This window comes from Rhododendron vialii, chromosome 9a (assembly GCF_030253575.1).
Source record: "Rhododendron vialii isolate Sample 1 chromosome 9a, ASM3025357v1".
Lineage (NCBI taxonomy): Eukaryota > Viridiplantae > Streptophyta > Magnoliopsida > Ericales > Ericaceae > Rhododendron > Rhododendron vialii.
The window spans coordinates 2,177,208-2,280,245 of record NC_080565.1 but is presented as its reverse complement, the minus strand read 5'-3'; the positions used below and the strand labels follow the sequence as shown (position 1 = coordinate 2,280,245).

General features: G+C 39.5%; 10 protein-coding genes and 1 long non-coding RNA gene across 12 annotated transcripts; 6 read left to right on the top strand and 5 right to left on the bottom strand.

Moving 5' to 3' along the window:
• Positions 1 to 1,684: 1,684 nt before the first annotated feature.
• On the top strand, positions 1,685 to 47,368 carry LOC131301924 (disease resistance protein RPP13-like). Of its 2 annotated transcripts, none has more exons than XM_058328429.1 (5): positions 1,685 to 2,157; positions 2,351 to 2,511; positions 42,711 to 42,804; positions 44,562 to 45,106; positions 45,599 to 47,368. In XM_058328429.1, the coding sequence occupies exons 1-5, from the start codon at positions 1,752 to 1,754 to the stop codon at positions 47,324 to 47,326; spliced, it is 2,934 nt and encodes a 977-aa protein (XP_058184412.1). In that variant the 5' UTR covers positions 1,685 to 1,751; the 3' UTR covers positions 47,327 to 47,368. The 2 variants fall into 2 exon arrangements, with proteins under 2 accessions (XP_058184412.1, XP_058184413.1); XM_058328430.1 differs by lacking the exons at positions 1,685 to 2,157; positions 2,351 to 2,511 and adding exons at positions 41,650 to 42,126; positions 42,318 to 42,478.
• On the bottom strand, positions 3,465 to 4,652 carry LOC131301927 (uncharacterized). Its single transcript, XR_009191477.1, has 2 exons — positions 3,777 to 4,652; positions 3,465 to 3,737 (listed from the first exon to the last, which is right to left on the bottom strand). It is a non-coding gene; the product is annotated as an uncharacterized LOC131301927 (long non-coding RNA).
• On the top strand, positions 4,969 to 8,288 carry LOC131301925 (putative late blight resistance protein homolog R1B-16). Its single transcript, XM_058328431.1, has 2 exons — positions 4,969 to 5,736; positions 6,126 to 8,288. Exons 1-2 carry the CDS (start codon positions 5,419 to 5,421, stop codon positions 7,851 to 7,853), a joined length of 2,046 nt encoding a protein of 681 aa, XP_058184414.1. The 5' UTR covers positions 4,969 to 5,418; the 3' UTR covers positions 7,854 to 8,288.
• LOC131301926 (uncharacterized) lies at positions 11,024 to 13,216 on the bottom strand. Its single transcript, XM_058328432.1, has 2 exons — positions 12,596 to 13,216; positions 11,024 to 12,504 (listed from the first exon to the last, which is right to left on the bottom strand). Exons 1-2 carry the CDS (start codon positions 12,735 to 12,737, stop codon positions 12,206 to 12,208), a joined length of 441 nt encoding a protein of 146 aa, XP_058184415.1. The 5' UTR covers positions 12,738 to 13,216; the 3' UTR covers positions 11,024 to 12,205.
• Positions 47,369 to 52,737: 5,369 nt separating the features above from the next.
• LOC131301638 (putative late blight resistance protein homolog R1B-16) lies at positions 52,738 to 56,605 on the top strand. Its single transcript, XM_058328014.1, has 4 exons — positions 52,738 to 53,022; positions 53,121 to 53,239; positions 53,834 to 54,375; positions 54,863 to 56,605. The coding sequence occupies exons 2-4, from the start codon at positions 53,146 to 53,148 to the stop codon at positions 56,603 to 56,605; spliced, it is 2,379 nt and encodes a 792-aa protein (XP_058183997.1). The 5' UTR covers positions 52,738 to 53,022; positions 53,121 to 53,145.
• A 3,135-nt stretch (positions 56,606 to 59,740) lies between these two features.
• LOC131301923 (uncharacterized) lies at positions 59,741 to 61,106 on the top strand. Its single transcript, XM_058328428.1, has 3 exons — positions 59,741 to 60,077; positions 60,183 to 60,510; positions 60,967 to 61,106. Exons 1-3 carry the CDS (start codon positions 60,038 to 60,040, stop codon positions 61,010 to 61,012), a joined length of 414 nt encoding a protein of 137 aa, XP_058184411.1. The 5' UTR covers positions 59,741 to 60,037; the 3' UTR covers positions 61,013 to 61,106.
• A 2,180-nt stretch (positions 61,107 to 63,286) lies between these two features.
• On the top strand, positions 63,287 to 63,904 carry LOC131301921 (uncharacterized). Its single transcript, XM_058328427.1, has one exon. It carries the CDS (start codon positions 63,360 to 63,362, stop codon positions 63,894 to 63,896), a length of 537 nt encoding a protein of 178 aa, XP_058184410.1. The 5' UTR covers positions 63,287 to 63,359; the 3' UTR covers positions 63,897 to 63,904.
• Positions 63,905 to 65,274: 1,370 nt separating this feature from the next.
• On the bottom strand, positions 65,275 to 73,506 carry LOC131301920 (peptidyl-prolyl cis-trans isomerase FKBP16-3, chloroplastic). The gene is made up of 7 exons (XM_058328426.1): positions 73,388 to 73,506; positions 71,298 to 71,581; positions 68,570 to 68,653; positions 68,108 to 68,157; positions 67,177 to 67,225; positions 66,340 to 66,414; positions 65,275 to 65,584 (listed from the first exon to the last, which is right to left on the bottom strand). The coding sequence occupies exons 1-7, from the start codon at positions 73,416 to 73,418 to the stop codon at positions 65,465 to 65,467; spliced, it is 693 nt and encodes a 230-aa protein (XP_058184409.1). The 5' UTR covers positions 73,419 to 73,506; the 3' UTR covers positions 65,275 to 65,464.
• Positions 73,507 to 74,916: 1,410 nt separating this feature from the next.
• Positions 74,917 to 81,880, bottom strand: LOC131301919 (putative disease resistance protein RGA3). The gene is made up of 2 exons (XM_058328425.1): positions 77,302 to 81,880; positions 74,917 to 77,138 (listed from the first exon to the last, which is right to left on the bottom strand). Coding segments are annotated over exons 1-2 (4,350 nt in total). The 5' UTR covers positions 81,651 to 81,880; the 3' UTR covers positions 74,917 to 77,137.
• Positions 81,881 to 88,635: 6,755 nt separating this feature from the next.
• On the bottom strand, positions 88,636 to 89,960 carry LOC131301918 (heavy metal-associated isoprenylated plant protein 39-like). Its single transcript, XM_058328424.1, has 3 exons — positions 89,801 to 89,960; positions 89,493 to 89,571; positions 88,636 to 89,146 (listed from the first exon to the last, which is right to left on the bottom strand). The coding sequence occupies exons 1-3, from the start codon at positions 89,807 to 89,809 to the stop codon at positions 88,938 to 88,940; spliced, it is 297 nt and encodes a 98-aa protein (XP_058184407.1). The 5' UTR covers positions 89,810 to 89,960; the 3' UTR covers positions 88,636 to 88,937.
• A 585-nt stretch (positions 89,961 to 90,545) lies between these two features.
• Positions 90,546 to 93,464, top strand: LOC131301630 (uncharacterized). The gene is made up of 3 exons (XM_058328005.1): positions 90,546 to 90,564; positions 90,801 to 91,020; positions 93,161 to 93,464. Exons 1-3 carry the CDS (start codon positions 90,546 to 90,548, stop codon positions 93,438 to 93,440), a joined length of 519 nt encoding a protein of 172 aa, XP_058183988.1. The 3' UTR covers positions 93,441 to 93,464.
• Positions 93,465 to 103,038: the final 9,574 nt, after the last annotated feature.

Below are 103,038 nucleotides of genomic sequence, written 5' to 3'. Positions count from 1 at the left end.
AAACTATCGGATTTCATGCTAGCTTCTTGCATTGTCGTCATGTCGGGTTTGTTTCGTTATTGGAATTGTGATCTACAGCTTGTCAAGAACATTAATTATGTCAAAAATCATGTTAATTGGTTCAGATCAATACCTGATTGAAATGCATTTGTCTTAATCAGATTTACCTGTGCTACAACTCACCTCTCACTAGTGTTACTTCTGCCCTTGCGTAAGGAGCTTTGCTTCAGCTTTAATTGGGCTCCCCTCAAGTGCAGTGAGATTGAGCTCTAAAAATTAGTCGAGGTATCTGGAGTCATCTAAACGTGTTTTGAATGATCTAGATTTTAGAGAAAGAAAAAGGAGAGAGAGTTACATGGTGAGGGGAGAGTGAACAAATTTGGGCCATCTAAAATATATTTGGACAATTGAGATCGCCGAAAAATACTGCAACGCGGTACCCGCTTAGCACTTAAAAATTTCTCCATGGGAGGCGATGAAAATACCCAATTTTATTAATCCTAGACTTAACTATCAAAATATTTTTGTATGGCTAAAGATGTACAAATAAAGTAATTAGAGATCTGAAGTAAGAGAATAAATTATCTCCGCCTGAGGAGGAGAAGTCCCCTTTTCCTCCAAACCAAAGTCCTCTTTTCCTCCAAACCAATCCCTTGGCGCCACGTCATCAACAATGCCAAACCAAATGAAATCACGTGTGCTGTCTAAACATGGGTTAGCGCTTCCAATAAGTCTACATATCCCGACCTTAACTCCCGATTTTGTTCCCGATGAAATCCCCAATTTTACACGCCCTAATTTTTTTGGGTTTGGACAAGTTACAGAGAAATTAAAGGCTAAAATTTTCAGAAAAAAAAATACCCAGAGAGAGAGAGAGAGAGAGAGAGAGAAAACGAGACCTTGGTGGTCAGTAATGGCACCGGTGGTGGCGTCGTTGCTGGCCCAGGAGATTTTTCCTGCTGGTGGTGGTTGCCGGAAGTTGAGGGGTGGTGGTCACCGGAAGTGGAGGGTGAGGCTGGTGGGAGTCGTCGGTGGTCCTCCTCCTCTTTCTCTCTCCGTTCGTTTTCCAGATGGTGGGTTGTGGGAAATGCCGAAATGGTCTGGTTTTGGGGTGCAATGTAAAATTTCAGCTGAGTTTTTTTTTTGCAGTTGCTGACATCAGCGTCGGGAACAAAATCGGGAATAAGGGTCGGGGTGTGTAGACTTATTGTAGTTGTTTATGGTGAAATTATACAACAGTCTGGGAGTACCGTCATGTAGTATATCGGATTATTTTACAACTACATATTTTTTGTAAGGTCGATCACTACGTAAATGAATCTCACAAAAATATGTGATTGTAAAATGGTTCAGAGTACCACGTAATAGTATTTCTGAACTATTATAATTACTCTTATTAGTAGGTGGGAGCACTGAGCCGGGCTCATGTGGGCGACAAATATGCCGCAAATGTAGCATATATGTTTAGAGTATTAAGCCCCGTTCCAGAAGATTTTTTTAAAAAATAAATATTTATTTTACATTTTCAAACTCAAAAATAATGTAAATGAAAAATAATTTTTCAATTTATTTTGCACCGTATTAAAGATATGAGATCTATCAAACAAGATCCATAGTAATAGAAAAATTATTTACGTAAGCACGTAATTTTTTAGCTTAAAATTCCCTTTTTAAAAAATAAGTCTTTCTACGTTGAATTTGGAGATACCTGATCAATCTGGTGAGAGAGAGAGAGAGAGAGAGAGAGAGAGATGGGTGACACTGCTGTTGATTTTTTCCTTGAGACATTGAAGCAGCTTATAACAGGCTCCAAGCTCAATTCGATCTTAGACAAGAAACATCAACTTGAATCTCTCGAGGAGGAGATAAAGTACTTGAGAGGGTTTCTCAAGGCTACGGAGAAGATACGCAAGGAGTATTCGGAACTGATGGAACTGGTAATGCAAATCAGGAGCGTGGTATCCGAGGCGAAAAACATCTTAGACCTGTTTGTAATCGATTCTTTCAAGCTTGACAATCCTTCCCTTGACCTTGAAAGTGTCAAAAAGGAGATCAAGGATCTTACAGCTGAGGTGAAGCAGATTTACGACGAGAATATGTATGATATTAATGGAGCAACAGTCAACAAACTCAAGCACTCTTTGATTGGAAGTGGAGGTATTGTTGTTTTTATGTCTTCAAGTTTTGAGTTACGTCGGAGATTAAACATCATAGCATAAATTTGGTACATACACAAAAGAAAGTTGTTAAATAACGAGTATTCTCATTTAGAAGCCGAATATCCAAGAGACAAAACCCTTATCAATTCTCCATATATATAGATCTGGCTATATCATGTTTCTAATTGCAGGGGTTGAATCAATTGCTACGAATAAGGACTACGAATGGACAGTGACAGGGGACTCCCCAGATCCAGTGAAAAGAGTGACGAGATTGAGGAAGTACTGCGGCTATGCAGAAATTATCTCAGTAAGTCAAGCAGAAAAAACAAAATCTGAGAGAAAAATGAAGGTATGATTTCTTACTGTGGTCCATTTTCAGTTGATTCTATTCCCATCAATTATGAATTGCACATAAAGTTCTTTCACCCTTTTCCAACTCTTGCTCTGGATTCTTTTATTCATTTATTTTCCTTTAACAGGGTTCAGATTCTTAGTATGAATCTGATTAACCTGGTTTAAGCTTAATTCGATTATTCCCTAATTCAGATCTTTTGTCATTCTTGGGTTTTTGTCTATGACAGAAAGTGGTGGTGCAAGGGCCGTGCCCAGACGTCGAAGTTAAGGCACTCTCTGCTATCAATGTTGTCTGTAGTATCTGTAGTACTAGCATCCCAGCAGGTACTATTTTTAGGAATTTGATGACTAGTTTTACAATTCACTTTCTGTTTGAGTATATACTTGTTAAATTAAATCATTGACCTAAACACAGCATCTACTTGAGTTTTCATCCAGGCTATCATTATCAGTTAAGTTTCCATCCTGTAATTTTATGAATATCCTATTTTACCCTTATTCTTTAATTTCCACGTATATGTATGTGTGTGTATATATATATATATATATGTGTGTGTGTGTGTGCTGTAGCCTTAATTAATTTGTGGGATTTGATTGAGTTGATAATATAGTTCCCATAGAAAATGTGATTATTCCAATTGCAATATGATATACTTATGTAGTTACTAAGCGAGAGGCCTCGTGCTACGAAGGAATACCATGCCCGTTGGTTGTACAATTGGAAAGAAGCATTTGTGGAGAAGCAGGTCTTATAATTTACGTACTATAACACTCGATGGAAAAATATTATAAAATCCATAACTAATTTTGTCCAACAATGATTTGAGAAACTGTTAGATTGGAATGGTATAGCCGTATAGGTAAACATAAGTATCAGTCTTAAGCCAATGAAGAAGGTATAGCCTTATAGGAAAATACTAGGGGCAATCAATACAAAAACAAGCATAAGTTTGTTTTTTTAATCGGCAAAGAAGAAAATTATTCACAGAAATGAGAGAATGCACATGAATTATACAAAATGGAAAATAACACCCTTTTGGATCAAATATAATCATAGCTCAGAACGAGCATCCCAACTTGATCGGCACTCTCACCCAAACCAAATCATGTGCTGAACCAAAACCAAAACAAATGCCCATGACCAAAATCACTCCAGATGTTGGTAAGATACAAATCCGGAAAAGAAAAGAAATAGCAACAAAATATGAAACAAGAAAAAAACTAAGACTAATAACCCATTTAATATGAAACAAGAAAAACTAAGACTAATCACACAATAAATGCCAGAATCTTCCAACAGAGAATGAGCACCGTGGAAGAAATTGTTCAGAGGGTTGTCTCTGATATGCGGCTCTGTATTCGCTCTTGGAGAGGTTTCAAATGTTCAAGCATCAACTCCCAAGTCTGTCTTGCTTGGGACATTTCTACAAGGCTTTTTGAAGGGTCCTAACTTTCTCTGTCCTTGTATGTGTCTTAAATCTATTTTACTCATGTCCTAAAAGTCATCCCTAGCCTAAGTAGAAAGTAAAGAAAAGAAAAGGAAAGAAAGGTTAACGCCTTCCGTTAGCTCCATCTGCTACAAATTGATGGAATTTGACGGCGATGACCTAATTGTTAACGGAATGGTAAGTTCAAGTGTCTTTTTGTCATTAGTTAAAATTCAAATTTTTTTTTTTTTTTGAGAATACGTGAAAAGTTCAAGTACTTTTTTGAAATTATCCAACCACCTAACTTTAGTCTCCAGCGCACCAAAAAAGGAGTCTTACATTTCTCTGTAAGCTCATCTACATAGAGAGGCTTGGTTTGGAATCCTATATCTAGTCTTTCTTCATTTCCTGCAGAATCGGATGCTTACTCTTCGAGCCCTACTATATATATATATATATAATCCCCACCGGAATCATACCGACGGCGCGCTGTATATATACACAAAAAATAGGGTGCTTGGTCCAACCACCCTACACACATCGGATGCCATTGATTCCCTCGCGGGCTCCCTCGGGTTTTTTTTTTAGAATTTTTGGACGGATCAGATCGACCGTCCGGTGGCCGGAGACTGCCCGGCACAGCCGTCGATACAATTTCGGTGGGGATTTGGTCGGTACGTATAGGTATTCTACTTACTCTTCATTAATGTGAGGGGTGGTCACTCCACTTGAGTCAACTGGCCCCATGCAGGGAAGAGATGGAGCTCTAATAAATCTTTATGCCAAGGATAAAAGTTTTTCCAAAATCGTCCAACGCAACACCCTTTTTTTTTTTGATATATCGCAAGGTTATGGACACAATTGTGTTTGGATCTGTGTTTTAATTTTGTATTTCTAGACTTCTGAAAAAAATAGTGGCTTGATTAAAATTAAAATGTATTTTGAACTGTTCACTAGTAATATTAACCATTACAATACGTTTAAAGGGGGGGAAAAAAAAACATAACGTACACAATTGTGTCCGGAAAAGTGAAAGCGGGCAAAAAATTGATTTAAGGAGACCGGGCACACACTACGTGTACAAGTCGAATTAGTTAATATACATAAAATAGCTTGGCACTTTTTAGATATTTCATAATATTTGATTCACAGGCAGCTCCACAACCAATTGAACACCCTAAATGAGTAAATTGTTTTAGAATATATGTACTAATTTTAGTTTTTTTCCTTTTTGAATACCCAAAGTGAAATTGGTCAGAAAGAAGGTGGTGGTGGGTTTCAAGGAGGAGGTAAAAAGAGTAATAGAGAAGCTTGATGACGGAGGACAGGGCAAACCGCTGGAGATTATAACAATCATCGGCACAGGTGGAGGCGGCAAAACCACTTTGGCCAGAGAAGTGTATCATCATCCTTTCACCAAATATACTTTTCAAATTCGTGCATGGGTTGATGTTTCTCAAGATTATGATAATACTATGAAGAGGGATTTGTTGATTTGTATTTTGAAATTAGCTTCCCCAGAAAACAATCCAGATTACGAGAAGAGAAGTGAGGATAAGTTGGGAGAAGACGTACACAAATGCCTGAAGGGTAGGAAATATCTCATAGTCATGGATGACATGTGGGGCATTGAAGCCTGGAATGATATGCAAAGATCATTTCCTAGGGAATGCAAGGGGAGTAAAGTATTGTTCACTAGTCGACTTGTTGTTCAACCTAACAGCATCGGCTGCGTCCCTCATTGTTTGGCTCCCTTACCAAAAAGTTGGAGTTGGGAGTTGTTACAAAAGAAGGTATTTTCTCCTTCCCAAGTTTCTTCTCAATTTTGGGCCTCCGTATCATTTGTAAATTACGTACTATCTTTTTCAATCTATAATAATTTCTAGGGTTTTAAAAACTGTCTCATAGAAATAAGAAAGATCTATCAACTAATTAATATCCATATTGCATATAAAAATCATTAAAACATTTACAAACTTAAATTTTTAAGATGTCCGGAATAGTGAAAGTGGACAAAAAAATTGAGATAGAGGGAGTATTTGTTTGAATAAAAGAGAGAGAACATTATTGTGCTTAAAAAAACTTTAAAAAAAAAGCAATTTAAACGTATGCTTCATCATGTACACTCTAGTCATATGTTTCCTATTTCTAATTTCTTGTATTACCCATATATATCGAATAGGTATTTGGGATAAAAAAGTGCCCACTCGAGTTGGTGGAAATTGGTAAGCGCATCGCAGAAAAATGTGAAGGTTTACCACTCGCGATTGTCACAGTAGCTGGAATTTTGGCAACGGAAGACAAGACAACGGATGTGTGGGAGGAAGTTTTCAAACATTTAAGTTCGATTATTGCCAAAAATCAGGAGCACTGCATGGAGATACTAGAACTTAGTTACAATCACCTCCCTCTTCATTTGAAAGCGTGTTTTATTTATATTGGAGCATTCCCTGAAGATTATGAAATCCATGTACGCGAGTTGATATGGTTCTGGATCGCAGAGGGATTTATTCAGCCAAGTGATCATGGGGAGAAAAGCTTAGAGGCCATAGCAAACGATTACTTAATCGATCTCATTGATAGAAGTCTTGTAATGATAGCTAAGAAAAGGTCCTTGGGTGAAATTAAAGCATGCCGTATCCATGATCTTTTGCGTGAATTATGCTTGAAAAAAGCCAAGGAGGATAATTTCCTTGTGAAAATTAACGAGGATGATTCTTTTTCACCTTCTGCTATGCATAAGTATCGTCGCCTCTTCATTGGATGCAAGTTCTTGCCTAAGTTTTCCTTTGGGCCTCGTGCTCAGAACCTTCATTCTTTTCTGTGCCTTTGCTCAAGAAACTGCCCGTGTTTACCAGGTGAACGAAATATGGCATTCATTTTTGAAAACTTCAAACTTCTAAGGGTGCTAAGCTTTAACCCCGCTGAATGCAGAGGAGGAGAAGAATTAGCACACCTAGTTCATTTGAGATACTTAGCATGTACGTTAAGGGCCGACCACTGGAGGCTTGCGCCAATTAACTACCCCATGAAACTAGAAATCCTTGACGTCCAAGCTCTGCAGAACAGTGATCACATCGAGTTGCCTCTTGATATATTTAAGATGGTTAAGTTGAGGCATATTTATAGTAGAGCAGGGATATTTACGTATCATGTTTCTTCTCAAGGAGCAAGAATTGGTTCTGATCATTCCTCCAGGTTGGATAACCTACAGACCTTGAACCGAATATGTTCTTGTGACGATTGCCGAACTTTCTTGGCAAGGATTCCCAATCTTAGGAAGCTAGGAGTTGAAGCAAATCAAATATCATTGGATGGTGTTTTGATGATCCCCGACCTAGAGTTCTTAAAATGCCTTGAGACACTCAAATTTACCTTGGCATGGTACAGTACCCGTACTCAGAACCGTACTTTTCCGTCGGGGCTGAAGCTTCCTCCGACTGTTAAACGAATAACGTTGCACAATGTGCAGATAAAGTGGGAGGAGCTGTCAATCCTCCAAACCCTGCCGAGCCTTGAGGTTCTCAAATTATTAGACAAGGCTTGTGAGGGACCAGTTTGGAACACAAGTGAAGAAGGGTTCTCTCGACTCAAGTACTTGAAGCTTAAGCATTTGGATATCAAGGAGTGGAATGCTTCTGAAGATCAATTTCCGAGTCTTGTGGTCTTAGTGATCGAAGGTTGTGAAAACCTGGAGCGGATCCCGATTGACTTTGCTAAACTAAACGAACTTTGCGAAATTAACTTAACAGCGTGCGGTAGGTCTGTCGCGATATCGGCCTTGGATATTCGGAAAGAGCAGATAAATGAAAAAGGAGATGATTGTTTCCTAGATATCCGTGGCACAGATATTTTGCTAGGTGGAGAGGATACAGTGGATCCCAGATTCATTGTGGACCCTGATGTGTGAACTCGAGAGTTATACTTCCTCTGTCCCAATTTAAAAGAGTTATAGTATAAAAAACGAGTGGTAACGCGAAAAAGGTGACTCTTCCTTGCATTTGTCAAAAAGCCCAAAACAACTCTTTCGTGAAGGAATCAGAGCCTTGATGAAGATATTTGATGAGGCAGCTGGGCGTGGAGAAGATTGAATATGTCTCATGCGAAGGAAACAAGTGTGCTGATTTAATAGCTAATATGTTGTTTATTGACATTTTCGATTTTCGTTTATTTGATGTTGCTCCGGTTTGTATTAATCCGCAACTTTGCCAAGATGCAAATGGGGTTGAATACCCTAGACTCTCGTATGTTTCCTAGTTTATTTATCTAATGTTCCGGGTTTGCTATTGACGAAAACCGAAGGAAACTTAAATAAAGGCATACAAGGAAAACCAAAGTTGCTTCATTCCATTTGTGTGAAGCACTGAAATTACTGTTGGGTTTCGATTTCTATATTCAATCAACGTAGGATCTTGAAGATTTTGTTGGAACCACTTGCGTTCGGCGCGTTTTGAGTAATTGATTTAGGACTTCTTCGCATTCTGTTCAACGTGCTCCCATTGATTTTGCACATTTTAATCGGAAGTGAATGATCAATCAGGGCAATTTGTTAGGTATGGATAGGGATTTTTAATGTCTTGTAAGTAGATGTTGTTTTGGGTCAACACGTGACTGCATAATTTGCTCCAAAACAACATCGTTTTGTGATGCTGCAAACTCCAATGAGGAGCCCTCGCTATAGTATACCGGAATAGGACGATGATTGGAGCCGAACTTCATGCTACCTAGCTAGGTGCTTTAATTATATTGTGAGAACACCAATTTTTTTTTTTTTTTCAGGATTGAGGACAGGCCGGAATGCCAAATTCCTTTAACCAAAACAATTCGTCATTTAATTAATACATATCTTTGGTTATAATCTTTTCAGGTGTTCTCTGTGAAATTGAATTCAGTTATTACCTACCAATGTCATTTTTAATAACTATTTTTTTTTAGTTTCAAAGTTCATCCCCATTCGGCCACTTCAATTACTAGTGGAAGTGCACGTGCGTTGCACGTGGTATTTTCTTGTTATTGGTCATTGTTATTATGTTCGCTTTCTTGTATCCTTTGAATGAAAATGAAGCAGATAAAGGAGATGGGATAAAATGGGTCTTTGTCAGTTGAACTGGGTCTCTCTCTCTCTCTCTCTCTCTCTCTCTCAATGTGAGTGAAAGCTAATTAACTCATGTTAGACTTACATTCCAAAATATTGACACAGTAGGTTAATTGAGAAAACATTTCTACTATTAAGAGCATAGATCGTGTGCAATCATATGAATGAACAAGAAGTCAAAAAGGAAAGAGCAAGAAACCACAACAGTTTCATAACTGAAAATATATATCACACAGATACCCACAACATTCCATGGCATAAATGCAGAAATGCAATTTAGTAAACAAAAATCCATTGTTGTTTTTTTATCCGCAAAAAACGCATCATAGCCTTTTAATTACTCCAATATCCATCCCTGAAACTGATACAAGATTGAGAGGACGATTACTAATCCAATTACACGGAAGCAAATTACGTAAAGCTGAAGCAGCAACTACATGAGGAACTTTGTTGGCAGCCCTGCTGATCCAACTGAAACAAAAACTAACATCTATCGCGAGTTGGCGAATGTCTAGAACCACAGCTCTTGAATCCCAAGGAGGAACCAGTTCGGAAACACTCAAAAGTATGGCTTGCTTGTTGTCCGATTCCACCTCCACACCTTTAAGCCCCAGGTTTACTGCCACAAAACAAGCATCCCTGATTGCGAGGAGTTCTCCACGAAGGCTCGAACAAACTTTAACAGTTCTTACAAAGCCATTGAGCACCAGGCCCCTACAATTCCTTAAGACCCCTGCAATTCTGCCCTCTTTTTTTGTTGAGAGGAACAACTGCATCACAATTTATCTTGAAATTACCAGAGTCCAGAGCCCTCCAGTGATGCAAGCCTGTCTGGTTTGCTGGGTTATCCATATGGACTTGGGATATCTCTTGAACAGATGTAAACTCCAAACTGCTGAACCTGATGGAGGCAAGTAATTCTAGAGGATTGACTCTTTTTCCTTTGAAAACACAATCGTTCCTAGCCTTCCAAATGTTCCACGCAATCTGAGCAATTAGACCCAAAAATTCAGAGGCCTCCTTGCTTTCCATCCTTTCTACTATCTCCGCTGTCCACTTCATAGATGATGCATTGCCCCCCAAGTTCCCAAGAGGAGAAATGTTACTGCCAAACCAAATTGGCCTTGTCCATGGACACAACGACAAAAGATGCTCCACATCCACCTCTAAATCACAAATAGGACAGGAATTGGATGGGGCACACCTCCAGCGAAAAAGATTTTCCTTTGCAGCCAAGCTATTTTTACATACCTGCCACCAGAAATTTTTCACCTTATTGGGGGCTTTCATCTTCCACACACTCTTCCACACTGCTTTGCTTGGTTTGACAGAAGGCTCAGGATTCTCTTTCCTTTTGGTCATGGACTGGTTAACAGAATAGATTCCATTAGAAGAAAAAGGCCACACTAACTGATCCACCCTATCCACCACCGGGAGAGAGAGATCTAGAATGGCTTCCAATTCTATTGCACTCACCTTGCCATCTAGCTTCTGTTTGTCCCATTGCCTTTTCCTTGAGTCGATAATGTCACAAACCCTATCAATGCAACTATTCGCTGGTTTGGTAGCGGATAGTTTGAAGCCTGGTAAAGAAGGAACCCAAGAATCCCCCCAAAAGTTGATATTTTTCCCACTTTGCGCCTGCCACCTCAACCCTTTCTTTAACAAATCTCTACCATGAAGTAAACTGAGCCAAGCCCATGAGGTCCTACTCCCTCTAGCTGCTTGTAGAAAGGAAGTGCTTTGGGGAAATAAATCTCCTTCAGAAATCTGGCCCAGTAAGCATGGGGGTTCATTAGCAGTCTCCAACCTTGTCTAGCCAGCATGGCTCCATTGAAAGCCCTATAATCTTGAAACCCCACTCACCCATCCTCCTTGGCTTCAGTCAGATTGTCCGAGGCTACCCATGCCCCCATCCTCCTTGGCTTCAAGGGGGAAAAAAAACTATAGCAATATTTTCCAGGGAAGCACACACAAGAATTGAAATAAAAAAACACCAACAATGTTCAATGAAGCCCGACTTCCTAATTTGATATTCACCTTTAGTTTTTTTTGGCTCAAACCTCACCCAAGAAACCAAAAAGTAGCAAATTCACATATGAAGCATTAAAAGACTGCAAAACATGCACCAAAAGTTTTAAGGGACCAAAAAAATAAATGATACGAAATTACATAAACTAAAGCCTGTTTCCATGGGATAAAGAATTGAGTCTGCTTATCAAACTTTGTGTACAGAATATGTAAACACCTTGTTGTGAGGACGCCAGCCCCTTATCCAATCTCACCCCAAATGATGTAAAAGAGAAGACACAATTATATGCTCAAGTGTTTCTACGAAATTCTTTTCCTTGTTCGCATTAGGACATATATAATTTGCATAAAGACTCTTGAAGGCAAGGACTTGCGAATACTACTTTACCACCCTAGCAACAGAAATTTGGAGTTTCATATTGGAATTTCTTTGCACCCCAAAAAGAGCAAGGTATACTAAATCATACATGAAATTCAGAGCGAGAAATCTATAGGTGAAAACAAAATCCAACAACAAAGTTATAAATATTGATAAATCATAAATATTTAGATGCTATTGTGCAAAAAGATATGAGCCTAATGGGTTTGGAAAGACGGATCATTTTGCGTATTTGATGCACGATTGCTTGTGCGACCTTGAATTCTTCTAAGGATATTTTGATGCCATCCAACCTCACCTCTAGGAAATAATAACGGGTATTGCAACGGATCATAGCAACCATAATAGTGTTGCACTCTATGTTTATGTCTAGAGTTTGAGTGCCCTATAATGTCACGTTCATGAGAGACATTTGCATTATTTCCTTCTCTCCTTATTGCGGCCACCTAGTCAGCCGTTGGAGAGTTGTAAACCCTTTGGTCGAGCTTGACATCAGTCCTTATGTGTATTCTATATGAATCCAAGGAACTTTGGTCTAGTCCCCTAAGAAACATAGCATAAGGGTTTACAGAGAGCACATCCATTAGTGTTCGAACAATGTGTGGGTTAAGAGGGGGTTTTTTCTTTTTTCCAACTTGTTTACCATAATGTCTAACCTATTTTGGAGTTCATTATCAATATCATAGAAGTATAGTTGGAAGTAACAAGGAGAAGTAGCAAATGGAATCAAAGATGGCAGTTCATGGTAAATTGGCCCTTATGCACGAAATGTGTAAAAACCTGCTGTAGAATTAGCAAGTCCTTTGTCTAACGTGAAACTGAAGATGCTATTCTTGGCACGGATGGGTTTGCAAAATTCCAAAGCTTCAACAGTTTGAGAAGTGAATAAGTTTCGTAGGTTTGATTGTACAGATGGACTTGTCAGAACTATTTCTCCGTTGTGGCAGCAAAAAGTTGGAGGTTCGTTTTGGAACCTTTTAGCCCGACAAAATCGGCAATTTGCCATGCTCTGCAATTCATGTGGTTGGGAAAGATGGACTTCTCGCAGTCGTTGTCCTATGAATGGCACATTCATAAATAAAGGGTAAGGCATTTGTGGTAAGTATATTCTATTTTTTAATCAAATAACTTGTTCTAAAATACTAACCGATTGTTTCGGACTCCATTAGGTGGTCCTTTAAAGGGGGATTTGGCGATGGATTTTGTGTTTGTCCATCTAAGAATTGACGACCAAGATTTTTGTTTGGAGAAGTGTAATGGGCATTGCGTTTCCTCTTCCTATTTTGCATTGTCTTCTAGATTTTTTCTGCTCTTTGTGTAGGTGTAAACCTAGCATATCTCTTCTTTTGACGAATGCGGCACCGGCTGATTTCATCTTCGCCAAGGCAATCCAAATCTTGTGTCTCGTCCATTTCCTTCATTTTTGAAAAACAAGAATGGGAAAAGATCAAATGCCATGTCATCATTTATGAAGTACGTGTAATTTTACAGGGAAAGGGAATACAGAGGTAGTTCACGATAAACGCTTGAAGTGGACAGGTAGCGTAAACTCATAGTTGGTAATGTTTTGCTGATGGTTTGTGGAAAGGTAGAAGTTCAAAATGAACTTCTTTTTTTTGGTATCATTGACTTAATTTTCTGACTTCTAAGTTTGAAGTTTTTGACATATATTCACTGACTGTGATAGCAATTCAATGGACAGTGTCTTACGTACCTGGATCATTGACTTAATTTTCTCTTGCCTCTCTCTCTCTCGTCTCTCTCTCCCTCAAATATCCTTACTCCTCTTTTCTATATTCGACTATTTTTTGGGCAACTAATATAAACTTGGCGAATCCATCTAGCGCATGTTTGCATTGTGCTAGATTCATGTAACTTTAATTAGGACAGCGTCTTCGACGTGCCTCTCACCGTTACTTCTGTTTTATTTATGTTCTTGTAGGATTGTCTATATATAAATCGTTTTCCTAAAACTATTTATTTTTATCGAAGGGTTTTTCTATTATCAATGATTTTTCCGTAACAATCATAAAAGTTAAACAACCACAAACTTGGGCTAGAATTCAATAAGCTGTGAAGGCCACACAATTTCTATCAGAAAATTGCTGGATAAAACATGGAAGATTTTCAGTTTCATTTCGTATAAGATGTCAATGACAATCAAATTGAAGAAAATATTATCGTCTACCAATTGTAATTTACATCCCCATAATTTATAGTGTGGGTAACTGTGCTTTTGTCTTCCATGTCTTTTTTTACAGGCTGAATGACGCTGGGCTTTGCGGGAATGGGTTTCTTTTTTTTTTTCTTTCTAATTGAGATGCTTCAAGTAAAGTCTTGGTGTATCATTTCACATAGCTTTTATTATAGTATCCCAACTTTGACTGTTATTGTTAAATTGCTTCTGTCATGTTCGGCAGTTTGAATTGGCCCTCACAAAACCATCTGTTAACCAAAAGAGTTCAAAGCCACACTTTGGCAAACAGTTGGTGTGTGGAGTTATGGTCTACAGTCTACAAAGTTGTTGATTTTGGTGGATGGTGTCGGCATAAGTGAGAGAGGGGAAAGTGTTTGCAAATAACTCAAGGTACATTTTGTCAAACAGTTTGTGGGCAAATTTTACAGTTGTCGGCATAAGTGAGGTAGGGAGGAAAGCAGGGAGAAAGTTGAATGCATGACTTACCTGTATTGGACTTTTGCTGGGATGCACTTGAGTTGAGTCCGATATGTTGTTGTAGTTGGAGACTTGGTCGTCCATTGACGGCAGCGATTGTGGAGAACACGGACCGTTGGAAGGAGGCTGTAATGTTTTTTGGGGGAGCGCAGGAGAGGTAGTTGTGGTTTTGTATGGCAAAACCGTTGGGATTTTGCACTGTAACGGTTGGGAAGAGGTGTCGGTTGGGGCAGAGGCGTTTGCGGTTTCGGCTGGTTAAATCGTTTTTAATCATTGGCAAGAGTTGTCATGGTTGGGAAGAATTGTGGGGTGGGGCTGGAATTACTTGCAAGGGCAAGGGGCATTTGTGGAAAAAAAAAAGTAGGAAACACTCTCGTACATTTAAAAGAAGTAGTATAGATGTAAGAAAGCGCAAATGGGCTCCGCGATGAGTGTGGGTGGAAAAGGTCCCCAAATTTCATCTTTGAATGGTCACATCATAGTTGTTCTCTATTCAACACATCCTGCTACATGTAGTGAACCTGGCCCTTGCAAAATATAACCATAACCACAATATACAGTGGTGTACAAATGAAATTTCTGATTTCAGGAAATTTCAACCCTTATCAATTAGCATGGCCAGAAAAGTACTTGATTGGAGTATTTTTTTTGAGCCGCTATAATCAAGCTTCTCTCGGCAATGACAACCCGAAAGGCTATAATTAACGTGATCGATCGATCCTAGCTAATTATAGATAGAGTACAGTTGTGCGAATTGTACGTCTATCTTTAGATCTTGTTTCAAGCCATGCCGTTGAATTTCTTTCTGCAATGACAACCTGTTGGAAAAATGGAATTTTAACCAAAGAGAATTTGGTAGGACCTACATCGCGTGAGGTGGGCGCAAGTGGGTTTTTGATACTCCTTGCTAAGGAGCTTAAACAGGTGAAAAAATGAACAAATTCCATTTAGAGATTGATGTAGCGCAGCCTCCTTTTACGAAACTGTTTGCAAAAAATATACACGAACAATGTTTGAGCCAGAGGTACTCCCTCTTTGAACAAACGAATAAGAGATAAATTTTGATTTTTATTAATTCAATATCAAATTACAAAGAACATAAATAGGGCGATAGAAACCCTAAACAACTTAGGAAACAATTAGGGCTGAGAATCGGTACCAAATCGCAAAAATTACGAAAATTACTAGAAATGGGAAATCCTACGTTGACTGGAAAATCAAATACTAGGAAAAAATCTAAGTTGCCAAAACAAGCGGCAACTAAAATAGAATTTCCTATCAAAAGTTATTAGCAATCTAAATATTACTATAAACGGCAAAATAGGCCTTACGAAAGGCTAGACAGCATTGAACAGCCGAAAAGCAACGTTGGTCATCTTCCAAAGGAATATGAGTATTGATCAATGGGCCGTTTCGCTTCAACCCTATGGCCCACGGGTCATTCTGCCATTATCACCCCGCCTCCAGTTTGATTTGGGCTGTGCTCGGTCCAGTCGCTCGAGGAACGTGGATGCGCGCGACCCGCTCTACATCATGAGATAAATGAGAAATTGTCTCTCAAAGTGGGTTTCAGACCAACAACAGTGCACGGTAATTGATTGGTCATAGCTGGGTTGACTACCCAGAGATATTATCCATTATTGTGTATTCAATTTCGGAAATAATAACTGTATCAATTTTGTTTCAAAATTGAATTACGGAATCAATTCCCCTATTGATTGTATAGGCTCCTCCATGAATATTTTGTATTCATTGTCGTATTGATGGCAGAGGCTCCTCCTTCGGCTATAAAAGGGGACCTTTACCTTTGGTTTCTACACACCGAAAATCCAAAGCTCTTCGTCTTCTGCAATATCGTTCTTCCTTTGAGAGAGAGAGAGAGAGTACAGACACAAGCTCATTCGACGGGCAGTCTACGACAGTACTTCGGTGGCTGAGTGATAACCGAGTCAACCTTGGGAGACAAATACCGACACAACTTCCAGCACCGGTGAGGCGGCGAATTTGTCTTAAAGACACTGTTGAACAAAACGGGTCTCGATTTGAAATTGCTAATACTCTTTTCCAGTTTTATGTCTACACTAGTGGATGCCCGTTGATAAGCACCCAATTGTGTAGATACTTGGCGCACCTAGTCCTGTTTTACGTCATTTAACTTATGTTTATTTACTGTTTTACGTGATATTGCGCGTAAGGTTTTCTGTTGAGCGTTTCAGGCAATACGCATTAAAGGGCCATGTTTTGATGTATTGAACAATTTTTGAGAGGAACTAAGTGGCGATGCCTTATGAGCGTAGCCGTCGGCCTATGGAATGAACAAACGGAGGGTCGGGAAGAGTCAAGGGCCATCGGGTGTTGAGTCGGGACACGAGGGGCTTGATTCTGCCAGCAAATATCACGGTATCGATACGGTTCTCCGCGTATCGATACTTCATTAGAACAGAAGGAAATGCAGCTCTCAGCGTATCGATACGGCTTCCAGCGTATCGATACGGTTCCTCTTTGTGAAATTCTGGATTTCTGGTCAAAACAGCACGGTATCGATACGGAGACAGAGTATCGATACGGTTCCTTTACGGGAAATTTTGGAATTAAAACAGGCTCTCAGCGTATCGATACGGTATTAGAGTATCGATACGGGTGTCTCACCGACATGCTTTTAGTCAGATTTTAACTTTCCATTTGTGGCATGTTTCCACTTTTTGGATATTTTCTGATATTTTTGGGAGAGAGAAAGTGCATTTTTGTATAAATAGTCATCACTCTCTCCCTCCAAAAAGTAGCTAGAACATTACTATCTTTAGTTTTTCTCCATTAATGATTTCTTAACCCTTCAAGTTGTAATTCCTCAAGAACAATTAAGGTATTTACGTTACGTTAATTTGTCGTGTTTTAAAGTTGTTCGTATGCTTTGGATCTTTTATAAAATCAAGTTTATTTCCGTTTTTATCGGTTAATCATGTTTATCATTCCTTCCATGCTTTCTAGTCTTCTTAATATGCATGGGTAGTTGATTAGGCTCGGCTACGGAGCGATTAACGTCATGTGACTTATGTTAATCTTACCTTTCTCAACTAAATACTCGAGGTTCGGTATGGAAAATGAGCGTGGTTCGCTTTTTATGTAACAAAACTTGTCGATGTTAACCTCCGGTGATCATATGCTAGCACATATGGTTCCGTGAGCTATGTCTCGCCTCGTGTTTGCCAAGAGGATAAAAGAGCTCGCTTGTTCTCCGTACTTAATTTCTCGTCTTTAATGGTTTCTTAGCAAAATCTTCCGGTTGATAGCCTATGCCGTGCGATTCAACCGAGTTTTCGTTGAGAATGGTTAGTTAGCCTAAGTTACGGGCGTTATGAACTCCAACGCCTTGCCGCTTGTCTTAATCTAGTTAAAACTCATTTCTAGTCTTTTTCATAAGAGCATTCTTCACTTTTCAAAGCAAAACCAAAAGTTGGCCGTCTAAATGCAGCAAACCCTTACCTCTAAAAATCCTAGCAAGCTGTAAAGACCATCTCTGTGGGAACGATTCCGGACTTCCGGATATTATGCTGACAATGACCTAGCCCTACGCTCGGGGTAAATCAACCTATTTCAACGGTTAGGTTGGGACGAAGCATATTTTGGCGCCGTTGCCGGGGATCTTTCTTATATAGCTTATTAGGAGGTTCGACAAACCATTGTAAGTATTCCATTAATTTTTCCTTTGTGCATTGTAAACTAATTCTAGTGGATACCTCTAACCGATCACACTATCAACTTGAGGTGTAACGAAGCTAGTGTTGGTATCTTTTGCCCTTTGTTTTCTTTTCTTGCATACATATGTATATTGAGGTGGCGGCATAGCCCCTCAGAATTGTCTTGAGAGAGAGGCGGCAGTATAGCCCCTCCAGTCTGTTTTTCTTATTGCAGAGCGGTTCCATAGCTTTTATTCGGTCAAAGCGAAGGTTCATGCTTGTGGTTTATTGTAGTCCTCGTTCAAATCGACTGCATCGCTCTAGCTCGCCACCTCGCGTAAGAAACAGAATCTCCGAGCTTACTCTCCACCAAGTAGATATTCTCGGCCGTATTCTCCATCAAGAACATCAATGGCAGATGAGGAAGCTGCTCCGGTGTAGACACCCCATTCTGGACTGTCCAGATAGCGTTATTTGTCGATCTTTTATTTCCCCAATGATGATCTTAGTCGAAAACAGTTTAAGGACAAAGGTGTGGTTGAGCTTTGAGCGTCCCGAACCTCTCTCAAAACCCCTTTCAAACCCTTCAAACCAGAGCCAAACAGCCCCAGCAAAACCCAATTGGCATACGCCAGTGTCCTGAAGGCGTACGCCAGTTATCTGCCACGTGTCAGTCATCGATCAGTGGCCCATCTTTTACTGGCGCACGCCAGTTAATAGTGGCGCACGCCAGTCAAATCCAATCAAATCAACTTTATTCAGCCACTTGGGCGGGACTTTTTTGCCACCCTGACGTCGGCTACAGCGTCCCTGATGATTATATCGGCCAGGCCCGCTCCCCCTCTCTCCTACACCCCCCATCAACTAGTCCCATGCATTTAATGCATGGGAAGGCTCCAACCTTGCCCCAAGACAGCCAAACAGGCCCTAGCACCAGACTGATCTCAGTCTCTCTCCCCTATAAATACCCCCCTTGCATTCATTTGCAAGGGGTTGGCCTCATTAAGAAGAAAAAGCTCTCTTCTTCCTCCTTTCTTGCTCTCCATCTCTTTTTCTCCCATTGAAAGAGAAAGGAAAACAGCTCACTTCCACACACCCTACTGACATCCAGTCACCATCTAGGCTTCTATCTCCAAGCTTTAAGTTCAACACCACCTTCACTCCTCAAACAAAAAGGTATACCACCTTTGTGTCCCTTTCTGTTTTTGGGCCCCTGAGGGGAACCAGTGAGGCCCAGGCTAGTAAGCAATACTAGTCCTGGCCTCAAACTGGCAAAATACGACAAACGTATGAGGTGATACATGGCGCACGCCAGTAACCATATGCCGTACGCCAGTCATGGTAGAACGAGCACTACTGGCGTGGGGATCATGGATCACCATTTCTGTCATTTTATCTTCCTGTCAATCACCTTTGCATGCTAAATAACCAGTTTACCGCTTTCTGTATATTTAGAACTGTTTAGATGTAGTAGTCAATATTCACTTCTTATCTGCTTAAAAGGCCTCTGGGATCCTTCTGGTCATGTTCCAGAGCCCAGATGATGCAAAAGCCAAGCACTAGATTAGGGTCAAACGTGCGTACGGCAGTCCATGACTGGCGTACGGCAGTTAAAGCTAGGATCCAGTGGCTGGCCCTTGCATCTTAGTTCAGTCTTGGCCTCCTTCCTGTCCCCACTCTGTTTAGGGGGTCTCTTGTCTATTTTCATGGCTTCAAGCCATCTCATCTGTCTGTAAATATATATACCCTGCTTATTTAACTGCATGGTCTGTCCTGGGTGTGCGCTGGTCCTTTTCCAGAGCCCAGAGGGTTGCAAACAAGGACTGTGAAACTAGATGAGTGGAGTACGCCAGTCTTATTGTGGCGTGCGCAAGTCAAATCAACATGCAGTGGCTCGGCTAGTGCATGCTGGTAGAACTTGCTCACGCCCCTGCGGGGCAGCGTACTGCAACTTGTCCAGTTTGCTCAGTGCTTGTTCTCAATCTATATTTAGCATTGTAATCAAGCCATTTGTAAACATTTCGTCACATAATTGCAACTTGTTACAGTGCTTTAATCCCCATTATCTGTTCCCCCGCCCTAACTGGCTAAGAAAATGATCAAATGAGAGAAAAATGCAAACGTTTTATAAAATGCCCGAGTTGAGACCGATCTCCGGATTGGGCGAGAGGGGGTGCCATAAAACCCTTCCCCTCTCGTAATCTAGCTCCCGAACCTCAGATATCGAAGGTGACGACAGTCCAGTCTACAAGCCTTTTCAAAGATCAAACAAACGTGGCAAACGTTTTCGAGTTCGGTTCCTTGGGTGCTCTCACTGCTAAAACCCGAGTGGCGACTCTGAATCGAGGTGTTTCGCCGCGCTTTTCCAAACACAAAGGGGGCCGCGCCCGATTTCACAAATGGAATTTCCGAGGGCGCGTGTCCACATCCGGTTAGGACTCTTCAGGACTATTTGAATCCGGAACGGGTCACTCAATTGTCACCGATAGTTTTTCCACGGCCCACCACTGTTGCAAACACATTCGTGTTCAAGTCAGACTATCATCGTTGCATTCCATTCTTCCACGGTATGGAGCGCGAGGATCCGTACCAACATATCCGGGAATTTGAGGAAGTTCTCCAATCGTTCGTCAGCGGGGAGGTGCTTCTCAACCAAGCAAGATTGAGGCTTTTCCCTTTCACTTTGAAGGATAAGGCTAAGACGTGGTTTCACTCTTTGAAGCCTCAATCTTTGAACACATGGGGGGAAGTGCAAGATGTTTTTCATAAGAAATTCTTCCCAGCAAGCCGAACAAAGCTCTTGATGGATCAAATCCAGGGTTTCAAGCAACGTGAGGGAGAAGCTTTCCACCAGTATTGGGAGCATTACAAGGATTTGCTTTCTGCGATTCCTCACCACAACTTTGCCTTGTATCAACTGATTCACTACTTTCATATGGGCTGCACGCAACAAAGCAAGCAACTGCTCGACACCATGTGCTCTGGAGGATTCATGAATAAGTCACCCGATGATGGTTGGGATTACTTAAATGAGTTGGCCAAGAAGTCTCTGACTTGGAATTATGAAGATGCTGGTGATAGAGCTATGGCTAGCCAAGGTCCCGGTGGATCTGGAAAGTTCTCCATAAATGAGCACAATGCTATCGAAACACGGATGGAGCAACTAGCACAAAAGTTGGAAAAGTTGGAGTTGAAAGGGATAAAGGAAGTTAAGGCAGTGCAAGCGGTAGAGGAGATGTGTGCTATATGTGAAACATCGGGCCATTCCACCGACAATTGCTTGTCTATTCCCACTCTCAGGCAACATTACAATAACCTCAACCTCCCGCTCGAAGAGGTTAGTGTGGTGAACCAACAATTTGAATCTTTTCCCTAAAACTTCAACCAAAGTCAACGACAACATCCGGGATTCCGTTGGAACAATCAGATTGAAGGTGGACCATCTCAAGCACCTCCTGTTTCTCAAATGCAACCATGGCGGCCTGCTCAAGGCCAAAGGCAGCCTCGTTTTCCTCAAGGGCCGCCAGGTTTTGCACCGTCCGGCCCGTTTCAAGGATCTAACCAATATCAACCCCCGCCAAGGCGATCTTTGGAGGATACTCTCCAAACCTTCATGCAAGCTCAATTGAATTACAATGAAAATAACACCCAGATGATAGGGGAGTTGAAGAAACAAATGGGAAAGATAACCACATCTATAGGGCTTCTCCAACAAGAAAGGGGCAAGTTTTCGACCCAGCCACAAGCTAATCCACAAGGTCAACTTTTCATTGGTAGTTCTTCCATACCACCGCCCGAGCAAGCTCAAGCAATTATCACTCTAAGGAGTGGCAAGGCGGTTGACAACCTCATTGTCAATCCACCGGCTATACCTATCTTAGAACCAGCCTCGACATCAACAAGTTCTACAATGCTTGGGGAATCTCCCAAGTCCTCTCCGAAAGAAGACGGGGAATCTCCCGTGCAAGGTTCAAAGGAAGCTGAGGCCACTCCAAGCCAACAGGATTCTCCCGTTCCGGCACCCTATCCTTCTCGACTGAAAAAGCCGGCTCACCCATCCAAGGATGCCGATATACTTGACGTGTTCAAAAAGGTCAATGTTAACATTCCTTTAATGGACGCCATTAAGCAAATTCCTTCTTACGCTAAGTTCTTGAAGGATTTGTGCACCCAAAAACACAAGCTTAATGTGCACAAGAAGGTGCTTCTTACCGAGCAAGTTAGCCAAATTTTCCAAGCAAATCTTGCACCTAAATACAAAGACCCCGGATGTCCTACAATTGCAATTACTATTGGGGGTAAGAGAGTAGAGCAAGCTCTTTTGGATTTGGGAGCGAGTGTAAATTTGCTACCTTATTCGGTGTATCAAGAGTTGGGTTTGGGGGAGATGAAGCCTACGTGGGTTACTCTTCAATTGGCAGATAGGAGTATCCGAATTCCTCGTGGTATGGTGGAAGATGTATTGGTCCAAGTTGATCAATTTGTATATCCGGTGGATTTTGTTGTCTTGGATACTTGTCCATTGTCTTCATCACCATTGTCTACTCCCGTCATCCTTGGACGACCGTTTCTAGCAACCTCGGATGCCGTAATCAACTGTCGGAATGGACTATTGAACATGTCTTTTGGTAACATGAAGATGGAGGTTAATATGTTCAACGTTGGAGTTTAAATGGGTGACGATGACAATTGCCAAAATGTCCATCTTGTGGATACATTGGTCCAAGAGCATGTAGATGACTTCTTGTTTAAAGACTCTTTGAAGGTGGTTCTTACCTCCAAAGAGACCGCTTTCCTTGAATCCGACGAGATGGAGTCCCTTTTTTCCTTACTTAAAGAAGAAGATGGCGATGAGGAAGTTTATGGAGTTGCACCGTGGTTCCCAAAGTTTGAGGAGTTACCCCCTCTTGAGCGGAAAATAGTTCCGTCTAGTGTTGAGCCGCCTACTCTTGAGTTGAAAGCACTACCAGACACTTTGAAATATGCGTTCCTTGGCGAGGGCAATACCTTTCCGGTAGTAATATCGTCTTCCCTTGAGAAACTCCAAGAAGAGACATTGTTGGGAGTTTTGCGGCGGCATACAAAGGCAATAGGTTGGACTATCGCAGATATTCAAGGCATCTCTCCTTCTCTATGCTCTCATCACATTTACTTGGAGGAGGATGTTAAACCGTCGCGCCAACCTCAACGCCGGCTCAATCCAATTATGAAAGATGTTGTCAGGGCGGAGATTCTTAAATTGCTTGACGTTGGGATTATCTATCCCATCGCCGATTCTAAATGGGTGAGCCCCATTCAAGTTGTCCCTAAAAAGGGTGCAAAATGATAAAGGCGAACTTGTCCCGACTCGTGTGACTACCGGGTGGCGGGTATGCATAGACTATCGCAAGTTGAATGCAAGCACACGCAAAGATCACTTTCCTCTCCCCTTCATTGATCAAATTTTGGAGAGAGTAGTCGGTCATGCCTTTTACTGCTTCCTTGATGGTTATTCAGGCTATAACCAAATAGAAGTGGCCTTGTCCGACCAAGAGAAAACGACGTTCACATGCCCATTCGGGACCTTTGCTTATAGACGCATGCCATTCGGCTTGTGTAATGCTCCCGGCACCTTTTCAAGATGTATGATGGGAATTTTTAGCGATATGGTCGAGAAAATTGTTGAAGTCTTCATGGATGACTTCTCCGTGTTTGGCGACTCTTTCGAGTCATGTCTTGCCAACTTGGAGAAGGTCTTAACAAGATGCGAGGAGAAAAATTTGGTTCTCAACTGGGAGAAGTGCCATTTTATGGTCACTCAGGGGATTGTGCTCGGGCATATCGTATCGGCCAAGGGTATCGAGGTAGATAAAGCCAAGATTGACCTTATCTCCAATCTCTCTACTCCGAAGTGCATTAAAGACATTCGCTCCTTCCTTGGCCATGCCGGTTTCTATCGGCGCTTCATCAAGAATTTTAGCGCCATCTCAAGGCCGCTTTGTCACCTTTTATCCAAAGATGTTCCTTTTGAATGGACTACCGCATGTGAGCTGGCATTCACTAAACTCAAAGCTAATCTCACCACGCCGCCCATTGTTCAAACGCCCGATTGGAATCTTCCATTTGAATTGATGTGCGATGCAAGTGATTATGCCGTCGGGGCCGTTCTTGGCCAAAGGAAGGACAAGCATCCGTGGGTGATTTATTATGCAAGCAAGACATTGAATGATGCTCAAATGAACTACTCCACTACGGAGAAGGAACTTCTTGCCATAGTGTTTGCCTTGGATAAATTTCGGTCTTACTTAGTTGGTGCCCCAATCACAATTTACACTGACCACTCGGCGCTGAAATACTTGTTCACCAAACAGGATGTAAAGGCACGTTTGATTTGGTGGATCCTTATGTTGCAGGAATTTGACATCACCATCAGAGATAAGAAAGGGGTAGAAAACGTGGTGGCCGATCATTTGTCACGCTTGGATTTTAAAGACCGTACTTCTCACATACCCATTGGAGACAGTTTTCCCGATGAGCAGCTTTTCAGTGTATCCCAAGCCCCGTGGTTTGCTGACATTGTCAATTACTTGGTTACGGGTTTGATTCCAACCCATTGGTCCTCTCATGAGTGCCGGCGATTCCTTGCCGAAGTGAAACACTTTTCTTATGATGATCCATATTTGTTCAAATACTGTCCCGACCAGATCATCCGCCGGTGTGTTCCCGATTCTGACCAACGTGGCATCCTACAATTTTGCCATACCGAAGCATGTGGAGGGCATTTTTCTGCACGGAAGACCACCGCCAAGATCCAACAATGTGGTTTTTACTGGCCAACTTTGAACCAAGATGCTTATGCCTTTTGTAAATCGTGTGACCGTTGCCAACAGTTGGGCAGCTTGACCCGGAGGAATGAAATGCCCCAAGCCAAGTTTCTTGTAGTAGAGGTATTTGACTGTTGGGGTATCGACTTTATGGGGCCGTTTCCGATGTCTTTTGGCAACTTGTATATTCTCTTGGTGGTGGATTATGTGTCAAGATGGGTTGAGGCCATTGCAACTCGTACAAATGATCACAAAGTAGTGCTTAACTTTCTTAAGGAGCATATCTTGTTTCGGTTTGGGGTCCCTCGTGCCATTATTAGCGACCAAGGTTCTCATTTTTGCAATAGGCCATTCGCCGCGTTGATGATGAAATATGGTATAACGCACAAGGTCTCCCTTGCATATCACCCGCAAACCAACGGTCAAGCCGAGCTCGCCAACCGTGAGGTAAAACGTATTCTTGAGAAAACGGTAAATCCCAATCGGAAGGATTGGTCTTTAAGGTTGACTGATGCTCTTTGGGCGTATCGTACCGCATACAAGACCGTTTTGGGCGCTTCGCCCTATCGGCTGGTATATGGTAAGGCATGCCACCTTCCGGTGGAATTAGAGCACAAGGCATATTGGGCAATTAAGCAATTAAATTATCGTTTGCCCGACGCCGGAGTTCACCGTAAACTCCAATTGAATGAACTTGAGGAAATTCGTAGAGATGCTTATGATAACACTAACGTTTACAAGTCTAAGGTAAAGGATTTTCATGATAAGCACATTCAACGGAAAAATTTTGAAGTTGGCCAAAAAGTTCTTTTGTATAATTCAAAACTTCATCTTTTTCCGGGCAAGTTGCGTTCCCGTTGGATTGGCCCGTACATTGTGCATCACATTTTCCCGCATGGGGCCATTGAAGTTGTTAATCCCGTGAATGGAAATATTTTTAAGGTCAATGGGCAAAGGCTTAAGCCATTTTTGGAAAACTTTCCGATAGCGGAAATTGAGGAAGAATTGGTCGTACCGATGTATCCAGTTGACCTTGTTGTTTGATTTGGCTGTTTTATTTATGTTTGCACGGGGAGCGAAAGCGTAACCGCTGAACTTAACTGTTTGTCGGACTCGGCCCCCGGGTAGGGGGTACCCTCCATTGACTTGGGTATATGTAGCTCCGCGCGCCGCTACTAAAAAAAGGATCGTGTGCCCAGCTCCGGTTAGTAAGGGCAATTTTAATATCAGTGACATAGGGCTTTCATTAGCTTTTCTGATAGGAGTAATTCACAGTGCACCACTCACGTCTTCCAGATTAGCCCCAACGGGGGCGGTATAGATCTTAGGTTAGGCCTTGATATTCCCGTGCTCCATTACCGCACTTGGCTCTATCTTGTGCCTGCCTGGTTACGATCTTAGGGGACGCTGGACTTCATTGTTTGGCGGAGTCCAGCTGTGACTTGGACGCTCCGAGCTCTGATATTAAATTCTGTATGTTTGTACATTTGTAAATATTGCTTTTATGTTTTGTTCTTATTTCTATGTTTCGAGATATTCTCACCAAAAGATTTCTCTAATGCATCATTGTATCGGGCTTTAATTAGTCCTTCTTTGACGTAGTTTGCCGTTAACGATCCATGCTCACCAGATATGTCCCTATCGGGGGCAATTTAGGTCTTTGGGTGGGGCTTGATATTCCCGTGCTTTGGCGCTAGGCTCTGTCTTGTCTCACTTTGTTTTGATCATAGGGAACGCTGGGCTTAATTGCTTGGCGAGGTCAGGCGGTGAATTTTACTTCGGACATGATGTAACAAGTTTCGACGGTCTAGTATAGTCACCCGTGTTTTGTCTACTCGGTGAGACACGTGAAGAAAAGTATGACTCGTGAGATTGCGTGAAAATTGGGTGTTCTTTGATTTTTCGTTTGTATATATGTTTGTGTGGTGCCTGGATAACACGAGCCGGGTGGTTCTAATGTCATTTGCTTCTTAGTAGGTAGTTCAAGCTTCAGTCTTTTACAGGGTGTACATGCTACCGCACCAGCCTTGGTGGTTTGGATCTAACGTCGGAGTGATTGAGGCATTCAGGAGCCCTAAGCATGGGTGCGATTACGCGTCATGGTTGTTCGTCCAATAAAGCTTTGGCCATGATCCTGTGTGACTAGCTATGGTTCCGTTGGAGGAGCCGAAGGAGTTGACCTTGGAAGCAGTTCGGATGACGAAAGGAGGCAATGACGCAAAAGCCTCCAACTTGGTCGAGGTATAAGGGGGTTGACATTCCCCCGTAGGTACGATCTTTTGTTCCTTTTTCCCTACTGTTGTTCTCCATGCTATGAGGGCATAGCATATTTCAAGTTGGGGGGAGGAATATATATATATATTTTTATATATTTTCGGTTAAATTTTTCAGTTTTAGTAGTGCAATCCTTCCGTTATTACAGCATTAGTGAATTAAACCAACTTGGCTCATGCTTATGATTTTTTTGTTTTTTTTCGCAAGAGTTCGTTAACACAAATTTTGTATATCGCAACTTGCATGAATGGACTAAGGTGGAATTCATGACGTTTGAGTATGTTTTGGTCAAGTTTTACCCGCATCCCGCTTTTGCTCTCTTTACGTTCCCAGATGTGTAGATCATCTCATGGTCATACTTAAGTGTGTTTATTGTTTATTTTGAATTAATTGGGAATCTATGGCGCACTTAGGATATGATACAGGGCATTTTTGTATGATTAAACCACATATGAGTCTCATTGTCCTATAAAAAAAAACCAAGTCCAAGTCGTTCCTACTATTAACCATAGGAAGCCGGATGTTTGGTTGGATTGGGTTGCTTCTCAACGGCTGATTGGCAAGCTCTCAAGGCTCTGGGTGACGTTTCGGGAGTGTGTGAGGTGCATATGGGTATTGGCATTGGCAAAAAGGACTGGAAATGAGGATTGCAGGGGAAACAGAACCGTATCGATACGGTTATACGCGTATCGATACTTCATTGAAACAGAAAGTTTTGCGAGCTTCCGCGTATCGATACGGTTTCCAGTGTATCGATACGGTTAACGATCAGATTTCAGATCAAGCGGCCTCGGTATCGATACGGTATCTGCGTATCGATACGGTGTGGAAATCTGGGTTTTTAAATAGGATCGGGGGCGTGACCTTTCATCTTCAAACACCACTCCACCTTTTTTCTCCTCCATAACCGCCCACCTTCATCAATCTATACTCTCCAAAACCTCCAATCCATCTCCAAATCTTGCGAATCCTTCACCAAAACCACTCCAAATCACCTTCTCTCCAAGTTTCAAGCAAAAATCCGTGGGTTTCAAGTTCCAAACACCAGATCCAAGGTAAATTCGAACTTTCCCTCTCCCTCTTCGTTTTTTCTGTTGATCCAAGATGAAACAACTCCAAAACCTTCGTATTTCTTCTACATAATCTATCCTGAACCCATTCCTAGCATAAATTTCATCCCCACCTACAAAAATCCGAAAACCCTTAACTTCCCCCCCCCCCCCCCCCCTCAAATCCGAAATTTTCAGGAATTTTCCATAAGTTCGGAAATGCCTCGACTTAAGCGCGCTGCAAACAAACCCCCGAGGGTTCAGGGTCAAAATGTGGCTTCTTCATCGCGTCAACCCGAAGCTGAGGAAAGGGACGAGGTTCTTCGTGACATTGAGGAGGAAGAGGAAATGATGGAAAATCCGGAACAAGCGGCCCAGGTTGGTTCTAGGCGGAAACGGACTTCTGAAGAGGTTAAAGCTGATAAACAGACTAGGTGGGAGAAGAGTTTTGTGAAGAGGGGAGTTAAAAACGAACGCCACGTCGATGTGGAGAGCATTGGGACGAACCACATTTGTGTTCAGAGAATCGCTGCTCAAGGTTTGGCTTATTTCTTCCGTGAAAATCCTGGTTATATTAAGGGCTTAGTGTCTGATTTTTATAAGAACATGAAAGTTCCCGAGATGGGGAGAATAGAGGAAAAGGGGGCAAGAATTACTTCAAAAATTGGTCAGGTCAATATTGTGGTAGACCCCGATGTTATTGCTCGGGTTTTGAGCTATGAACGCCCCCCTGCTGCATCTGTTAATGTGCCGAGAGAAAATTTTGCCTCGAGGGATGAGGTTAATCAGGCTTTGTATACTAATCCGGCGGAAGCCAAGCTTCCTCACATTCCGGGAAAGCTTAAGGATGAGTACCGCTTGATTAACCAGTTTGTTCATCACAATTTGAACCCGAGGGGTACTGAGAATAAGCCGGCTAAGATTGAGGGAGAAATGCTTTACTTTTTCATGGAACCAGGGAATGTGTATGATTGGGCTAAGTATATTTTCCGTCAAATGGTTGAATTTAAAGTCAATGTTCCTACCTATACAAGGATGCCATACCCGTGCATGGTTACCAAAATTTGCTTGGAGAAGGGTGTTCCGAGAGATGCATATGGGGAATGGGGTAAACTCGAGCCGGGAATACTTAATAGTAGCATCCTAACTAGGAGTGCTTCACAGTCCCGAGGAGCTTTGGGAGATGAGGGTATTCGCGGTGGTAGCTATCTAACTTCAATGCCGCCTAAACGTGCCAAGCAATCGGTGTGGCAAAAGCTGCTTTTCTGCCAGGGTGTGGTAACCATGAACAGTCAACGCAAGCTTAAAAGAGAAATTCGGGAGAATACTAGGAGGCAGGAGAGGATTGATCACAAACTGGATTATGTACTGAGGAGGCAGGAGGGGTTTGCTAGCGAGCCTTTTGCACCGTTGCTTGTTGTGGAAGCCGAGGACAGTGATGACTTTGCCGGAGAGGAGCCGGACTCGGGTGATGAGGAGTAGTTGGTGGTTTAGGTTGAAATCCCTATACTTGGTCGGGGTGCTTGGTGGTTGACAGTCCCCCTATCTTATCTTGTTTTACTTTCATTAAGTGAACTCGTAACTTGTAGTTTAGAAGGTTTTTGTTTTGGCCGGCATGTGGCCGTTGACTTGGTAGTTTGGTATTGGTGGCGGCCATGGGGTAGATAAACCAAGCTAGTATATAGCCGCCACCCTTTTTGCTAACTGTTTTCTTAATAACCAAGGTCAATTTAAGCTTAAAGAAGTCCTTAGTTGATTCGTAGTGCGCATTTATTCCTTTTTGATTCATCTGTTGATGATGAGCATATTTAATTTTTGGCATGCTTTCTCTTGGCATTTTAGTTCTTGGCTTGTAGCTTCTGTTTCTATTTAAAGGTGCTTTCTTCATTTTTGGCATGGCTCTCCATTGTTTTGTTCCGAGCCCTTTTTCCTTGGGATGTGGTTCGTAGTGTGCAGTTGCATTTGTTTTGCATGTATCCTCCTTCTCGTTAAGGGTACAGATTTTTTGTACTTGACTTAGACTGTGCTCAATGCTTAGTTATCCATTTTAGTTTTCAGCTGTTAGTTGTGGAATGTGAATAAATTTGTTTTCTGGAACTCTTGCTAGATGTTTTCGGTGTGCGGATGTGCTAAGTTGTTTTAAACGGAAGGATTGGATATTTAGTTTAGCGGTATGTTCTTGTTGCTCGGGGCTAGCAACGTTCAAGTTGGGGGGTGTGATAAGCACCCAATTGTGTAGATACTTGGCGCACCTAGTCCCGTTTTACGTCATTTAACTTATGTTTATTTACTGTTTTACGTGATATTGCGCGTAAGGTTTTCTGTTGAGCGTTTCAGGCAATACGCATTAAAGGGCCATGTTTTGATGTATTGAACAATTTTTGAGAGGAACTAAGTGGCGATGCCTTATGAGCGTAGCCGTCGGCCTATGGAATGAACAAACGGAGGGTCGGGAAGAGTCAAGGGCCATCGGGTGTTGAGTCGGGACACGAGGGGCTTGATTCTGCCAGCAAATATCATGGTATCGATACGGTTCTCCGCGTATCGATACTTCATTAGAACAGAAGGAAATGCAGCTCTCAGCGTATCGATACGGCTTCCAGCGTATCGATACGGTTCCTCTTTGTGAAATTCTAGATTTCTGGTCAAAACAGCACGGTATCGATACGGAGACAAAGTATCGATACGGTTCCTTTACGGGAAATTTTGGAATTAAAACAGGCTCTCAGCGTATCGATACGGTATTAGAGTATCGATACGGGTGTCTCACCGACATGCTTTTAGTCAGATTTTAACTTTCCATTTGTGGCATGTTTCCACTTTTTGGATATTTTCTGATATTTTTGGGAGAGAGAAAGTGCATTTTTGTATAAATAGTCATCACTCTCTCCCTCCAAAAAGTAGCTAGAACATTACTACCTTTAGTTTTTCTCTATTAATGATTTCTTAACCCTTCAAGTTGTAATTCCTCAAGAACAATTAAGGTATTTACGTTACGTTAATTTGTCGTGTTTTAAAGTTGTTCGTATGCTTTGGATCTTTTATAAAATCAAGTTTATTTCCGTTTTTATCGGTTAATCATGTTTATCATTCCTTCCATGCTTTCTAGTCTTCTTAATATGCATGAGTAGTTGATTAGGCTCGGCTACGGAGCAATTAACGTCATGTGACTTATGTTAATCTTACCTTTCTCAACTAAATACTCGAGGTTCGGTATGGAAAATGAGCGTGGTTCGCTTTTTATGTAACAAAACTTGTCGATGTTAACCTCCGGTGATCATATGCTAGCACATATGGTTCCGTGAGCTATGTCTCGCCTCGTGTTTGCCAAGAAGATAAAAGAGCTCGCTTGTTCTCCGTACTTAATTTCTCGTCTTTAATGGTTTCTTAGCAAAATCTTCCAGTTGATAGCCTATGCCGTGCGATTCAACCGAGTTTTCGTTGAGAATGGTTAGTTAGCCTAAGTTACGGGCGTTATGAACTCCAAAGCCTTGCCGCTTGTCTTAATCTAGTTAAAACTCATTTCTAGTCTTTTTCATAAGAGCATTCTTCACTTTTCAAAGCAAAACCAAAAGTTGGCCGTCTAAATGCCGCAAACCCTTACCTCTAAAAATCCTAGCAAGCTGTAAAGACCATCTCTGTGGGAACAATTCCGGACTTCCGGATATTATGCTGACAATGACCTAGCCCTACGCTCGGGGTAAATCAACCTATTTCAACGGTTTGGTTGGGACGAAGCACCCGTGTCTGAAGACACGGCTTGAACGATTCAAACAAATACTGGACATTCAACCAAATATATCAACCCCTACCCAAAGAATTCAACTTTGCGGAAAATAATAACCCAAACAAATTTATTGACCTGTTTAACTTGAATCAGCAGGTGAAGAGCAAATAATTTTTCAATTTCTAACTTCTGTATGCACAAACTCAAATGTATAAAACTTTGATAAAATAAAAAACACCATCCAAACATCAATGCAAACAAAAAATCTATATTTATTTTGGGTAGGTAAAAAATCAATAATAATAAAATGACAAAAATATATGGTTGGATACCATTTTTCTTGCCTACGATGTGTCCCCTGAAAGCGATTATGATTAAGGCAATCCAAACATTGATATCTGTCAATAGATAATAGAGAAAGCCCGTTCCCAGTTAACAAAAGTTTGTACCAAATTAAGATTAGGCAAAAATCAAATTAAGATTAGAAAAAAATCACACATCGCATGAGCAAACATTACAATAGATTAAATTCATGCCATTACCTTGGTTGATGTTTGGTGTGCCCAGAAGAACCTTAGCAAATCTGTAAACAACGTCTAAAACCACAGAAATCCATAAAAAAAATTTGGATGCGTAAGAAAGTAAAATCATAGAAAAGTTATGTAAATCACACTCACTTTGGTTGTACATGATCTCCCCGTTGAATGCCTCTAAGAGCAAACTAACCATCTCTCTATTAGAAATTCCATAAATTAAGAATGAAATGATTAGCTGTAAATCTTCTTTTTTTTAAAAGTTTCTTATAAGTGAGCTTATCCGTTAAACAATTTTTTGATCAGTGGATACCTAAATATATATGGAGATTATGAGATCAATCACAAAATTACTTTGCTTGAAAGAGACCAATTAAGACGCATAGAACAAACTCGAACGCATAAATCTTGATCAAATCAAAAAACACTGATGTACCAATAGTTTGAGTAATGTATGAATAGACATTTTTGTTCAATTGTGTTACTGATTATCCCATTTGGGAATCTCATAAGACCCGTGCTATGCATGATTTTGATGACGGCAAATAACTTGAAAGTCGTAGAATTTCATAACCAAATGGATAGAAAAAAAGTAAAATCATTATGTGAGGGCAATCATGATTAAACTTTTACCAAATCCTGATTTATTATGAGGGTAAAAAAAAACTTCTTCATTCAATCCTATAGAATGAACTTGTTCATTACCAATGCACTTTTGGATTGCTCGAATTGAAACCCTCTCCCTCCTTGTATGTTCTAAAACAAAAAAGATTCAAACATTATACTCAGTACAACCGTCACTCCAATTTGAACCGAGCGTAATCGAATTTTTTTGGAGTTGAACTTAACAAATTGAACTGGGAAAAAAAAATGAAGAACTGGAAAAAACGAAGTAAAGAGCCATACCTGTGGTGAGAGAATTGGAGAGAGGGGAGACGGAAAAAAGAACTGGAAAGAAAACATTTAGGGAGAGAGAGAGAAAGAGAAACGATAAGGGGGAGAGAGAGGGAGTTAAAAAAAAATGAAGAACTGGAAAAAAATGAAGTAAAAAGTCAAACCTGTGGTGAGAGAATTGGAGAAAGGGCGAGAGTCAGGGAGAAACATTTAGAGAGAGAGGGAGAGAAAGAGGAACGTTTAGGGAGAGAGAGAGAAAGAGAAACGATTAGGGAGAGAGAGGGAGATAAATTTGTTTCACCCAATTTGTATTGTTCAATCAATGGCAAATTTGCGTTACCCGATTTGTATTTCCATTATAGCACTCACCCAATCAACGGCAAATTCATAAATCACCCATTTGTATTTCGGAAATACTCACCCAATCAACGGCAAGTCTTTACAATCAAGTCTTTAATTACATCCAAATCAACTATAATCGGCAATTTCGGAAATCATTACAATCAACTACAATCGGCAATTTCAGAAATTTTGGAAATCATTACAATCGGCAATAGGTAAATTAGATAGAAAAAAGGAAGTCATTACAATCGAAAATCATTACAATAGGCAATCGGATCTTTAAGTCAATCAACGGCAATCAGATCTTTAAGTCAATTAAGTGCAAGTCTTAATTTAACCGAGGCATAAATTAAGTTTTTTTTTTTTTTCACCCTCACAACAAATCAGGATTTGGTAGAAAACTTTCTTGTCATATTACATAGATTTCATTATTTTTATTTCAAATTTTGGCTGATTATAGCAATAGGATTAGTCACTAATTTCCAAAATATTATTAGTCAATAAAAAAAAGAGTTGAGATTAGGATTAGTCAATAAAAGAAAGGCATGATTGAAATAATTTCCGGAATATAGCATTAGGATTAGGATTAGAATTATACAATATTGGCTAATTAAACAAGCAAATCTCTTTGCGCGCCCCCCTAACACACACACATACACACACACACCCCCCCCCCCCCCCCGCCCCGACCCCACCCCCCTGACCAAACTACCCCGGCAATAATTCACTCAACCCACGCCATTTTCTTTTTTTTTATTTATTTACTTAATAACTTTTATATCTTTTTTCATTTTTATTTATTTAATATTATTTAAGTATTCCTATTTTCAATCCGGTTGAATCGATGCAAAGATCTTATTTTTTTTATCATTTTGTCTTCAATGATCATAATGAATTTTTGACTCGAAGGCCTTTCAACAAGTACCCTAAGGCTTATTATTTAGTTTCAGGTCTTTCTTAGGGTGCTTATTGAAAGGCTTTAGAGCCAAAAATTCATTACGACCATTTAGGATGAAATGATAAGAAAAATAAGATCTTCGCACCGGTTCAAACGAATTAAAAATCGGAACACTTATTTTTTTACTCTTTATATATATTTTTAAATTATTTAATATTATACCTGGCAATAATTCAATCCACGGCATTTTCTTATTTCTTATATGTTTACTTAATAACTTTTATATCTTTTTTTATTTTTATTTATTTAATATTATTTAAGTGTTCCAATTTTCAATCTGGTTGAATCGATGCAAAGATGTTGTTTTTTTTATCATTTTGTCTTCAATGATCATAATGAATTTTTGGCTCGAAGGCCTTTCAACAAGTACCCTAAGACTTATTATTTAGTTTCAGGTCTCTCTTAGGGTGCTCATTGAAAGGCCTTAGAGCCAAAAATTCATTACGACCATGTAGGATGAAATGATAAGAAAAATAAGATCTTCGCACCGGTTCAAACGAATTAAAAATCGGAACACTTATTTTTTTACTCTTTATGTGTATTTTTAAATTATTTAATATTATATGCGTGAATAAATTTTTTTATGTTATTGAAATTTTACTCTTATTTTTTTACTCTTATTAAAATTTTATAATTCTTTTATGTTATTGAATTCATTAATTTTGTTTTTATTTATTTCTTTTATCTATTTTATTTCTAACCACTTGTTTAGATTTCTTTTTATCTTTTTATCTTCAACTATAACCACTCATTTAAATTTTCTTTTTATCTTCAATTACAACCACACATTCAGTAAAACAAAAAAACTACTAAAACTAAAACAAAATATAGTAAAAGTTAAAAAAAACAAAAACAGTAATTAAATCTTTTAAAAGAAAAAAAACTAGTAAAAGTAAAAAAAAACTAAAACGGTAATTAAAGTATTTTAAAAGTATAAAAAAAATTTGTAAAAGTAAAAAAAAAAACAAAAACAGTACTCAAATCTTTTAAAAGAAAAAAAAACTAGTAAAAGTTAAAAAAAACTAAAACGGTAATTAAAGTATTTTAAAAGTATAAAAAAATTTGTAAAAGTATAAAAAAACAGTAATTATTTACTTTTAAGAAACAAAAAAAAAACTAATCAAAGTAAAAAGAAAAAAAATCGAAAAAGGAGGGGAGGAGGGGCAAAGGGGGGAAAGGTGGTGGGACCGGGGGGAGGGGTGTGTCAGGGGGGTGCGAGAAGAGGCTCTCTTAAACAATCATGCCTTTCCTGAAAATTGGTTGATTATACAATTAGCATTAGGATTATACAATCTTGTCTTTCCGGAATATACAATTTTGGCGGATTATAGCAGTGTACATAATTTGGAAGTTTGGAAAACATTTACATTATTGTAAATTTATACATTAGGAAATATTCATTCGATCCGACAGCTACAAAGTTAATAGGAAGTAAGATCGAACGGTTGTAGAGGGTGCTCTGTTTGTATGAATAGACATTTTAATAGAAAACCGTCTTGTTTTATAATATAGATTTCATATTCTGTAATTTTGTAATTCTTGTTCATGTTGTAATTTTCAGAAATTAGTAAAATCAATTACTGTTTTCGGCACTATTTTCTTACAATCTTAAAGACAAATTCTCTTTTTGGGAAAATCAATTTCGGTTCTACTTTGGAAAAACAATTTCTTGTTTTTGACGTTACCAACAGACTTCAAGAGGAAAAGGAAAACAAGTATTTTTCTTCCCCACGGATTTCTCAACAGTTTTTTGGTCTAGTAGAGTACCGTTCTGAAAAACCGTTTTGAACATTTCCACAAACAGTAGCAAGGTTTTTTCAAACTTTAACTTTTGTAACAGTAAAGGGTTTTATTGGAATAAAGGCAGAATACAGTTGGTGCTTTGAATACGCGGATCAGAAATCTTGATTTTCAAAATTCCTTCGTAAACTCTAAGTTTTGTCCATTACTGTCAGTAAATTTTTTGACCTTTTATTGTGACTTTAATATTTGGTTTGACACATTTGACCATGGACTAACTTGTTTTGTTCCTTGGTACAGTATCATATTTCGGTACAGTAAAGCTATTGTTTGTTAATGGTTCTTTCTCTTACGTGCATTATGAAACCTCTCTCTTTCGGTAATCTATGATAAGTCTATGCTGCTTCGTTTTTTACTTCTTTTGTCACCGGAAATCCAAAATCCTGAATCGTATATTGCTTCATCTTTCAGTGGTTCGATAAGATCTAGAAACTTGATTTCCAAGATATGGTGATGTTCCTCCAACACCTTCCAACTGAGAACGGGAACCATGTAGAGCTGGAGATGGTGCTTTCTAGAGCATATATGTGGCACACCATGTTCAAGAGTTCCCCCAGCCACTTCTCTAGTTGATGAAAGGGAAATATCTGTTTCTTCCCTGATGACTGAGCAATACGTTTTTTATTTTTTTTTATTTTGTTGTTCCTTTTCCTGTATGTATTTTTTTTTTCCTTTTTCTTTGTGGGAAACTAACTTATTGTTGCCATTTGTATTATGATTTCTAACCTTTCTATGTGTAATGAGTTCTATGTACTTGTACCTTTTGACCAAACAGCACGAAACCTTCGACTGTAACACTACTAAATATTCACTTTTTGTGAATTTGTCAATTTTATTAATGAAAAACAATAATTTTTAATGCCTGCGGTTCTTTGCAGACTGATTATTTAGTGTCCCAGGAGCATGCGCTTCACTCTCTTACGGGCGATGTATGGGACCAACACACTAGGGGATAGGACCGTATACTTCTTGGGAGACCTGAAGCAACATTCCTGGAGCACGGAATAGTGTTTTCGGAAATCTAACCTTCGTTAATGTCTTGTCCAGAGAAAAAAGAGCACAAGGCATCATTGAAAAAATATTTTACGTCTAATGAACGTCTCGAATCATTTTTGTGGGACCCATGGTGGGTCCCACGAAAAAATCTGTGTACAGATGTAGGTGTGGTTAGAAGGGTTCTCAAAATAATTGTATGGGAAATTGTTTTTGGGCAGATTCAAGATCAAGGCTCACGTGCCAATATTTTGGGGATGTTGTTACCTTTGATGCTACATATTTGACCAATCCTTACAGCATGCCTTTTGTTCCTTTTACTGGAGTCAACCACCACCATCGATCAGTGATGTTCGGATGTGCTTTACTTGTGAACGAGACTGCCAAATCGTATATATGGTTGTTACAAACTTGGGTAGAGGCAATGAGGGGACACACTCCGTCTGTTATTATTATGGATGATGACAAAGCCATGGCGAAGGCAATTGCATAGGTACTACCAAATACTATGCATTGTTTATGTATGTGGCATATCTTACAAAAGGTCCCGGAACATTTGGCTAATGTTTTCAACAAGTATCCAATGTTTCAAGAAGAATTTCGCCATTGCATTCATGGTACAAACACAATAGATCAGTTTGAAATGGAATGGAATGGAATCAATTGATTTTGAACTATGAGTTAACAGAGAATGATTGGTTGAGAGATTTATACTGGAAGCGGGAAAAATGGATTCCTGCAAACTTACGGACAATGTTTTGTGCAGGGATGTCTACAACTCAAAGAAGTGAGAGTATGAATAAATTCTTCAAGGATTTTGTGCATTCAAGTATGTTGGTAAGTGACTTCGTTTATCAGAATGAGAAAGCGTTGGACAAAAGATATCAGAGCGAAAAGGAGAAAGATGTGAAAACAAGAACCACAAAAGCAATTCTAAAGACATATTACAAAATGGAGGTCCAAGCAGCAGAAGTTTATACGAGGAAAATATTTTCATTCTTCCAGAAGGGATCATTTTTGAGTCAAAACCAGAGTGTGTCCAAGTTTTGTGAGGATGGAACAACAAAGACATATAACGTGGTGGCCAATGGGACAGAAAACCTTGTCTATGAAGTAGTTTTTGATATTGTGGAAAAGAAAGCAGTTTGTTCATGTCATAAGTTTGAATTTGTTGGAATTCTTTGCCGGCACAATCTCGCCTTGTTTGCTAAAAAATCTCTTGCTAGTCATCTCCCCGAGTATTATTTTCTTCGAAGATGGACTATAAATGCAAAGAGTCATGTTGTCAATGAGATTTCTCCCACTTTGATGAGTCAAGTAACACTACAAGAAGGCTCAAAAAGCTCCTCTACATTGACTAAGCATAACCTGATGATAGAGGTCTTGAAAGTTGTTGAAGAGGGGCAAAAATCACAAAAGAAACATGATCACTAATTAGCCCTTGCTTTGCAGAAGTTGCACTATGAACTCCTAGCTATGGAAGATGATGATGAAATTGATATGAAGATGATTTGAAAGTTCACCTCCACTTGAAGGTGGTACTCAACTTCTATCAAATATTACATTTACGTTACATGACCCGTCACATGTTGCTTCAAGGGGTCGATCTAAATCTCTCAAACAAAAACATCTCAAAGAGAATCATGTGGGCAAAAAAAGGAAGTGTAGCATTTGCAAGCAATCAGGGCATACTAGAACTACTTGTAACATACAAAAGCAAGTCGATCAGGTAAGTATTATGCTTTTATGATTGCATGGTTCACGTAGGAAGTTATATGCTTAGGAAAAAAAAATTATTTCCTTCAGGGATAATGTTGGCGGTATAAGTTCATCACCTAGTATCTTAACTGTGTCTACAAATCAAAATCTGCACGAGGTACTATAATTTTCCTCTAGGTCGTTTGAGATGCATACCTTAATGATTTTCTTCTTGAAACATTAACTGAATCTCATTTTTTTAAGAACCACTTAAAAATAGTGGGGCTCACTTCGGGGTTCTACATAAACGATTTGTGGTTAAAGACAAAAAAAAAAAAAAAAAAGTGTGAATTGTAAAAAAGAGTGTGAAAATTAATTCCCAATCTCATAATAGTTATCCGATCAAAAAGTTATCTTAACATTAATGAACAGAACACTCAATATTTAAAGATAACATTGCCAAATATGTGTAGTATTAAAATTAAATCATTTGTGTGAGATCCAAAAGTGGGCCCCACAAAAATCTGTTCACAAATATGTGCGGTATTGTACACCCTTCGTTCCCAAATAAATGTCCTTACCGCAAACCTAAACCTCTAAAAAGATGCGTTTGTTTCGCTAAATAATTCAACTTTTTTTCACAAATCAATAGTTATTAATGAGTTCTTTCAAATTGTCAAAAAAAATCGCATGTTTTTAAAGGTTTAAGTTTGTAGGCCGGACATTTATTTATAGACGGAGGAAATATTTGTTTAGTCACACGTTCCACTCACTACAAGAAAAATGGCCATTCCCGGCATTTTTCTTCCCGGCATTTTAATTAATGCCGGAAAAGCCACTAGAAATGCCGGAAAAAAATAATTATTACCGGCGTTTGTTCAAAAAAATGCCGGCAAAAGTCAAGTTTTCCGCCAAAATAAGTACCGCCAAACTATTACCGGCATTTGTTGAAAAAAATGCCGGGAAAAATCAATACATAATATAAATATTTTTCATTGTGCATTGTAACCCAATATGGTGGCTAGCCTAGATGGTAACTACACGCGCGCGCGATGCAAAGGTCACGAGTTCGAATCTTGGGGCAAGCAAATTTACTTGACACATGGGCGACACGCAAGCGCCCACGTGGCATTTTGTCTTATATGGTACAATTTTTCCCGGCATTTGTACAAATGCCGCAAATGAGTCCATATATTCCCGGCATTTATAAAGACCTTTCCCGGCATTTGTACCATTACCGACACACTCCTAGATGGCATTTGTTATAAATGCCGGTAATACTTGACAAATGCCGGTAATACTCTTCACCGGCATTTTTTGAACTTTTAGCGGCATTTATAAAATGCCGTGAAAAGCAAAATTTCTTGTAGTGACTTTTTAATCGGTGAGATATAATGGGGTGTTGTGGCATGTGGGTAATTTTCAAAACCTCCAAGGGTTAAATTTTTACCAGAATAATATAAGAGTTAACCCATGGTTAGTGTCACAAGGCTGTAATTCGCATACAGATTCTGCCCGTGATGGCACCAAATTTCCAGCAAGACTTGATCTCAGCCAACAAAGTAAAACACACACACATGAGTTTGAATGAAGTCTAGCACGCACACAGTTTACAGGAACCCGTCCCAACCTTTTATTGCACCAACAATACAAGGAAAACACTTAAAGTACTAGACAAAACATCCCTCTGCCTTAGACTCAAAAATGCAGTGCCTATATATGACTACAATCAATAAAACGTGGCCACTAAGTAAATGGGATCATGGGATGGCCCCATGATCTGCAGTTGACACCCCTAACTACTCTAGGGTTGTGTTGGCACAGCCACAAGCTGCCAGCACACAGGAAAATAAAACTGCCCGGAAATAACTGCTAATAACTGCCTGATTCTGCTTGGGACACCTGTCCCTACTTGCCAGCAACATGTGCAGAATGCAGTAACCGTCAATAACTGTTTTGCCTGATCTCAATCAAGGCTGTCTGGCCAATTTCGTGATCCAACCCAGCTCCAAATACTTAGCCGTTTTGTGATTGCATTGTCCCACAAGTTAGCTTCCCGTTTAGCATCCATGCCCAATAATCATCGGGCCTTCACGTGCATTCCAGTTGCCACTTGCCTAATGGACCAGTGCCGACACCATCGGATCACCTTGAAAAGACATGCCTGCCTCATGGCTTTGTTTCCACCGGTTGGCTAGAGTGCAAGGTGTCACCGCTAGCCAAGCTTAGCAAGCCTTGGAACTCAAGGTGCACACATGTGATTTTCATTTGGTTTGGCATTGTGGATGATGTGGCACCGGGGGATTGGTTTGGAGGAAAGGGGGACTTCTCCTCCTCAGACGGAGATAATTTATTAATTATGCGGAATTTGTACGCAATTACTGACACGACAGCATTAGGACTTATACATAAAATATTCATTAAATCAATAATGGACTTTTAGATAAAATATTCATTAAAATCACAATAATGGCACCACTACATATTGTAATTGCAATTTTCTATGACAGAAAGTATAGTTGTTTATGGTGAAATTATACGAGAGTCTGAGAGTACCGTTGTGTAGTATATTGGATTGTTTTACAACTACACATTTTTGTAGGATCTATCACTACGTAAATGAATCTCACAAAAATGTGTGATTATAAAGTGTTGCAGAGTACTACGTGATAGTATTTCTGAACTATTGAATAATTACTCTTATTAGTAGGTGAGAGCACTGAGCCAGGCTCAAGTGGGCGACAAATATGCCGCAAATGCCGCAAATGTAGCATATATGTTTAGAGTATTAAGCCTTTCTACATTGAATTTGGAGATACTTGATCAATCTGGTCACAGAGAGAGAGAGAGATGGGTGACACTGCCGTTGATTTTTTCCTTGAGACATTGAAGCAGCTTATAACAGGCTCCAAGCTCCATTCGATCTTAGACAAGAAACATCAACTTGAATCTCTCGAGGAGGAGATAAAGTACTTGAGAGGGTTTCTCAAGGCTACGGAGAAGATACGCAAGGAGTATTCGGAACTGATGGAACTGGTAATGCAAATCAGGAGCGTGGTATCCGAGGCAGAAAACATCTTAGACCTGTTTGTAATCGATTCTTTCAAGCTTGACAATCCTTCCCTTGACCTTGAAAGTGTCAAAAAGGAGATCAAGGATCTTACAGCTGAGGTGAAGCAAATTTACGACGAGAATATGTATGATATTAATGGAGCAACAGTCAACAAACTCAAGCACTCTTCGATTGGAAGTGGAGGTATTGTTGTTTTTATGTCTTCAAGTTTTGAGTTACGTCGGAGATTAAACATCATAGCGTAAATTTGGTACATACACAAAAGAAAGTTCTTAAATAACGAGTATTCTCATTTAGAAGCCGAATATCCAAGAGACAAAACCCTTATCAATTCTCCATATATAGATCTGGCTATATCATGTTTCTAATTCCAGGGGTTGAATCAATTGCTACGAATAAGGACTACGAATGGACAGTGACAGGGGACTCCCTAGATGTAGTGAAAATAGTGACGAGAATGAGGAAGTTGTGCGGCTATGCAGAAATTATCTCAGTAAGTCTAGTAGAAAAAACAAAATCTGAGAGAAAAATGAAGGTATGATTTCTTACTGTGGTCCATTTTCAGTTGATTCTATTCCCATCAATTATGAATTGCACATAAAGTTCTTTCACCCTTTTCCAACTCTTGCTCTGGATTCTTTTATTCATTTATTTTCCTTTAACAGGGTTCAGATTCTTAGTATGAATCTGATTAACCTGGTTTAAGCTTAATTCGATTATTCCCTAATTCAGATCTTTTGTCATTCTTGGGTTTTTGTTTATGACAGAAAGTGGTGGTGCAAGGGTCGTGCCCAGACGAGAGAGTTAGGCAAAAGACCATGGTGGCACTCTCTAGTATCTCAGGTGTCTGTAGTATCTCAGGTACTATTTTTAGTTAGGAATTTGATAAATAGTTTTACAATTCACTTTCTGTTTGAGTATATATTTGTTAAATTAAATCATTGACCTAAATACTGCATCTACTTGAGTTTTCATCCAGGCTATCATTATCAGTTAAGTTTCCATCCTGTAATTTTATGAATATCCTATTTTACCCTTATTCTTTAATTTCGACGTGTGTGTGTGTATAGCCTTAATTAATTTGTGGGATTTGATTGATAATATAGTTCCCATAGAAAATGTGATTATTCCAATTGCGATATGATATACTTATGTAGTTACTAAGCGAGAGGCCTCGTGCTACAAAGGAATACCATGCCCGTTGGTTGTACAATTGGAAAGAAGCATTTGTGGAGAAGCAGGTCTTAAAACTCGATGGAAAAATATTATAAAATCCAAAACTAATTTTGTCCAACAATGATTTGAGAAACTTTAAGATTGGAATGGTATAGCCGTATAGGTAAACATAAGTATCAGTCTTAAGCCAATGAAGAAGGTATAGGAAAATACTAGGGGCAATCAGTACAAAAACAAGCATAAGTAGGTTTTTTTGTTTTTTGTTTTAAATCGGCAAAGAAGAAAATTATTCACAGAAATGAGAGAATGCACATGAATTATACAAAATGGAAAATAACACCCTTTTGGATCAAAATCTAACAGAGAATGAGCACTATGGGAGAAATTGTTCAAAGGGTTGTCTTTGATATGCAGATCTGTATTCGCTCTTGGAGAGTTTTCAAATGTTCAAGCATCAACTCCCAAGTCTGTCTTGCTTGGGACATTTCTACAAGGCTTTTTGAAGGGTCCTAACTTTCTCTGTCCTTGTATGTGTCTTAATTTATTTTACTCATGTCCTAAAAGTTGTCCCTAGCCTAAGTAGAAAGTAAAAAAAAGAAAAGAAAGGTTAACGCCTTCCGTTAGTTCTATATGATACAAATTGACGGAATTGGATGGCGATGGCTTAATTGTTAGCGGAATGGTAAGTTCAAGTGTCTTTTTGTCATTAGTTAAAGTTTAATTATTATTTTTTTTAGAATACGTAAAAAGTTCAGGTACTTTTTTGAAATTTTCCCAACAAAGAAGGAGTCTTACATTTCTCTGTAAGCTCATCTACATAGAGAGGCTCGGTTTGGAATCCTATATCTGGTCTTTCTTCATTTCCTGCAGAATCGGATGCTTACTCTTCATTAATGTGAGGGGTGGTCACTCCGCTTGAGTCAACTGGCCCCATTCAGGGAAGAGATAGAGCTCTAATAAATCATTATGCCAAGGATTGCCGGAAAAATTGTTCCAAAATCGTCCAACGCAACACCTTTTTTTTTTTGGGTTATATCGTAAGGTTATGGACACAATTGTGTTTTGATTTGTGTTTTAATTTTGTATTCCTAGACTTCTGAAAAAATAGTGGCTTGATTAAAATTAAAATAAATTTTGAACTGTTCACTAGTAATATTAACCATTACAATACGTTTAAACGAAAAAAAAAAAAACCATAACGTACGCAATTGTGTCCGGAAAAGTGAAAGTGGGCAAAAAATTGATTTAAGGAGACCGGGCACACACGCTGTGTGTACAAGTTGAATTAGTTTGATATACATCAAATAGCTGGGCACTTTTTAGATATTTCATAATATTTGATTCACAAGTGGCTCCACAGCCAATTGAACACCCTAAATGAGTAAATTGTTTTAGAATATATGTACTAATTTTAGTTTATTTTCCTTTTTGAATACCCAAAGTGAAAGTGGTCAAAGAGCTGGTGGTGGGTTTCGAGGAGGAGGTAAAAAGAGTAATAGAGAAGCTTGATGAAGGAGGACAAGGCAAACCGCTGGAGATTATAACAATCATCGGCACAGGTGGAGGCGGCAAAACCACTTTGGCCAGAGAAGTGTATCATCATCCTTTCACCAAACATACTTTTCAAATTCGTGCATGGGTTGATGTTTCTCAAGATTATGATAATACTATGAAGAGGGATTTGTTGATTTGTATTTTGAAATTAGTTTCCCCAGAAAACCATCAAGATTACGAGAAGAGAAGTGAGGATAAGTTGGGAGAAGACTTGCACAAATGCTTGAAGGGTAGGAAATATCTCATAGTCATGGATGACATTTGGGGCATTGAAGCGTGGAATGATATGCAAAGATCATTTCCTAGGGAATGCAAGGGGAGTAAAGTGTTGTTCACTAGTCGACTTGTTGTTCAACCTGACAGCATCGGCTGCGTCCCTCATTGTTTGGCTCTCTTACCAAAAAGTTGGAGTTGGGAGTTGTTACAGAAGAAGGTATTTCCTCCGTCCCAAATTTCTTCTCCATTTTGGGCCTCCGTATCTTTTGTTAATTACGTATCTTTTTCAATCTATAATATTTTCTAGGGTTTTAAAAGCTTTGTCTCATAGAAATAATAAAGATATATCAACTAATTAATATCCATATTGCATATAAAAATTATTAAACATTTACAAACTTAAATTTTTTAAGATGTCCGAAATAGTGAAAGTGGGCAAAAAATTTGAGACAGAGGGAGTATTTGTTTGAAAAAAAGAGAGAGAACATTATTGTGCTTAAAAAAACTAAAAAATAGCGATTTAAACGTATATATGCTTCATCATGTACACTATAGTCATATGTTTCCTATTTCTAATTTCTTCATAAGAATCTCTATTTTAAAACATTTCTTATTCTTGTCATATGAATTGTTAAACTATTATTACTTGGATCAAATTGTATGTAATTGCAAATACAGATATCTAATATTACCCATACATATCGAATAGGTATTTGGGATAAAAAACTGCCCACTGGAGTTGGTGGAAATTGGCAAGCGCATCGCAGAAAAATGTGAAGGTTTACCACTCGCAATTGTCACAGTAGCTGGCATTTTGGCAACAGAAGACAAGACACCTAATGTGTGGGAGGAAGTTGCCAAACATATAAGTTCGATTATTGCCAAAAATCAGGAGCGCTGCATGGAGATACTAGAACTTAGTTACAATCACCTCCCTCTTCATTTGAAAGTGTGTTTTATTTATATTGGAGCATTCCCTGAAGATTATGAAATCCATGTACGGGAGTTGATGTGGTTCTGGATCGCAGAGGGATTTATTCAGCCAAGTGATCATGGGGGGGAAAGCTTAGAGGCCATAGCAAATAATTACTTAATCGATCTCATTAATAGAAATCTCGTAATGATAGCTAGGAAAAGGTCCTTGGGTGAAATTAAAGCATGCCGTATCCATGATCTTCTGCGTGAATTATGCTTGAAAAAAGCCGAGGAGGATAATTTCCTTGTGAAAATTAACGAGGATGATTCTTTATCACCATCTGCTACGCATAAGTATCGTCGCCTCTTCATTGGCTGCAAGTTCTTGCCTAAGTTTTCCTTTGGGCCTCGTGCTCAGAACCTTCATTCTTTTCTGTGCCTTTGCTCAAGAAACTGCCCGTGTTTACCAGGTGAACGAAATATGGCATTCATTTTTGAAAACTTCAAACTTCTAAGGGTGCTAAGTTTTAACCCCGCTGAATGCGGAGGAGGAGAAGAATTAGCACACCTAGTTCATTTGAGATACTTAGCATGTACGTTAAGGGCCGACCACTGGAGGCTTGCGCCAATTAACTACCCCTTGAACCTAGAAATCCTTGACGTCCAAGCTCTGCAGAACAGTGATCACATTGAGTTGCCTCTCGATATATTTAAGATGGTTAAGTTGAGGCATATTTATAGTAGAGCAGGGATATTTACGTATCATGTTTCTTCTCAAGGAGCAAGAATTGGTTCTGATCATTCCGCTAGGTTGGATAGCCTACAGAGCTTGGACCGAATATGTTCTTGTGACGATTGCCGAACTTTCTTGGCAAGGATTCCCAATCTTAGGAAGCTAGGAGTTGAAGCAAATCAAATATCATTGGATGGTGTTTTGATGATCCGCGACCTAGAGTTCTTAAAATGCCTTGAAACACTCAAATTTACCATGGCATGGTACAGTACCCATACTCAGAACCGTACTTTTCCGTCGGGGCTGAAGCTTCCTCCGACTGTTAAACGAATAACGTTGCACAATGTGCAGATAAAGTGGGAGGAGCTGTCAATCCTCCAAACCCTGCCAAGCCTTGAGGTTCTCAAATTATTAGACAAGGCTTGTGAGGGACCAGTTTGGAACACAAGTGAAGAAGGGTTCTCTCGACTCAAGTACTTGAAGCTTAAGCATTTGGATATCAAGGAGTGGAATGCTTCTGAAGATCAATTTCCGAGTCTTGTGGTCTTAGTGATCGAAGGTTGCGAAAACTTGGAGCGGATCCCGATTGACTTTGCTAAACTAAACGAACTTTGCGAAATTAACTTAACAGCGTGCAGTAGGTCTGTCGCGATATCGGCCTTGGATATTCGGAAAGAGCAGATAAATGAAAAAGGAGATGATTGTTTCCTAGATATCCGTGGCACAGATATTTTGCTAGGTGGGGAGGATACAGTGGATCCCAGATTCATTGTGGACCCTGATGTGTGAACTCGAGAGTTATACTTCCTCCGTCCCAATTTAAAAAAGTTGTAGTATAAAAAACGAGTGGTAACGCGAAAAAGGTGACTCTTCCTTGCATTTGTCAAAAAGCCCAAAACAACTCTTTCGTGAAGGAATCAGAGCCTTGATGAAGATATTTGATGAGGCAGCTGGGCGTGGAGAAGATTGAATATGTCTCATGCGAAGGAAACAAGTGTGCTGATTTAATAGCTAATATGTCGTTTATTGACACTTTCGATTTTCGTTTATTTGATGTTGCTCCGGTTTGTATTAATTCGCAACTTTGCCAAGATGCAAATGGGGTTGAATACCCTAGACTCTCATATGTTTCCTAGTTTATTTATCTAATGTTCCGGGTTTGCTATTGACGAAAACCGAAGGAAACTTAAATAAAGGCATACAAGGAAAACCAAAGTTGCTTCAATCCATTTGTGTGAAGCACTGAAATTACTGTTGGGTTTCGATTTCTATATTCAATCAACGTGGGATCTTGAAGATTTGTTGGAACTGCTTGCGTTCGGCGCATTTTGAGTAATTGATTTAGGTCTTCTTCGCATTCTGTTCGACGAGCTCCCATTGATTTTGCACATTTTAATCGGAAGTGAATGATCAATCAGGGCAATTTGTCAGGTAGGGCTAGGGATTTTTAATGTCTTGAAAGTAGATGTTGTTTTGGGCCAACACGTGACTGCATAATTTGCTCCAAAACGACGTCGTTTTGTGATGTTGCAAGCTCCAATGAGGAGCCCTCGCTACAGGGTACCAGAATAAGACGATGATCGGAGCCGAACTTCATGCTACCCAGCTAGGTGCTTTAATTATGTTGTGAGAACACCAATTTTTTTTTTTTTTTTCCAGGATTGAGGACAGGCCGGAATGCCAAATTCCTTTAACCAAAACAATTCGTCATTTAATTAATACATATCTTTGGTTATAATCTTTTCAGGTGTTCTCTGTGAAATTGAATTCAGTTATTACCTACCAATGTCATTTTTAATAACTTTTTTTTTTTTTTTGTTTCAAAGTTCATCCCCATTCGGCCACTTCAATGATGTAAGAAAGCGCAAATAGGCTCCGCGATGAGTGTGGCTGGAAAAGGTCCCCAAATTTCATCTTTGAATGGTCACATCATAGTTTTTCTCCATTCAACACAACCTGCTACATGTAGTGAACCTGGCCCTAGCAAAATATAACCACAATATACAGTGGTGTACAAATGAAATTTCTGATTTCAGGAAATTTCAACCCTTGTCAATTAGCATGGCCAGAAAAGTACTATAATCAAACTTCTCTCCGCGATGACAACCCGAAAGGCTATAATTAACATGATCGATCCTAGCTAATTATAGATAGTGTACAGTTGTGTACAAACGAATTGTACGTCTATCTTTAGAGAGTCCTGCTATACACACAAACATTCGTGCACAGATTGTGCACAGATTTCGTTGTGGAGCCCACCGCGGGTTCCACACAAATCATCCGAGCCGTTCATTAAATGTAAAATATTTTTTTGAGGGTTTCCCGTAAAAAATAAGCTCAATCCGATACCTATAGGAGCTTGATCCAACCATATAACTTTTTATTATCCAAAAATCTGAATGAAAAGTTATATGGTTGGATCGAACACCTATAGGTATCGGATTGACCTTATTTTTTACGAGGACCCTTGAAAAAATATTTTACATTTAATGAACGGCTCGGATGATTTGCTTCAGGTCCCACAACGAAATCTGTGCACAATCTGTGCACAGATTGTATGTGGGTGTAGACTTTCTGATCTTTTGATCTTGTTTCAAGCCATGCCGTTGAATTTCTTTCTGCAATGACAACCCTGTTGGAAAATTGGAATTTTAACCAAAGAAAATTTGGTGAGAACCACACTGTGCAAGATGGGCCCAAGTGGGTTTTAGATTATCTTGCTAAGGAGTTTAAACCAGTGAAAAAATGAACAAATTCCATTGAGAGATGAATGAGAAATTGTCTCTCAAGGTGGGTTTCGGACCAACAACAGTGCACAGTTGGTTGGTTATAGCTGGGTTGATTATCCAGAGTTATTACCTATGATTGTGTATTCAATTTCGGGAATAAAATTGTATCAATTTTATTTCAAAATTGAATTGCCGGAATCAATTCCCCTATTGATTGTATAGGCTTCTCCATAAATATTTTGTGTTCATTGCCGTATTGATGGCAGAGACTTCTCCTTCAGCTATAGAAGGGGACCTCTACCTTCGGGTTCTACACACCAAAAATACACTGAAAATCCAAAGCTCTTCGTCTTCTGCAATATCATTCTTCCTTTAGAGAGAGAGAGAGAGTACTGACACAAGTTCATTCGATGGGCAGTCTACGGCGGTGTTTCGACGACTGAGTGATAACTGAGTCAACCCTGGGAAACAAACACCGACACAACTTCCAACACCAGTGAGGCAGCGAATTTATCTTACGGGCATCGTTGAACAAAACAGGTATCGGTTTGGAATTGCTAATACTCTTTTACAGTTTATGTCTACATTTCATATTCTGTAATTTTGTAATTCATATTCATGTTGTAATTTTCAGAAATTAGTAAAATCGATTATTGTTTTACGCACTATTTTCCTACCATCTTAAAGACAAATTCTTTTTTTGGGAAAATTAGTTTCGGTTCTACTTTGAAAAAACAATTTCTGGTTTTGACATTACGAACAGACTTCAAGAGGAAAAGGAAAACAAGTATTTTTCTTCCCCACGGATTTCTCAATAGTTATAGGCGTTTGACGTTTTCAAACTTCATAACTTTTGTAACAGTAAAGGGTTTTATTGGAGTAATGGCCTGTTTGGATGCATCAATGTGAAGGAAGATTGTGATATTCCGCTCCTAATACACGGGCCTCTGCATATGGCGTCGTTTGGAAAGTCCAAGGGCGTGCGTGCATTTGGCAGAATTGGAGGATGGCTCTGATGTCAACCTGTCAGCTATGGTCTATGAGGTAAACTTGGTGGGGTCAAACCCTCAAGAGTGGTGGGTTGATACTGGAGCTACCCACCACATTTGCTGTGGCAAGAAATTGTTCACCTCCTTTGAGCCGGTTACAAATGGCGAGAAGCTATTCATGGGGAACTTTGCAACTTTTGAGGTGAAGGGTCAAGGCAAGGTCATCTTGAAGATGACATCTGAGAAGGAGCTGACTCTTAACAATGTCTTGTTCGTGCCGGACATTCATAAGAACCTGGTGTCCGGTTCTTTGCTGAGCAAGCATGGCTTCTGCATGGTGTTTGAAGCAAATAGGATGACTGTCACCAATGTTGGGGTATATGTGGGAAAGGGCTGTATGATCGGTGGTCTTTTTAAGCTCAATGTAATGACTGTAATTTCACGTATTAATAAAATGAAATCCCCAGTTGCTTATTTACTTGAGTCTTTCAATTTGTGGCATGATTGATTATGTCATGTTAATTATGATGTTTTGCGAAGATTAATTAACTTAGACCACATTCTAGCTTTCCAAATTGATAAAAAACACAAGTATGAGACTTGTGTTGAAACCAAATTGACCAGATCTTCTTTTCAAACGGTTGAAAGAAGCACTGAGCCATTGGATTTAGTTCACACTGATGTGTGTGATCTAAAGTATGTCCAAACACGAATTGGTGAAAAGTATTTTATTACTTTCATCGATGATAGCATCAGATATGACTATGTATACTTGCTTAATAGCAAGGACGAAGCGTTGGACAAATTCATTCTTTATAAGAATGAAGTTGAGAATCAACTTAGCAAAAAAATTAAAGTGGTGAGTATGAATCACCGTTTGGAGAATTGAATGTTAATCATGTTAAAAATCATGTTAATCAGTTAATCGGATTCAGATCAATACCTGATTGAAATGCATTTGTCTTAATAAAATGGGTATGCATTTGTCTTAATCAGATTCACCTCGGCCATAACTCACCTCTCACTAGTGTTACTTATGCCCTGCACAAGGAGCAATTGGGCTCCCCTCAAGCGAGCAGTGAGATTGAGCCCCAAAAATTAGTCGAGGTTCCCGGACACCTAACTAACTTTTCCCTGTGCTAATTTACAAAAGTCCTTTATATATATGCATTATTTGCAAATTGCTTGCAATTGTAGCCCATGAGCCCCAAAAATTAGTCGACGTTCCCAAACACCTGACTTAGTTTTTCCGGTGCTAATTTACAAAAGTCCTTTATATATGCATTATTTACAATTCGCTTGCAATTGCAGCCCGTGAGGTAACCTAAATACTAATTTGAAATTCTTAGATAAATATTTGTTGACTCTCGGGGGATCGAAGTGACAGATGATCATTCACTGCTTTGTCCATTTTCTGGCGACCAGCATCTCATGGAAGGGAAAAGATTTTGGGTGCCCAACAGTTACCACACACGTAGAATCCGTCTACGATTTTAGCCATCTAAACGTCTTTTGAATGATCTGGATTTTCGAGAAAGAAAAAGGAGAGAGAATGGCAGGGGAGGGAAGAGAGAGTGAATAAATCTGGACCATCCAAAACATATTTAAACAGTTGAGATCGCAGACGAATAACGTCCCGTGACACCCGTTTAGCAGAAATTTCTCCGTGGCGGCGATGAAAATACCCAATTTTATTAATCCTAGACTTAACTATCAAAATATTTTTGGAGCTGTGCTATCCACATAGATTTCTGTGCACATATTGTGCATAGATTTCGATGTGGGACCCACTACGGGTCCCACATAAACAATCCGAGCCGTTCATTAAATGTAAAATATTTTTTCGAGTGTCCACACAAAAAATCAACTCAATCCGATACATATAGAAGCTCGATCCAATCATCTAACTTTTCATTCAGATTTCAGAATAATGAAAAGTTAAATGATTGGATCGAGAGCCTATAGGTATCGGATTGAGTTAATTTTTTGTGGAGACCTTTGAAAAAATATTTTACATTTAATGAGCGGTTTGGATCATTTGTATGGGACTCATAATAAACCCACATGATGATCTGTGCATGAAAAGTCTGTGTCAATAGACTTTCTGATATTTTTGTGTGGCTAAAGATGTACAAGTAAAAAAATTATGCAGAATCTGTACGCAATTACTGACACGGCGACATTTTGACTTACAGATAAAATATTCATTAAAATCACAATAATGGCACTTTTTTATAACAGTCTGGGTATGTTTATTGTGAAATTATATAATAGTGCGGGAGTATCGCCACATAGTATTCCGGATTCCTTTACAACCACACATTCTGATGTAATCTACTATTACGTAAATGAATTCCACAAAAATGTATGATTATAAAATGGTCGAGAGTACCACGTGGTAGTATTCCCGAACTATTGAATAATTACTCTTATTAGTAGGTGGGAGCTGGCACTGAGCCGGGCTCATGTGGGCGTCATCAAATATGCCGCAAATGTAGCATTATATGTTTATAGTATTAAGCCTTTCTACATTGAATTTGGAGATATCCGATCAATCTGCTAAGGAGAGAGAGAGAGAGAGATGGGTGACACTGCTGTTGATTTTTTCCTTGAGACATTGAAGCAGCTTATAACAGGCTCCAAGCTCAATTCCATCAAAGACGAGAAACATCAACTCGAATCTCTTGAGGAGGAGATAAAGTACCTGAGAGGGTTTCTCAGAGCTACGGAGAAGACACGCATCGAGTATTCAAAACTAATGAAACTGGTAAAGCAAATCAGGAGCGTGGTATTCGAGGTAGAAAACATCGTAGACCGGTTTGTAATTGATTTCAAGCTTGGTAATCCTTCCCTTGACCTTGAAAGTGTCAAAAAAGAGATCAAGGATCTTATGACTGAGGTGAAGCAGATTTACGACAAGAATATGTATGACATTAATGGAGCAACAGTCAACAAACTCAAACACTCTTCGATTGGAAGTGGAGGTATTGTTGTTTTTATGTCTTCAAGTTTGAGCTATGTCGGAGATTAACATCATAGCATAAATTTGGTACATACACAAAGCAAAGTTCTTTAGTAAAAGGCCCTGAAAAAGTTGTTCCAAAATCATCCAACGCAACTCATGTTTTTTGATATATCAGACGATTGTGGACACAATTGTGTTTGGATCTGCGTTTTACTTTTGCATTCCTGGACTTATGAAAACAATATTGGCTTGATTAAAATTAAAATGAATTTTGAACTGTTCACTAGTAATATTAACCATTACAATACGTTTAAAGGGGGAAAAAAAAAAACCCATAACAATATGTAACATGGACCATAATAATGAGTAAGGCGAATGCTACAATACACCATTGATTTGGGATTAATTCAATAGATTTTAGGAGATCGGGCACACACAATACGTGTGCAAGTCGAATTAGTTAATATACATAAAATAGCTTGGCACTTTTTAGATATTTCATAATATTGATTCACAGACGGCTCCATAGCCAATTGAACACCCTAAATGAGTAAATTGTTTTAGAATATATGTACTAGTTTTAGTTTTTTTTTTCCTTTTTGAATACCTAAAGTGGTCAAAGAGAAGAGGGTGGTGGGTTTCGAGGAGGAGGTAAAAAGAGTAATAGAGAAGCTTGATGATGGAGGACAGAGCAGACAACTGGAGATTATAACAATCATCGGTGCAGGTGGAAGCGGCAAAACCACTTTGGCTAGGGAAGTGTATCATCATCGTTTCACCAAATATACTTTTCAAATTCGTGCATGGGTTGATGTTTCTCAAGATTATAATAATACTATGAAGAGGGATTTGTTGATTTGTATTTTAAAATTAGCTTTCCCAGAAAACAATCCAGATTACGAGAAGAGAAGTGAGGATAGGTTGGGAGAAGATGTACACAAATGCTTGAGGGGTAGGAAATATCTCATAGTCATGGATGACATATGGGGCATTGAAGCCTGGAATGACATGCAAAAATCATTTCCTAGGGAACGCAAGGGGAGTAAAGTGTTGTTCACTAGTCGACTTGTTGTTCAACCTGACATCATCGGCTGCGTCCCTCATTGTTTGGCTCCCTTACCAAAAAGTTTGAGTTGGGAGTTGTTACAAAAGAAGGTACTTCCTCCGTCCCAAATTTCTTCTCCATTTTGGGCCTCCGTATCATTTGTAAATTACGTATCTTTTTCAATCTATAACATTTTCTAGGGTTTTAAAAATTTTGTCTCATAGAAATAATAAAGATATATCAACTAATTAATATCCAAATTGCATATAAAAATCATTAAACATTTACAAACTTAAATTTTTTAAGATGTCCGAAATAGTGAAAGTGGGCAAAAAATTTGAGACTGAGGGAGTATTTGTTTCAAAAAATGAGAGAGAACATTATTTTGCTTCAAAGAACTAAAAAATAGCGATTTGAACGTATGCTTCATCATGTACACCATTGTCATATGTTTCCTATTTCTAATTTCTTCATAAGAATCTCTATTTTAAACATTTCTTATTCTTGTCGTATGAATTGTTAAACTATTATTACTTGGATTAAATTGTATGTAATTGCAATTATAGATATCTAATATTACCCATATATATCGAATAGGTATTTGGGATGAAATGCTGCCCGCTGGAGTTGGTGGAAATTGGTGAGCGCATTGCAGAAAAATGTGAAGGATTACCACTCGCGATTGTCACAATAGCTGGCATTTTGGCAACGAAAGACACGACACCTGATGTGTGGGAGGAAGTTGTCAAACATTTAAGTTTGATCATTGCCGAAAATGAGGAGCGTTGCATGAAAATACTAGAACTTAGTTACAATCACCTGCCTCTTTATTTGAAAGCGTGTTTTATTTACATTGGAGCATTCCCTGAAGATTATGAAATCCCCGTACGCGAGTTAATATGGTTCTGGATCGCGGAGGGATTTATTCAGCCAAGTGATGGGGGGAAAAGCTTAGAGGCCATAGCAAACGATTGCTTAATTGATCTCATTGATAGAAGTCTCGTAATGATAGCTAGGAAAAGGTCCTTAGGAGAAATTAAAGCATGCCGTATCCATGATCTTCTACGTCAGTTATGCTTGAAAAAAGCTGAGGAGGATAATTTCCTTGTGAAAATTTACGAGGATGATTCTTTTTCACCTTCTGCTACACATAATCGTCGCCTCTTCATTGGCTGCCAGTTCTTTGATAAGTTTTCCTTAAGGCCTTGTGCTCAGAACCTTCGTTCTTTTCTGTGCCTCTGCTTGAAAAAAAACTGCTCGTGTTATTCAACTAAACCAAATATGTCATTCTTGGTTGAAAACTTCGAACTTCTCAGGGTGCTGAGTTTTATCCCTGCTCAATTCCGAGGAAAAGAAGGAATAGCACGTCTAGTTCATTTGAGATACTTAGCACATATGGCCGACAACCGGATGTTTCCAGCGCCAATTACTTACCCCTTGAACCTAGAAATCCTTACCATCCGAGCTGCGGGGATGGATGATTTCATTGAGTTGCCTCTCGCTATATTTAAGATGGTTAAGTTGAGGCATATTTATAGTAAACATGGGGTATTCGCGTACCATGTTTCTTCTCAAGGAGTGAGAATTGGTTCTGATCATTCCTCCGGCTCCAAGTTGGATAGCCTACAGACCTTGCACCAAATATGTCCTTGTGACGATTGCCGAAGTTTCTTGGTAAGGACTCCCAATCTTAGGAAGCTAGGAGTTCAAGCAGTACTAAAGGATGGTGTTTTGACGATCCCCGACCTAGAGTTCTTAAAATGCCTTGAAACACTCAAATTTACCATGGTAGACCATCGTGGTCCTATGGCAAGTATTTTCCGACCGGGGCTGAAGCTTCCTCCGACTGTTACGCGACTAACGTTGAGGCGTTTGAATTTAAAGTGGGAGGAGCTGTCAATCCTCCAAACTCTGCCGAACCTTGAGGTTCTCAGATTATTAGACTGGGCTTGTATGGGACCAGTTTGGAACACAAGTGAAGAAGGGTTCTCTCAACTCAAGTACTTGAAGCTTAGGAACCTGGGACCATTTAAGGAGTGGAATGCTTCCGAAGATCAATTTCCGAGACTTGAGGTCTTAGTGATCGAATGTTGCCCAGTCCTAGAGCAGATCCCGATTGATTTTGCTAATCTAAACGAACTTCGCGAAATTAACTTAGAATTGTGCACTATGTCTGCGGCAATATCGGCCTTGGATATTCTGGAAGAGCAGAGAAATAAGAAAGGAGATGATGGTTGCCTAGATCTCTGTGCCACAGCTATTTTGCTAGGTGAGACGGAAACAATGGATCCCAGATTCAAGCGTGATGCGGTGATGCAGTACACCTTGACTATTGCATAATTTCACAAAAAGAGTAATTATTCAATAGTTCGGGAATACCGCCACGAGGTACTCCGGACTACTTTACGATCACACATTTATATGTGATCTATATATATACTTAATGATAGACCTTACAAAAATATATGATTGTAAAATGGTCCAGAGTACCACGTGGCGGTACGCAATCTTCCTTGATTTGTCATAAAGCCCTGTTCTAATTCCTGTCGACGCTGGTGGATGAGGCGTTCGAAATTATACGAAGTAGATTATTAATGTCTATTCCACTTCACCTCTGGCGACGTAGTTTTCAGGGCTCGAACAACTCTTTTGTAAGGGAATCAGCGCCTTGATCCAGATATTTGATGAGGCGATTGGGCGCGGAGAAGATTGACCATGTCTACTGGGAAGGAAACAAGGTGTGCCGATTTAATAGCTAATATGTCGCTTATTGATGCTGTAGATTTTCATTTATTTGATGTTGCTCTGGTTTTTTCTTAATTCGCAACTTTGAGAAGGCGCAAATGGGGTTGAATACCTAGACTCTTGTATGCTTCCTAATTTATTTATTTATTCAAAGTTCCTGGACCCTGGTTTACCACAACAAAGAAAAGAAAAGCGAATCAGCGCGTTCGACCTCGTGTGCTATTGACGAAAGGAAACTTAAATGAACGCATGTAAGGAAAACTGAAGTTGCTTCGATTCATTTGTGCGAAGCATTGAAATTACGGTTGGGTTTCGATTTCTATATTCAGTCAATGTAGGATCTTGAAGTTTGTTGGAACCAGTTGCTTCTGGCGCATTTTTTAGTAATTAATTTAGGGCTTCTTCGCATTCTGTTCGACGAGCTCCCATTGATTTTGCACATTTTAATCGGAAGTGAATGATCAATCAGGGCAATTTGTCAATGGTGTTTGAGGTCCAGATGAGCACAGAGAGGCATTTCTCTCATGAAACAAAAGAGTGAAGATCACAGCCAAACCACACCGGTCTCGTCCAAGGACACTGAGTAAGCAAATGTTCCCACAGATTCAACGCCATCATTACACACAGGACAAGGAGGGGAAGCAGAGCAATTCCTTTTGAATAAGTTCTCTTTGGTTGCCAAAATGTTTTGTGACAAACTCTCCACCATAAATTTCTAACTTTAGGGGCCGGGGAACGTTCATTTAAGCCTAACAAGCACCTATGTATTGAGGTTTATCAAAAGGTAAGCGATACTTTGCAAGGGCTATTTGAATTTCTATAACCAGATTTAACAGAATACCTACATTGCTGTGTATGGTGCCAAATGAGTCTGTCTGAATGGGGAAAAGAAGGTAATAGGATCATGGTAATGGCCTTTACTTCTTCCTCCGAGAGAAACTCCTGCAACTTGCATGCATCCCAAGTTTCCAAACCTGGTTTGATCACGTCCGAAACTGTCTCAATCTCACATCCCAGAGGTTTAGCCGTGGAGAGCTTGAAATGAGGGAGCGAGAGAAACCCAACAATCATCCCAAAACTTCACTGTAGCGCCATCATTTACCTGCCATCTCAGCCCTTGCATTAGGATGTCTCATCCTGTCAAAATACTGGACCATGCCCATGAAGTTTTGTTGCCCTTGGAAGCTTTGAGAAAAGATGAGTTAGGAAAATAGATTCCCTTGCAATTCTAGCCCAGAATGGATTTGGGTTCATAAGGAGCCGCCATGGTTGCTTAGCCAAAGGGCTTTGTCGAAAGCTCTGAAATCCTGAATATCCTGAAAACCAATGCCACCCCCTTCTTTAGAAATTGACATATTATCCCAACTTGCCCAGCAGATACCCTTGTTCTCCGGATCGCCCTTCCACCAAAAATTGCTGACCACTGAGTTTAATTTGCCCACCCACAACCATTTTCAGGAAAAGGAAACATGCCATAGCACATGTTGGAATGACTCGGGCTACATCCTTGATCATCACTTCTCTCCCCGATTGAGAGATGATTTTAAGCTTCCACCCCTGCAGCTTCTTCGAGGTTTTGTTGAGTTATATTATCTACGTAAAATGAAATTTGTGGATACAAAGCTCTATGTAAAATGAAATTTTTTATTATGATTGAAAATAAATTGTGCTTAATTTATTTTGTTTTGTTGAGTTATATTATCTACGTACTCACAAATTTAAGTGAAGTTTTTTCTTTTACTTTGACTACTCATGAACAATTCAGTGTCGACAGTATAAAAAACTATGACAGAAAAATCAAATCATATGTAAGATATTACGAAATTTTAGTGCATTTTTTTGAGTCCAAGGGGTTCGCTTGAACCCCCTCAACACCATGTGGAGCCACCCCTGCTTTGAATACTCGCATTATAGTTTTTCTCTATTCAACAGAACCTGCTGCATGTAGTTAACCTGACCCTAGCAAAATATAACCACAATATACAGTTGTGTACAAACGAAATTTCTGATTTCAGGAAATTTCAACCCTTATCTATTAGCATGGAGAAATTTTTCGGCGCCGGGTGGTACCACGTGGTGTATGCTCGGCGCATCCGGGCCATCCATTTTCGATTTTGGACAGCTCGGATTTAGAGAGAGAAAGAGGAGAGAGGTGGCGTGAGAGCAGAAAGAGAGTTTCAATTTGAGCTATTCAACACACTTTTGGACAACCCAGATAGACTGTTTGGGCACCACGTGGGCACGAGCATGTGATACCCACCCGGCACTGAAAAATTTCTCACCAGCATGCCGTGCCAGAAAAGTACTTGAATGGTAGTTTTTCTTTTCTTTGTTTTTTTACAGCCACTATAATCAAACTTCTCTCGGCAATGACAACCCAAAAGGCCATAATTAACATGATCCTAGGCTCCAATGGCGGAGGGACATAGAGATAAGGGTGGGCAGCCAACCCTACTGGCTACCAAGTTTTCATAAAAATAGGTATAATTTTTACTCCATTTTTGCTAATTTGACCCCACTTTAAAATTTATTTTTGCCTAGGTCCATATAAAAGGTTTTGTACTTAAAAGGAAAAAAGAGACAAAATAGAATCTCTACCCACACTAAATTCCCAAACGTAGCGCTAGTTTGTTTGTTCTTCAAAACAAATCAAGGGTTTCGTTCATGAATTACACATAGTTCAAATTTCCAACCTCACTTATTGAAAATCCTGGCTCCGCCACTATTCTAGCTAATTATAAATAGAGTACAGATGTGTACAAACGAATTGTACGTCTATCGATCTTTAGATTTTATTTCGAGCCATGTCGTTGAATTTCTTTCCGCAATGACAACCCGACATGCTGTACTAACATAGCCCTAGCTAATTTTACACACAATACAGTTGTATCTCAATGGACTTCTATTCTTAGAACTTCTCGAATCTCTATATATTGGCCTGATCATCTTCTTCACCTCAAACATTTCTTGTGCATATCTCCCTGCTCTCATATACATTCATCCTCCCCGACCAAGGATCCTTTTAACATGGGCTACGATGACCAGAAGATTCAATACCAGCCCGAAGGTACATATTACATCTCCGAGTTAGCCTAATATTTCATTTTTTTTTTTTTTGTTCTGACTTTTAATGTTCGTAATACAGTAATTTCGCAAAATTGTTTGCGCGCAGATGCTCCTAGTAAGGGTCTTTATGGTGCAATGCCATCAGGCTATACTGTTCGACCACAAGGTTATGGTGCAATGCCATCGGGCTATAGTACTGTTCCACCACCAGGCTATGGTGCTTCGCCGCAAGCCTATGGTGCTCCTCCGAAGGGCCCTTATTCTGCTCTGCCACCAACCTATGGTGTTCCTCTTCAAGGTCCTTATGTAGCTCCACGGCCAATCTATGTCGTTCCGCCTCCGACATGCCCTTGCCTGAGAAATGATCAATGGCACGCTCAAAACCCACATCCTAAGAAAACTGAATCCGATTGTGAACAATTTTGGACGGCATGGTGAGTTCTCTACACAAGTGTTTTCAAATCGAGATACGTATTGTGTATCGTTGTTTTCATTTTATGAATCATATTGGGATATGCATCGCGTATTGTAAGATATACGCACAATTAAAACTTAGTTATACCTATACATGACCTAAAAATCGAAAGGATTTTATACATGAAAAAGAAGGTTTTTGGCTGAGAAATAGTCTTTCAAGTGGGGTATATCACATTGAGGCCTTTTTGGTGCCTTGGTCAAGGAAAAAGGAAGATGGCCCTTATCCAATTCATGCAAAACATGATCTACATGTGTTCTTTCTACGAGCTTTAAAATAGATTGAGTTTCGGTTATCTTTAAATGGTTTGAAAATCACCCTAATTAGATCAAATCATTTAGAATGCATTTGGGGTTCCGCTTATTAAAATATGGTATTACATATGTTCATCTCTAATTGGTGCTTTGTTACGCAGTTGCGGTGCCCTGTTGTTCTGCTGCATCATGGATGCTATTTTCTGAAGATTCGAAGCTGTACTTTTTCGAGGATTGGAAGCTATTTTCGGCAATTGATGATGAATGTTATCACCTGACGATTTGTAGTTTTTCGAATCTGCATTACGTTGTAATTGTGGTTACCAGTAATTGATTCCTTCTTTTTATGCATTTTTATTCTGGATTGTAAATTGACTTTGATGTTCAAACCTAGAGGCGTGACCATTCAATTCAAATAAAAAAGAGCTGTCCCGAAAACTCTTAAGCCTCTGCGCTGAGGAGTTTTCCGGCCTTCGCAATCTGTATTTTATGTTTTTGCTTAGTGGACTTTCCAAATCTAAAGATGTTGTGGTCTTCCTTCGTTCATGCGTAAACACAGTTAAAACTCCTCGTTTTATTTACCCTCCATTTTTTTTTCTTTATATCATTGCTCACATAGATTTACTGTTCTATCTTTTCATTAATTTATTGTTTAAAACACATTATGGACAATATAGTAAATTTGTATATATATGTATATAAAGAAGGAAAAATAGGCTGGTAATAAATATGTGTAAAATAATCATGCTTGAACAATCCTATAGTGTAAGGGTGCACCGCACAAGCATAGTTCGCGATTCGGGTCTTCCATTTCGACCTTCTTTTTTTTTTGAACTGTCAAATTCATATCATATTAAAAACCCGAATGCAATATAGATTCCATTAATAATACAAGAATGAACCAAAACTATCAAGACTTCGACACAGGCATCCCCTGCAGCGAAACGCCTAGATTAGGAACCAATTTAGGTCCAGGTAGTAGAGAATCCCAACAGACTCCCAGCTCAAACCCGCAGAAAACAACAAGCACAGCTAAAATCTGAAAAAAAAAAAAAAAAAAAACCAACAACAACTAAGAAACAACGGAAGAAAAGTACATATCTCCTGCCGGAGTAAACACTGACTGGTTGATTCACCCATGGCTCTCGAAGATCTGCACGCCTCCTCTGTCGGATCGAGTCGTTGAAGCCGAACACACCAAGAATTTATTGCCCACCACCGCACACCGTCGGATCTGAGGAAGACTCATACCAGCACAAACCCGGCATCGATTACATCGAAAAACAAGAATGAAACCAGCTCAAACCATTACACAATAAATGCAGATGTAATCAAACGAAAATAGGAAGGAAAAAAAACAGAACAAAAACCAACTAAAAGGAACCCAAGAAACACTGAGATCCTATTGATTTGGCCCACTGAGTAGCTGAGTGAAATCGAGTTCACAATCAGCCGCATCCCCAGAAGAGAAAACAAGCTCCATAGCCGCCGCCGTCGGCATCTGGAGGCTTTATTCGCCGGAGGGGGCACGAGCAACCCAGCATCAACCCAAAGTCAGATCAGACCCAAAACAGACCCAGGGGGAGGAGTGGAGGGGAAAGAGTGGTGGAAAGATGGGTTTGCGGTGAGGATGAACAGCGGCGGTGGTCAGAGAAAGGCTGTGGAAAGGTCAAGGAGGCAGAGGATTTGGTCTAGAAGACCGGCCTGAGGTTGAGGATGGGTGGTCGGCGGGCAGAAGAAGGAGGGGAGGTGGGCCATGGAGGGCGGCAGCCCCGCCTCCCCGAAGCTGTGGCCGAGAAAAGTAAACTGGTGGTAGAAAGAAACAAGTAGACTGGAGGTAAAGAGTGAAAAACGGAACAAAATAAGAAAGAACCAAGTAAAACCCTAACTAAGGTAGGGAAGAGAGGGATGAAACCCAAGAGAGAGGGAGAGCGCCGCAGCTCCTCAATAAAAAAGAACCAAGTAAAACGGAGGTAAAGAGAGAAAGAGACACATGAAACCCTGAAGGTAAAGAGTGAAAAACAGAGCAAAATAAGAAACAACCAGGTAAAACCTTAACTAAGGTAGGGAGGAGAGGGATAAAATCCTAACTAACGTTCAGTTGTCCTATAATGTTCGAATCGTCCATTGCCGAAATAAAATTTAAACCATTAATAACGAAGATCAACGACTTGAATGCATTTCACTCCTGCACTGACCGGCCTCAGATTGTACCGTCACAAAAACAAAACACAAACATATATAAGAAAAATTCTTTTACAGAGGCTCCGTAAAAAAGGTTTTTACATAGGCAAACAATTTTATCTGTTCAAAAATATTAACATAGGCAAACAATTTTATCTGTTCAAAAATATTTTGAATGGTCCAAATTTTAGTTAAACTATTTGCTCGAATAATTTATTTAAAATTCGGATCGTCGATTACCAAAACGAACAGTAAAATAAAGCGGTGTGAAAACCTCTTTTACTAAGGCTCCGTCAAAAGGCAACCACAAGGTGTTCCTTTCTCAACAATTCCCGTCCCAATTCCAATCGAGAGAGAGAGAAACAGGGCGATGGGTCTTTCCCCGTCCAAACGAGTCTCTGAAACCCTCACCAACTCACCAGATTTCACTTCAACCTGCACCTCGGTCTACCAAGACTGCCTAACCCTAGCCCAACACGCCTTCCCAGGCGTCCAACCCTACCAGCTCTCCCACGCCACCTCCCTCCTCCATCACTCTCTCTCCTCCACCCACCCTCTCCTCAACACCTGGCTGCCCACCCCTCCGCCCCGGCCCCGTGTTGACCGCGCCTACCGAGCCGTAATCGCTCGCCGCCGCCGGCCCGGAACCGAGCCGGACGGGGAGGGAGAACCGTGCCTCGGGCCGGCCGAGTTTAGGGAATTTGCGGTCGAGGTTTTTACTGGGGCTGTTGTGGATAACGCTACGGCGGCAGTGGTGAAGCGAGTGCCGATTGGGGTGGTGGGGATTGTGGGGGTAGGGGTGGGGGTTAGGGCTGGGAAGGATTTGGTTGGGGCTTTGGTTGGGGTTTATTCGGTTGGTGTTGCGGCTTCTGTTTATCTCAGTTTATTAGCTGGAGCTGCTGGATAGGAAAATTCATTGAGTAGAGCTATATGTACCGACCTCCCCGGTACCGAAATCGTACCGCCGGCCGCCGATGGGCCGTCTCCGGCCACCGGACGGCCGATCCGAGCCGTCCAAAAATTCAAAAAAAAAAAAACGAGGGGACTCACGCGGGAATCAACGGCATCCGAGGTGTGTAAGGTGCTTGATCCGAGCACCATTTTTTCGTGTATATATGTATATTTCCCCTCGTTTTTTTTTTTTTGAATTTTTGGACGGCTCGGATCGGCCGTCCGGTGGCCGGAGACGGCCCATCGGCGGCCGGCGGTACGATTTCGGTACCGGAGAGGTCGGTACCAATATATAAAATGTCTAGGAACATCACATGGCGGTCACGGTCACTTTCTTTGTAGGGGTGTATGTATAAATGGATATTGTGTGAAACACTTGGTTTGATCTTGAGCTTTGTTTAGTATCGTGTGTATTTTTAGTATCGTGTGTATTTTATGTTTTCAGAGACGTGTCTTTCTATCACAATACAATCTTTAATTAAAAAAATTAAGAAAGAAAGAAGAAGCGAAGTTTGTGTATTGCTGTTACGGTGTAAATTTCAGCTCAAATTGGAAGTTGAAATAATCATGCTGGGCAGAGCCGTGATCTTCTCTTTGGTGTGCCACATTGTGAAAGTTCATGAGAAACATTAATTTGTATTGACGACAAAGTAAATACTCATTCCGTCTTATTTTGTTTATTTGTTCACTTTTCGACTATCAAATTATTAGTCAATTTCGACAAGTTCAATAACAAAAGTCCTCTGAAAACTATCCTTTTACTCTCCTCTTAATATAATGTTTTGTTTGGTTTAGTGTTTGAATTTTTTTTTGAAAAATAGTAGGGATGATAAATGAAGAGAGATAGAGAGAGAAATATTGAAAATAGATGAAATTTTGAGAGAATTTTTTGAAAAATTCTTTTTTAATTTTAAAGACAACAAGGCTTGTGTCCAGTGCAATTTGGATTTGAGGACACCTTTAGAAAGTTTAAAAGTTTTCAAAGTGTAATGATCGTGTCCATAAGTTGAGTTGCTCAAATTGGACAAAACATTAACACGAAAGGACCTTCTTTTTTTTTCTTTCAAAGCAAACAATCAACCATTTAAAATTTCAACTTAATAGAATTTTAAGCGACGGAAATTATCTCTGATTGTATGGACCGGCCCCAATGAGTTCAAATTCAAACCTGAGACTTGGAAGGTTTCGAATATGAGTCCCATGCAGCCATGCTTGACTCCTAGGCCAATGCCTTGAGGTAATTGTGTTCGAAGTTGCGTTTTAAAGTTGCGCTCCTAAACTTTGGCTTTGCATGGATGCCAATGTGACGAAAACATTTGTTGCATTTGTGGGCATCCATACTAAATATGGGTTGTTATTACCAAAAATAAGAGCACCCCACTCCAACCTCTGTGTCCGCCACTGATGATTGGAATACAATATCAATGTAGTACAATGAATGAATAAAATGGAAGATTTATGGTACGATGGTTATTGGTTCCCATACAATGGGAGAACAAAAAATGAGGATGAAGTTAAGGTATTCTACTCTTCCTCGGCTTCAAGACCCGGTATGTACTCCAAACTCACATCAAATATAACCGGACTATTAGGAGCCACTCTTGGCCTTCCTGGAGCTGAGCTGAGACCTTTCGGGAATGCCAGCTGTAATTCCGAAGAAATACAGAACCAGAGAAAACCTGATGTCAGAAAATCGTACATTCGAAATTCTGATGAAGATTCCGTTACCTTATGGCAAACGCATGCAAAAGAGAAGGATACCAACGCATGCAAAAGAGAAGGATACCAACGCATGCATTCTTTAAACAACGCAAACAGTACTATAAATGCAGGGGCATCTAACGAAAAGAGCAACTGAAGCGATGGCATTGGATGATAGAAACAAAACATATAAAAGGGATGATGCTACATAAATAGAGCTAGATGTATCATCTGTTCGATATGAACATGTCCCTACTCCCTAGATTTGGTTTGAAATCGTTAAAAGTACCAGTCACATCATTGTACAAGTTACATTTGAACAATGGGCATCAAAAGAACAAAATCCATATGTTGGACAAAGATGGGGGAGTAGGTAGAGAGATTTGTTGGCATTCTTGTTACGAATATGCTCTTGTAAGGGCAATATTTTCAACAGAGAGGCAAACTAACTGTTAGCCGACCAAAAAGAGAATAAAAAGGGCCATGAAAGATCATGAATCCGCAAGTTATGAATCAGCAGTAGAAGTGAACAGATTTTGAAAGTCCAATAAAAAAGGCATTATAGCATACACGAACACAAATACTCATACTTAGATCCTCGTTTACTTATCCATGACAACAGACGCAGAATATTGGGTGATTAACAATCCATAAATCATACGTTTTAAAAGCAGAGATATCAGGTGAGAAAAACTTACTGGTCCAGGAATGTACAGTCGCCGTTTGCCTCCTAATTTCATGCTCAGGATCCCTTCATCAAGTCCCTTGATTACCTATTCTAGTCATTTTATTTGGTAGTCAGTATGGTATATAGAAGTCAAACAACTTAATTTATTTCCATCAACCAAAATTACTAAATTATTTCCATCAAAACGTTCACAATTGTTGGTAAGGGTCATCATTTAGCCCGAAGGCCCTCGACCCGCCCGGTCCGTCGGGCTTTTACCCGGCCCGAGCCCGTAAACCGGGCAGGCTAGCCCGGCCCGTAGTTTGTAATGGGCGGGCTCGGGCCTATGAATTTTTACTTGGCCTGCCCGTAGGCCCGGCCCGTGAGCCCGCCCAAAAGCCCACCAACGGGCCCTCCTATTAGCCCAAAATCCCACAAAACCCTTTCTTTTTTCCCTTGGTTTAGTTTTGCCCAAGGAAATTTAAGCCCGCCCGTTGGCCTGCCCGGCTTTTGGCCCGCCGGCCCGCCAATTGGGCTAGCCCGTGGGCCGGGCTTGGGCATCAATTCATGGTAGGTAGCCCGGCCCGCCAAAAAGAAAAAAGCCCGGTCGGCCCGGCCCGATGATGACCCTTAACTGTTGGTATTCCTTCAGTCAGTGAAAGTGGGATGCAAATTATCAATCCTTTATGCTGACAGATTAACTAACCTACTATTCACCATTGCTGAAATTTCAAAGGTTGAAGCTTCGAAGAGGTTTGAAATTGTAGAACTCATGTCAGTAAATTTAAGAGGCAAACAGCCACATTTTTAAGCGTTTGAGGTCTTCAAACTAAAGCATAACTTGATTAACAGCCACTTTTGAGGTTACCTGACCGGATCCAACACGAAAGATATAAGGCAGGCCCTTGTCCAGTGAACTGTGAAGTACAGATAAAGCGATCGAATAAGATACAAAAGGAAACAAATTGAATAAGAAACCGAAAGCAACTGAGTTTATGCATTTTTAAGAAAGAAATTGAATAAGAAACCGAAAGCAAGTTGCTCTTTGTTGAGACCTTGAAGAAATTTCTCTCACACGTGTAGTGTTGTTCTACAGGTTAGCATCTTTGATTGTGCGGGGCCCATGACAAGATGATACTCTCAGTAGATCATTATCAACTTGTGATAAAGTTTTCTGTATACCTGATTACTGTCTAAAATAACCTTGTATATATTTGCTATAGAGATCATTTACATCACCAATAAAGCTTGAGATGGAGATGCCAGTTGGGAGAGAAAAATTTACAAGTCTCATTTTTGCCATTTTCAACACCTTTACAGCTGGGTAGGCATTATAGAAAACACCATCTTTAGTAATTCTTCCATGCATACATAAGCTGATTCTAGAATGTGTATAAGTCACTAGGTACAAACCCTACGACCGGATAAGTAAATGGATAAATGGATCCGTTTGCAAGTCGGATAAGTAAATGGCTTGCTTCAGTATTTTATAGAAGAGGAGATATGTATGTGCTTAGTTTGTATTGAGGTGGATATAGGAGATGTGGCATTTCGTAATTGAGAGGCCAGATATAATATGGATAGAGGGGAGGGGAGGGGGGGTGTTCCTATATCCAGCCGGATATACAATCCAGCGATATTATAGCCATCGTCTACATCGGGATGGCAAACACCGGATATAAGTAGTTCGGGATATACTACCCCAGGTGATAGTATATCCACCCTCTATCTCCTGCTAGCAAACGGCTCCTTATTGCCTACAGACAACGAATATTATGCAGTTAATCAACATACTTTACCTGTCAAATATTTGTCCAGATGGAACCATAGCAACATAATTTGCAGCCACCTGTGACAAGGAATAAAATATAAGGTGAGCGATAGGATTGATGAAAACTAAAATTGGGGTTCATCTGGTCACATCTACTTATCATGACTTCATAAAAGTCACAAAGGCAAAACAGTGGGTATGATGGTTGTCACTTGCACACTTAGCAAGCAATAGATTTTCAAACAAACTGCTTGATACCCCAGAATGCATAGGGAAGGTAGGGACTAGGGCTGCAAACAAGCCGAGCCGAGTCGAGCTTCGGAGTGTTCAAGCTCGGTTTTCCAAAATTAAGGTCAGCTGGGTTAAGAAGATAGATTTGGATGCCTCTTGAACTCTTTCATTTGCTAGTGTTCCATTTGGACAAAAAACCTTTTTTCTATTTTCTTTTCATGGTCATATTGAACTAAATTGAAGGCACAATAAAACATACCTGATAACCAACTGGGGGACTAGGGCCTTTACCAACTTTAATATCTTTGTACTGCAAACCAGACTCGGTAGTTACCATCGGTACCTTCATCAGTCAGAAACCCATCGATAGAAGCCATCAGTACAATCAAACTACATTTCCAACAATAGTATGTCAGTGTTGGTAGCTAAATTACATGGAGACATAACCAACCCATGCCTTATCACAATACGCATGTCTATTGTTTAGTGAAACACCAAAGGAGGTGTATACAAAGCCTGATCTCGCCCACCAGTATTGCCAGAACACAAACAAAAGGCAAGGTTGACGAAATTGGACTATCCTAATGATTAAGTAATAAATTCCTACGTGATGGTAAACAAATGGAATTTGTCACATTGGATATACTTTTTCCCACGGCAATTTTTTTTCTTTCCACAAAAGTAGAACAAAATTGAATTTGCAAAAACATTTTCAAATTTTCTATTCAGCGATTGAAACGAGCAAATTTTGGAACATAGTTAAGAAGAAATTATGGTAGGAAGACTAAACGAGTAAAACATGTGTGTCAACAAAAGTGGAATACATGATCTGAGGTTGTGACTACTCAGGTGTTTATACCTGTTTTTGGCACCAAGCCATGGACTAGCACTGGAAGGCCATTTAATTAAATTTTCAATTAAACCGGGCCAATGTATGGACGATTATGGGCTAGAGATATTGTGCCAAGTTGTTGTACCAAGCTTAGGCCCAATTATTTATTACTTGAAACAAATCACAGCCAAGGTTCATGAATGTTGGGTCAGTACACGAGATAGCCCATGAATTGTGGAGTTGGATTGGATCATGGAGGCAGGCCCATGAAAAGAGGAGTTAGTTATTTCCCTCCAAGTACTGCACAGGCCACTCAACTAACCCCATGATCCTCACATCCCACGAAGAGAGGGAAGCATATACACGGATTAACCTCCAATAAATTCCATGATCCAGTCGTAACCGCCAGCTCAAGGAATGGGGGTTAGCAGAGGACACTTGGCAACTCGTGGTGAAGGCTCAAAGTAAACACATTCAGAACTGGGCCAGTACAAGCTGCCTATAAATACAAGCTTAGAAGGCGAAAAAAGGGTCCTGCACCATCAAAGCCCAGCACTTATTCAACTATCAATTTACTTTTGAGCAAAGTACTTTATCTTAATTACCCAAAAAAAAAGAGTACTTTATCTTTCCAATCCTTTTACTTCCACAAGTATCTCGGATTTTTACCTTTTTCGCACCTTTTACATTCATTTGTGATTCAAACTTTATTGTTCCGATATAATAAAGTTCATTTCCTTTTACTTTTGTTCTCTTCTTTCCTACACGGTTAGGAAATCATTAAGTCCACTTTGTTGTGGCAAAAGCTCGAACCATTTTGTGGCTTCCCTTTTAAGTCAAACGTAATTTTAGAAGTTAGATACAAGGCATTCAGTCCTTCATCGTTAGGCGCAACAAGTCTTGGCCCACCAGCATTTAGTCAACAAATGCTTACAAGCACGTTCACGCCTTGCTCGGTGTTCCTGTGCTAAAAACAGGAGTTTCCACCAGGTCAACCAAGAAGATGTCCACAAAACTGCTGCACCTTTCACAGACATGCAGAAAAGCAATGGGCCCACTAAAGTTCATGTCTGGTCAAGTTCAGGTAAATGCAAGTTTTGATGATGGAGGACAAAACAGTATTCTTGTATAACAGGGTTATAGAACAAGGAAGATATTGTGGCTTTTGGTATGAATTCAAGGTAATATGGATAGCATATGGAAGTAAATAGATGTTAAGCCTTCGATTCAGAGTCAGGGAGTTAAAGTTGCTGGTAGTAGCACGACTTCAACAAATAACAGAGTAGAATGGAAGGAAAATAAACAGTCCAAGAGATAATACCCTGCTCTACAAGGACTCAATTGAGAGAGATCAAATGTAAAAGAATAAAACGTTTTAAACAAATAGGCTGTAGGCTAGATTGTAGCCTAGGAAAAAAACACTCTCAAAATCTTCAACATAAGGACAACTCTTGAAATATCAAACCAAGGCTTTGTTTGAAGCAGTTTCTTGAACAACTACAAAACAAAGGATTGCCTAACAACCGAAATTTGCACTCTAGAACTACTACAAGGACTTATCCTAGGTAACAGTACAAAAGTAACTCATACTATTTCATATTTGACATGAATACGTTTTTATTCATTTTAACAAGGGGTACAGGCACAAGTGTGTCACTAACCTAGTTAAACTCAAGTTCTTTGGTGAACCACACAAAAACATGAGTAGAAACTTGGTTACCCAAAAGTCAAGCAACTCTGAGTTGCCTAAACTCAACCTCAAGCATTGTTTTGCTGTGGTTAAGTGTTGATTTACAGTTAAATGGTGAATCTCATCCACAAGGTAAGATGTCAAATGCAAGAGTCTGTGGTGATTAACTGGTCAAGACGAGGCTTGTCTTGAGGAAAGTCAAAGAACACATGCCTTCTGGTTGAAGTGTTCAACTTTTTCTAAGTTCTAAGAAAATGCCTAAGCTCCAAACGTGTCCTTTTCCTAACTCTTTACTACATATTTTATAACTTAGTAAGAGGCAAAATAAGGAAAAATATAATATTTTCACAACTATGGTTTGAGAGTTCAAAAGATACTATGTGTAGTGGCGTGAGGCTAAAACTTCAAAGAATGAAGGAAAAGCTACAGATGATGAGATGAGGGAGTTATGTAATCTCACCATACATTTTCAAGCTCTTTCTCACAATTATCATCACAGAGTCTAGGTTTTTCCTCTGGAGGCAAGCCAGCTCCATTGGCATCGAGGGAGGAAAGCAAGAGGCTTGAAACACCCACTAGCATGCCAATGACATTCCTGCGCTTACTTAAGGGCAATTCATCCCCATTGTCAATTCTCTTTGAAGCTTCTATTCTCAATTCTGAACTCGAGCATCTCAAAATCACACATCTAATTTTACCACCCGCAATGGTATGATGATTGGTGTACATACATCTAGAAAAAGCAGAACCTGGATCAATACAAAATTTTAATTCAGAAATACATCCTTGGTAGCAAAGTACTGAAGAAAATTTCAATTTCATCATAGGAACTACTTAGCAGGATCTAGCTATCAATGCGAATCCAATGAATTATCCATGGTAAACAATCAATCAAGCTAAAACTAGTTCACAAAGAAGCAAGTAAACAGAAACAGAAAAACCAGTTTTCTTTATCAGTACCACTGAAATTCCCACGGACCATTGCTTGGTTGAAGTATATGAGCTTGTAAGTGTCAAATGTGAGAACTTGGGTTTACGTCGAAATGCAGAACATTGAGGAAATGATGGCAATGGAAAGTTAGTAATTTGACCTGGTTTTGTTTATCCCAGCACCCATCAATTTTACAGTTTAAACACCCCGCCTTTTATATAGCTGAAAGGTCAGCGTCGTCAGAGTATGGAGCCTGAGATTTCTGGTATGAGCTTGGGTGACAGATTATGCAATGATGCCCTTTTTGGCCTTCCCATAGCTATTCACTGTTTTGAGCAGCAGACATACGGTCCACATGCAAAAACCACCACACGAGCTCTTCAAAAGTATACATAGCAGTCTATCAACTATTCAATTGTAATATTTCATAAGTAGAAAATAGTGAGATCAAAACTAGTTGACATGTATCGTTTGTATCCATAGTTTTTCTCGTCATAAACAGCTTACAAGTCTATCAACTATTCAATTGTAATATTTCATAATTAGAAATAGTGAGATCAAAACTAGTTGACATGTATCGTTTGTATCCATAGTTTTTCTCGTCATAAACAGCTTACGATCCAGATCAAAAGGATACTTCTACACGTCCTACATTGACTTACGAAAAATTAAGGCTCCTAAAGTAATACCCTCCTGTCCAAAATATTTGTCCAGTCTACAAAACAAGGAGTTAAAAGAAATAATACAATTTTTTCAAGAAAATTTCAAAAAGTATTCATCAATTTACTAAATATCAGTGTATTTTTCATCTATAAAGAAAATTGAATTTTTTCTTGAAAAGAATGTATTATTTTAACTCCTCGTTTTGCGGACCAGACAAACATTTTGGGACGAAGGGAGTATCTTACTTTGAATTAGAAAGTTTAGGCTCTTAAACTAATACCTTGTTCATTGATACTTTGCACCAGAAAATACCAATAATTCATTCTCGAGTTTGTTTAGTACTACAATACTAAAGAACATGAAAATTTATTTCTGACTCTAGCCATACCCGTACCCTACTTGTTAAGGTATTTCCATGTTGATATATCTGTATCATACCCTTATCCATGACTCATAACTATTTTCTAAAATTGGGTACTAATTTAATTCACTGTCTTATTTTCTTGATGGAGATCTATATTAATTCACTACTTTGAACTGCAGAAATACACATAAAACTCAATCAGTTGAAATAGGTGATCAGATACCAAGTAAATGAACGCTAATATCCCACATTTAGGTTAACCAAACCCTCTGTTCTAAAAATTGGTCTGGGCGGGCAACTAGGCAGCTGTCTAGTCCAATGTCTAGATAAAAATTGGCCTAGGTGGCGGACTAGCTAGTTGGCGTCTAGGCACTAGGCGTCTGTCTTCCGCCCAACTAGGGCCTAGCGACTTTTAGAACACCCATGATAATGCAAAGGCGGGTAATGTAAGTGAAGCATTTGATGGGACCAACTTGCAGCAGACAAAAGATGCAAAAAGAACCGGAAATTGCATCAAGAAAAATTGAACAATTTAGCATAATAAGAACAAGGAAAACAAAGGGAGAGAGAAGAAGAATTGGATGGGTTTTATTTTACCAAGAGGAAGCAGAAGAGATGATGAAGCCATTGTTTTCCTCTGTGTTGACAGTGGTCGTTTGGGTTTTGGATGTGGATAACGAAATCAGCAGCAGATTTTAAATGGGAGGGGTAAAGCAACAAACTGGCTTAATTTCTGAAACACCACCCTGAACTATCACATTGTATCACTTTTACCTCGTTCACGTTTGAAACACATCGCTTTTACCCCCTGAACTTTGCGACCGTTCTGTCTATGAGCCGTTTGTTATTGAGGGCGACTATTCGCAGCCCCATATTTTCTCTCTTAGCCCACTATATTTCGGTAAATAGTTGTTGAAAATCATACATAACATTTCGGTAAATAGATGTTGAAAACAAGATTATATTTCGACAACTACATGTCGAAAATATGTTCAATATTCGGTAAACAACTGCCGAACATACATTTTCGGTAAATAGCTGTTGAAAAAATATTATATTTCGGTAATTGTATGCTGAAAATGTATCTCAATTTCGATAACTAACTATCGAATATAATTGAAAATTTTTAACGGGTTAAGAGAGAAAATACAAGGCTGCGAATATTCGCCCTTGTTATTAGATGAAAAAGGTAAAAAGTTCTGCTCAAACAAAATGTGTATATGGCATAATTGCCCTTATTTTTTGTAGTGCAACCAACCCCAGTATATAAAAGATTTCCGCCTCCCTTGTTCACTACCTCAGTATCTCACTCATTTCAACAAAGTCATGTTCACCTGCAGCTCCAACACAAGCTAAAGAACTCAGAGCTACATCGAGGACTTCAAGAATCGTGAACAACCAAGGAAGAAGACTTGGTGGTTGTATTAATGATAAGGCATTGAATAGCAGTTTTAAGTAATAAGTTTGTTATGTCATTAGGTAATTTTTCCTTTTGCTTTTTCTTTAGAATGAATATGGATACTTTATTAGGGTAGATCCCCGCGTCTGCCCCAAATACGTGAATCAGGCCAGTCGCACGGTCCTAGACCTGCCATTTCACTGGGTTGGGCTCACGAATTTCAAGCCTCCACTTCCATTCAAGCATGTAGGCTATCATGATTCGGTTCGGCTCATTCGCAATTTGGATTGTGTCTTGCCCATTCCATTTAGTTCAAACCTTGCTTGGTTCGGTCAACTGCAATATTATTGTTCGAGTGTTACCTGTAGACATGAATACTTAATAGACCACGAGACATTTGACCTAACTTTTGTTTTTTGCCTCTTTTTTTCATCTTATTATTGGGTTTTCGTGACAATTTCAACTTTGTGAAAATTTTGTCAAACACTTGACAGAGCACTTAAAAGTTCATCAAAGGCGAAATGAGATAAAATAAATAAATAAATACAATTTCTTGACTTATTTTCGTTCATTTTTTTTAATTCATCTTGTCGTGAAGAATCAGATTAAGATTTTATTTTTCATCAAAACCTTCGCTGATGATGGAAATAAGCAATTGTGAAAAAAAGGTTCAAACTCAATCAGTCAATCTTACAAGCGTACACACAACATATATAACAGATCGCCATGATCAGCAAAATAATCATACAAGAAAAAAAATTACAGAATTGGCCCGAGAAGTAACAGCTACGAAGTTACGGAGCCATGGGCTGCGCACAGAGCAAACCGTTCTTCTTTTTTTTATCGGCCAACTGTTCTTTTGCCTTTTACTAGAAAAAAACATCTATTAAGTTCAAAATTATCCTAAATATGACAGAGAAAGCAAGTGAATTCCTTTCCACGACTTCGATTTAGTGAATCCACCAACAATCCAGAGCAGATGTCGCAATCTTGCAGTCAAGTGTGGTCTTCAGATGCTTTACAGATCTTGAGCTGAACATAATCTTCGTGTACCAAAACCGTCGACAGAATCGTTTTTTTTTTTCTTTTTTGCATCACATGAATACCAAAAACATTCGAGGTGAGGTGGAGATAGATGTTGGAAAATGGGCTATTTAACCTGTACATGAAACGATATAGCTTAGGAAATGAAGAAACAGAAGAAAGTAAACAGAATTAGATGCAGAAAGTAATGGATCATTTACTGGCTTCATGATTTTCACAGATTTGCAGGGCTTCAACCTAACCAGAGAAAAAGTTCTGTTGCTTTTGCGGATGTTGAACAACTTACAAAGACTATATTGCAGTCCATCCTTGCTATTCCTGAATGGTTCTTTACCTGTCAAGTATTTGGGAGTTCCCTTCACTTTACATTCTATATCTTGGTCTAACAAATTGCTCTCATATGGGGGCAGAGCACAAGTTATCAATTCTGTGTTGTTTAGCATTCAGACATTTTGGAGTTCTACATTCATCATTCCTTTTAAAATCTTGGCAAAAATTGAAAGTGCCCAAAGAGCATTTTTCTGGACAGGTCCTAATATGAAAACATCTGAGGCAAAGGTTAATTGGCATTCAGTTTGTAAACTTAAGGAAGAAGGCCTTGGGTTCAGGGTTCCCGAGGACTGGAACAAGGCAGCCATGGTTAAACATATTTGGGCTATATGTCAGAAATCTGACTCTTGGGTTAAGTGGGTGCATACCTATGTAATCAAGAGCTCCTGTTTTTGGACTACGAAGATTCCTCAAAATGCTTCCTGGACTATTAGGAAACTGCTTAAACTCAGAAGTTTGGTTCAGCCTCGGATAAAATGTGTTGTGTGCAATGGACAGAACACATTCCTTTGGTGGGACAACTGGCATCCTTTAAGCCCTCTGTACTTGAGGTAAGGAGACAGCCTTGGTCATAGTGTGGGAAGGGCTCTATTTGCTAAGGTCAGTTCAATCATTGAAAATGGGCGCTGGAAGTGGCCTAGAATGAGAAGTTTTGTTACTCAAGATGTTATATAGGCATGATCGTGACTGTTAGCCAAAGATCACATCACTTCGATCAAATCCCATAGTCATGTCTATTCATAATAGCCATGTCTATATATTTGTCCCTAATAGTCAAACCTTTTGATTTGGTTGTCATGCCCGTTCATTTATCCTGAATAGACATACCTTGTGTACTTAAATCCAGTAGTGGCTTCTATTCATTTAACTTGAATAGATACACCTTTTGGATAAGAACCATTCACCAATAATTACATTCAATATCCATTAAAGTAATTTGGAAATGTTCCAACATAATCAATTACAGTGACACGATTCTCATTTGATTGTATGGAGTCCAACTTTTGACACATTAAGTGCTTCATTACTACAAAGAACGAACAAATAGTTACACAGAGCTAAGAAAGAAATTAGGTTTGGTTTGATCCAAAGGCAAAATTAACCACTTCCCAACAATGTAATGTCTATTACAAGATTCTAAAGGCTGATTCAGCTATTTTGCAATCTTTGCTAGCCTCATTAGCGGGAGACTGGGCATCAAAGTCCCTGATTAAAAGCTTCACTTCGAGCTACAAACCACTGACCACACAAGCTTATTGAGTCTGGACGGCAATCTTAAAAAGTTTGAAGGAAGACAGGAAAAGTTCGCGGCTAAAGAAAAACTTGGTCAGAAAAGTGTTAAAAAAAATTGTACAAGCATAAGAGAACAGAAACAACATTTAACATTAACAAGAAATGTATAAGCATAAGAGAACAGAAACAACATTTAACATTTACCCACTAGCCTAAGCTATGCAAAACAAAGAAGCTGCAAAAGGTGAGAAATTACAGGATTGGCAGGGGACCTTCCATGCTTTATCTCCATGAAACAGAATTGCAGAGGCTTCACTTCAGCTCAAGCTAACTTCAACAAATCTGAAGCCCAATAAATCATGCCGAAGAAATTAGGTTAGATAACACATTCCATGCACTCTTTTCATTTTACGCACATGGATAGCAACACAAGTATGGCAAATCTTGGAGTAAAGGAGAAGTGTGTGTGTCAGAGAGAGAGAGAGAGAGAGAGAGAGACAATTACCATTTCTTGAATTTGATATATTGAAGATGAGCTATCTTGTGCCACTCTTCACCCTTCCCCTTCAGGCATCTTTCCGAGAGAAGGGGACAAGACTCTATAGTCAAAGATTGTAAATTGGTGAGGCGTTGAATTGCTTTCAGTGAGGGCAATCTCATCAGATTCTTGCAACACTGGAGCGTCAATGATTGGAGGGATGAGAAGTTGCCTAGCCACTCCGGTAGAGCTTCCAACCCATCGAAAGAGTAAATTTCCAACTTTCTCAAGGCATTGAAGTCCTGAAGTTGATCAGGAAGGTACTTGCACTTTGGCCAACCCCATAAACTTAAAGACTCCAGAATTTCAACACTTTTGGTGGGCCAAGGGAAATACTCAAGCTCCTCTGAGAATGTACCTATCTCCAACATTTTGAGGCTGGTCAAGCAGAAGAATCCCTCCTCCCACGATCTCGCCCATTTTGGACAACCTCCGACCATCAGATTCTGAAGAGTTGTGAGGCTGCGGAATTCATCCAGATCAGGTATATCTAAGTGTGGACACCAAGTTATCTCTAATACTACAAGGGTTGGCTTTAGCAACCCTTTTGGCAAACATCTCAACTTACTGCACCTCAGAATCGAAAGTTGTCGAAGAGATGTTAGGCTGTTGAATATTCCTGCTTCTGTTTCTTCAATTATGTACATCAGGTTAGGACAATCACAAATTTCAAACCTCTCAAGGGACGATAGGTTTAGCAGCTGTTTTGGGAAATAATGCAGCTCGTTCAACCCCTTTACTTTCAGATTTCTTAAGGATTTACTGCTTTTTTCAAGCAAATCATCCAAGAACATAGCAGTATTCTTCGAACCTGGATCTACTCCTATGGTGGTCAAGGAAAGCCTATACTTCATTTCAAAGTCCCCACAAGAAGCATCCACTGACAAGATAGATAAATTCGGAACAATCAACATATAACCTGGAATTGTTGTCAACTGAGGGCAATTCCAAATATGTAACCTCTCGAGACAAGGAAAGAACTGCTTTGTACTAGTAGTAGCAACAGGTAATGATGATACATTGGGATTGGGTAGAGACTTCAGGTTAGCGCAATCACATATCTCTAACCTCGAAAGTGACGCCAGGTTGAGCAACTGATTTGGGAAATAATAGAGCTCATTCAACCCCTTTATTTTCAGTTCTCTAAGGGATTTGCTGCTTTTTTCCAGAAAATCTTCTAAGAAAAAAGCAATACTTTTGGAATCTGGATCTACCACTATGCTGGTCTTGTAGGGGGTATACCTCATTTCAAAGTTACCATAGGAAGAATCCACTGACAAAAGAGATGCATCCCGAAAGGACAACAAAGGACCTAAAATGGAAAACAATTGAGGGCAATTCTTGGCATATAAATTCTCAAGACCAGGAAAGAATTTCATATTTGTAGCAGCAAAGGGCAATGATGATACCTCGGACCAAGCTTCAAGCTTTGACATATTAGAAAGAGTGACATTTCTCAATGCTAGAAATAGTACTACTACTCCTCCTGCCCCACTACTGCTACTCTTATCAAGGACACCACCTTTATCCAATACATGGCTATCCAGACCAATATGCGTCAGATTATCCAATCCATCCATTTCAACAATTTCGAGATGTGGAATGTGTCCTAGTGGAATAATTGAAATCAACTGAGGGCAATTCCGGATACATAACTTCTCGAGACAAGGAAATAACTCATTTGTACTAGTGGCAGCAGTGGGCGAAGACGGTAGGTCTGACCATTCTTCAAGGCCAAGCATATTGGACAAAGTTAGTATTCTCAATGCTGGAAATACTCCTCTTCCTGCCCCACTGCTGCAACTACTACTACTATGGCAAATGCCTTCATCCCGTCCATAGAACTCAAGACCAATACGCTTTAGACTATCCAATCCATCCATTTCAACAACTTCAAGATGCGGAAGGTGTCCAAGTGCTGGGAGTTCTTCACAGAGTCTGCAGTATCGTAATTCGATCTTCACCAAATTTTCAAGCAACCAGGCATCTCTACTCCTCATCCATGATGCAAATCTCCGTCTTCCAAAATTTTCTAGCTTTAATCCCCTTAAATTGCTGTGAGGTTTAAGTCCTTCCAACACGCCCTCATGGTCAACGTTAGAATTTCCAAAGTCCTGATCCCAATGAAATCCCAACTCAGTAATGCCTGATTTTTCAAGCATTTGAGCCTGTTCTGCTTCTTCCTTGTCCTTCACGTGTTGGAGATCGTAAACATGTAATCTGCCTCTTAGCTTGGTTAAGCTTCCCAACTCTTTAATCTTATGACCCTTATCCTCACCCACAACAAAGAATGGTAGTGTTTGCAAAGAAGTCAAATGCCCTACCATCTTTGGCATTACTTTCCTATTTTCTTTTGTATCACCAATACATAAATGTCTCAAACTGACCATCTTATGGAATTCGTTTGGAATCTCTACCAAATTTGCAGATGGGGAAAGCCGAAGGGTCTGCAAATTGTACAGACAAGTGACAACATTCGGCAGTTTTTCAATACGATATTTTGACAAGTGAAGATACCTCAAATGTATAAACTTGCGCAAGGAACTTTGTAGATCTTCTGCATCATCTTCCAAACTGAGGGCACGCACACATTTGATTTCTCTTGTGTTTCGGGGAAAATATCCACTTAAAAATAGCGTCCTAAGTTTTCCAATATTCTCTTTTGAAAATTGAATCCTGCTTCCTCTCTCAAGCGACAATGATAGATGTTGAACCTCGGGGTGGTCCCTCACCTTTCTAGCCTTCAAAGTCAAACAATTACCATCTGAGAGCTCCACTGCAAGATCATGTACAAGATCATGCATCTTGCAAGTTTCAACATTGTTAAGCAGATCTAGTTTAACTTCTTGGAATAAGGAATTGCGTGATAAGATATTGAAATATTCATTGCCTACATCTTCCATTTCCAAATTGCTTCCTGAACTAGGCTGAAGATAACCTAGACCCATCCAAAGCTGAATAACCTCGTCCTTCATGATGGTTCGATCCTTTGGAAATATAGAACAATATGTAAAACATTGTTTCAAACATGGGGAGGGTAAGTGATCGAAACTAAGCCGTAATACAGGTAGAATTCCATCTTCTCTGTCAAGAGTTCCCCACATATTACTCTTCTCAATAGACTCCCATTCGTTTACATAATGCTTCGAGTACAATAGCCCTCCTAATGAGTTTATCGCTAATGGAACACCCTTGCACTTTTGTACCATTCTTTTACCAATAACCACCAAAGTTTGAGTTTCTCTTGGTCCTCCATTCGCAAATGCTCTTTTTCTAAACATGGCCCAACAATCATCTCGTGACAGTTCACTCAAACAATGAGTGAGAGTCGGAGATGCTTGCATAGCCGATAAAACATCCATACTGCGGGTTGTGACTAAAATTTTGCTTCCTTTAGAACCACCTATAGCGAGCAAACACGATCTCATTTCTTCCCACTTTTCTCCACTTGTGTTCCAAACATCATCTAGTGTAAGAAGGTATTTCTTCCCCTTCAATAACTCGGACTCCCCAAGTTTTCCAACAATTCCCTCCACGTTTGGTATCTCAGATTTCTTTCTAGTAAGAGATTGCACCATCTCATTCAATAACCTCTCGACTCTAAACTCATCATCGGAGACACAAATCCACATTCTCTTATCGAAATTGTCCACAACCTCATCCGCTCTGTAAACAAGTTGAGCAAGGGTAGTCTTACCAAGCCCACCCATTCCTACAACTGCAACGACCGGTAAATCCTCTCCTACATCAGAGTCCATTAGCAACATCTCTTTCACTACCTTGACATCTTCTTTCCTTCCAACAATATTCGAATCATCAACAAAAGGGTGAGTCAGCCTCCATTTACTAGGCTCAACAATAGTACTACCACTTAAGATCTGATCTATTGGCCTAAGACCCATTTCATTTCCCCCTCTGCAAACCTTGTCTAACAATGAATTAATATTCTTGACCTTAGTGGCGATCTTGGGACGAAATGCCAAGGGATTTGAGGGTGAAAAAAAGTTGCTTACCTTATCCCTCTTTCGTACCTCCAACTTGCTCTTAAGAGATTCATAATTAATTTCATCAAAGAGATTCTCAGCATCACATGTTGCAAGTTTGAGATTCTTCAGCCACAGTTTCATGACTTCTGATGGTATACTCCGTTTGTTTTCAGCATCACGTAAGAGAGACTGAATCATTGTTAACCTTCTGTGGAGGGAAGTGAGATCATCGTGGAAATTGAACACTGCGGCGTTGATTTGTTCAGTTGCCAGTGGGATCAAGCTAGTGAGGATTGTCTGGGCAGCAGAGATCAGAGGAGAAACTGACATTTTTGTTTTCTTTTTTGAAATGAAGTTGAGCTTGTTGGATCAACGGTAGATGGAAAGCTTGGGAACAAAAACGAAGATGGATGAAAGAGAAAATTTTGCGGAAAATTCAACAAAATCTTATGTATGCCGATTTTGTTGAATTATTGGTTGGTCTGTTGGAACACTTTTACGGTACACATAGCTGAAATGATGCAGAGAGGTGGAAAGCTGGAAAGCACGACCATCCAATTTAGGAACGGAAAATGATTTCCACGCTCTCATTTTAATTATTCATACTCTTTTTTTTAGGCCGTTGATTTTGTCACTTTTTTTTTGTTAATGTCACTTTTCTGCAAGTATATTTTTGGTGCACTCCCCTGCAAGTATATTTTTTTACCAAAAATATACTTGCAGAGGAATGGCGTTAACAGAAAAAAAAAAAGTGGCAAAATCATTTTCTTTTTTTTATTCATATAAATTTATAATATTGTCCTTAAATATGTAAAAAAGAAGATACGTAGTAAATTCAAGTGAATAAAGACAAAAAAAAGAGTAAATTTTATTTTGGTTCGATTTAAGTTAAAATCTGCCATGTTTTTCTGAAAATGGTGCTACTATAATTTTAGAGAGGGATGAATTCCTTGAAATGGTGCCGAGATTTTAGAGAGAGGGGGATTGGGGATGAAATGCATGGATTTTTCAGCAAGATTTATGGGATTTTTAGAAACTAAAATTTTGAATTTGGTCAAACGGTGACAACTCATTTTTTCGGGGGATTTGTGGAATTATGTTTCAATCCCAATATATATATATATATATGAGCACTTTTATTAGGATTATAAAAGATTGAAGATGAAAACGTAAGTTGGAAAAAGTACCGAATGGAAATTTGCGAAAAGTAGAATCTGAGGACGATTTTTTAAATCTTTTCATTCTAAAAAGGAGAATGTAAAAATTAATTTTCTTTACGAAAAGTCTATTTGCATTGACAAAAAAAAAAAAAGAAAGGCACAGATGATGCATAGATTTGCAGAGCTTTTACTAGGTGTGAGGTTGAATGGGTTAATTTCACTGATCTCCCCTGTGGTTTCTGACAATTTCAGAAACCTCCTCTGAGGTTTCTGAAATGTCACTGAGCTCCCTTACTTTTAAAAGTATTATCATGATTCCCCCTCCTACTAACATCCGTTAGTTGAATGGATGGGAATTGATGATGTCACCTGTTTTTGACCTTTTGATGCCCATATTACCCCTAAAGCATTTGTAATTCTTTCCAATAACAAATTATCCTTGTAAACAGAGATCCCTCATCACCTCCTGTTACCACTAAGAAAACCAGTTACAGTATAAGTTATAGGATTATAAACCATTCTCCCCAACTTTAGTTTGCTATATTTGTCTTCACAAGCACAAATATGCTAACCATACCAGTTTAATTAATGACTCATTCCTATTTTGGTATTTTTTCGTCTTTTCTGAATTTCTTTTTAGATACACGTTATTTTTTGGATTTATCATTCATCTCAATGAAATGAGATTACAAAGTAAAAAATTTTGACCAAAAGCAAAAAAAAATACGAAATACAAAAATGATTGAAATAGTCGGTATTTTTTTCTTTAGTGTTGTCCTATCTATTTTTTTTTAAATTTCGGCCTACATAGTTATTCTTTTTTAAATTCCTCTCATCGAGACAAATTATATATTAATCCAAAAAACTCTGAAAAAAAGCTAAACAACAAATTACGTAAGGTAAATAACACGAGAAAATGCATTTTCATCACATATCTTCCAAACACTACTCCTGTTGCATATCTCCCAAAAACTAAGTTATAATTCATTTTCATCACATATCTTCCAAATACTACTCTTGTTATAAAATGCATCATATACATATCATTCAAATACTTTGTCGATCTCAAAATACATTCTGTCCATAATTCAAAAAGCTAAAAAGTACGCTCCCAAACACCCATAATAGTCGCCCATGCTACCAACCCCACCCATCGCGGCCGACGACTCCAAAAACCAAAAGCTCACCCACGCCAAACATCACTATGTAAAGTGGGAAAGAATCGGTGCTTAAGAGAGAAATAGAGGGGGATTTTTGTGTATGCTATTTTTCCAAAGAAATCGCCCATGCACCCCGACATATCACCATGGAAGCTATGTTGTGGTGAATCCGACCCAAAAAAATGGAGGATTGTCTTGTCGATCAAAAAGAAAAAGTGGAGGTTTCGTCCATTCTTGTTGGGTCTTTAGTGGTAGATGGAGGAGGGTTTGTCTTTTGTCAAGTGATGTGCCTCCATTGTGAAAATTGGAAAGAAAAGTTCACAAAAACCAGAGAAATAAATTCGGAATACCGAAAACCATCCCGATCAACCAATACTGTGATTTGTTTCATTACTTTCTGTAATTGAGGTGTGAAATTGGTAATAAAAAGAAAAAAAAAAACCTTGAACTGGATGGGTTTTGTGCAAAAATTAGTTGCTGTTGTTTTTTGAGGCTTTCATATTGGGGTGGCGGTGTAAACGGCGATCACCGGCGAGGGCAGAAATAGGGTCAAAGGGGAAGCACTCAAAACGGCTTTTATTGTGAAAAACGAACATTAAAAAGGGTATTCAAGTCTTTTACTCCTAAAAACTAACATCGTTTAAACTACAGTGATGGACTGGGGGAATTGGGATAATATTTTCAAAAGTAGGGGAGGTCAGTGATATTTCAGAAATGTCAAGGGAGGTTCTTGAATTTGTCAGAAACCAGAGGGGAGGTCAGTGAAATTAACCCGAGGTTGAATACTTACTCTTTTTTTTGTAAAATTTGCAGAGCTTTTTTTTCAACGTCCAACTTTTGCAGAGGTGGAATGATGTAGAGAGGTGCAATTATTAAGACCTAGCAACAATTGGAGGAAGCTCTTGTCTAGTTTCATGCGGACCCCATTTGTGAGCTCACTCTCTACTCACAATAATGATCGAAATCGTTTATTGTTTTAAATTTCGTCAGACTTGTTAATTAAGTAAAAAAAATTAGTTTGATCAAATATCGATAAGTATACAATCGAAACTCATTTGTACATGGAAAGAATGGAATTGAAGTTTCGAATTTTTGTTTTCATCTCTTTCATCTTGTACAAATCTATTTCGATCCTTACTTATTAATGTTCCATCGAACTAATTTTAAACCGGAACAACAAGCTCGAAGATTTTGTAAAATTAGTAATGAACAATTCCTATCATATTCACCGGTCTTGATGGGCAATTATTCACTGGCTTTGGTGGGGGCCGTGCAATTATTCAAAAGCATGAGCAATTATTTACCGGTCTTGATTTGGCCGGGCCATCCAATAATTTGGTGCAATTATTGAGACCTTACAATTATTAGAGCTTCAAACTATTCCCTGGTCTTGGTGGTGGGTGTGCCATGACAATCCAATAATTTTCCCAGAGAATAAATTCTTTATACAATTGGTGTAAATATTTATTTATTCTAAATTAGTTATACGGGGTGGTTCAATGGACAATTATTTAAACACCTAAAAAAATACCTTATAGTTTTCGATCAAATTTTGATGATCTGAGTCGCTCAATGTGATCAGAACGTGATTTTAAGGGTGCCCGCGAGAAATCAGCAAAAAAAAAGACCGAAAAGAGCTTGATCTGAGCAGTTTTTAACTTAGATTTAATGAACGGTTCAATTAAAAACTGCTTAAAACAAGCACTTTCTGGTCTTTTTTTTTTGCTAATTTCTCGCGTGCACTCTTAAAATCATATTCTGCACACATTGAACGGTTCGGATCATAAAAATTTGATCGGAAACTATGTGATTGAGATTTGGGGTGTTTTTTTAAGTGTTTAAATAGTTGTCCATTGAACCGCCCTGTTAGATTTGGGGTGTTAATTATATTGCGACATGTATTAAAATAGTGGTCTTAATTAATAAAACATGGCGACATGGTTGAATGTAATTGATTTGAAAGAAACAAATGTTTACACCAGCGGTGTAAAGAATTTATTCTCATCTTTCCTAATGGAAATTCCACTTCCGAAATTGTAAAGAAACATGAAAACAATACATGAAAGTGTCCACGAAACAAAAATGAAGGGCTTGGATTTACAGCACTGTGAATCTGAGCCACTTTCATGTACTATATCGAGCCTCTTCTCATTCAGTAAAGTAATTGTTTAGCGTTAAAAAAAAATACTAATGGTTCAATCCCTTCTTTTTTTATTTTCGGTTTGTATAACTGATGGAAAAGAATATTCACGCAAAAAATTAGCTTGATCGGACGGCGTTTGATATATGAACAATTCTTGTTTGTGAAGAAAAAAATGCCTTCACAAATAAACGATTTCGATAATTTTTTGAGTCCATTGTGAAACCAACAATAATTTTGTGTGTGTGTGTTTAGCGTGTGTGGACCCCCACACTTACTATGAGTGAATTAATGTGATTGTGTGTTTTAACAGTTTGTGATAGTATTGAAAATTAAAATTGGAGGGGACTGGAGGGCACTGAACAGTTATTATAGTGGATGGAAACTCTGCTCGGTGCCAAACTCCAAGAGCATCCCAATCCAATCCTCAAATTCTTCCTCCATTTCTCCATTTGAGAGGATTCCAATATAATTTTATATTCAATAAGTGAGTTTGGAGAAATTCACTATCCTCGGATCCGGGGACCTTCTAGTAATTTTCACCCATTGTTTTCAACGGTTCGGATTTAAAAAAAACCCTTCCATGGAAGAGAATAACTCTTGCCTGGAAGAATTTATTTTAAATATGGACAATTGATTACTCCGATAGATGGTTGAAATCCTCACTATTATCCTATAGTGACTTTACTCACTACATGGTCCTTAAGTTGTCCTCAACCCCAACCACACATATTCTAAAGGTTACATCATTCTTAAACCGGTCGATATTTTCTCAACCGTAGTTCGCAACTTTTGATTTACGAGGTTCTCTCTTGCTCTCTGTGTTTTACTGGTGTGAATTTCTATTGTTTACATATATAATAAATTGTATCCAATAGTATATAGACATATGTGTATATATATGAAGTATATTTTATGGCACCGAGAATGCCACGACAACTTTGTTTAGTGCCATGATGTTTTGTGGAGTCGTACAATTCCACCCTTTGGCCGTTCTCCTTCTCGCTTCTCCAGTTTTATTTTACCCTTTTGATTCACTTCAAATTTTGCATTTTTCTAGCAGGCCGGTCGTCGGAGATCACACCATGGCGAGAGTTTGAGATCTCCTATTAGACACAACATCTTCGTCCCGGATATGACTAGATTATTGGACTTATCTCTTATAATCGTCGAATTGACTGAATTCCCCATGCCCAAAACTAAAACTCTCTCCTTTGATCTATAAAAAACATGAAAATTTAAGCTACCCAAAAAAACACAAACAGACATGCGTGCGCGCGAAATTGAAAGATTTGAAACAGAGACAATAATGGAAATAGATTGTGAGATCTTTAGGGGGGGGTGGGGTTTCAATGTCGTTCGGTGGTGGTTGATTTTAACTTTCAAATTACAGATGATAGAGGAGCACGAGAGAAAAGTGGGTCCGTCTTTCAAAAAAAGAGAGAGAAAAGTGGATCCCGTGGTGCATGGTAGTGATAAATTGTGGAAATGTATTTGAGATTCTGAGAGGCGGGTCGTAGTATGCCGATGCTGCAAACGGGAGAAGAAGGGGATGGGGGAGGAAAGGAAGGGAAGCTGGAAGGTACATCAGTGAGAAAAATGGGGGTGATAGATAGAGAGTGTGTGCGCTCTATTGTTTACTGAAAAGGTTAGTATATTGGTCGGTGCACATCTAGCAGTCGTGGCAAAAGATTTTGTCGTGGCATTGGCACTGCCCTACAGCTCTATTTATTAGGTCTCGTTCCCGAAATCTTCTTAAAAAATAAATACTTATTTTGTCACTTCTCATTAAAAAATAAGAAGGATCATTCCACAAAATCCAAATAAAAAGTTCCTTTCACATTTTCAAACTCAAAAATCATGTAAATGAAAAAAAAAAATCAATTTTTTTTGCACCATATTAAAGATCTCAATGAGATCTATCAAACAAGATCCATAGTGATAGGAAAATTATTTGCATAAACACATGATTTTTGAGCTTGAAGTTGCCTTATACAAAAAATAAGACTGTTGCTATGATAATGGGCGCCGGCGGAGGGAAATCGTACCGGCGGCCGCGCCGGGCCGTCTCCGGCCACCGGACGGCCGATCCGAGCCGTCCAAAAATTCTAAAAAAAAAAACTGAGGGGGCTATCACGAGAATCAACGGCATCCGAGTTATGTAGGGTGCTTGATCCGAGCACCCATTTTCCGTGTATATGTGATGATCATATATACACGGAAAAGGAGTGCTCGGATCAAGCACTTTACACATTTCGGATGCCGTTGATTCCCGCGATGTCCTCCTTGATTTTTTTTTTTAGAATTTTTGAACGGCTCGAATCGGCCGTCCGGTAGCCGGAGATGGCCCAGCGCGGCCGCTGATACGATTTCCCTCTCCGGCGCCCATTGGTTCCTATATAAATTCTGAAAAATAAGCACCTCCTTCTTATGTTTTGGAGAACAAGCCTTCTTATTCAACAAAAAATAAGTTCTTATTTGGGTTGTGAAACACAGCCTAAGTCTATTACCCTATTAATGTGTATTTTTTTTTATTACAAAATCTTCATCTTTTGGATAATGAATACTCCCTCCGTCCCAGTTTGTTTGTCCCCTTTTTGAGAGCGTTTGACCTCTCAAAGAATTGGCTATAATTTTCAATTCGTAATGTTTTTAATATGCAATATGGATCTTGTTTGATAGATCTCAATTAGTTTTATTATACAAAATTTTCAAAATCATAAAAAACATTATAAATTGTAAGATATTAGTATATTTTTGAAAAACACGTATTTCGACAATTGAACAAACAAATTGGAACGGAAGGAGTATCAATTTTTTGACTTTTCAAATTGACATGTACTTAATGCTTAGTATTGATAATTCAACCACTCCTTTATTTCATATGCCTTCATTTTTATGCCTAGCAGAAGATTAATAATTATAAATTAAATGCATAATTTACAAGATTGTATCCTTGACGCATCCGCATCTGTATCCTACTTTTTTAGATTTTGCCTTGTCATCCGTGCATGTGCTTCATAGCAAATAACACAAGAATTGGGTATTCTTCGGCACTTCTATGATGGTTTTGGCTGATGCATGTTAGGAGGAGGGCGTTGATGGTAGGCCAGAATGGGGAGAGGATGTTGGTAACAAGAGGCCATCTGATTGCGCTTCAAAACATCATCTTTGAATCTTTCTTCTTCTCATCTGCTGCTGCTTTCTTGGACTCTGGTTCTTCTGCTGGACCTACTGAGGCAAGTTCTGCGAAGCCGCACGACTTTCTCAATGCAATCGTTAGTTTCACTGGATCTAGGGAGCCGGAGACCCCAGTCACTGTCAATCTGTTTTGGTCCTTCACATCCACAACAATTGATTCAACCCCTGCAATTAAAAACATGATGATATACCCATAAAACAGCCAGATCTATGGAAAATTGATCTGGGTTTTGTCTGTCTCTTGGATATTCGGCTTCTAAATGAGAATACTCGTTATATAAGGATCCAAATATTTCCCAAAAGAAAAAGAAAAAACAATGAAGAGCCGAATAAAGTAAATTCCCTTAAATTCTAGTTTGACACACTGCCTATAACCTATAACCGAGTAAGTCGTATAACTGGTGAAATTGAACACTAACACCTCTACTTAATTTTTTATAGACAAATATACATTCAAACAGAAATAGAAAATAGAAAATTGAAATACTTTTGAAATTCCTAAAAACAGTACCTGGGAGGCTATAGGCTGTACTCATGGCCCTTCGCTTGGCTTTGTCGTCAGAGAGCCCCGCTACTGCCACCACCACTCTCTGTCATAAGCAAAAAACCCGAAATCGACAAAAGATCTGAATTAGGGAAAAATCGAGTTAAGCTTAAACCAGGTTAATCATACTAAAGAATCTGAACCCTGTTAAAAGGAAAATATTTGAACAAAGGAATCCAGAGCAAGAGTTGGAAAAGGGTGAAGAACTTTTCTGGGCAATTCATAATCGATGGGAATAGCATGAACTGAAAATGGACCAAAGTAAGAAATCATGCCATCCTCATTTTTCTCTCAGATTTTGTTTCTCTGAGGGAAATTCCTCAAGGAAAAAAGTGCAGATCTGGACGGAAAGAATTAGGTATTTTTCAGAGAGGAGAACCCCCAGAAGTTGAAGAGGAGAGACGTACTGGGTCAATGTAAACGAGAGCATGGTGCTCATATTAAATATGGATCTTTAGATTAAAAAGTACTCCTAGGTAATTTACAGCCCTTAATTAAAATCACTCACCAAAGTAGTACGATGAATTTGCTAAAAAAAAAGATTTTAAAAATTTTTGACCAAAAAACGTAATACCACAGAAACAGATATATATATATATATATATATATATATATATATATATATATATATATATATATATATATATATATATATCGGGACGGTTCTAGGGACACCCAAAAAATCACCTCATAGTTTCCGATCAATGTGATCAGAACGTGATTTTAAGGGTACCCGTGAGAAATCAGCAAAAAAAAAGACCGGGAAGGGCTTGATCCGAACAGTTTCGAACAGTTTTTTATTGAACGGTTCAAATAAAAACTGCTCAAATCAAGTCTTTCACGGTCATTTTTTTTGCTAATTTCTTGCGGGCACCCTTAAAATCACATTCTGCACACATTGAACGGTTCGGATCATAAAAATTTAATCGAGAACTATGAGATTGAGATTTTGGGTGTTTTTTTAGGTGTCCCTTGAACCCATCACCCAAAAAAACAAAGCACTTACTACACTTGTTGCAAATGGAGGCCGCTATTCGCAGTCCTTTATTTTCTCTCATAACCCATTTCTTTCACTTCACCAATCACCCATATATTTAATATAAAATTTACTTCCAACCAATCCATAAAATTCACTTATGTTTTGTTTAGATTGGAGTTTGAAATTTTTTTTGAAAAATAGTAGGGATAATAAGTGGAGAGAAATAGAAAGAGTAATGTTAAAAGTAGATAGAATCTAGGAGAAATTTTTTGAAAAATTCTTTTTGAATTACGAAGAGTACAAGACATTAAACTTCCCAATATACCTCTTCTCACTTAAACACCTACACTATCCCTCAAATAACACTTTCACCCTAAAATCAAAACAAAGCCTCTCTCTCTTCTTCTATGCGTTCGTGTCTCTCTTCCTCCATAGCCACCGCCCCAAAGCAGGAGCTGGCACTGTCGCACCACCGTCGCCGGTCCACCGCCCCAAACACGATTCTCCCACATCAAGGTACATCGTTCTCCCTCCTTCCCCTCTCATCCTCATCTCTCCCTTTTCCGTCTATATACATACATACATACATTGATGCCTTTTTTTCAAAGATTTTCAAAGACAACCCATTTAAGCCCTGGAATAGAAAACTCATAAATTTGGGAAATTGATGTGGATTTACCTTGTATTGCCTCGTTAGGATCTGCCTTGACTGCTGCTGTTTCTTGCTCTTCAGTACTTCCAATCAAACCAGAGCTTTGGTTTGCAACTGTAATGGGTCTAAACCCAGATGGGTAATCTCCAATGGATCTTGGTGTGGTCTTAGGGGGTTTATCTCTCTAAAATGAAAGTAGGACTGCCCCCTAAAAAACCTTTCTTTCTTTCGTTGGCTATTTCTTTGTAAAGAAAACAAAGAAATTTTTTTTCCCAGTGTTGCTTTTGAAATCATGTAAACATTGTTTGTGAGGAAGAGGAAGATACTGTCCTTGAGGATGAGGAGGTGAAAAATTATCAATTTAACAAAAAAAATGAAATATTGTAGGGAGATATTCTCGAACAGGTACAGTTAGTTGCCGAACACGTGATGTACGGAAGCACGTACTTCATACGACAGGTGGTACCACCGGGTAGGGCGGTGAACGGTGATATGGACCAGCGACATGAGAAGTCATTGGTCCATATAGTCTGTTCGGCGATTGTAAGGATAAAAGACATGTGAAGTCATTTGTCCAAATATAATGATAAGGACCAGTTGCATGTGAGGTCATAGGACCAGGCAATCTGTTCGGCAATGAGATAGCCGAACAGGTAGTGTACTGTAGGAAAGGCAGCCTTAAATGTTAAAGCGGCAGGAACGCTCTAGAAGGTTCCAGAACGGTGTTATTCCGTAAGAAAATAAGATCCCGAGTATATAGGGTCAGGGAAAGACACTCGATGTGAATGGGGATGTTTGGCTAACCATGGAAAAGAGTCCTGGAAGGGTTAAGCTAACAAGACCGATAATGGCACGAGAATCCAAGAGATCCTGGATTCCTCTACGAGATAGGAATCCTAGGGGAACATGGATACTTGGGCAGCAAGCATCCGTAAATCTATAAATACGAGATAAACCTGGAGGTAAAAGGTACGCAATTCTTGGCATTCATACTATTCACCTATTGATAATTAGGGTTTATTGATCAGTACGTGATACTAACTTTGGCATCGGAGGGCCTTTGCCACGAGAGGCAGAGGTGCGCTCACCCTTTGTCTGTCTTGCAGATTAGGGTTCTGACGACGAATTAGGGTTCCGATAAAGAGGCACGAATAAGCCGTTGCACTCCAGGTTGACCCGAAGCATCAATCGTTTTCATCCCCCTACAAATATGTAAGTTCAAGGTGGGTAAATCGGTTGAAGGTGGGTTTCATATTATTATGGTTTAGGTCTTTGTTGTGATGAATTGAAGTAGCTTTTAGTAATTGGAGATTGAGACATAACTTCCTCTTTTTAGCTTTTCAACATTTTCCTCTGGAAGATTTATAAGACCAGTTATAAAGTCAATAATATGGGATGTGTGAGAGGTAATGTTAGTGAGGAACAACTGCATTTCGTAATGCTTTACCGTTTACTGTTTTACGAAATTAGTTAGTTAATGACTGGCCAAGCAGATCTAGGTGAGGCAGGTAAGTGCATAATCCAAGCTGTGGTTGTGTAAGTAAGAGGGACACGAAGTAGGTTGGAGGCTATCTTACATTGGTAAACAATTTCGGTAACCAAGAACAGTATTACTTGCATATTTTCGGTTTTTGAATGTCGAAATATGTAAGAACTTTCAGTAACCAGAAATCAAAATTGTTTACCACTTTCAGTAATCAGAAACCGAAAATTATAATTATTTTTTCTTCAATTTTACACTTGCTTTAGTATAAATCACCACTAAGTGCAGGGATTAAGTGTTATGTGCATGAAACTGTTTATATTTGCCGAAAAGGTAACCTGAAGTGTGAGAAACAATAATAGTTCATAGCTGTTGGAATGTTGGAAGTAGAAGTAGGTGTTTTCCTACCCTTGAACATGCGTAGGACATACAACTTACGGATTTTAGGAGTATTATTAGCATTATTAACTTTTTTTTGACTTTTCGAACTTTTAAGTTTGCATTACTGTTATTATATGCAGGTTATCATGCGTCCATTGCGTCGAGGCCAAGGCCAGGGTCAGGGTCGGGGCTGGGTCAAGGGCCAGGCCGAAGTGTATCCACAGCCACAGGAAGAGGAAGATGTTGTCTTTGAGAACATACCTGAGGGTAGAGCTTGAGTTTATGATGTTAGATAATCATTGGTTGTATATTTTGGTTGGCGAACAACATACATTTTATTTGTGGATGTTTATGAATGTTGGATATTTGATATCTAGAAATGTTGGCTATGATGTTCGACATATTTTGTTTGGTTTATGATGTAAATTGCGGTTGCACGTGTTTTTTGTGGATGTCGATACTAGCAAAATCTTGTTCCTAAAATTCGGTCTACATCTAATGTGTAAAAAATAAATCCATCGAATGCTCGAAATGATAAACTACTATGATATCAGTACATAATTTGAACAACATAGTTGGATTACATAAACTTAAACTAGCAATCACGATTACATAGAATGAAACTGAAAACTGAATTCATCATTGCCCTTTATTAGACTTAGGGCCCGATTAGATGCTGTATGAGTTTTGGGTGTATTATTTATGAAGGGGGATAAGATAGTCGGGGGTATTAATTAAGAAGGGAGGACTCACATTGATGTGACATTTATAGAGGGTGTATTAAAAAGTAGATGGTTTGGATGATATATTAGAAGGAATGGTGTATGATGTAAAAAATTGTCAAATGACTCTTTTGCCGTTGTGCAGTTCCAAACTTTATTATGCATAACATTAATTATATAATTGCAAAACTTAATATATTTAATTATTTTTCGACAATTCTAAGTTATAATAATTTACTTCATTAACTAATTAAATAATTTAACAAATTTGTAAAATATAAATTTCATTTTTTTTAAAGTAGGGAAACTTTTAATACACATGGTCACACATGTGTTTTTCAAAATTGTTTGTGACCATTGGATTGCTCTCCATTATTCTACACCATTTATTTGGGTTGGTTTCAACTACACTTGATAATTTTTCCATTTTCCCAACTTTGTGAATATCGACTGATTTTCAGTCTTTCACATTTTCCCAACTACATGTATAGTTGTATACGTAGAGAGAGAGAGAAGAGAGACAGAAGCGCAGAAAAAGAAGGAGGAGCAGCCCCCCGATTGTCTCTCTTCCGATCTGTACACAACCCATCCCCAATTCGATAATCGTCTTTCTCTCCGATCGGTGGGTTGTCTTGTCTATCTCTCCGATTTGTACACAACCCACCCTCAAGAACAGGACATCTCTCTCTACGTATACATACATGTTTTTTGTGTGTGTGTGTTTATGTGGGGGTGCTGGTGGTGATCTGTTGTTGTTGGTGTTGTTGTTCTCCTTCTGTTTCTCTGTAGCAAATAGAGAGAGGGAGAGCCATTGGGGAAGGGGGGTGAAGAGGGGTGTTTTAGTAAAAAATTAGGCGTGTACACCCGGATTAGCTATTGTTACCTGGGAGGGTAGCAATAATTTATGGCTGTGAATGGTGTATTAGTGAATACGGGGATTAGTTAATACAGGGGGAAAAGTGGATGCCAAACCGTGTATTCACCTCTCATCAGGGTGTATTGTGTAATACACCCACCGTATACACCATCCAATCGGGCCCTTAGGATATCTCTCAGTTTAGACAATGACGAAACACATATAACCACCAACATAGTTGACTGCTCTGAAGACAACCTCCCCGGATAACCGCATCCTTAATCCTTGGCCTTCGGTTCTTTGCCATTCTCTTTGATGCCTTATCAAATCACAAACTCATTTTTTTTACCGATAGATATTATCTAATGTCTTAACTCATCTTTGGATGGAAAAATCTACAAACATGATTGAACAAAAACATTCAATAGCAGTAAAAAAACAAAATCAAAAGAACCAATTATCCACCTGTTTGAAAACATTCACATTTTTCGTTGTAAACTCCCGTGTGAAATCATATAGGGGCACTGGACTTATGTGACTGCCGTGCGTTGAAGAATCACCCTGAAGAAAGTATCAAAAATTCAAAAGTCCATCAAAACAAGTTTTCTAGCTTTTTGGGTCTGTTTGGGTAAGTGAATGTCAAAAATATATATAAAATTCGGTATCTAATTGTTGAAAATAAGTATCAGTTTCGGTAAGTACTTGTCGAAAATATATACGAAATACATTTCGGTAAATAGCTGTTGAAAAAAAGATTATATTTCGGTAACTACATTGTAGACACTCCAATCTGGGCTTCCAGATTAGTTTACTTTGGGTTTTTGATTCTCCAATGATGAAACGGATCAAGAACACCCCGGGAATGATAAGTGTTTGAGCTTTGAGTGTTTGCAAAACCCTTGAACGTAGCCTAATCCTACGCCACTTCAAAAGCCAAAACCCCTACTGGCACGCGCTGGTTGAGAGCCTGCGCGCGCAGATCAACTTGACAGGTGTTGGTCAATGGTCAAAGCTTGGTCGTTGACCAACGCGTGAGTAGGTGGTACACGCGCGCGCTGTTCCACGACCATCACGTGCTGGTCAAATTGCTAGGTGGTGGTCAACAGTCAAAGTTTGACCGTTGACCATCGCGCCCGGGCGCAACCCTCGCACACCGAACTACTCTATCATGTGCCGGACTGAATCCATCGCGCGCCAGAGCGCAATGACTGTTCCCACCAACTTTTCTTAAGGTGAAAACTTAGCCACCAATGCAACCTCAGCCAGCCTCGTGAACTGGCTGAATTCCTCTCTTTGCAACCCATATCTACCTCCCTCTCTCCCTATAAATACCCCATTTGTTCATCCATTTTAAGGGTTCAAAAAAAATTGATACATGAAGGGTTAGAATATCCATACACCAAGGGTTCATGTTTTTCAAAGGGTTACAAAATTCCAAGCTTCCAAAGAGTTACAAAAATTCAAAAGAACAAGTACAAAGGCTCTAGTGCTTTTCATCCAATTTCACATTCCTCTAAATACTTAAATAAACACCACAAATTCTATTTTCAACGTCAAAGCTCAAACACCTTTCAAACTCAAAAATCAAAGGTATAACATACCTACTGTTTTCTGTTTTGATCCCTGAGGGGGGCTGGCAGGGCCATGGTTGGTAATCAATACCAGTCCTAGTCCTAAAGCTAGCAAGGTTTCAAAAACCGTCGTGGTAGGAACCAGCGTGCGACGGTCCCACTCTCGCGCGCGACACTCTGTTGCTGAGCGCGATGGTCCGTGGGGGGATTGGTGTCCTACTGTTTTATGCTTTACTTTGTATAAATCACTGTGAGCATGTAAATAATCAGTTTACTGCTTTCCTTTGTTATATTTGTTAGCTTAGTTCAATATGAGTTTCTGCTGTTATGGAGTACCCTTGGGATCATTCTGGACCTGTCCCAGAACCCAGAAACATGCAAACCAAACACTGGTTTGGTTGCGCCAGGGCGCGACAATCGCGCGCCAGAGCGTGACCATCGCGCGCCGGAGTTCCACACTCGCGCGTCAGAGAGCCTCTGACTAGTGAGTGGCTTTGCACAGGTAGTTTGGTTTTAGGCCATTATTTTGTCCCCACACTATTTATGGGGTGTTTTGTTAAATTGTTGGGCTTTTCAGCCTTTAAAGTGCTTAGAACTGTGTAAATTAACTGCTTGGTTTGTCCTGGGTGTGTACTGGTCCTTCCAGAGCCCAGAAAGGGATAAAATACAACCTGTTGGAAGAATATCAACTCGCGCGCGATTGTATGTGTTTGTCGCGCGATGGTTGGCTTGCATGCACGTAGATCCATGCATACAAGTTGGCTATTGTCTGTGTCAAATTCATACAAAAGCACACTGTTTTGATATCCAATCGCAGTTTTGGATTTTATCTTTTTTCAATATTTCATCCATGCATGTTATTTATCACATCCTGCAAACATGTTACAGCTTTAATCCGCATTAAACTGTTCCCTCGCCCCTAATTGGTTAAAGAGTCGATTAATCAAACAGAATCGCAAACGTTTTCGCAAATATCTAAGTAGAGACCGATCTCCGGATTGGGCGAGAGGTGTGCCTTAAAACCCTTCCCCTCTCGTAACCTGGCTCCCGAACCCAGATATGGTTATGACAGACTGATGCCTTCACCTTTTTCAAATCAAATAGCGCAACAAGCGTTTTAAGTTCGGTTCCTTGGGTGTTGGACCTTCAAACCTAAGTGGCGACTCTGAATTGAACACTCGTCTGCCAAAAAAGCGCGCTCATCGATCCACCCCATTTTTCCGGGCACGCTGCACACAATGGCGACTCTGTTGGGAATCGAATCAATATTGGTCTATACTTAGATTTTAATACATTTGATAACAATCCCACAAAAGTCTATCAAAATAGTGAGCTTCGCGCTGCTAAAGAAAAGATTGGTGATTTAACAGGACCCCATGTCCGGCCATCCTGACTGGGGCATCTTTGACTATTCTCTCGCGTAGTTTCTTCTAAGTATTGGTTAATAAAGAGAGCCAAATTTGAAAAGACATTTGCGAATTTACGATTCTGTTCCATTAATCAAATTCTTTGGCATCTTCATATGCATCGATGTGGGATAAGCCTCGTTGGATCGTTTTGGCAATCCGACACGGTTTACCGGAGCTCGGGGACCCCGAATGACCAACAACCTTCGACGATGATGAGTCATTCTACCGTTTGATTGTTGCTCTGCAGTTATGCGGGCAGCGGGAGGTATATCTTGGCTTTAGTCCGAGGAACCCGTTACAAGCCAAAACCAGCCTTTGCATATACAAAGCACTAGCACTCTCCAAACTAGGACAGGTACCTGCAGGGTAAGATTTACTTGCATTTAACCCCATATACTATCTACGTGTTACTGCTTTTCTTATCGCATGCACTGTACATACATACCGTTTTGCGTAGGAGCATGTTTAGGGCGGCTTTTAGGTTGTCTCTCTTTCAAGTCTGTCTTATGCTTATTAGAACGCTGCCATGGCCCGATGAAGAGTCATGCATCTTGATGGTGCATGTTGCTAATTTTCAAAGTCCTTAGATCAGTGAGACTTTTGGAAAATCAAACCTTTTTAAGTCCTTGGCTCATGCCCGATTGAAGTTTCAACCGAAAATAAGGAACCATAAAGTATGGATGTCGTGTCACTGCCACTACCCAGGTTGAAGTGTGAAATCTCTATACACTGCGACGTTCAAAGTTAAGGTGTCATGTCATCAATACCGAGTTGTCCTGAATTCCAAGTGAAAACTTCAAAAACGGAATAGACAAAGGCTTAGTTTGTTTTGACATCTCTTAGGATCAGTCGATCTATTCAAGGGATACACCCTCGAAAAGATTTCGGAGGATTCTGGTAGCGTCCGAACATCATGAGATAGACTCGTCTTTAGTTGTAGAGTCTAGGAGGACACCGACGATGGCAACATGTGCATTACATTCTAATTGCTGCAGGAACCTCACTGAGTTCTCGTTTACTTTGTTGTCTAAAGCTCTAGGCCATCTCACTGAAGGGAAGAGCCAAACCTACTTGGGAACGTGTGCCGGGGCTATTTCACTGTCACTTTCAAATCTGAAATGGCGGCACAAATTGAGCTGGCTAAGTTGAAAAAGACTGTAGAAGAAATGGGTCACAAAATGGACAGACAGATGACTCTCGGCCAAGGTCTGGTTAACCTCTTTACCTCTATAGCCTCGCAACCGGATATGTGGCTAGCCAAAGAATCTTCTCAAGCCTACCACCCTCCAGCGGTTGGAATTAAGCTATGCTTGGCAGACATGTTCAAAGACCTGACGGAATTTCATGAGGCTGGAACTCAACCGAAAGAGGATGCTGGATCCTTTTTCAAAGCCAATGCCGAAGAGGGAGACATCCACAGTGATGAAATCAACCTCAAAGGCAAAAGAGTGCATTCTTTCGATGGTGTAACGCAATGCAGTTGTAAATCAAGCAAAGGTTCCGCTAACCTTCGTCCCAGTCACAAAACCCGTCAAAACCAACCTCGGAGTTTCTCTGTCTTCGAGGCATCTCTATCCGCAGTGATGGAAAAACTTGTCAAGTCAGGGCATCTCAAACCTTTGACCCCAACTCCCTTACCAAAAGTCCTATCTGTTGGCTGCAACCTTAACGCCTATTGTGCTTTCCACCAAATGCCTGGCCATTTCACCAATGTCTGTTTTCGCTTGTGACATGAGATTCAAGATCTCATTGACAATGGCACAGTTCAAGTTCCACCAAAGCCCAACGCCATTTTCAACTCCTTGCCTCAACACAACTCTGACCCTCTGGTTGGTTAGATATCTATCACCTCCACTCAAATCAACCCTAGCTTCACCATATTCAACCCTAGCCACTATATCGTTCCAGAAGGCCAACCCAATCCGATCGTATCCATCCCGTTCGAACCGGAGATTAACATGATGGCTGTAGGTTGGACAATTGAGGTCTTCACTGTTGACACTTAGATTGACAGTAATGAAGAGCTTACAAAGGAGCGGACTGACGAGCTGAAGTCATTTATTCATGGGAGTATCGAGTAGGTTTGGTCAAAAAAGCTGAGGAAGCCGAAGTGCTGTTGCTTGGGCCTGATATCCTCTAGATTCCTCTTCTCTATGAGGAAACTAAGGGTAACTATAAAAGTTGCATTTTCAAATTGCGTCTATTTTGCATTGACACATCTGAGTCTGAGTCTGACACAGTGTCTGTCAAGTCGTCTAAGTCTAGCTCTGAGTCGGAGGTTGTGCCTCTTGGCCTTCCATGTCGTAGCTTCTATTGTCAATTTGAGTCTTTTGCTGTACTTGGCAATCCCGAGGAGCTTTCTTATGATATGAATTATCTTGCTTCTAAGTACTTTGCTGGCTTTTGAATAAATTATGTCGACCCTGACGATGAAGGGATAGATTTCGATGGGGTCATCCCCAAGGAAATGTGTTCCCTCGCCGAAAGGGAAGACGAAAGGCATGCTTAGCCTATTAATTGAAGATTCAAATAAACTTGAAAGATGAGGTAGACTCTCGAATAGTTCAAATTGGTTCAACACTATCCCAAAGGAGCATTGTGCCCGGTTAGACAGGTTGGAAAAGTTCATTGACATATTGGCAGGGTCTTTCAAAAGGCACGCCCGGCGTTGATCCCGAGATAAAGAAACATTAAATCCCTTTGCTACTGAATGCCAAACCATGTAAAGCAAAGTTCAGAAGGTCCAGCGCCTCATATCATGTTCAAATTTGCAGGAACAGCGTTCCGCCAAGCACAAGTCAGAACATTCAAAAATGGCCCGGACCAAGGCATCTCAGCCAAAGTGCATTGGACCTTGCGTTATCAAAGCTATTTTATCTGGGGCTGCGGCCAAAGGTCGTCTACCTCGACGGTAACAAATTCAATACATTGGTCAACTTGGATCAATTCAAGTACTACTTTTCCTTGAGAGAAGCTCGTTGGACTGAAAACCCCAAGGTGGGTAGTTCCAAGTAAAAGTTAGAGCCGCCTGCTAGACCAAAAACCTATGAAGGCGGTCTGGGCAAAATTAAAGGCAATATTTGAAAGCTCGCTAGGCCGAAGACCCGAATGGGCCGTTCTAGGCAAAAGTTAGAGCGTAAAAGGTGAGGCAAAATACTCGAGTGAACCTTGGTCTGAACTATGTTTTGACTTGATTCCCCAGAATGTGGGATACGTAGGCAGTCTCTCTTTGAGACTCGGTTACAATCTACTAATTTGATCCAAGGCTTTGGTGCATCACCTTGGTCGAGAAGAAGACAAGCTTCATCCTTACAGAAAGGGGAAAAACCTTTTGTTTTTCAATTTTATTTCAAACTACTATTACAATTTCAAAGCTGAGCAAAAGCCTTAAAAGATTTTAAGCATAAAAAATAGAATGAAATGCTGGTGAGACCTAATGGCTCATAGTTTATTCTAAGTTTAGCGAAGTCTAGTTTGAGCAGCTACAGCAGCTTTGTAGTCACGCGTGCTAGTTCGATACTCACGCGTGCTTGTTCCATGCGCACGTATTCAATTCGAGCAACAAACAATGGCGGTCAGCTACTGCCTTCGAGTCCTGTTCAAGGGGTTTTTGCCAAGTTTTTTTCCATACCGTGCAGACCTAATATGACTGCACGGGGGTGTTGGTTTCAGTTCGGGTCTATATGTGTCTTTATCTGCGTCTTATGTCCATCTTTGTGGCATTTTTCTAGTTTTTTTTCAATCCATTGTTGTTTTGGGATGTTTTTCTCAGTTTTGTTTGTTCGTACAGGTCGACGTACATCTATTTGACCTTACATAAGCATCAGTTTCACGTGTTTGAAGGGCTATTGTGAGTTTTGGCGCGTTCAATGTCCAAAATTTCATTATTTTCAATGCGTCTAAGGGTTCGTGTTGAATCCTGGGGCTCTTTCTCCCTTGTTGTTCGAGCTAGGCGAGTCTATATATATATATATGTGTGTCTGTGTTGACTTAGTTTGCTTGTCAATGCAAATTAGATATTAGCGTATGATTTATATGTCAATAAACTGAAAAAATACAATTTTTACATTGCTACCCTAGTATCTGTAACCCACAAGCTGTGGAAGCTCGTTAAAGGCAAGAGCATGTCGGTCCAAGACTAAGCAAAGCATATATCTGAGGCACGTCTGCCCAAGCATCGAAGAAAGGGCGCGCAGGGCCAATGTCGCCGCAAAATGTCAATTGGGCACGCCGACCCACTCAATGTGTCACGCCCTCAATTTTCAACATAATTAAATAATACATTTTTAATAGAAGAGCCTCGCATATCTTACATATTACCCAAAAGAGTTCCCACCTATCTTAAATTACAAATCAAGTCCCCATGTTTAGATAATTACAACTTTGGCACAAGTACTAACACATTTAGAATACTACAAACTTTAGTCAAAAGATGATTCAAGAGTAATTAATTATAAGACCATCTTTAACAAAATGAATTTTTTACAAAGATGATGTAATAACTGATAATGTCCGCTTCCAAAAGTCTTTCACTGTCAAGCACACGATGCATGTAATCTATTGCCCCGCATTTGAACCTGAAAAGAAAGATTAGGTTGATTTACACTAGCCCAGTAGGAAAATCTTTACCAATTCTAAGTATAAATATGATGATAAGGGCAAGAGAAGAAAAATAAGGGGATATAGCTCAACAACGAAATACAATCGACTCAAGGATGAGCCAAACATTCAAGATAATCATTCTAGGACTTGCTATTATCACAATATGCCAACCAATTCACAAGACATTGACAACTCTAACAATCTCGACACGACTCACGATCGCCAATCTCCACCATCGGTATCTCCACCCCTTGCGTTACCGTATAACACTACGAGGATTACCGTGTTAAAGGACTTACATTCCAGGTCTTGAGAACCCCGTACGTCTCCCAGAGATCTCCAACACGAGTCCAAGTAGCTCATTGTTCATTGACTCATCAAATAGTAAACTTAAGAAACTTTTCGGGTCTTAGGGCCCCATATACCCACAATACGTTCCAAGTGCTCGTGACCCTGTATATCCATTTCACGTTCTGGGTTTTTGGGCCCCATATACCCACAGCACATTCCGGGTACTCGTGACTCCGTACATCCATTTCACATTCATCCTACGCATTTCAATGAGTCTAATTTCAAGTATAGGAGAGAGATATTGATGTTAAGTAGGTTGTTCACATATTAACTCATATTTCCGTTTTGGAAATGTTTCCAAACTCTTTATCTCGACTCACCCCTCGTTCTACATAACACTAATAGTCAAGTTGTCACATCGTACATTAATAAATACCTTAAGATCACGTTATTCTTCTAAGTATATCACGATGCCCTTCGTCACGTACCGTACCCACAAATGACTCCATGACACACCATCCGCTAGGTTCTAAACAAGAATCTTATCGAAAAAGTGCCAAAGGAACT

Bases quoted from the DNA above. Each gene is read 5' to 3' on its own strand.
- LOC131301918 (XM_058328424.1), bottom strand. The intron at 89,147-89,492 runs GTACTGTTTTTA...TTTTAATTGCAG, and splicing joins TACAGCCTATAGCCTCCCAG to GGGTTGAATCAATTGTTGTG.
- LOC131301926 (XM_058328432.1), bottom strand. From the start codon at position 12,737: ATGCAAAATAGGAAGAGGAAACGCAATGCCCATTACACTTCTCCAAAC. The intron at 12,505-12,595 runs GTTAGTATTTTA...TGCCATTCATAG, and splicing joins AATGGAGTCCGAAACAATCG to GACAACGACTGCGAGAAGTC.
- LOC131301920 (XM_058328426.1), bottom strand. From the start codon at position 73,418: ATGGCTTCATCATCTCTTCTGCTTCCTCTTG. The intron at 68,158-68,569 runs GTATGTTTTATT...TCCTTGTCACAG, and splicing joins GTCCCCCAGTTGGTTATCAG to GTGGCTGCAAATTATGTTGC. The intron at 65,585-66,339 runs GTAAGTTTTTCT...TCGGAATTACAG, and splicing joins GACTGTACATTCCTGGACCA to CTGGCATTCCCGAAAGGTCT.
- LOC131301921 (XM_058328427.1), top strand. From the start codon at position 63,360: ATGGGTCTTTCCCCGTCCAAACGAGTCTCTGAAACCCTCACCAACTCA.
- LOC131301630 (XM_058328005.1), top strand. The intron at 91,021-93,160 runs GTACATCGTTCT...TATTATATGCAG, and splicing joins CACGATTCTCCCACATCAAG to GTTATCATGCGTCCATTGCG.
- LOC131301919 (XM_058328425.1), bottom strand. From the start codon at position 81,650: ATGTCAGTTTCTCCTCTGATCTCTGCTGCCCAGACAATCCTCACTAGC.
- LOC131301924 (XM_058328429.1), top strand. From the start codon at position 1,752: ATGGGTGACACTGCTGTTGATTTTTTCCTTGAGACATTGAAGCAGCTT. The intron at 2,512-42,710 runs GTATGATTTCTT...TGTTTATGACAG, and splicing joins AATCTGAGAGAAAAATGAAG to AAAGTGGTGGTGCAAGGGTC. The intron at 42,805-44,561 runs GTACTATTTTTA...GAATACCCAAAG, and splicing joins AGGTGTCTGTAGTATCTCAG to TGAAAGTGGTCAAAGAGCTG.
- LOC131301638 (XM_058328014.1), top strand. From the start codon at position 53,146: ATGACTGAGGTGAAGCAGATTTACGACAAGAATATGTATGACATTAAT. The intron at 53,240-53,833 runs GTATTGTTGTTT...GAATACCTAAAG, and splicing joins CTCTTCGATTGGAAGTGGAG to TGGTCAAAGAGAAGAGGGTG. The intron at 54,376-54,862 runs GTACTTCCTCCG...TATATCGAATAG, and splicing joins GGGAGTTGTTACAAAAGAAG to GTATTTGGGATGAAATGCTG.
- LOC131301923 (XM_058328428.1), top strand. From the start codon at position 60,038: ATGGGCTACGATGACCAGAAGATTCAATACCAGCCCGAAG. The intron at 60,078-60,182 runs GTACATATTACA...GTTTGCGCGCAG, and splicing joins GATTCAATACCAGCCCGAAG to ATGCTCCTAGTAAGGGTCTT. The intron at 60,511-60,966 runs GTGAGTTCTCTA...TTTGTTACGCAG, and splicing joins GAACAATTTTGGACGGCATG to TTGCGGTGCCCTGTTGTTCT.
- LOC131301925 (XM_058328431.1), top strand. From the start codon at position 5,419: ATGAAGAGGGATTTGTTGATTTGTATTTTGAAATTAGCTTCCCCAGAA. The intron at 5,737-6,125 runs GTATTTTCTCCT...TATATCGAATAG, and splicing joins GGGAGTTGTTACAAAAGAAG to GTATTTGGGATAAAAAAGTG.